This window comes from Myotis myotis, unplaced genomic scaffold (genome assembly GCF_014108235.1).
Source record: "Myotis myotis isolate mMyoMyo1 unplaced genomic scaffold, mMyoMyo1.p scaffold_m19_p_9, whole genome shotgun sequence".
Taxonomy (NCBI): Eukaryota; Metazoa; Chordata; class Mammalia; order Chiroptera; family Vespertilionidae; genus Myotis; species Myotis myotis.
This window is the reverse complement of record NW_023416401.1, coordinates 20,042,267-20,147,600: the sequence shown is the minus strand read 5'-3', so window position 1 is coordinate 20,147,600 and position 105,334 is coordinate 20,042,267. Positions and strand designations below refer to the sequence as shown.

General features: G+C 43.9%; 1 protein-coding gene and 3 long non-coding RNA genes across 6 annotated transcripts; 2 read left to right on the top strand and 2 right to left on the bottom strand.

Annotated features, from left to right (window-relative positions):
• Positions 1-44,246: 44,246 nt before the first annotated feature.
• INO80C (INO80 complex subunit C) lies at positions 44,247-58,440 on the bottom strand. Of its 3 annotated transcripts, XR_004970042.1 has the most exons (6): positions 58,128-58,437; positions 51,724-51,834; positions 50,172-50,283; positions 49,264-49,331; positions 47,560-47,711; positions 44,482-44,618 (listed from the first exon to the last, which is right to left on the bottom strand). XR_004970042.1 is itself a non-coding variant. In XM_036323087.1 (5 exons), exons 1-5 carry the CDS (start codon positions 58,284-58,286, stop codon positions 44,487-44,489), a joined length of 582 nt encoding a protein of 193 aa, XP_036178980.1. In that variant the 5' UTR covers positions 58,287-58,433; the 3' UTR covers positions 44,247-44,486. The 3 variants fall into 3 exon arrangements, 2 of the variants coding, with proteins under 2 accessions (XP_036178980.1, XP_036178981.1); XM_036323087.1 differs by lacking the exon at positions 47,560-47,711 and having other exon boundaries at positions 44,247-44,618; positions 58,128-58,433; XM_036323088.1 differs by lacking the exons at positions 47,560-47,711; positions 51,724-51,834 and having other exon boundaries at positions 44,247-44,618; positions 58,128-58,440.
• Positions 58,230-68,533, top strand: LOC118663447. Its single transcript, XR_004970044.1, has 3 exons — positions 58,230-58,362; positions 61,991-62,069; positions 68,198-68,533. It is a non-coding gene; the product is annotated as an uncharacterized LOC118663447 (long non-coding RNA).
• Positions 66,714-67,779, bottom strand: LOC118663446. The gene is made up of 2 exons (XR_004970043.1): positions 67,418-67,779; positions 66,714-67,121 (listed from the first exon to the last, which is right to left on the bottom strand). It is a non-coding gene; the product is annotated as an uncharacterized LOC118663446 (long non-coding RNA).
• Positions 68,534-80,989: 12,456 nt separating the features above from the next.
• LOC118663507 lies at positions 80,990-103,419 on the top strand. Its single transcript, XR_004970066.1, has 3 exons — positions 80,990-81,125; positions 81,237-81,392; positions 103,065-103,419. It is a non-coding gene; the product is annotated as an uncharacterized LOC118663507 (long non-coding RNA).
• The last annotated feature ends 1,915 nt before the right edge of the window (positions 103,420-105,334 follow it).

Below are 105,334 nucleotides of genomic sequence, written 5' to 3'. Positions count from 1 at the left end.
AGTGAAGCACGTGCATGGTTAGCCCATCTGCCTTTACTGTTACCACATCTACCTCATGGTAACAATAGCCGTAACCCAACACCTAGCCTTTGCCTAACCCCCTCCCTCCCCTCCCCAGCCCCCCACCCCAGTTCGCCCAAGAGCATCTGTTCCTCAAACACCCCACTCCCACCCTGACTCAAGACCATCTTCCTAAATTGACCAGGTGTACTTTCCCCCTCAGAGCTCAAGGCACTCTGGCATTCCTCAAGACTCAGCCCGACTCTGTCCCTATGTTTATCCCACCATCATCCTCTTCTAGAGCCCTGGCCCCCACATCCCTCAGCCGACTTACAAAATGTTAAGGTAGAAATTGCTGGCTAACAGGACCCACATGGGGCTTGGTCTGGACTTGCGGCTCCTTACCAAGATGGCACTGTTGGCTTTGGAGGGGCACTTAGAACATTCCGAGGTATAGCAATTTCAAAAAAGTGCATTAGTGACTCCCAGGAATAGACTTTGGCTATACCCATATTTTCCATAAGAATTATACCTCTGAGTTCTAACAAGGTGGTAAGGAAAGAACTAAATGTTCTTTGCCTTCTTCTCCACAAGAGGGCACAAGATGAATATGATTTTTAATTGATTGTTTCAGGACTGGCTTTTGGCAATTAACAGACTACTATCAGCTATTTCCGTTTTGGTAGAGTTGATAAACTGCTATTGTTAGCATCTAAATGACCATCTTTGCGGTCCAGGGCACCGTGCAAGATGAATAAGACATGATTCAGAGCACTCACAATCTAGTGGTGTCACACTGGGTTCAAGAATCATATATTTGAAGGACATTCCAAGGACCCAAGGAATCCACAGATAATGAGTTGGGGGTGTTCCTGCTGGGAGGGTGGAATGGTGGGGGAGGGTGCTGTGAGGGGATTTGGGGGACGCGGGGTGGCAGCACACCCAGCAGCACTGTCAGTAATGGTTTGGATGAGCAGTGGGGATGCGATAGGCTGCATGCACATGGGAGATGAAGGGTGGGAGCACAGCCCAGGGGGGTGTGGGGATGCAGGAAGTAGGACACCAGAAGACTCAGAGTGGTGATGAAGAGAAGGTTTCTTAGACGAGACTCTGCCTGCAGATACTGAGCAGACATGGAGGTCTCTCTTTAAGTTCCTGAGCATCCCTTTCAAATTCGCTTAGCACTTTGTTCTCCCTGCTTCACCCCTTGCAGCTTGCTCTGTTCCCTCAAGTCTCGTGATAGTCACCGGCCTCATCCCCATGGGCTTCTGCAGCTGTACTTCACCCTCTCATCCTGGAGCCATTGGCTTTTCCAGGGTCCTTTCCGCTAAGAGGCTGGTGTTCTCCTTCAGCCCTTTCCCCCTTATCTGAGGGTTCGTTCTCAAATATCAAGCCCAGGCTGCCTTCTTGCCCAGGACCTCTAAACTCTGACTTCTCTCCCTGGTCTCAGCTCGTTTTATCACTTGGCCTCCCTGGTCTCTAGGTTTCTTTTCTTCTCCAGGACCCATTGCTCCCAATGCGGGAACTGCCATTCTCCTTCCCCCAGGGTCTCGCATCTGTTGGCCCGTCAGCTTGCCTCTGTCTGAGCCTAGAGATGCCCTGGCGAACGCTGTTTTCCCATTTGTGGTCTGCTCTTCACCCTCTCTCCTTGGCATTTCAATCTAACACCACAAGTCTTTTCAAAGCAAAGGCTCTGCTCTTGGACTCTGAACTTGAAAAGGGGAAAAGATATGCACCATTCTTTCTGATCTTAAATCTCATTTTACTAGAGCATTTCTGACTGAGCTTATCTGCTGTGTGGTGGAGTGGAATGGAAATCACATTGGGCCAGGAGCATAATGCACAGGCCCTCCTCCTGGCACTGCCCGTCCTGGCCAGGCGCCTAGCGCAGGTGAGTTTACCGCGTGAGCCTGTTTTCTCTTCTGGAAAGTGAAGGTAATAACAGTAATTACCTTCATAGGTTTGTCCTGAGGAATAAGTGTGGTTGTGTTTCTGAAGTATCTAGGAAACCTTTAACATTAAAAGGAAACACTAATTGTTATCATTATTCCTATCACTATTATTTCTTTATCTATGAAACTCAAGTGGGATTGCCAAGTGAGCACTGAATGGTCTCTGGGTGGCTCCTTCAAGGTCTTTCCTCTGAGATTGTCAAATGTGATTGGCTATGCATACTGGTCATGTTTTATAACTCAGCCCTTAGAGCTTCCCTAACCTGTTTTTCTCAGCTGGCAACCCCTGCCCAACCCCAGCTTTTGCAACACCTTGGTACACAGATCCTCTCTGCTTGAAACAGCGAGTGGTTTCCTTTCTGCGTGCAGTGGCTTCACCATCTAGGGAGTCAGCCCCAGACACGTGAGCACACAGGCCAAGCCAGAGGAGTCGCTGCCACTCCTGCTCACACTCGGGTTTCTAGATATGAATATGGGTCAAAGGATGTCGTATTGGTTGCTATGACAAACCACCCGGTGTATAAAAATGTATTTATTTCTATTCTGGAGCTGGGATTCTGTAGAGACCGGGAAGCATGGGAAATGGAGGTGCCAAGCAAGCTTCTGAAGGCGGTGCATTCATTTGGGAAAGTAAGATCTGGAGTTGGGCCACTGACGTGTGAGGAGGGAGAAGATGGTTGTTGAGATGATGAAAAACTGAGAACCCAGAGTGTGGTGGCTCATCTTGATGCAGAGCAACAGGAGGAGGGTGTAGAGGACCAGGTCAGTTACATGCTAAAGTCGCTGTGGGATGAGGAGGTAAGTAGAAGTTGGCTACAAGCAGGGTCACGGGTGGTAAAGTCCTTGGGGCTTGAACTTTAAGGGAGCTTAACTTCAAGGGAGAAGAAATGGATTAGAAATGAATTTGGACGGTAGGAATGACTGGAATGCTGTAGTGTAATATCCAGTGATTAAGCACTGGATCTTTAACACAAAGAAGTGAGTTGCCTGAGGACACTAGAATGCAAATGTCAGAACTGGACAAGTCACACTTCCTGTTCCCTGTACAGGTTGTATCCCTGGCCCACGCCATAGCTTAGACTCTTGTGGTAAAATTTCTTGGAATTGCTAGAACAAATTTTCTCAGAGTATGATCTCCCCTCATCAGAATAATCTGGTGCTTTATTAATATTCATATATTAGTGTGGGAAGCTGCCTATTGTCTTCACTAGCAGAGAGGTGTGGACAAGGAACCCAGAAGGCTGGTGATCGTTGAAGCCCTTGCAAAGGTCAGGGCTGTGCACCCACTGTTAGTCCAGACAATGGTAGCTGAAGCAACTTCCCCATTTACTATTATGTAAATCCTTGCTGATGGGCTAGTCTGCCTGTTACTGGAAATTGCCTGCCTAAGGGCTATGGGTGTATCCCAGACCAATAAAAGGTTGGTGAGGCCTGAGCACCAGTGGAAGTCCTTCCCCTTGAGTTGGACTTACCCGCCTGGCCCCCCAATATTTCCAAATTATCTCTTATCTCTTCTTTTTCATTTGTGTGCGGCTCCTCTTCCAGATCCTGAACTCTGAGCCATGTGGGACGTGGGGGGAAACATTTACAACATATTAGGGCTACCCAAACCCTATTGAATCAGAACCACTAGAAGAGAACTTAAGAAATATTTTTTCTTTTATTTACCAAAGTTAAGTAACCATCACCCTAAAAACTCAAAGTTCTTACATGAGCACAAAGGGTACTCTCTGGAAAGGTGGGGTGAAGAACTCAATGGGAAAATGGTATTTTATAGTAACTCTTCCCCTGCCCCCAGCACACACACACACACACACACACACACACATGCCCAGCCTAAGGTGGCCACGGTTGGATCATTACATGGCCCCAGTCCAGAACAGCTTGGTCCCCACATTCCCGTGGGCTGGATGTGCTGCAGAGCAAGAGATAGGACGGCCTAAGTGCTCCCCTCTCTCCTTTCTCCTGCATTTGGAGCAGAGAATTACTTGCCTGGTATGGGGCTGGTAAGGAGCCACATCAGTGCTCTCAAGTGGCTCTTCTTACTGACCAGGTGGCTGAGGTTGGGGTGAGCAGCCAACCTTCTGCAGGAATCCTTGCCCTCCTAAAGGAACTGACAGGCAAACTTTGGTTCACAAATACCCAGTCTCGAAGAAGGTGGAGTGCTTTGCTGGATGCCTTGAGGATCAAGCCCTCTCTTCAGAACGCCTACAGACTGGCTGAAGAAAGGAGGTTTGTATGAGCCACCGCAGAAGGAAGTGGGAATAACCAGACGTTCCTGCACAAGGGGCAAGCACCAGGTAGTGGGAGACTTGCTGGGAAAGGCAGCTGCAAGCTCTGCCGGGGAGGAGGGCAAGTTGTGGCAGTAAGGGAGAAGAGTTCCAGGCTGAGACTGGCAATTGGACATAGTCGTGGTTATTAGGTCCTGGTGTTGGAACCAGCAGCCACAGAAGGGCAGTGGCCTTTGTCCCTCCTCTGTACATACACATACACATGTATAAAGCAAACTGGAACAAACACATCTGCATGGTTCTTTCCCCCAGAGGGGACGTCTCAACATATAAATTGCACTTCTCATGGCACTTCAAGACAGCAAAGCCTTACTCAGCGTTCCAGGTTGATATATTGCTCTGTGCTTGCATGCAATATCAGATAACTGTTGTACCCAGATTTCAAGATTCCCAAGAACCCACAGGGAGCCAGCGAGTCCGATGCAAAAGCAAAGAGTCCCTCATTTCGAACTAGTTCGGCTCCCCGACCACACTCACCAATGCAACGGTAGCCCAGTGGCCGAGAGAGAGCGAGGCCTGATGGGATTGTGGGTTTTATAGTAAGGGCAGGGGAGGGGACTGTGGGCCCCGCCGATTGGCCAGGCGCGAGTTGGGTCTTGTTACACAGGATGTGGTCATCTCTATGGCGCTCACGTCCCTTGATTGTAAAGAAATCCTGGGCGTGGTCAGCAGGGGCCTGGGCTTCTGGGAAGAAGGCACTCTCCTGAGCACATGGTGGCCGCCCCAAAAATGGAGGACCCAGGGCAAGATGGAGGGCGCAGTCCTAGCCCCCACCCCCAGGGCGAGCTGAGCCCGGGCTCCAGGGGCCAGTCCGGTTGCCGGGGGTCCAGCAGATCGACCAGTTCCAGCCCAGACAGGAAGTCCACGTCCTCCGTCTCGTTCCCGGGGGCGCCGGCGATCACCTCCTCCTCCATCTCCTCGGGTGAGGGCACGCGCCCCGCCCCGCCGCCGCTGCTGCCGCGTGGGTCCGGTCTGGGGGCGGCGGGCAGGTGGCCTGCGCCAGGCTCCCGCCGTGGGCTGGGGAGTCGGTGCCCGAGGCCGCCAGCAGTGTGGTCAGGCTGTGCCTCATGAGGCCCGGCGGCCGGCCCATGTAGGCCCCGCGATGACTCGCCCTTTCAATAACCACTGATCTGTGGGAACATTGGCCTTGTATACTTTACATTTCTCCTATTCTGGATCCGCAAGCAAAACTGACCCATCAGTATTTGGGCATCACATCTGGAAGCGGCAGGCTTGTTCTTAGTGTCCCCACTCTCCTCCAGCTAGCTGCCTTCATTTCCCCCAGCAATCTGCTTAGGGTCTGATCCAAGGCCTGGCCCACTCTCCCGACCTATGCAGTCCTCTTCATCCCCAGCTCTCCCCCACGAGGGGGATCAGCAAAGCCACAAGAGTCTGAAGAATGAGTGGGGACAAAGCCCTCAGGACCATCAACAAAACTGGGAGGGAACAAAAGGAGGGGGTGGGAAGAGTGGAGGGATGGCAGAGAAGTAGGGGAAGAGAAGGGGTGGGTCTGTGGTATGGGATGCTGTCCCTGCATGCTGGAGGAGACCAGAGGGGGCAAGTGCAGGAGCTGGTGAAAGACGTTTAGGGAGTCTGGCGTGGGGTACAGAAAGCAGATTGCAATCAGGCCAGGTGTGAAGAAATGGAAGGAGTACATGCTGACATTTCTTTCAAGAAGTCTGGCTGAGAAAGGGCAGGGAGAGATGAAGGAATAACTGCAGGGAAGGTGTTTTTATAACGGGTGAGGTTTGGGCATGACAAAAAGCCCACTTTTTGTTAAATGCTCCATGGTTATAGCTGTTAAAGCCAACGTGACAACAAATCAGGCCATGGGTGGGGACACGCACAGAGTTCTGCCTCAGATAAGACCATAATGGCACCTGATCACATATATATCACAGCACCAGTGGTTCTCAGACAAAGTTCCACCCAGGACAGTCTGGGTTAGGAGTGGACAGCATCTGGATTGTTTAAAAGCAATACAGGCTAATGGCAAAAAATAAAATCAAGAACAAGGAAAGAGGAGACAATAACTCAGAAAAATCTTAATGGAATTGAAAAATCTTTTTAAAAATTTAGCAACATCTAAAAGTTAACTGTGTTGGATTTAAAAACATGAAACACCCTAGAGCTCTAAGAAGCTTGCATAGGGCCAAGGGTTCTATGCACATCCTAACAGGTCGGTGGGTGTGATGATCCCAGTTTGAATAGAGAAGCTAGCTATAGGCAGTGTATCTGCTGGTTAGGGACACCACCAGCAGTTCATAAACATGTGCTGTTCACACCAGCTCCCAGGGCACAGAGGATCTGGAGTCTGGCACTTGCTGGTTACACACAAAGGAGGTTAATTTGGAAGAAATGAGCATATTTTATAGACTAGAGACTCCCAGGGAAGGATTTCAGGATGGTGAATGTCCTGGTTAAAATGCGATCAAATGACACCATGCTTCAAAAAACACTAAGTATTTGAAGAGTTCATAATTGAGAATGTTCAAAAATTGATTAAAGACATTAAGCCATAGATTTACAGCCAACTTCTAAGTAGAAACAATGGAATCTGGAAGATAATGGAATGATATCTTCAACATGCTAAAAGAAAATAACTATCAGCCAATGATGGCATAGACAACAAATGCTCTAGCCATTCATAAGTGGGAGGATAAGAGATATAATAGGATCACAGCAGATGGGTAAGGGTTGAGCAGAACAGTAAAGAGGCATTAGCAAGGGATGTTTCCCAGGCAGGTGGTAGGGAAATCTCAAGGTCTACTGGTGGAACAATGAGTCAATCTGCTTGGATAAAGCTGAGCAATAATTACTAAGGATGGAATGAAAATTGAGGCTAGAAATGGTCAGTAGGAGCTGCTGGGGTCCAACCCCAGCAGGTCCAGGGGTCCCCAAAGGTGTGGACGGAGTCGGCGAAGAAGGAATGACACAGAGACAGCGTTCAGTTGATCAGCAGCCTAGCCAGGATCTCTAGCCAAGTTCTGGTCAGGATCTCCAGCAAAGTTCTGGTTAGGATCTCCAGCCAGGTTCTGTATCCATGTTCTCTTGCTAGGTTCTCCAGCCAGGTTCTCCAGGTTCTCCAGCCAGATTCTGTAGCCATGTTCCCTCGCTAGGTTCTCCAGCCAGGTTCTGTCCAGGTTCTCCAGCCAGGTTCAGTCACCAGGTTCTAGTCAGGCTCTCTTGCAATGTTCTATCCAGGTTCTGTAGCCAGGTTCTGTCTCTAGGGTCTGTGGCCAGTTTCTGTCCAGGATCTTTTGCCATGTTCTCTTGCTAGGTTCTGTCTCTAGGTTCTGTGGCCAGTTTCTGTCCAGGATCTTTTGCCATGTTCTCTCCAGCGAAGTTCTTCTGTCTCTAGGTTCTGTGTAGGTTCTGTGTCTAGGTTCTGTGTCTAGGTTCTGTGTCTAGGTTCTGTGTCTAGGTTCTGTGTCCTGTTGTCTTGTTACATCTGTATTTATACCAGTTGATTCCAATCCTATCAATCTCTATTCCAAAGGTTAGGGCGTTTCTTATCTCCATTCCAGGGAGTAAAGATTATGTAGCTTAAGCATGATTGTTCGTAGTTAAAGTGATTAATTACCCGCCTGGCACTTAGTTAAGGGGTTTTATTCCCTCCCTAACTTCAGGGGAAAACAACCTGGTTGTTCCTACCTGGGGAAACAACCTTTCTCAGAGAGGTGACCTTGGTTAAAACACATAGTGCCAAGAAGGTGAGCAAACATATTAAGAACAGTATGCCATATATGCCAGGTCCCTTGAAACAGCAAGGATGGACCGGCTCCCGGCAAGGAGCAAGATAGTGAATGATCTCATCCTACAGGTGATGGGAAATACTGAATGTGTTTTGTAACATCTCTGACTTGTTCCTTAGTAGGATATTACTACTACAAGTCTTCCTCGTTCTCCTGACAGAGGTATAAATCATGCTGTCTCCTGCTACTTAACAATGAGTGAAATGAAATTTAGATAAGTGCCAGGCAGCTTCCGTAGGCACTGTACTTTCAATCCCTTGAGAAAAAATATTATTGAATTATCATTTTAAAAGAATCCAATTGCAACCAATCTTATTTCCTCTTTGTGATCTGTTTCTCTGGAGCCGGAGTGAGACAGTAAATTGGAAATGGAAGGGAAAATAAAGAAGTTCCCTTTCAAAGGTTTTTTCCCATGGATGGCTTTTTAAATTATTTTCTTCCTTTTTAAGAAACAACTTCTCAAAGTGTTGTCATTACATCCATGTACATTTATGCAAATCTTCCTGTATTTCATATTTAACAGTTTTATAGAAATAAAGTTGCCACACAAGATCCTGCACACATTTAGGGGAGAACCAAGATGGCGGCATAGGTTAACGCCGGAGTTTGCTGCCTTGAACAACTACTTCAAAAGTGAAACTAAAAAACGGAACGGACATCACCCAGAACCACAGGAACGCTGGCTGAGTGGAAGTCCTACAACTAGGAGGAAAGAGAAACGCATACAGACACTCAGTGCTGAAGTCAAATTCTGAGGTGCGGAGTGCGCGAGCGGGCTGGCGGCAGAGGGCGCGGTTGGCGTTTTCAATCGGGAGGGAGTCGCAGACTCTGAGCTCCAGATACGGGCGAGTCTTTAGGGACCCAGACTCAAACGGGAGAAGCGGGACTGTCTGGCTTCGGTCAGAGCGAGTGCAGCTTTCTCTCCGAGGTTTGCAGCGGGTGCTGGGACTCAGAGAGACAGAGCCCCTGGGGACAGGACTGAGAGCCGCCATAACTGCTCTCTCCAGCCCACCCTGTTGATCCTGTGCAACCCAGCTGATTCTCATAGCCACTTGGCCTGGAGGTCAAACCCTCCCTGGTATTAGCTACAACAATCAAGGTTTAACTATAAGACTGCGCACAAAGACCACTAGGGGGTGCACCAAGGAAGCATAACAAAATGCGGAGACCAAGAAACAGGACAAAATTGTCAATGGAAGATATAGAGTTCAGAACCACACTTTTAAGGTCTCTCAAGAACTGTTTAGAAGCCGCCGATAAACTTAATGAGATCTACAAGAAAACTAATGAGACCCTCGATGTTATATTGGGGAACCAACTAGAAATTAAGCATACACGGACTGAAATAACGAATATTATACAGACTCCTGACAGCAGGCCAGAGGAGCGCAAGAATCAAGTCAATGATTTGAAATGCGAGGAAGCAAAAAACACCCAACCGGAAAAGCAAAATGAAAAAAGAATCCAAAAATGCGAGGATAGTGTAAGGAGCCTCTGGGACAGCTTCAAGCGTACCAACATCAGAATTATAGGGGTGCCAGAAGATGAGAGAGAACAAGATATTGAAAACCTATTTGAAGAAATAATGACAGAAAACTTCCCCCACCTGGTGAAAGAAATGGGCTTACAGGTCCAAGAAGCGCGGAGAACCCCAAACAAAAAGAATCCAAAGAGGACCACACCAAGACACATCATAATTAAAATGCCAAGAGCAAAAGATAAAGAGAGAATCTTAAAAACAGCAAGAGAAAGAAACTCAGTTACCTACAAGGGAATACCCATACGACTGTCAGCTGATTTCTCAACAGAAACTTTGCAGGCCAGAAGGGAGTGGCAAGAAATATTCAAAGTGATGAATACCAAGAACCTACAACCAAGATTACTTTATCCAGCAAAGCTATCATTCAGAACTGAAGGTCAGATAAAGAGCTTCACAGATAAGGAAAAGCTAAAGGAGTTCATCACCACCAAACCAGGATTATATGAAATGCTGAAAGGTATCCTTTAAGAAGAGGAAGAGGAAGAAAAAGGTAAAGATACAAATTATGAACAACAAATATGCATCTATCAACAAGTGAATCTAAGAATCAAGTGAATAAATAATCTGATGAACAGAATGAACTGTTGATTATAATAGAATCAGGGACATAGAAAGGGAATGGACTGACTATTCTTGGGGGGGAAAGGGGTGTGGGAGATGCGGGAAGAGACTGGACAAAAATCGTGCACCTATGGATGAGGACAGTGGGTGGGGAGTGAGGGCGGAGGGTGGGGCGGGAACTGGGAGGAGGGGAGTTATGGGGGGGAAAAAGAGGAACAAATGTAATAATCTGAACAATAAAGATTTAATTAAAAAAAAAAAAAAAGATCCTGCACACATTTAAAGTGTAAAAATTGGTAAGCTTTGGCATATGGATGAAGCTGTAAACAATCATCAATAAATAGTGAAAAATTTGTCATCCCTTCAAATTTCTTTATGTCCTTTTGTAATACTTTTCTCCTACCCTCCCTACATACCGGGGTCCAGCCCCGGCGGTCCAGGGGTTCCCAAAGGTGTGGACGGAGTCGGCGAAGAATGTTTTACACAGAGACAGCGTTCAGAACTCTCTAGCTCTCTTTAGTCTCCGTGGATCTTCCTGTGCCTGGCTGAGGCCACAGAGAAAGATCCCGAGGCAAACTGAGCCTTTATTTTATAGTCAGATAGTGGTTACCAAAGTTACACTGTTCTTGAGAGTTTCACTTGTTTACACTGTTCTTGTGAGTTTCACTTGTTTTTGTTCTTGTTCTTGCTGCACTTTCCTCAGCCCATTAGCTTCCCAGGTAAGATCTAGGGAGCAGTTATAAGGTCAAGCCTAATTATGCTAAGAGGACTGTGCCCTCTAAGCTGGGACTTGTTTGTGACTTTGCCAACAGGTCAGTCCGAGGCTTAACCCTGTAGAGGCTCCCCACACCTACATCCTTTCTTCATGCAATAAATGATTGCTTTCTATCACTATAGATAGAGTTGTTTTCATTTTCTAAAATTTTTAATAAATGGAATCACACAATTGATACTTTTTTGGGGAAGGGTCTGGTTTCTTTCACTTACTATACTAATTCTGAGATTCATCCATCTTGTAGCATGAATCCACAGTTTTTTCCTTTTTATTGCTGAGTGATATTCCACCTTATGGATATACCATGATTTGTTTATCCATTCACCTGTTGGTGGACAATTGTTTCCAGTTTAGGATTATTACAATTGAAGCTGCCATAAACATTTGCGTAAAAGTCTTGGCACGTGCATTTTTTTATTTACCTTTGGGTAAATATGTAGTATTGAAATGGTTGGGTCATGTGGTAGGTTTATGTTTAATTTTTTAAGAAACTGCTGAACTGTTTTTCAAAGTGTTTGTACCATTCTATATTCCCACAAGAGTTCCAGTTTCTCTGCATTCTCACCAATAGTTAGTACGGTCAGTCTTTGTAATCATTAGCCATTCTAATAAGTGTAGAGGTATCTTGTGATTTTAATTGCATTTCTTTAATTAACTTGCTAATGGTGTTGGGCATCTTTTCATGTGCATATTTGCCAGTTTTCAAATATTCAATTTTCAAATATCTGGGGTTTTCCAGAGATCATTTTGCTATTGCATGCTAATTAATTATAGTTGAGACTTGCTTTTTTTTTTTTTATACAATCTGAACATTTACATGTAATGTGATTATTGGTTGGTTATAGTTAAGTCTCTCATTTTGATATTTGTTTTCTATTTGTCCCATTGTTTCTTTGGACTTTCACCTCTCTCTTTTTCTGCTTTCTTTAGGGTTGAGTATTTCTTTATTCCATCTTATCTCATTTGTTGCCTTAGTAGCTGTAACTCTTATATTATTTTAGTGCTTTATTTAGGGTTTACCATATACATCTTTAATGTATCAAGGGATATTATACTACTTCAAAGACATTATAAGGGCCTTACAACAGTATAGTTCTATCTCTCCCCTCCAGGTCTTTGTGTATTATTGTCATATGTTTTACTTCTAAACTTCACAATATATGTGTGTTTTTGTTGTTGTTGTTGCTTAGCTTCCTTCTGTTTTATATAATGGCCTTCAGGTAAGGCTTTGTGTGCAGAAAGTATTCAGTGTGAAAACAGTTTGAAAATCCCTGCTTAAGATCAGCTCTCAGGCCCTTGCAAGTTTGCAGTTCTGGATTTCCGAGAATGGAGGCCTGTCTCCCTAACACCCTAGTGCACGTCTGCATCCTGGTGTCATTACCTTGCATCCAAATGGGCAACAGACACAAACCTGCGGGTATGGAGATGACCGCTGAGCCAGCTCCAAATCAGATGAGGCAGAAGGTGCTAGAGCCCATGGTCAAGTGGAAGCGGCAGTAAGGGAGTGGGTTTCGCTCCGTGCCCAGCTGTACCAGGTGCTCACGGTCCAGATCCTCTACAATCCTATGAGGGGTGTTTCTTTGCTCCCTTCCCTACATCCCTCCTTCCCTTCCTTCCAGATTTATGAGCACCTGTCTGTGCCAGGGGCTGGGGTACAAAGGCAAAGCTAGCATCCCCAAGACCTCACTGCCCCGTGAGAGCATCATCCAGAAAACGGCTGTGACTGGGGTGGGTGCAGGATGCAGGGGGAGCCCCAAGTGACTCGGGGAAGGTTCTCCAGTGGAGTTAAAGCCGAGCTGAGATTTGAAGGATGAGGAAGGGCATTCAAGGTGGAGGGAACTGCATGTGCGAAGGCAGGGAGGCAGGACACAGCCTGCCTGGTCTAGGAACTGTGGGAGGGCGATGGAACCCAGGTCCAGGAAATCTGCTGGGTGAGGTTGAGATCCCAGAACCCACTCCCTGGACCCTCTGCCTCCTTGACCTCCTTTGCTCTCGGCTGCCTGGCCAGGAAGAGGCCCCCACCGACCTGCACAAAAAGAGGCTTTGAAGCTGGAGAGAGGGAGTGAGAAAGGAGGGGCCAGTTGGTGTGTATTTTTGGATTGCTTCTCAGAAGTCTCTTCCTCCTCCTCCTCCTCCTCCTCCTCCTCCTCCTCCTCCTCCTCCTCCTCCTCCTCCTCCTCCTTTTTGGACACCATGGCAGCTTGGGGAGCCACCTGTGAGCTGGGCTGAGTTAAGGGGGAGGTGGGCTGGGGGTAGAGACCTCTGGTCCCCTTCTCTGAGCCTCAGTTTTGGCATCTAGAATATGGGCACAACAACCCAGTTGCTGGCTCCTGTCAACCCAGGTGCTCCAGGAAGTGGAGGCCCAGGCTGGACTCATCTGGGGGAGGGCCTGGGAGGTAAGGGCGGGGCTGGGGAGTGCCCTGCATCATCCTGCAGCTGGGGGCTTGGCAAGGCGATGAGGAGTCCCTGAGCCATGTAGCCTGCACTTCCCACCAAGCAGCCTGCCCTGGTGTGCCCACTGCACGGCACTGCCGAGATGCTCCTGGGGGAGCAGGAGACAGGGCCGTGGCACAGACACAGGGATGGATCTCCCTGTGAGCCCCTGCAGTGACAGGTCTAGGCGCAGTGATGGCGAGCCTTTTGAGCTCGGCGTGTCAGCATTTTGAAAAACCCTAACTTAACTCTGGTGCCTTGTCACATATAGAAATTTTTTTATATTTGCAACCATAGTAAAACAAAGACTTATATTTTTGATATTTACTTTATATATTGAAATGCCATTTAACAAAGAAAAATCAACCAAAAAAATGAGTTCGCGTGTCACCTCTGACATGCGTGTCATAGGTTCGCCATCACTGGCTAGGGGTTCTCCCCTGCGAGACTACAGGGCTCAGCGGTTCCCAGAATCCAGTCAAAGCCCCAAAAGGAGGGGCAGGGAGGGGTCTATTTCCTGAGGCTGCTGCTGCAATAACTACAGACTGGCCTAAACAAACAGGAACATGTGCTCTCCCCGTTCTGGGGCCAGAATCTGAAATCAGGGTGTCTGGGCTGTGCTCCCTCGAAGGGCTCCAGGCCAGGGTCCTTCCTGCCTCTTCAGCTTCCGAGGGCTCCTGGCCACATCCCTTCAATCTTCATGTGGCCCCTCCTCCATCCTCACATGACTTCTCCTATCGTTATTATTTTTGCTTAAGGAGTCGATTATCTTGTAATGTGATTTAAAAGATTAAAACATTCTTTATATTTACTCATGCAATTACTGTTTTTATGTTCTTCATTTCTTCAAGTAAATCCAGTTTTCCATCTGTTGTTATCGTATTTCTTCCTAAAGGATTTCCTTAAACATTTCTTTAGTATGTGCAACTAAAGATGGATTCTTTCAGTTTTTGTTTGTCTGGAAAAGCTCTATTTTGCTTTTGAATGAAGAATTTTAGGTTGACAGATTTCCCCCCAATACTTTAAAGATGTTACTGTAATGTCTTCTAGCCTGCATTTTTCCAATGAGAGAAATCTGGCATCAATTTTTGTCTTATGTAATGTCTTTTTTTCTTCCAGCCATCTTTAAGATTTTGTCTTTATCATTGGTTTTGAGAAATTTGATTATGATGTGCCTTGGTGTAATTTGTTTTGTGTATGTGCATTGATTTTATTGAGTTTTTTAGACCTGTGGGTCTATACATTTTATCAAATTCAGAAAAATTTTGGCCATTATTTTTACAGATTTTTTTCTATCCCTTTTTTTCCAGGGACTCCAATTGTGGGTCTATTTGGTCACTTGAAATTATCCCACAGTTTTGATGCTTTGTTCACCTATCTCAGTCTTTTTCCTCTGTGTTTTATTTTGGACAGTTTCTATTGTTGTGTCTTCAAGTTCATGAATTTTTTTAAATTTAATATCTAGTAGTTGTTTTAGGATTTATATTATGCATCTTTAACTATCACAATCTACTTTCAAGTGATATTATATTACCTCACAATGATGAGGAAAATAAGACATTTTTTTTGGGGGGGTGGCTAGCAGCCTGACTCTGTACCTAGTTAATCAGTATCCCTAATGCACATTCCTGTTAGCCTATAGTCTAGTCATTACCCCTTCCTTAGTTATCTGGTCTTGCAAGACCTGTTTACCTAAATACTCCCATTTTACAGAGGCCATAAACCATGAACAATACACAACCCCTGGAGGGGGTTATCAGCGCTGGTGCCAGGCCAGGCCTTTAGATGTGGTCTCGTGGCCCCCATCCCAACACACAGGGCTTCTTGCAAAGCCCATGAAAGGTCCGGAAGTCTGGTCCTTATTTGGGGGACAAAGAAACCAAAGGGTATAAAGAGAGAGCTTCCTCCATATTGGTTTGCTCAGGATTTGGAAACAGGATCCCCTGAGTCACGGTACTAGTACATCTGGAAATAGTGGGTTTTCCTGTATTTCCAGGTGCTCCTGTGTATTTTTAGGTCGCCTGGTGAATTCTGTGACAACATATAGTATAAGAATCTCACAATACTTTACTTACATTTCTCCCTGCTAGCAGTTATGACATCCATTTTATACTTCTCTGTTTTATTTTGTTTTTTTGTTAATCCTCACCCGAGGATATTTTTCCATTGATCTTTTTTAAAGTGGAAGAGAGAGGGAAAGACAGAGAGAAACATCAATGTGAGAGAAACACATCAACTGGTTGCCTCCTGCTTTATTTTGTTTTCCCTGACCAGGGCCCAGGCTGGGGAGGAGCCTGCAACCGAGGTGCATGCCCTTGACCAGAATCAAATCAAGGACCCTTCAGTCCCCAGGCTGACGCTCTATCCACTGAGCCAAACAGGCTAGGGCCATTTTATACATTTTTTATAAATCCTATCATACAATGTTATTACTTTTGTTAAATCGTCATTTATTTTAAAAAGAGATGTAAATATGAATACATACATAGTAAAACCGTTTTGTTTCTTGCCAGTGTCAGCCTCTGGATAGTGATGTTATCAGTCAGCAATGCTTGCGGCACTCACCCTGGCACAGTGAACACCCCGCAGACATCTCCCCTTTGGAACCAATGTTATGGCTGGACCGGCCCTGTGGTTCTTATTATGACTGCAAGATGCACTCATCAATAATCATCAGGAAACTTTGAAAGACAGGTTTGTTACTCACAAATCCTGAAGGGTACCAGGGCACACCTGGGGTCACACAGCAATGCCGCAGGTAGAGAGAGAACGTGAGACTTGGGTTCTGTTTCATTGAAGCCAAAGGTAGAGGGCCTAGGGTTTCAAAGTGTTCACTCTTTATTGGTGAATTTAAAACATAAAAGTGGAAATTAAAGCGCAGGAAGTGAAAAACAAGCAGCCAAACAATCAGTTGTCTAAATCAACCAGATCTCTAAAACAAAGAAAATTTGGGGTGCTGTGGGCTGGCTCTTTATCTAGTCCTGTGGTTGGCAATGTGTTTATTCGAGATTATTATCTGCAAAGTGGATGTTTCAGCACTACAGAGTTTAATTCAGGCACTTGCATTGCAATAAGAAAAACAACCTGTCAGGCCCTTACACTGTACTCATATATTTTCCCATGCTTTTTACTCCTTTGCATAGATCCAGATTTACCTCTGACATTATTTTCCTTCCTCCTGAAGGATGTCCTTTAACATTTTTTATGGTGCAGGTCTGAAGATGCATCTTTAATTTCCCCTCATTTAAAAAAATATTTTCCTACTGATTTCAGAGAGGAAGGGAGAGGGAGAGAGACAGAAACATCAATGATGAGAGAGAATAATTGATTGGCTTCCTCTTACACGCCCCCTACTGGGGATCAAGCCCACAACCTGGGCAGGTGCCCTGACTGGGAATCGAACATGACCTCCTGGTTCATAGTTGATGCTCAACCACTGAGCCACACTGGCTGGGCTATTTCCCCCTCGTTTTTGAAAGATATTCTCATTGGGTACAGAATTTAAGGCTGAAAGATGCTCCTTGTCATCTCACGTCTATTGTGTTTAGTGAGAAGTCTGCCATTTTTACCTTTGTCTCTCTGTTCATACTATCCCTCCACCCCCCACCCCAGCTGCCTTTAAGATTTCCTCATGCCCTGGCTGGTGTGGCTCAGTTTGTTGGGCATTGGTTGTCTTGTGCACCAAAAGGCTGCCAGTTCCCATTCCTGGTCAGGGGGGCAGAAAGAGAGAGAGAGAGAGAAACACCGATGTGAGAGAGAGATATTGACTGGTTGCTCCCAAACACACCCTGACTGGAAGTGGAGAGTGAACCCGCAACCCAGTTATGTGCCCTTGACTGGGAATGGAACCTGCAACCCTTCCTTGTGTGGGCCAATGCCCTAACCACTGAGATCACTGGCCAGGGCTACCACTGCTTTTTTATCCACTCATCTACTAATTGGCGCTTGGGCTGCTTCCAAATCTTGGCTACTATAAATATCATTGCAATGAACATAGGGGTGCAAATATTCTTTTGAAAGAGTGTTTTGGGTTTTTAGGATAAATTCCCAGAAGTGGAATTGCTGGATCATAAGGCAGTTCCATTTTTTTTTTTTAATATCCTCACCGAAGGATATTTTTCCATTAATTTTTTTTTTAAGGGAGAGTGGAAGAGAAAGGGAAAGACAGAGAGAAACATCGATGTGAGAGAAACACATCGATTGGTTGCTTCCTGTGCAAGCCCTGACCAGGGCCTGGGCCGGGGAGGAGCCTGCAACTGAGGTACGGGCCCTTGATTCGAACCTGGGACCTTTGGTCCGCAGGCCAACAATCTATCCAATGAGCCAAACTGGCTAGGGCAGTGGTCGGCAAACTCATTAGTCAACAGAGCCAAATATCAACAGTACAACGACTGAAATTTCTTTTGAGAGCCAAATTTTTTAAACTTAAACTATATAGGTAGGTACATTGTTATTAACTTAATTAGGGTACTCCTAAGGCTTAGGAAGAGCCACACTCAAGGGGCCAAAGAGCTGCATGTGGCTCTCGAGCCGCAGTTTGCCAACCATGGGGCTAGGGTAAGGCAGTTCCATTTTTAACTTTTTGAGATAACTCCATACTGTTTTCCACAGTGGCTGCACCAGTCTGGATTCCCACCAGCAGTGCACAAGGGTTCCCTCTTCCCCACATCCACGCCAGCGCTTGTCATTTGTTGACTTATTAATGACTAGAGGCCTGATGCACAAAATTCGTGCAAGAGTAGGTCTTCCTTCCCCCCAGCTGCTGGCACTGGCTTCCCCCTCTGGTACCCAGGACTGGGGCTTCCCTCCAAGCCCCAGCTTTGTCCGGACCAACAGGTCTAATTAGCATATTATGCTTCTATTATTATAGATAGCCACTCTGACAGGTGTGAGGTGATATCTCATTGTGGTTTTAATTTGCCTTTCTCTGATGATTAGTGACTTTGAGCATCTTCCCATGTCTATTGGTCATCTGTATGTCCTCTTGGATTTTGTCTTTAAGAGTTCTCTTCCTTATGTTTTCTCTTTCAGGAGTTTTTGTTATTTGGATATTGGATCTCCAGGACTAATCCCCTAATTTTATTATTTTTTCTCCTGTTTCTGTCTGTCATCTGTCTATCTTTTATTCTTTCTTGGAAACGTCCTTAACTTTATCTTTTCAATATTCTGCTGAATTTTTAATTTCTGATATCATATTTTAAATTTTTAAGAACTCTTTCTTATCTTTTGAATGCTTCTTTTTTAAAGCCTTCTGGTCTTATTTAATAAATGTGATATCTCCTCTATCTAGGGTATTAATTATATTTTTATAATATTATTCTGTTCTCTGCATGGTCTTTGTTTCCAAATTTCATTTTTCAATTTATTTATTTGACTTTCAGATTTCATGTTAAAGGCTTTCTTCTATTGTCAGGTGATTCTTGGTTTCTCATTCATATTTAACAGGAGACACTTAAAAGGTAGTGAGTGGGAAACAGCTCAGATGAGGTTTAACTCCAGAGGTTTTACAGGTGTTGGTTGTGCTCTTTGACTTTATAAGGAGCCTGTCTTTGAATTTCCAGCACTTTTCGGGACTATACCTGAACCTGGGACTCTGGAGAGGTTGGAGACGCCCTCTGGGCAGATAGTGGGGGAACAAAAGAAAGCCCTGTGAGCCTGCACTCTCGTCCTTCAGCACAAAAGGCTTCCTTCTATTGTGTTTTGTAGGGGAAGGGTGGCAAAATCTAAAAGATCTGCCTCCTTGTTTCAAAAGGAAAATAGAAGGAGGAAGAGAGAGAGAAGGGCTCAGTCATTCTTTGTTTGGGGAAAACTTTAGGTCTGTAACAACAACAAATATCAATTGTGGCCGGTGGCCTCAGCCTTCCTGAAGGAAATCCAGGCCACATTAAAATCCAGGGAATTTGCAATGGTGGCATTTGTGGTGGCTTGCAGATTTCCATTGGCAATTTTTTTAAAGCCAAAGAATTATAATTAAAATAGAAATGGCTCCAATTATATCTGCCTCCTGTCTGAAAGGATGTAGCTGGTAATGAGAATCACATGTCTTAACTGCAGTTCCTTCCATTTCCAAGCAAGTTGTCCCATGAGAGAAATTCCTTCTTTTCAGCAAAGCTTAGTAAACCACATTTCTCCCTCCTCCTAAGCTACTGTGGTTTTGCACTGATTTTTAATAGTCCCAGGAATGGAGCTCAGTCATAGTAAATGCTCTCATTTCTCTCTCCTTCTCTTTATAAGACAGTTCAAGGGTGACAAAGCATATTTTTCTGTTTCAAAGAGACAGAGATGAAAAGTAGGAGTGCTCAATCTTAACCAGCCAAAATGTACCTATCAGGCTGCGCTAGGTAGTACAGGTAGAAGCAAGAACAGGTATAGAGTCAGCCCCCAGTGTTCAGTTATAAATATTCACAGACAAGTCTTTGTGTAGACATGTACTTTTGTGCCCTTATTAGTCACTTGAATATCTTCTTGGTAAAATAGCTATTAAAGTTTTTTGTCCATTTTTAATTGAGCTCTTTGACTTATTATTGAATTGTAAGAGTGCTTTACATAGTCTAGATACAAATCCCTTTTCAGACATAGATTTACAAATATTTTCTCATAGACTGTGGTGCATCTTTTATCTTTTGAAGAGCAAAAGTTTTTAATTTTGATGAAGTCCAATTTATAAATTACTTCTTTTGGTATCATACTGTGCTTTACGTCCCATACCTAAGAACTCTTTATCTAACCTAAGGTCACAAAGATTTTTCTGCAATGTTTTCTTCTAGAAGTTTTATAGTTTTTGCTCTTACTTGTAAGCCTATGGTTTATTTTGGGTTAATTTTTGTGTATGTTGTGAAGTAAGGGTCTGAGTTCATTTTTCTGTGTATGGATATCCAACTATTCCAGCAACATTTGTTGAAGACCATTCTTTTTCAACTGAACTAATACCTTTGTTAAAAATCAATTGACCATAAATATAAGGGTTTATTTCTGAAATCTCAGTTCTGCTCCATTAATCTGTATGTTTATCTTTGTGCCAAGGCCACCTTGTCTTCATTATCATGGCTTTGAGTAAGGAAGTTCAAATTTGTTCTTTTTAAAAAATGTTTCGGCTATTCTAGGTCTTTTGCATTTTCATATACATTTTAGAATTGTCTTGTCAATTACCACAAGAAATTCTGCTGGGATTTTGATAGGGATTCCATTTGTCAATTTGGAGAGGACTGCCATCTTAAAATATTGTTTCTTTTAATCCACAAAGATAAAATACACATACATTTATTTAAATCTTTAATTTCTCTTATAATGTTTTGTACTTTTTAGTGTACAAGGTTTGCACTTATTAAGTTAAATTTATTTCTAAGTATTTTATCCTTTTGGATAGTATTGGGATTTTTTTTAAAAAATGTGTTTTTTGGACAGTTCATTGCAATTACATAGGAAAAAATTGATATTTTGTATTGATCGTTTATTCTGAGATTTCTCTACATTCTGGATCATGCTTTCTGTGAACTAAAAGTTTTACATTTATTTATTTATTTCCCAGGCCAGTCCAGGTCCTGCCGGCTCCCTTGGTCTTTTATGATCTGGCCTGGCCTTACCTGTCTTACTTCCCAGTTGGAAAGTGTGATGGCCATGGAGTGAGGGATGGGGAGACCAATCATTCAGGCCTGCACGACCATAAATGACTGCAACCATTAATAAAAACATCCTAGCTTTAGGAGCATAAAAGTGCTTTTTACATTAAATCAGTAATAAATAGAAGCACTCAGAATAAAGCATCTTTTAAAAGATATTAGTGGGAGTGAGTCAGAGTTAGCAGATCCAGGTTGTGGGCAAGAGATCAGAAAGGCTTCTCTTGTTTAAGATCTGCGACTTGATTCCACAACTGCCCAGTCCTTTCCAACCACTATTTCTTTCCTATTACAGGATGAATTGTGTTCCCCCCAAAAGATATGTTGAAGTCCTACCCCAAATACTTCAGATTGTGACCTATTTGGATATAGGATTACTGCAGATATAATTAGTTAGGATGAGGTCATTGGGGGGGGGCGGTCCTAATCCAATATGACTGGTGTCCTTATAAGAAGAGGGATACAATGTGAAGACAGACATGGGGAAAGCACCATAGGAAGACACAGGGACACACAGAAGCAGAGGGAAGATGGCCATGTGGAGATGGAGGCAGAGACTGAAGTGAAGCCAGAAGCCAAGGTTTGCCTGGGGCTATCAGGATCTGGGAGAAGCAAGGAAGGATCCACCTCTAGAGACTTTGGAGAGAACATGTCACTGATGATACCTTGATTCCAGACTTCTGGACTCCAGTATTGTGAGAGAATACATTTTTGTTGTTTTAGGCCACTAGTTTGTGGTACTTTGCTATGGCAGCCCTAGGAAGCTAACAAATACGGTATGCATGTTTTGTCAAAGCTGGTTCACTCCATCATCACGATTCCCATGGCTTGGGACACCAACCTGGCTGCTATATCCTCTTCTGGTCTATAGTCATACCATGTGTGGGTCAGCAGCTTTGGGAAGCAGGCACATTTTATAGACCTGAACTAAAAAAGACAGTCTTTTTATATGTCCCACAATTTCTCATACTTACTAGCATCTGGTATGTTACAGAGGAAAATATGTGCAATCACTGCTATTTCTTGGGCACTATTGAAGAACTAGCCAAGCCTGACTCTCTGACTCTGAGTAAGAAAAATGACAGGAGTGTGAGGTGGATGTCTTAGACACCAAGTGTTGTCCTTGGAGGAGGCCAAGTGGGAAATGGGATACATGGTGTGATAGGGGCATTGCCTGTGTCTCTGTACCCTGTCCCATCTCCTCCCCAGTTCAGGGCCTTTGTACAGGCTGTTTCCTCTGCTCAACCTGACTCCTCCCACTGTATGTTTCAACCTAAGGGTCACCTTACCTAAGGGAGCATTATTGTTCCCCTCCCCTTATACACCATCCCCAGCCCATTCTTTGCTTGCTTCATAACCTTCACTATGATGTCACTATTTTATTTGTTTGCCCACTTGTTTTTTGTCATGGTGAGCTCTTTGAGTATAAGAACTATGCCAGTCTTATTCCCCATGTACTGCTGATTCTAGACACTGGTCCCCAATACCTGACCAAGTGCTTAAAACCTCTACAGAATGCACTGCTACATGAAAGCCTCAATGACATACATGCAAACACTCTGGACACCATCAAGGTCATTTTTATGAGTACGTTGCAGCTTAAGGTCACTATCATTGGGCAGCTCCTCAATCTTCATCTTTATGACCCTCATCCTCAACTGTGTTATATGCTTTCCATAGGTGGCCAGTGTAGGCTCAGTGTAGGCTTGAGTGACCCATGCCTCTTAGAGAAGCTCCTGCACACTCTACCAACGATCTAAGTGTACATACACCTAGTAAAGTCACAGACTCTGTTAAGCAGAAGTTGGCCCATGTTACTCTATTATTCTCAGATCATTCCCCTGACCACCAAAGTCAAAGCCCAGGTCCTTATGGTGCCCACCAGAGCCTTTGGGGTCTGGCCCCAGCTACCCCTCTGACTTACCTCCTATGCCCTCCTCTTCACTCACACTGTCCCTTGGTGCCCCTTGAACATGCCACATGCTCTTCTGCAATAGGACCTTTACCAGGGAACACTGTCTACCCAAATAAATGCACGTCTGTCTCTTCCACTTTTTCGAGTCTGAGTTCAAAATGTCACTTCAATGGGCCCAACTGGGCCACCCTATTTTTTCATTAAACTTTTAAATCATGACACAAATGTAGATTCACATGTAGTTGCAAGAAATAATACAGAAAGATCTCCTTGGCCTCTAGCCAGCTTCCCTAGTGGGAACATCTTGCAAACCTGTAATACAATAGCACAACCAGCATGCTGGCAGTGATACAGCCAAGAGACGGAACATTTCCATCCCCACGAGGATCCCTCAGCATGCCCTCTTATAGCCACACCCTCTTCCCTCTGGCCTCACTCCCTCCAGCACCTGGGCAACCTCTGTGGTCCTCTGTGGTCCATTTCTGTAATGTTGTCATTTCAATAATGTTAAATACATGGAGTCATATAGTATGTAATCTTTTGGGGACTGACTTTTTTCACTCAGAATAATTATCTGGAGATTCATCCAGATTGTTGGGTATATTACTAGTGCATTCTTTTTCATTGCTGAGTAGTATTCCACGTTGAGGAACTGCTAATTTGTTTGATCATTTACCCAATGAAAGATGGGTTGTTTCCAATTTGGAGCTATTACAAATAGAGCTGCTATGGAAATTCATGTGTACGTTTTTGTATGAACACAGTTTTCATTTCTCTAGGATAAACAGCCAAGAGTACAGCTGCTAGGTCACATGATAATTGCATGTTTAATTTTTAAAGAAAGTCTGGCCATTCTATTTTGAACGGTAAACTCTCCCCCACACACTCAAAACCATCCAACACCTTTTACCCTGCTCTACTTTGATCTTTTCCACAGCATTTTACCTTCTAATATACTGTACAATGGGCTTATTTATTTTTTTGGTTGTACTGTGTTTAATGTCCTCCCGATTTGGGCCAGACCCGGCATAAGGAGCACCAAAGCGGGCTCCAGACTTGAAGTCAGGCTCTGACCAACAGCCTCCACAGGGGAAAGCTTGCAGGGATCCTGAGATCACACAAAGGCCAACGTGCCCATGAACTGCACAGTGTGATTGTGATAGTGAGACACAGCCTGTGCACAAGTTCAACAGACGAAGCCATCTGCTAGGTTCACAAGCAAACACATTGAGTTCAAAAACCAAATGAGTGCTACCCCTAAATAAAACTTACAATGCTGGAGAGTTTTAACTCAGAAACTCTGTTGATTTATGACCTAAGGAAGCAGAGCCACAGTCCACAAAGACTGCCCCCCTCAGCCCCCACAACACACACACACAGTGCTTCCAGGCACCCACCAGTCCCAGGGGACGGAGCCTTTTTGCAAATGAATTGAAAGGATTCTAGTTAGAAACATTCAGAGAGCCCCAGAGGCAAGAGAATCAAGACAGGACTGTATTTCATGATGAAAAGTGAAAACCAAATAAACAAAGCTGCCAGTCATGGCATCTGGCCAGCTCAGCTGTGTAAGTGAACAGCACAAACATTCCTGAGCCCTGTGGAAGGCCCTGGAAGAAGGCCAGAACCTTGTGTACTTAGCCTGCCCCGGGGGCAGGGGGTGGGGGGAGGGAAGGAGGGTGTTGTTGTTATTATCATTACCATAAATACATTTATTTCTTAATACATTGGTTTCTTTTACTTTGAACATTTGCTTGACATTTGTTCTGATTAGGTGAATGCTGGAAGCAACGATGAAATAACATTGTAAAATGATGTTCTGGCCTGACTCAATGTGGAAATGTTTAGAGCGTTCCCGTTAACACCAGATGATGTCAGCCTGACTATTGTGCTGTTTTTTCAAAAAACACAAGGGGCTGAAAAACCTTCCCAAACAATCCAAAATGAGTCAAGGCTCTAAAGGCTTTTCTCCATGAACACCCTCCTCTGTGATTTGAGCCCAACACCAAAACCGGTGAGGATGTTGGGAGACCGAGGCACTGGATGTTGAGAACTCACATGTCCCACCATCTGAAGCATCATCCAGAGAGATGACTCCGTGCCACCTATGTCCCCTCCCAGCCTGGCTCTGTGGGACAGGAGTTCTGTGCTTTGTTTCCTGCAACTCCTATTCCTACTCATCTTCCTGACCCTTTTTTCTCCTCCACTTTATCCTTTTTTCCCACTTCACGCCCCCCCCCCCCCCCCCCCCCAGCTAAGCCAGCTAAACCAACTAGGCCCCAGCGTCCATAATGGAAATACAGCTTCAGCCTTGGTGCCATAGACCGCCATCCTCAGCCAGGAGCCGCGTCTCCCAGCCCAGAGGTTCTCAGCCTCAGCAACTAGAAGCTGGGAGAGGGCGTGACGTGTGCGTGGGCAGGCCTCAGTGCTCCTCTCCAAGCAGTGACCAGCGGGCCCCTGCTCAGACTTTGTTCTGGTTCCCTGGGCTTCCTCAGTGTCCCAGGGGACCACAGGACAGGATCACCACCGTCTCCTCACAGTGCTCTCAGGTGAGGAGAGGGGCCTGAGGAAGGAAGTGTCATTGCAGACTTCAACGCAGTCTCTGGGGAAGATTATCAACTTGGGGGGGGGGGGGGAGTAGAACCCATTTTCAGAGGGTCTTCAAAAAACCCAACTATAGATGCTCAGTCAGCACTGCAGGCCATGGAGAGGTGCCTACCCAGGCCTGCAGCCCTGGGTCAAGGAACCACAGAAGGGACCATTGTTCTCAGAATTGGAGGCCTCAGAGCCTGAATCCAAGCAGGGGCCAGGCTATATTGGCCAGTCTCATAGTGGCTCCTGAAACATAACAGAAGACTGTAAACTGGGGCCTTAAACAACAGTAATTTATTTTCTCACAGTTCTGGAGGCTGGAAGTCCAAGATCAAGGTTCAGCTGTCCTGGCCAGTGTGGCCTAGTTGGTTGGAGCGACATCCCATACACCAAAAGGTGGTGGGTTTGATTCCAGGTCAGGGCACATATTCAGGTTGCAGGTTCGATCCCTGGCTGGGGCATGTGCAGGAGGCAACTGATCAACGTTTTCTCTCACATCAATGTTTCTCTCTTTCTCAAAAAATTAAAAAATAAAAGAAAAAGTTCAGCAGGATCAGTTACTGGTGATGACTCTCGTCCTGGCTTGCAGACAGCTACCTTCTCACTATGTCCTCACATGGCCTTTCCTCATTGCCATACAGAGACAGAGAGAGGGGTGGAGGAGAGAGAGAGAGAGAAAGAGAAAGAGAGAGAGAGAGAGAGAGAGAGAGAGAGAGAGAGAGAGAGAGAGAGAACATGCATGTTTTCTGGTGTCTCTTCATATAAGGGCATTAATCCTATGGGATCAGGGCCCCATCCTTATGACTTCATGTAACTTTGATTATCTCCGTATGTACCCCATCTCCAAGCACAGTCACATGGCCTTAGGGCTTCAACACAGTTCAGTCCATAGCAGCTCCCCAGAAACTGGTGTGCCACTTTCCTAATTAGGAAAAGTCAGGGGATCCCCTAGCATCAATTTGGTTCTAGTCTGCTCATCAAGTATGTCTACTGCTCTGGGTGGGGCTGGGGCCATAAAGGGGGCAGAGCATTCTGAGTGCCCCTGCTCTGGCAGAAGCTCAGTTGAGAATGGGGAATGTTATGATACATACGTTCTTTCCAAATTGAGCTGATGTGCCAGTACAGGAGCTGTGTGTTGGCCCTCCATCTCAAGATCTGGGCGGGAAGGAAGGGTAGGCCATGGTGCAGCATAGACAGCCATTGGCCTGCATGTGAGAAGGCCAGGCATCCTCTGCCCACTTCCTTCACCTGGGCAGGGGAGATAATAGTGAACACTATGCGTGTGCAGGGCTGTGTGGCACTTGCATGAGCTCTCAGGAGAAGAGGCAAGAGATTACTGTCCTCACTTTTTCATGATACTACCATTGAATTCTTCTTCAAGATTAGGATGAAGAAGATACAAAAGGCCTTCATTAATATGGTAGCAGCAAGATAAGTCTAGATCAGCGGTTCTCAACCTGTGGGTCGCGACCCCTTTGGCGGTCGAATGACCCTTTCACAGGGGTCACCTAAGACCATCCTGCATATCAGATATTTACATTATGATTCATAACAGTAGCAACATTACAGTTATGAAGTAGCAACGAAAATAATTTTATGGTTGGGTCACAACATGAGGAACTGTATTTAAAGGGCCAGAAGGTTGAGAATCACTGGTCTAGATGAACTAAGAATCATGCTTTTCTATTTAGTGAATGAGTTGTGGATGCAAGGCAGCCCTGATTAACTGAATTTCAGGCAGGGATGAGCCCCTCATGGTTGAACCAACAGTCCCAGCTGAGGCAAGCACCTTGTCCGGAGCGGTAGGTAGAAGAGCAGGCCTGCTATAGAGGAAGACAAGGTTGGTGGGAGGCAGCCAAGCTTTAAATGACAGGTTATGATTAAACAAAGTAAAACAAATATAAACCCACAAACCCAAGAAGCTGAGCAAGTCACAAATAGAATTAATATAAAGAAAAATCACACTCAGGCACTGTATAGTCAAAATGCTGACAATGAAGTTAAAGAAAAATAATCTTAATAGGAGTCAGAAGAAAAACATGTCATGTTCATAAAAAATTAAACCTGACATCTCATCAGAAACAATGGACAGAATAAAACAATATGTTTTGAGTGCTGAAAAAAAAATACCCACCAAACACCTGAAATTTAGAATCTATAAACTAAAAAAATATCTTATAAAAATTAAGGCAAATAAAGACATTTTTGGATAAACAAAGCTGAAAGTCATCTCTAGCAAATTCACACTACAAGGAATGCTAAAGAAAGAAAAGGTTCTAAATAGAATAGGACATCATATTAAGTTAACAAGGGGGAAAACACAAATTTCAAACATCAGGAATAAAAGGGGATTATTAATACCCATCCTGAAAACAGAAAGGATTAATAAAGGTTAATAAGGGTTCTTGAACAATTTTATGCTAAAAATATTGAAAGTTAGATAAAATGGACAAATTCTTTGGGGGGAGGGGGGGACACAACTTACCAAAACTGACACAGGAAGAAATAGAAAATCTGAAGATTTAAAAATAGAAAATCCCCATGCTGATTTTAAAAGTTGAATGTGTAATTAAAAACCTTTTTCAGCCTAAGCTGGTTTGGCTCAACGGATAGAGTGTTGGCCCCTGGACTGAAGGGTCCTGGGTTTGATTCTGGTCAAAGGCACATACCTCAATTGCAGGCTCGATCCCCAGCCCTGTGCGGGAGGCAACCAATCAATATGTCTGTCTCACATTGATGTCTCTATCTGTCTCTCCCCCTCCCTTCCAGTCTCTCTAAAAATCCATGGAAAAAGATCCTCTGGTGAGGATTAATAACAACAACAACAAAAACCTTTTGCAAAGAAAACCTCAGTCACAGATGGTTTCACTGGCAAATTATATCAAACCTGCAAGAAAAAATTATATCCATTGTATACAAACTGTTTCAAAGAAGAGAGGAGGAAACCACTTCCCAGTTTTTAAAAAATGGCCAATCCAATCCTAATACCAAAACCAGACAGACATTATGAGAGGAGAAAACCACAGACCAGTATCCCTTATGAACAGACACAAACATCCTTAACAAAATATTAGCAAATTGAACCCAGCATTTTTTTTTAAGGAGAATACAACATGACCAAAACTTGGGAATTTTCCCGAGGAATGTAAGGTTGTTTTATATCAATCAATATAATTCATCACATTAACAGAATAAAAGAGAAAAATCATATCATATCACCAATAGATACAGGAAAAACATTTTACAAATTTCAACACTTCGTGATAAAAACTCTCAGCACACAAAGAATAAAAGGAGACTAACTCAACCTGATAGAGGGCATTTCAAAGAAAACACACCCTACAACTAACATCATACATAATGATCGAAGTATTGGAAGTTTCACCTTAAGATGAAGACCAAGGCAAGGCTACCCACTTTCACCACTTCTATTCAACATGCATTGAAGTTCACTATTTATTGGGACCATGGGGCAAAAAGAAAATAATAGGCATAAAGAATAGGAAGAAAAATTAAAGCAACTTAGAAATACTAAGTGAATTTAGCAGGTCTCAGACTACAACGTCAATATACAATTATAAATTGTATTTCTATACACTTGTGGCAAACAATTGAAAAATTAAAATTTAAAAATACTACTTGACAAAATGGGTCAGATTGGGGGAACACTTTGGGGTAGAGGAATCATGTTTATGTTGGTGCTAATGGACAATATGAAAATAAAATTAAGAAACCAATTCCTTTACAGTAGCATAAAAAGCAACATACCAAGGAATAAATTTAACCAAGGAGGCAAAAGACCTGTACACTGCCAGGAGTTGGGAGGAACGAAGGGCTAAGCAGCACACAGAGGATTTTCAGGGCATTGAAAATACCCTGAATGGTACCATAATGATGAATATTGGTCATTATACATTTATCCAAACCCTGGCATCATACTCAAAATAATTCAAGATGGACAATAAACTTAAGTAGAAAAGGGAAGCTATAATGCTTCTAGAATCTAGAAGAAACTGTAGCATATTTTCATGACCTTAACATAGGCAAAGATTTCTTAGAACACAAAAAATACTAACTGTGCAAGAAAAAGGGCATCAGAATTAAAACTCCGCTCATCAAAATACACCATTTAGAGAATGAAAGAATGAACAGCCCTGATGACTGCCACAGCCTGAGTAACAGCAGCGGTCCCCAGCATTTACTAGCTTCCCACTCCTGCTGTTTAAAACACCTGATCAACTCCTACCTATCTTTTCTCTCACTTAGAATGATAGACTGACACAGCAGTTCTCAACCTGTGGGTCGCGACCCCTTTGGTGGTCGAATGACCCTTTCACAGGGGTTGCCTAATACCATACTGCATAACAGATATTTACATTACAATTCATAACAGTAGCAACATTACAGTTATGAAGTAGCAACGAAAATAATTTTATGGTTGGGTCACAACATGAGGAACTGTATTTAAAGGGCCAGAAGGTTGAGAACCACTGGACTGACAGGTTGGGAAGGATGTTTCAGGCCCTGACCAATTCAAGAGCTTTCCTGTCTGTCAACAAAGCCTACACCTCTAATAACATTTCTCTAAATACCAATTAGCCATGGTTTTCTCAAACTTCTTTTTTTTTTTTAAATATATTTTATTGATTTTTTACAGAGAGGAAGGGAGAGAGATAGAGAGTTAGAAACATCGATGAGAGAGAAGAATCGATCAGCTGCCTCCTGCACATCTCCCACTGGGGATATGCCCGCAACCAAGGTACATGCCCTTGACCGGAATCGAACCCGGGACCCTTCAGTCCGCAGGCCGACGCTCTATCCACTGAGCCAAACCGGTTTCGGCTCAAACTTCTTTTTAATATTCAATTGGTAGCCAAGTTCCAGGTATAAAAGGCCTTAAGAATCACATTGTGAATGTGGCAATGAAACAGGCAGCTCTGAAACTGCCTGCATAATACCTCCGCTTGCTCAAGAAGCATCTTTTGTAATCTATTATAATAAAAGCGTAATATGCTAATTAGACCGGATGACCTTCCGGACAAAGCCGGGGCTGTGAGGGAAGCTGGTGCCGGCAGCCAGGGGAAGGAAGGCCTCTAGTATTTAGTAATCTGACTACCAAGGTACTTCATGTCTGTATCATCTCACAAAGCACATTTACATGAAATTTTCCATATGCTCCACTCCCCGCGGTTATTATGACCTTCATTTTCAGATGAGCCCATGAAAAGTTCTGAGTATTTTTGTAACCACCCTTTACCTGTCTAATAAGTAAATGTCTGGAGCTCCATCCCAAATCCTCAGACTCCAAATCCAGCATTCCCTACTTCCCTGTCAGGCCTGGCTGTGAGGCGATGGCTCTGGGAAACGAAGGTTTTGTTTCATGGGCCTGAGCAGCACGTGGGCCTCCAACTATGAGCTGACCAGCCAGGTTTCGCTCACACTGAGAATCCCTCAATCACTGATTACCAGTGGAGGGGAAGTGAGCAAACTGCCCCCAAAAGGAATCTCATCAGGCCATTGCTCTGGTGCGGGCCATGCTCGGAAATGAGCTTTCAGACGGTGAGGTCACCAGGTGCTCTGCAGCTTTTTGATTGGCTGATTATTTCATGAGCTTCTTGATCCTTTCATTTGGAGATGCCAAAGCCATTGCTAACTCAACGAGGAGCACATCTCCCTTATTTCTGTCCTGGTTCATGCATGGTGAGTGGTATGGGCTGGGCAGGAAAGAAAATGAAACTAGGAAGAAAGTGGCAAAGGGTGGGCAACAGAGTGCAGACTGTGGTGTGAAGAAGTATGAGAAAGTATGAAAACAAGAGAGCCAGAGAGATGGCAGGTAAAACAAAGTGAGATGTTAGGATTTCAGCAGTGACAGGGCTCATGGTGCATATTTCAGTTTTCCAAAGGCATTCCCTGGTCCACTTATTTTCCATTCAACAGGAAGTCTTTCATAACTTGATTACATGAAGGTATCATCATCCATGTGCCACCAATAGGCCAATCAAGGCACTGACATTGTATCTGAGATATTTCTACTGAGAACAAGAAGAGCTTTTCCCCAAACTTCCCCTTGACAGCATCTCTCTCCCCTTCTCAAATCTTCCCATCCCCCTAAACAACAGCACACAAAACACATGATGGATAAAATTAGAGTAAAACATATTTATAGCCTCACAAATTACTCTAAGAACTGGCCAGACTTTGCATATGCACAATAAGATATGCAATCTACTTGTTTGGGGGTTTGCTGCACCTAGCTATTACGGGAAATTGCTGCTTCATTATCACAATTTCTGCAAGGTAGAATGAGGTGGAGTCAGTGAGCATTCTGAGTCATTTCCAAAAATGCTTTTAAGGGAAATTCTGCAAATAATATTACTTCTTAAGGGAGAAACAATGTTAAAAACCATTTCTTCTTTTCAAGTCACACAAAGGAACATATTACTCTGAATTAGAAATGAGTCAAATCAGAATGTTTAAAGTACGTGTTAATAGCAATTCTTGTGGATCATACACTAGATATTGAAAGTAGCAGTAAAGAAGGCTAAAGCAGAGGTGTTTTTACTTAATAACTAGTTGATACTTAATTGTGCCTAAAATTTGAAAAGCAGCATTTAGGATCTGTAAGATTTTCTTCAATCATATGTGATTCAGCCGCTGCTGTTCCACTGGGGGTTGTAGAATGACTTCTTTTTTTTTTTTTTTAAAGCCTTTATATTTTAAATACACTTTAAAAATCTTAGAACAGTTTTAGGTTGTAGGGAGCTGCAGACTCCATTACGGAATAAAAAGAAGCAAAGAGGAGGCAGGGACCTGTGCCTCCACAAAACAGTCAAGATTGTTTCCCGGGGAACGAGATTGCTTCTGAGGGGAAGATGGTGCCTTGCGCCTGGTCCCACCGGAGCCTGGTGAGTGGATGCCCAGGAAGGGTTTGCCCGTGGTGCAAAGGAGTCCAGGGATCCTGAGGGGGTGTTGTTGGTTCAGGTGGCAGTCATTTATGAAAGCTGAGATCTGCCTAGTGACAGAGGCTACATTTAAAATGTGAGCCAGGCACAGCACCTTGGACCTCAGCTATGTGTCCTTCCCAGTCTCTGCTGTGCCTTGGTGATGGAGGTTAGCAATTCTCTCTCCTGGCGCACACTCGAGGATCTGCCTGGCATGCAGGCCAGAATTCTCCTGGGCTCTGGCTCTGGCTCTGGCTCGGGCCTCCATAAGCGCTCCTACATGGAAAATCCCCAGGCTGATCCAGGATGTCCCAGCAGCGCCCCATCCTGTCCTCCTTATCGCAGCTGCAGGCAGCCTGGCTACATTCCTTCTGCCTGAGTCACTGCTAGAGGCCATAGGCTGCCTTTCCTCCAGCTCCGCTGGCTGAGGGACCAGCCACTCACCATGCCATCTTGTTGCTGTCCCTTTACTTTTCAAAATTACTACAGATTTATTTGTATTGCCTACATGGAATGGCTAGTTATTATCCAAAGAAAATTTCCATACTTAAATTAGCCCCTTTCCTTTTCTGCACTCTGCTCAAGATCCAGCCCAGCTGGGCCCCACTCGTTTTTACCTAGTTTTCCTTAACTATTACAACACCATTTCGACACAAGTCAACTGTGCATTTAGGTTTCATCCCTGCACTACTGTCCACCAATCTACACTATCGACCTTCTTTTTCTTGCTTATTGATTATCTCCTTGACCACCTTACTAACCCTCCTATGATAGGAGCTTCCATTTCCACATGAATGGATGAATGAATGAAAAATGAACAGGGTAGTGGCAAATGTCTAAACGCAGCAATTTTGAATTTGTTGAACTGACCAGAAATTTTGAGGCCAATCAGGTGGATCTTATCTTCTATACTAGAGGCCCGGTGCACAAAATTTATGCACTGGGGGAGGGTGTGCCTCAGCCCAGCCTGCACCCTCTCCAATCTGGGATCCCTCTCACAATCCAAGGAGTGGCTCCCAACCACTCGCCTGCCTGCCTGCCTGATTGCCCCTAACCGCTTCTGCCTGCCAGCCTGATCACCCCCTAACCACTCCCCTGCCAGCCTGATCGATGCCTAACCGTTCCCCTGCTGGCCTGATTTACCCCAACTGCCCTCCCCTGGCGGCCTGGTCGTCCCCAACTGCCTTCCCCTGCAGGCCATCTTATGGCGGTCATCTTGTGGCCACATAGGGGCGGCTAGCTTGTGTGTTGGAGTGATGGTCAATTTGCATACTGGCCATGGCTAATTAGTATATCAGGGCTAATTAGCATATCCCTCTCTTATTATTGTGTTGGAGTGATGGTCAATTTGCATACTGGTCATGACTAATTAGCATATCCGGCCATGACTGTGAGGGCGTTGTGACCAATTTGTATATCACCCTTTTATTAGTATCTAATCTAATAAAAGACAAACATGCAAATTGACCGTAACTTCGCTATGCCTTAAGCCACGCCCACCAGCCAATCAGAGCGACTCTATGCAAATTAACCCAACCAAGATGGCGGCCAGCAGCCATGGAGCTGAAGCAAGCAGGAGGCTTGGTTGCTCCAGTGATGGAGGAAGCCAAGCTTACTGGCCGGCTCTGAACTCCACTGAAGGCAACAAGTTTCAATTATAGAAGATAAACCCCAGATACCTGCTTTCAGCCGGCCGTGGCCACGGAGCTGGAGCGAGCAGGAGCCGGCTCTGAGCTCCACTGAAGGCAACAAAGTTTCAATTATAGAAGGTAAATAAATCCCAGAATAAAAAAAAAAAAGAAAGAAAAAAAGGAGAGTTTGGGAGCTTCCGTCACCGGGGCCTTGGCCAGCCTGAAAATGGCCGTCAGCCCCTCACCCAGACTGGCCAGGCACCCCAGTGGGGACCCCAGACCTGAAGGGGGTGTGACCAGCTGCAAACAGCCATCAGCCCCTCACCCAGGCTGGCCAGGCACCCCACCGGGACCCCCACCCTGATCCGGGACACCCTTCAGGGCAAACCAGCCAGCCCCCACCCGTGCACCAGGCCTCTATCCTATATAATAAAAGGGTAATATGCAAACTGACTCTAACAGCAGAAAGACTGGGAAAGACTGGTCACTATGACACACACTGACTACCAAGGGGCAGACGCTCAATGCAGGAGCTGCCCCCTGGTGGTCAGTGTGCTCCCACAGGGGGAGCTCTGCTCAGCCACAAGCCAGGCTGACGGCTGTCAGCACAGCGGTGGTGGTGGGAGCCTCTCCCGCCTCCTCAGCAGTGCTAAGGATGTCCGACTGCAGTTTAGGCATGCTCCCCACTGGCAAGTGGACATCCCCTGGGGGCTCCCAGGCTGCCAGAGTGATGTCTGACTGCCAGCTTAGGCCCAATTCCCCAGGGAGGGGGCCTAAACCAGCAGGTGATCATCCCCCAAGGGGTCCCAGACTGCGAGAGGGCACAGGCCAGGCTGAGTGCACAAATTTTTGTGCACCAGGCCTCTAGTAGATATATAAAAGGCTAATATACAAAGTGTCCCCTCAGGAGTTCAACCAGGAGACTGGGAGTTCGATTGCTCACTATGGCGTACGCTGATCACCAGGGATGGTGTGGAACAAAGGAAGGCCCCAATTGGCCCTGATCACCAGCCAGGCCTAGGGATCCTACCTGTGCACGAATTTCGTGCACCAGGCCTCTAGTTCAGTGGTTGCCAACCGGTGGTCTGTGAGGTCTGAAAGGTTGGCGACCGCTGCTCTAGTTTATCTTAAGTGACTGGCAAACCCTTGGAATAATGTCATATGGAATTTTAAGTTGAAAATACCTACAATGCATAATTTGGGGCTAAAATTCATACTAATTATGAGAATCGAGATAAGCAACAAGAATGCCAACGGTGTTATAAAATTTATGGGAGAAAATTTTTAGATTGAAAACATTCTCTTCACGGCATTAACATTTTTACTCAGAAATGAGTGACACTGACACATATTCCTACTGCATAACTCAGGTAAGAAGGTATTTATTCTAAGTACAACGCTCTCACTTCTAAGTATTATTCTATAAACACTGAATATCCATTATGTATCAGGCAAGATGATTAGAAATTTCTAGTCATGTCCCCCTCTACAAAGGAATATTCCCTAGTTTACTAATTTCTACTATCTCCCTGGTTTAGTCAACACACGTTTACCAAGCTGTCCCACTGCTCGGGGTCAGACTCCCTGCTCTGAGCTCCCTCAGCCTGGTGACCATGCAAAGAGCACATGGAGCCTGCAGACTGCCAGGGCCCCATAGCAGTGCTTGGGGGAGTGCAGGGCAGGGAAGGGACAGAGAAGCTTTCTGGAGGAGGTGACTGCTAAGCTAAGTGCTGAGGGATAAGAGAACTCTCCAAGTGACACGGGACAGGGAATAAATGAGCTGACCGCATAGTGGGAAATGAAATGTTGTGTTAGTCACAAGTTATTTGAAAGGAGATATTAGGCCAGAAATTTAAATGGGAATTAAGAAGCAGTTTTTCCTATTCAGGATGTAGCTGTGAGGATGGTGAAGCCAGGATGCAAAGTCTCAATCCCTTCACGAGGATCTGCTCTTCAAGAAGTGATGAGACGCGGGGAATGGGGACTCCAGAGAAGCCCACGCACACCTTCCAGGTGCCTTTCTCCTTCCAACAGCCTCTGGACTGCTCAGCCCATGACCTCTGGGCAGACCGTCCAACATCCCTGAGCCTCAGTTTCCCTCATGGTTAAAATGGAAGCAGTGATGCTCCCTATTGGGAGCTGTTTCTTTGGGCTCTTCTCCCAATGCAAATACTGCTAGGCAAAGCACTCAGTACATTCATGCTGGTCTCAGATGGTAACAAGGGAGTATTTGTTCATGGTGAGGAGGTGGGTGGACAGAATGAGATTGGGCCCCTCCTTACAGAAGGGGCCTGCACAGCGAGAGGTGCAGGGTAACCTGGGGAGGGGGCAGAGGGAGTGAAAGGCAATGGTGCCTTCTTCTGGCTTTGCCAGTCCCCATTTACTCTGATTTAAAAGAGGAAACCAAACCTACGGTTTCTGGAGTGAGGGTAGGTAACAGAATCTTCAGAAATAGAAGGCACCTCACCATTCATTGCTCCTACCCTCCCTCTCCTGATTTAATCAAGACAATTTCTATTCCTTTCCATTAGATTCAATGACTCATAAGGGAACAAAATAATAGTTTAAATAAACACCATATCTGGCAAGGCCATCGAGCATTTTTAGTCTAGCAATTGGTTTTCACTCAAGTATTTATGAAGCATGTAAGATGTGCAAGCCTCACCGCTAGGTGTGGAAATGTCAGGAAAGGTAGTTTAAAATAAACGTGTTCACCCAATCATCTCCTTTAGAGAAAGTGTATTCGTCAGGGTTCTCCAGAGACATACAACCTCAGTGTTTTTCTAGTAAGGCCTTCAACTGATTGGATGAGGCACACTCAAGTCACGGTAATCTGCTTTATTCAAAGTTTACTGGATTAAATATTAATCTAATCTAAAAGAAAAAAAAAACCTCTCAGCAACATCTAGATTGGTTTTTGACTCAAAATCTGGGTACTGTGGCCGAGCCAAGTTGCACATGGAGTCAACCATTGCAGAAGGCTCCATGGGAATATACGCTTGCAGGCCAATTCCGGCGTTCTCGCGTTACTGCCAGGCAGGGTCCCTGCGCTCCTTCCCACCCTCCTCAGGTAGCTCAGTGCCAACCTGTCTTGCCAAAGGAAGCAAGGACTGAAAGGAACCCTGTGTGTGGCAGGAGGGGGCCTGGCTCACTGCCCTCCATGCCTCCTTGGAGCTGCGCGGTTCATTCCTTGAACTTCAGGTTCCTCGGGTGTGAAATGGACATGCTGCCATACCTACCTCACGGGCCTGTAGTGAGCATCACACGGAATAGACTGTGGAGGGTGGGGAGCAGTGCTTTCCATGCGTGATGTGCGGCCACTGCGCCATCAGGAGGCTGGCATGCCTGACCCGCTGGGGTAGGGAGGGCCCCATCCTGATGGATGGGCCAGGGCGTGGGTGTTCCTCGGGGACTGGGGCAGCCCAGGAAGGAGCTCGGGCCTCCAGGACAAGCCTGAGCTCCAGAGGAAAGATTCCCACCCCAGAGCTCTAGGTTGAGTTTTCTGCCCCTTTAAAACTTTTATGTGCTCTTTCCAAAAATTCCAGGTTTCAGAGTAAAAAGTTCAAGTTCCCTTATTCATCACTCCTACCCCAATTCCACTCCTTTCTTATTGATTTTTTTGTTACTATAAAAATGGGGTCCACCTATGGTTTTGTGATTTTTTTAATTCACTTAGCAATGGTTTTTAATGTGTAAGTCTGACTTTTTTGTATAGTGGGGGTTTTTCCTACTCACTTAAATTAGAGAAAAAAGATTAACGAGGAAAACAAAGAAACAAAAGGCTTTCTACAAATAAAAGCTGAACCTCACTGTAGGCCTAGGGAATCAGCTTTCTGAGAGTGTGTCCAGGTGGTTCAGCCCCCCTTTCCCCGGGCCCAGGCAGCGCCGCCATGAGGACCTGCCCCTGCTCTCCCAGGCCCAGCGTCCGCCTGGACGTCCCCACCTGCACAGTCCATTCCTAGAATGTTCTGTCTTGCCTTGCTCCTTGGCTCCTATAGCCATGGTTACCTCTGAGGCTGAGGCAAAAACTATTGGCCCTCTGCCACTCCATAAGCAAAGAAATGGCAGCATCGAATTTCAGAGAAAAAAGGTAACAAGTGTCCGCAGACACTTAGGACATTGTTTCTTTACAAAACCTTCCAGACAGGCAAGCAAGAAGTTTGGGGGAACTGCACTAATGTGTACTTTCGAGACACCTCATTTTCAAGCTCTGATATTGTCTCTAAAGGGACTTTTCCTTTGAAAAGACCAGAAACTCTCATCTTTATCTCTAGTTAGCAGTTTCCTCCCCAGTTGTTATGAGGGGAGATATCAGTCACTGAGGCCTCAGGTCCCTGAAAAAAGCTCTTGCATTCTTCCACATTGCCAAACCCCAGGCCATGCCCTTTACATCCACACTGGAAAGATCTGAGGACCCGAGGAGCCCAGGCTGGTGCAGGTGACTCATCTTCCTGACCCTGAGTAGAGGACGGTGGCGTGTTAGGTGCATTCTGTGCTCTTGTCAGCAGTCAGCATCCTGTTGGCCAGGAAAACACTGCCTCTTCCCGGGAAAGGCTTTGTCTGCAGCTGGGACAGAAACACCAGTGGATGGAGGCCACTGAGTCATGGAAGAAAACCAAGCTGAACCCAGAGGTTCTGTGTTTGCAGGGGGAAGAAAGGTGCCCCATTTTCACACCCAACCCTGCCACTAAAACAGACATCTTGCCCCTTTTCTGTTTTTAAGGGTTTTATGGCCCCGTATTACAGGAAAACAACAGTCGCAGACATGATGAACACCAAGGAAGGCATAAAGCAATAATGATTTTGAAGAGGCCCAGTGGGTGGCTTCTATTAGGTCCTCCTCTCTTATTCATTCATTCATTCATTCATTCATCTGAGCCCTCTACACTCCACCCCATGACTCCTTTCTTCCCTTGGCCTTAGTCACAGATCACTTATTTATTTAGCTAGTTATTTACTCCTTCCCCTGCTCCATAAACACACTGAGCCAGCTTATAAAAATACACAGGATAAAAGGTAGAACAAATGACCAAGATAGGCAGTGGCGACAAGGGGAAGCAGGTAGAGCCGGCCACGAGAGGAACACACAGAAATGGCGATCCTACGATGTTGCTTAGTTACTACAAGTGGGCTGCCAATTTGGAGCCAAGAGTCCTAGGAGCCACAGAAAAGAGAAGAACTGAGAGGCAGAAGGTGCGCATCTACTGGTGAGTCAGGAAAAGATCCACCTTTCTAATGCCGAGACCAGACGAAGATGAGTGATCATACTTCTTACTTGCTGGGCGAGTGGGCAAGGGACTGATTAAATGCTCTTCTGACATTTTCTCATTTGATCCTGGCAATCATGGGGGGTGGATACCATGATGATGTTCATTTACAGATAAGGAATCTGAGAATTTTAGAGCAAGTTAGTAATTTTCCCAAGACCACACGGAGTCAGTCAATTGTAGACAGGGGAGTCAAACCCAGGCTATCCGGCTCTGTGTGCCAACCAAGAGGCTCACCCTGCGGAGCAGTGGGGGGCCCAAGGGGTATTTCTGCAACAGATATTTTTATAGGGCTGAGTCTCCTCGCCTCTTTCAATGCAATTCCTTAATATAGGCATAAACGTATAAGCAGTTGAAATTTAATTTAAAAGCATAAACAGTTGAAAGCAATTCCTTGAACTAAAAGTTTGTCCATGTGCTAAGTTCTTCGGTGATCCAATTTCCTTCTTTGTGTAGATGTACAAACATTGCAAGTTCTACCAGGAAGTAGATCGACAGGTATTTTCTCAAACCACAGTGCGTCATTCTAATGCATCCCAAACCCATTCCAGTATCGTTTATTTATACCCCAGGAGAAATTCGAAGCTGATGTCTTTGGTCTCTCTACTCCCATGCCAGCCTCTACCCAGGAAATACAGCCAACAGAACACACAAAGAAGACCTCTGTGAAGAACATCCAGAGAACAGCTTCACCTGCCCGTGGTCCTTTCCTTCTATCCTAGTCTTTGTGAAATGCCTTAGGAACTGGGTGTCCCCTCTATTTAAGACCTCCTACCATTCAGGCAGCATTTCTCAAAGTTCAGCATCCACAAGCCGCTTCAAGCTAATGCAGACCACCAATTTCAGGTAAAAATTATCACAATTTTTAGTAATAAAAACGTCATGTGCTTTTAAAAAACTTTTTATTATGGAGAAATTCAAACACATGCAAGTAGAATAGTATAATGAACCTCTATGTACTCATCACTCAATTTCAACAATTACTGACTCATGGCCAATCTGTTTCAACACTACTCCTATCCACTTCCTCTCTCTCGTGTTATCCTGAAACAAACCCAGATATCATATCATTCCATCCATAAATATTTCAGGATGTGCTTCTAAAAGATATGAATCTTTTAACATTGCAAGACCATTGCCACAACTAAAAATATAAGAATTCCTAAGTATCATCAAAATATCAAACTGCCAATTGTCTCAAAAATGTTTTTTTCTTTTTCTTTTTTTTGTTTGTTTGTTGAATAAGAAGCCAAATAGGGCCCACACATTCCTGTCAGATCATTACTTTAAATAACAATAGTAATTTCATGCATTTGTAAGAGGACATTGTTTTCAATCTCTTCCCAAGGTATCTGTCCTATTTGTTCTGTCCTATTTGGTCAGGTTTCTTTACTCCACACGCCATTAGTTTCTCTCCTTGCCCTTTATTTCTACTACGCTAAGCGATTCTAGGTCACTGGAAACAGCATCAAGTGTCTGATGTCTCTTTCCAGTGGCTAGGGACTCAGAAATGAGAGATTTCTCAATGAAAACACATTTGGCACAATTACAAAATATACTCAAAATCTAGGTGGATGCATGCTTTAACTTGGGAGGTGGGGGCAAAATGGGTCCCCCTCATCCACATGGACTGCTTCCAGCTCTGGAAAGCACTTGTCCAACATTACAGGTAGCTCTAACTGTGCCCAATAACACACTGCTCTCCTCCTCCAGCGAAGACAAGTATCGGTTATTGGAAGAGCCCAGCTCCACTCAGAGCAGATGGGGCCCCAGTTTGGTCTTAAGGAAACAATCTGTGTCCATTGGTTATGCTTATATGCATGTGTGGGGAGGCCAGGAAGAGGTCAATGGGGGGAAAAGGAGACATATGTAATACTATATGTAGTACTTTAAACAGTAAAGAATTTTTTAAAAAAGAAAACAATCTGATTTTTCAGCTAATTGTTTTCTCTTTTAACACATTGTTTGCGGGTAGTTTTTATCATGAGCTAACAGGTGGCGCGGGCCATTTTTGCTAATTTTTTGCGCAAATGGCAACGTTCAGTAAAATTACGATAACTTTAATTTACGTATTTATACGTTACCCGCATTCTACCACTAGTCTATAAAAAATGTATTAATACGTGTCGCGCGCTCTACTACACTGGTAGAACGTATAAATACGTAAAACGTGTAAACACATTTCCCGCATACAATGTGTTAAGAGGCTGAGTTTAGCCTTTGTATCCTATAGGCCAATGCCAGAATTAACAAGGTCTCTGAGGCAAACCACCAGTGGACATGCCATGACGGGCAAAGACAAGTTCTCACCCAAAATTGTGTGAAGGCCCTCTGATGGCAGAGGAGAGGGTGGAGGAGTGGGGTCAGACCATCAGAAAGAGCAGTTAGGAGGCACTAGAACAGTGGTTCTCAACCTTGGCTGCACATTAGAATCACCTGGGAATCTTTTTAAAATCCTGATTTCTGGGCCTCATTCCTTTAAAAAGATTCCCAGGTGATTCTAATATGAGGCCCAGAAATCAGGATTTTAAAAAGATTCCCAGGTGATTCTAATGTGCAGCCAAGGTTGAGAACCAGTGCACTAGAATGTCCAGGCAGAAAGTGATGTGCTAAGTCAGGGAGGAAGGGGGCAGACAGAAGAGGAATGTAAGAAAAGAGCAAATCTGGGGACTGACCGAATGTGGTGGGTAAAGATGGAAGAGGGAGGAGTCCTTAGTGACATTCATGTTTCCAAGTCCAGTTCTGGGAGGCTGTGTGAAAACGCATTTTAAACACACACACACACACACACACACACACACACACACGGAAACCCTTTCCAAATTGTCCATCGCCCCAGGATGGAAACAGACAGCTGATCCGTGAAGAAAATGTACCCCGGATGAAATACTCTGTAGTTACCCTTAGCAAGGGTTCTCAACACTGGCTGCACGTGAGAATCATCTGGGGAGTTTAACAACGACTACGCCCAGGCCCCAGCTCAGGCGAGTTGAATCAGAATCCCTGGGTATTTTTCTATCTCCCTTCGCCTTCCCCCAAGCACAGGTGATGCTAATGTGCAGCCAGGGCTGAGAACCACGGACAGCAGGGCTATTGGCACAGAGCTGCCCACCTGCAGGAGGGGTCATTGTTGTAACTGTTCACAGGCTGAATTTTAGTTTGGCTCAGCTTTCCCCACGCCCCCCAATGCCCCCCAAACCGCTCCCCTCCCCCATTGCTTGGGTGAGAGAAACGACCTGACCTTTGAAACTCAGCTCTCTGGCAAAATGAGGCAAGGACAGCCTGGTGGGGAACAGGAAAGGAGGGAGCCAGGTGTCTAGCACACGTGCTTCCCCTCTGCCTGCGTGCGGAGGCCGGGGTTTTCACACTCCTGTGCGTCACAGTCAAGCTGGGATCATTGTTAAAGGCAGGTGTCTGGGCCCACTCCCGGCATTAGTCAGGTCCAGGGTGCATGGCCCAGGAATCTGCACGTTAGTGGTTCCCAGGTGACTCTGTTAGAGGGTCATGGCACAAACCCCGAAGCTGAGAGGCCTGCAGGGGGGGCCACAGTGGACGTGAGCAGGGCAGATTCCCCTCCCCTCCCCATCCTGGCTCCGGGCCCAGGAGACTGAATCGGCAGGTCTGAGGTAGCCGCCAGTGGTCAGTGTTAGAAGATTAGTGCGGCTCTATCCAATGGGGGGGGGGGGGGGGCTTCCAGGGGGGAAAAGGGCACCTGCCCCAAGTTTTCATTGTATAACAGAAGGTGGAACCGAAGCAGGAAGGGCCCTTGGCTTGCTTACTCCGTTTCACCAAAAGGGAAGCTGGGGGTTTTTCCTAGCCTGACTGGGGGCCGGAAATGAGGAGCTGGAGGAGCCGAAGCAGCAGCCTCTGGCCTTTCAGGACTTCAGTTTCTGGTGAGTTTCAGTGTGAGATCTAAGGACCAGCATCAGCATCACTTGTGAGAATGCAAATTCCTGGGCCCCACACCCTACTTACTGGACCAGTCTCTCTGGGAGTGGGGCCCTCAGTCTGTGTTAGAACAAGGCCTCGGGTGGTGCTGATGCTGTCCAGGGTTGAGGACCCTGCACGGGAGGCTCAGATGCTTCATGCTCGTGGGCTTAGGGAAGGTCCCCCACCTCTCATTCCCTTCCCGTGGGGACAGGGAGAAGTCGCACAGCACCCCTCCCCTCTTTCCACTAGTTACTGAGAAGGTGCTGAGTGACACACAGGCCACATGGGCCAGAGGAAAGGAAGCCAGGTTCCGGGCAGCTGCCACCTGCCCCGCTGGCTGCTCTCCCAGCTGACTCTCGGCTTTGTTTTTCTTTCCTCTCTAAGCCTGGAGAGGGGTGCAGGAGGAGCTTTGCTTGCCTAACCCCCCAAAGTTGAGGCAACGCTGGTCCAGACGCCCCAGGTCTGGTTCCTCTGTCCTCCTTAGAGATATGGGAGTAGGACTCAGGCTCAGGACACGTCTCCACACTGCCCTCCTCCCGGCCCAGTGCGTCCTTTTCTTTTAAGATGGGCGAGCAAACACTGCCGCTCTGGGGCGGGCTTCAGTCAAAGGGGCTGGTCCTCACCAGGACAAAAGACCTTCTTTGAAGGGGAGTCCCAGTTCGTACCCACACCTCAGGACGGGTTCTGGCCAGCCCGGCTGCTACAATGAAATGCCAGGCTGGGTGGCTACGTAACAGGCATGTGTCTCTCTCGGTTGTTGGCTGGAGAGAGGCTGAGTCAGAGGCTGAGGCCCAGGGCGAGGACGGGCCCAAGGGGGACAGGCGAGTTACCCAGCCCTCCTCCCTTCTCCAGGCCCAATGTTGGACCTCCTCCCAACATTCTGATCAAACAGCAGCACTAATGTGCTCTAAAGAGGGAGTCACTGGGATCCGGCCTAATCCAGCCCTGTTGTCGGGGTTCACTATAGTCTTTAAATGTGTTACAAGAGAGTTCACAACACTGAAGCAAAACTTTGGGGGCGTACTTGGGTTAAATTAAAAGCACAATTTCCTATTTTCTTGTCAAATGACTTTACTTGAGGCAACAAGTGAAATATAACTTAACTCAACAGGAAATATCACACTTGGAGGGAAAACATAGAAAAAACACACACCTTAAAGCCAAACATTCTTTCCAAGGCCCAGCGCTGACATTTCCAGACTGACAGCAGAATGAGCGTTTCCATGAAACAAAACTGTGCGTCCAAGTCTGGCTTGGAAAGTTTTCCACTTCATCGCCACTTCTCAAGGCTCAGGGCACGATGCTTGTGGCCTTCCGCAGGGCCAGGTAGCCAGTGACAACGTCGGAGGGCAGCCTCCGAATGTAGGAAAACTCCTCGATGGTGCTGAACCGTAGCTTGCTCTGCGGGTCAGTGTAGTTGGCCTGGGTGGGAAGCAGGCACAGAGAAGGGCAGAGAGCTGTTGGTGGTGACTATTTTAAGTTCAAGTTTAATTTTTTTTTTCTATTTTACTGAAAGTGAAATACATCTTCATCATGTCTTACTCTGTTGCCAAGAACACTAAATTGCGCACTTTGGCGAAGACGTGTTAATCTTCCCCGACTTAAGACTTCAGGGAATGAATGGGAGGAAGAGGAATAACCACATCAGATTCTAGGACTCTTCTGGTTGGTGCCTCAAGGGCTACAAAACTGAATTCATGATGATCATCCCTGCCTTCAATCTCCCACCTGCTTCAAACAAATGTTGCAGATCTGTTCCCAAGGCAGGGAGCAGCACCTCCATGCCCCTCCCTGCTGCCTTCCTCCTACTCCAGGGCATCCCTCTCCTACCCTTCCTCACCCTCCCTGTGCCACTTCCACGGCTCCCAGGGCTCCATGGCAGTGCTGGGCTAGCCACCAACACCCACTCTTCCACCAGGAGGGACAGCCATCCTACAACTTACAACTACAGCAAGGCTCATCTTTGCAACTTGCAATTCTGGTCGTGTCCTTTATGAAACCTCTCAGTGGCTCTTCTCTGTTTCCGGGACAAAGGCCCCAGTCCTCAGCATGGCTCCTATGTCCCTGCCAGCTCTTCCTCAGCTACATGTCCTCACTCGCTGTCCCAATTCCCAGGCTCCAAGTCTCTCCCTCCGGTTACGCTCCATTTTCCCTTTCCTTGGCTCACTATGCTCAGTAATCACCCGTTCATCCCATAGGACTCGGCCCCCAAAGTCTTGTCATCAGGGAAGCCTATCTGCCCCCGACAGGAGGTCAGGACCCCACCCTCTCACCTCACCATGTATCCCCTGTGGGATGCTTATCGCTGTTGCTTTTACGTATATTATCTGCAAGAGCCTCTGATTAACGCCCAAGCTCTGAGACTCCCTGAGGCAGGAACCCTGTGCTATGCTTATCACTGAATCCTGGCTCCTAGTGCAATGCAGAGCACAGTAGGCCTTCAGGCAGTGTTTGTGCAGCAAATGATAGATGAATGAATGAACCACTAAATGAACACTTAGGACCATCACAGAAAAGAGAACCTGTTTCCCACTGACATACCAACATTCTCTTTTGTTCTGTTTTCCCATGTGCAGAGTGGAGAATCTAGTTCACCCACCATACATCTCAAGGCACATGGCTTCTTAGATTTTGAAACAGAAGACATGGAGGTGAGTCATCTGGAGCTCCTTTCAGAAAACTATGAGATGCCGTTAAAGTCTAGACGCATAACATCCAGTTACTCAAGTGTGGATGGTGTGCTCATCTCTGTGGGCCTGGAAGCAGCAATGCTGCTTTAATCAGGGAGGGCGTGAAGGAGCAACAGCTGTGGGGAACTGAGTCATAGGTTTCTCATTCGCTAAGTCTCCAATTCTGCCACTGGGATCTCCTTAGGTACTTAACGGCTTCCCGTCAGGAAAACGAGAATATTTCTAAAAAACTAAGATTAATTAATTTCTTACAGAGAAACAAAGCTCTGATCCTTTGGCTTGATCTAGATACTGCCTTTCTGTAACACTAGAAAGTAATGTAATAGAAGACAGTAATATACAGGAAGGCTTAAACAGAAAGGCAGCAACAAGCCCCTTCTGAGGCTTCTAGCCATGAGCAGTGAGATGATCTGACTGGCAGGGGAGGCTGCCTGCAGTTCCCAGCAGGGGTGCAGGCGTGTGCATCTGGCTTTGATCATCCGGCCTCCATACTCGAACCAGCCTGGCCTGGCTCCATTCCTGTGGCCACCTCACTCCTACCACCAAACTGTGCTAAGCCGGCCCGCCCAAGTTCAGACCTCACTGCCAAGAAGGCTGCTGAATAACTAATGCAAAATGCACAGATACTGTGGCACCAACAAAAAGGTCACCAATGAGAACTTGCACAGACGGCACCTGACCTAGAGTTCTGAACAGAGGGGAGGGTGCCAAGTACACAGCACAGCTGAACCAGTAAAGAACTGCACTCCTAGTTAGAACCTCCTCCGGATTCCATCCAGGGCCCCAAATGAAACAAAGGCCATCTTCCCCGGACCCCCCCCACCCCGGCAAAGAGGGCAGGCAGCAAACAGATTTCAGGCCTCTCCCGCTGTGGGGTGACCGCAGTGCTCCCTGCCCCCCATCTCTCCTAGAGCCTAGTGCTTTCCATAGCTGTGTAACAACAGCTAGCTAAACACAGATGTGACCCTGCATGCCTCCCTGCCATGCCCACACACAGGGAAACAGTTGCTTGGCTGGCTGGGAAAAGGTGGGTCAGTATAAACATGAGCTGGGCTTATTTTTTAATTATGTAACTTTAATTTATACAAGTAACAGATGAACATATTTTCCTCTAAAAGAGAAAAGAAAAAAGACAACATTTCGAATAAGACTAAAGTCCCCTTCTACCATCCCAAGTCTTTTGCCTTCCCCTGAGGATACCACTGCTAGGTGGGTACTTTCCAGACTGTGTCCATATACCTCACACAAACATAAACACACCAGAGAAATTACTCACATTTTTTTTTGTAAGCATGTGCTGATTTTTACTTAGGTGGGACTATGCAGCCTACATTGCTTTGTACCTTTCAGTAAACAATATATCTTGGAAGTTAATCCTCGTTGTTACATACATATCAAGCTCACAGACTAGTATGAAAACACTCCCCTTTCTCCCACTGATTGGCCTTTATGTTGTTTCCAATATTCTGCTAATCCATTTCCTCCCAAACATTTCTGCACACAGCTCCTTGGGCACACTGTTTCTAAGGGAGCCGTCTGGAAGGCAATGCATGATCACAGGCTTTTGCTTCTCTGTCACAGTAGGTAGTGCCAAACTGACATCCAAAGACTCCGTACCAATGTAGGTTCCCACCTCAAACAGCAATGTATGAGGATATTCATTTCTTCCCTACCTGATGAGTCTTTTCCTCATTATCAGTGAGCATGAATATCCACTTATTGGTCATGTGTATCTCCTCCTTGTAATTGTCTTTTAGCCAATTCTTCTATGGTTTGTCTTTCAATGATATGGTAGAGTTCTTCGTATGTTCAAAATTTCTTGAATCTTACATGCATTGGGGCAAGAGGTGTTAGGTTTTATGTAACATGACAAGTCCTTTGCCGGTGGCATAAAGGGGTCTGGAACAATGGTTCTCACAATGACTTTCATGCCTCCTAATGTGTGAAAACCATTGTACAGCAGATGAGCTGCCTGATAATGCTGAGGACAAAGTTACATTTTCTAAGGGACCACCCTCCAAGTCTGGCCATGACCCATGGCTTCTACAAGCTCAGCACAAAATGGTACAGGGAGAAATTTGGGGCCATAACAGAATAACTGGTGCCAAGCTAGTTCTTCTGCCATAAACAACTATTAAAAAGGGTCAAGTATATGAGGCAACTATTTTCAGGCAGTAGACAAGAGACAGCATAAGGCTACAACATTTCTCTCAAGGTGAAGTCCCGTCAGGGGACCTTTAGGAGGAGATACATGCCATGAGTGGATACAAAAAGAACCCAGCATACACACATGCACACACATGCACACACACACCACATGTACACTCAAGCAGGTATGTTCCATTTTATGGAACTTCTATCGTTTTTTAAGAATCATTGTATTTAAGTTCCTATATTAAAAAGTTTGTAATTCACTGAGGAGTGTGTGCTCTCTGGAGGAAAGCTAAAACATATGACTAATTCTGAGTACAAATAATATTATTCTCAAAATTACAATAACAGCTTAAATCCTTACCAATGTAAACTGTGTACCATTTAGTCAGTTTGTTATAGAAGTTGGAGCCGTACATTTTCATAAAAATGTAAAGCATTTAAATGATGCGGATGAGTTTTTAAAAGTGCAGTGACCTATTAGTTCTACAGTCAGGAAGAAAAGCCCATTTTCTGAGTTGAACAGTGATGAAAAAGGATGAAGGTGAGCTGAAAGTTCCACCCTTCAACTACATTCTGAAAAGGAGACAAGGCTCCCTGAGGTTCCTGAGGGTCAGCAACTTGCCTAAGTCCCACTCATCCTACCACGGTTTTCAAAATGTGTTCCTAGAAGCACTTTAGGGGTCACTGTGGTGGGCAGTGGGGAGGACAGAGGACCAGACCCACACAGTGGGTAGGTGGGCTCCAGGGGATTCTGTAAAGGATTTCACTTGGAAAAGGGGTTCTGGTGCTTAAAAATATGTTTGAAAACCACTATCTTTACCATAGTGCCTCTTTAGAGAAGTTTAAATATTTTTTAAAGAGTACAATCTCTCAAAAATGCAGACTTTTTAAACTTGAGTACTATAAAAGTTTGTGGGTTGTTTTTTTTTTCATGTAGTTAACATGAGAATATATGAAGCATCTTTCATATAAGTACAGGGAAGTGAAACTTGGTCTCCTTTCTGGAGCAATCCTCTCTCCAGACTGCCCACATGATGCCCAAGTGACAGCCACTCTGAAACAAACAAGTGAACATTCCAGCACAAACCCATTACCCATTCAAATTATATGGGCTCCAGGCAGGACCAGTGGTGGTCAATATTGAACACTGTATAAGGAGACAATACTGTGAAACCTTCCCTTCAATTCCATGTTATGAGGCATAGAGATATAATTATACTCACAAGAAGACCTGAAACATCAGAATACTTCTTAGCTGGTTTGAAGGATGGAGGAGCATCAATACTGAAGTCTGCAAAAAAAGAAAAAGAAGATAACTAAACTGACTTTCAAACATTCAGCTCCCTTCTAGCCCAAGGGCTAGCTTTGCCCTGCCCCCAGGGACCATCCACTCTAGCAGAACTGCAGGGAAAGCTCGTCTGCCCACAACCATTTTCACCGTCTTGGGCTACATGAGCTGAGGGTAATGAGGTGCCAGATGACCCACTGCTTGGGTCTCAGCATCCAGATACTGGAATGTCCACACCCAGACAACTGACTAGCTCACTTGTCATCCATCTGAGTCACATCCCCCCACCCCCCACCCCCGCCCATGAAAGATGTGCAGTGGGACAGGAGCTGGAGGAAACTTTTACCTGTACTTTCCAATGAAGCTGAATAGAATATAAAAGAGCACTTTACATAGATTTGGAAATGCTGTAGCCCAAAGCATTTACTCTGAAAAACACTGGCTCAGACAGTAAAACAAAGCTTGCCTTTAAGCTGGTTGTTAGGAAACCTACCAAATCTGGGGCAACCTTGTTCTTGCAAATAAATTTGAAGAGTAGACTTCTGAATGAGAAGTTTGCCAAACTTCTTATTGGTTTGTCAAACCAATATTATTATATCAGGACTTGTTTCTCCAGATTGACATGCTAACAGTGACATTAAAAACCACACACCCATGACAACAGAGTTCAGATGCAGTTATGAGGAAATGTACACATAATCTCCCTATATTGACACCACTATAAAATTCCTAAGCTAAAAACTGTTTCCTCCACTTATGCAAACACAATAACCACGTAGGTCTGTTGTAAGAAAATTCCCAGTGGAAACATTATACACTCAAAGAAGGTGCTAAACAGCTCACAGTTAGGATCATTCAGTTGCCACGGCAATGCCCTTTCAGAAGCGAGGATTTGTTTCAGGTTCTTCCAGGTTCTATTCTTCTTGCCAGCTACTGCGCCACCATGGCCAGAGTGCTGGGATCAGAAGCATGGATAAGGGGAAACAAAAATCAGTGGAAAGTACCATTTCAGAATGTGACATTTATGCTTATTCATAACTGTAATATACCCCTCATTCTGTCAGCAATCATTTGTACCCCTAAGCCTTTTTTTTAAAAAGTATTACATTGTGCACTTTAATCTTCCTTATAAAAAACAATGCTTTTGGGTTGTCAAAATCCATGGGTTAGTTGATGATGAAGTAGAAATACTACTAATAGGTTATGTTTTTTACATGCACACAGAAAATCACATCCTTTGTTGGGTCTAACTTTATAGACTTCACTCAGGGATTTCCCATTATTTTAAAATAAATTTACTACAAAGTTAGATTCAAACTCATGACCACATCTCTAATCTCCCTTCTGAGGACAAGTCTCTGCCTTGCAAATTACTGGGGATGCTGGAAAATGCAATTATGCCTCAAGCACGGCATGGCACACCTTCTGGAAATGTTTCTTCTTTTTGTCCGATGAAGATGACAAAATAAAATGGAAAAGGAGAGCAAAATCTGTTGCAGGCACTGGCAATACTGTATTTTAAAAACAGTATTTAAAAAAAAAAAAAAGAACTTTTATGTATAAGCTGAATCAGTGTAAGTCCCCTGAGAACGACAGGAAAAGTAGCCAGTTTCTACTTTACAATACAATAGCTTAGATTTGCTTAAAGGATGGGCCCTTCTTCTCCTGCCCCCACCCTTCCCACAATGCCCAAGGCAGGGAAGGTGGCAACCTGGAGAGAAGGGGACACCAGTGCCACCTGGGCTGCAGGCCCAGCACGGTCAGAAGCCAAAGTATGGGTGCTTGGTTTTTTGTTTTTTTGTGTGTGACATATATTTTTATTTTATTTTATTGTTTAAAGTATTACAGATAGTAGTACATATGTCTCCTTTTTTTCTCCCATTGACCTTCCCCCAGCCTCCCCTACCCCTCTCCCCCCTCCCCCGCACATGCCTTCACCCCTCCCTCACCCCCCAGTTTCTTGTGTCCATTGGTTATGCTTATATGCATGCATACAAGTCCTTCGGTTGATCTCTTACACACACACCCCCCCCCCCAACACACACACACTCCCCAGCCTTCCCACTGTAATTTATCAAATACCTTAGATCAGTGGTTCTCAACCTTCCTAATGCCACGACCCTTTAATACAGTTCCTCATGTTGTAGTGACCCCCAACCATAAAATTATTTTCGTTGCTACTTCATAAATGTAATTTTGCTACTGTTATGAATCGTAATGTAAATATCTGATATGCAGGATGTATTTTCATTGTGACAAATTGAACATAATTAAAGCATAGTGATTAATCACAAAAACAATATGTAATTATATATGTGTTTTCCGATTGTCTTAGGCGACCCCTGTGAAAGGGGTCACGACCCACAGGTTGAGAACCGCTGCCTTAGATGCTTACCACAAAGTTGGGATCCTTAAATGGCAAAGGTTTGGAAGTTTTTTCCATAGGTCCTGTGCTAAAGTCAGAGGGCACCATTTTATTCTCACTCATGGCTTCCGTGCTGATACCCTTAAAACACAATAAGAACAGTAGGTCAGTATCTTTTAGCCGAGTTCCCTATCTCAGCTCTCAATGAGACATAAGATGGCATCACAGGACATGCGGGGAAGACGGTGTGTCCAGAGCCCCAGAAGGTGGCCTGCAGCAGCAGAAGGCATGCTAGACTGGCCGCTGCACCTGCTGTGCAGAAGCCACAGGAGACCAGGAAAAGCCAGGACCCCAGCTGCCATGCTTTCTGGCCCCCCATGTGCCAAGCACAGGGATGGGTGTCCTGCCCACGATGCCTCATTTAACTCTGACAACAACTCACTACAAGGTTGTGCTATTATTCCCAGTATACAGAAAAAATCAGGCTCTCCATGACACCACATGGCCCCTACTCCTGCTGATTATGTAAAACTATGTCTTGAAATATTAAGACAAAAAAGGTCCAGTCCCTTTAAGGGTCTCATCAGCCAGATCCCAAACTAGGGCTGGTATGCTTAAGGGCCACAGAAGGATGTGGGCATTCTAAGGAAGGAGAATAGAGGGAGAGGAGGCTAGTCGCTCAGCTGGCTGTGGCCAGAGTGCCCTGACAGGCAGGCCAATATGCTTTAAAACAAAAAGACTTTTAAGCTACGAATCACAAAGAAAAAAAACAAGACCAAGTAAAAAATAACTTCTGATTTGTAATGCAATTTCCAATCTTCTCAAATGGCAATGAATTGTTTTTTTGATATATAATTTACATAGAGCGAAATGCACAGATCTTAAGTGTAGTTTCCTGGGTTTTGCCAAATGCTTACACTTGTGTAAGCCATGTCCCCAAGGAGATAAGAGAGCATTTCCATCATCCCAGGAAGTTCCCTCATGCCTCTTCTTAGCCAGTACCTTCCACCCTCAGGGACAACCTCTGTTCTGATTTCCACATTACTTTTGCCTGTTCTAGAACTTCATGAGTGGAATCTGACGTATGTACTGTTGTGTTTGGCTTCCTTAGCTCTCAGCATAATGCTTCTGAGATTTATCCATGCTGCTGCATGGATTAGTTCATGTCACTGAATTTGTACACTACTCAGCAGAGTAGTGCTCTACTATATGGATGTACCACAATTGGTTTACCCATTTTCCTGTTGATGAAATAAAGCTGCTATGAAATATCTGTCCAAGCCTTCGTGAGGACGTGTGTTTTTACTTCTCCTGGTTAAATACCTAGGAGTGGAATGGTTGGGTTATAGGGTAAATATGTGTTTAACCTTGTAAGAAACTGCCAAATCATTTCCTTAAATGGTTGCACTCTTACATTCTAGCAGCAGTGTAAGAGTTCTGATGTATAAATACATATTCCATCTCACCAACCCCACGACCCCTAGCACTTCCTGCAATGGCATCCATACGGGAGGAAGTTGGCATGGGGGAGACAGGACCAGTCACTCTGCTGCAATAGTTCTCTGAACTGTCTCTTCTCAAACACCTGCCCAGACTCCTCTCCAGGGATCCTCCCATAGGCCAGTAAGCGCATGAAAAGATGCTCAACATTATTAGTGATTAGAAAATCAAAACCACAAGAGACATTATTTCCACCTGCTAGGATGAATGTCATCAAAAACATAATGACGTGTTGGCGAGAATGCAGAGAAACTAGAATCTTTATATACATTGCTTGTGAAAATGTAAAAAGGTGCAATCGCTTTGATAACAGTTTGGCTACCTGGTTTTAGAGGCCAACCTAACAGCGAATGAGCCAGGGACTTCATGGAACCTGAGGAGGAAGCTGTAGCTGGCATGCAGGTCAAAGAGAGTGACAGTCATCTGCTCTTTGAAGAGGTGGTGGTCCAAGGGAAAAGGAGGAAGCTTGGTCCACTGGCTGAAGACACATGCAGTAAGCAGGTCACCCGCCAGTGTCAGAAGGAGGCAAGGAGCCACTCTCCTGAGGACTGTAACAGTTCATTAAGGATGCACCAGGAGACTACCCAGGGAGCAAAGACCAATGGACGTGGGTTGTCAGGAGGCTGGGCCTACAGAGTGGCCTAAATTAAGTGAGAGAGAGAAAAATTACCATAAGAACTATGCAGTGAATAGAAAACCATGGCAGCTAGGGACCACTTAGGAAAACAGGCTAAATATAAAAGAGGTTTCCTGGGGCCAGATACACTTTAAGTTTCAACTTTATTGCGTTTTTCATAAAGAAAATGACTACTTATATAACGTTGTTTCCATCTGGGAGAAGATAAGCAAACAGAAGTGCTACAGAGGCAAAGAGGAGATCCTAAAGGGAAATGAAGAGACAAGCCCCAAGCCTCCAATGGTGATTACAGAACCTCCATAGAACAGGCCCAGCTCACAGTGCTGCCCTCCTCAAGCCGTGGCCTTAGCTTTATCTCCTTCTCCTGAACTGTTGAATGACTGCATTGTCCCTTTCTGTTCATGCCTCTTCCCGGATTCCTAGAGGTAAGGTCAAAGGCACGGCGAAGTCCTGGAAGGAATACAGGGATAGGCTGTTTCCAGGCCCAGAGGGTCCCGGGAGGACACTGACAGGCAGGAATGCCTCACTGAGACCCAGGCAGGTAGTGCTACCCCAGAGGCCACTAAGAACAGCAGGGACCTCAGCAAGTCCATGTGGGCTGCCAGGTCTGGGAGCTCTGCCAGGGGGGAGGATGCACCTGTGGACAGGTGCATCTGCTGAGAGGAAGGGAAGGTGGTGGGAAGAGAGGGCTAGAGGTTGGCATCACCATTCCGAGTGGCACACTTGAGAAGGGTCAAAAAGGGAATGAAGATGATGTCCTCATGCACTGATTTTCCAAACCAACCCCTCCTGCTCATTTGGCTACTCCTTTCCCTTCTGGTCCTGGCCAACAGGCCAGCCCTCCACCACGGAGTCGAGCGGAAGAAGGGGCAGAGAAAGGAAGCCATCCTGAGATGCACTGAGCTCATCATTCCAGACCTGCATCCTGCCTCCACTTCCCTCTCCGACCAGGCTCCAAAAGAATACCCCACTCTGGCTCAGAATTGGGTTTTCTCTTTCCTTTCCTCATTAACTCCGCCCTCCACGTTACTACGCCCTCATTCTTCCCTTCTCCTGGGCTGGGGCTTGGCTGAGGCGCCTGTGTCTATTAGTGACGGGATGAGAGTGAGACACCTTCAGTTAAAGGGAAGATCAAGTCTGTCAGGCAGGGATGCAATAAAATATAATTTAATATGATGTACAGTTTCCATAAAAATAAGCCACTATCCCAGTAAGAGACTTTACGAGATGAGCTGTCCCGCCCTGAGACATGAACCCTAAGAGGAAAGAAAGAGCACGCAGCACTGAAAGAGCTGATGTAAGTCCCAGGGAAGAGAAACCTGGCCTGCTATCAAAGAAGAGCCCATGCCGGCCCCCAACTGAGGCAAGTCAGTGAGGCCTCAGCTGTGCCCAACTGCAGAGCCCAAATGAATGGCTTCATCTCTCCAGACAGCATGACTGCATGACTGACTCAGACTTAAGGATAACTTGGACACTCTGTCTGTGGCTACAAAAAGAGAAACAAACGTTCTTTGTCTTATCACTTAAAAAAAAAAAATCAAATGTCTACTTACATCTAATAGTATTCTAGATTCAAAAGCTGACCCTAGTCTACAACTACAGGGTTACTTAAAAAAACTGAGATGAAACCTAAATATTCAGTAACATCAATTAAATGAGAGCATTTAATTCCTTGAGAAATCTATCAACATAAAGACGGGCTTATGAAATAATGCTAAGTGAAAAGCAGGATACACCAAATACAATGCTGAAAAACTACATTTATACATAGAAAACACAAATTATTATAGCTGCTAGGGAAGATGGGGTGACTTTTTATATCCACTTTAAAAATGGGGGGAGGGGGAGGAGGAAATTCTAAAACTTAACATTATCATGATTTTTCTTAAAAGCTGGGGTAGAATGATTTTTTAAAATGAATAAATCAAATCAGTCCAGCATTGTCTGGCTGCCTCCAATTACAGAAGAATCTATCACAGTGGTTCTCAACCTTGGCTGCACATTAGAATCACCTGGGAATCTTTTTAAAATCCTGATTTCTGGGCCTCATTCTCCAGAAATTCTGTTTCTTTGTTACTAATGTTGTGGCCTCACACCATAACAAAGAAACAGAATTTCTGGAGGATGAGGCCCAGAAATCAGGATTTTAAAAAGATTCCCAGGTGATTCTAATGTGCAGCCAAGGTTGAGAACCACTGGTCTATCGTCATCCAGTCTACATGAACCTTCTAAAGCACAGCTGCCTCCCATTTATGTGTTTTGTTGACTGCTTAACCATCACAAATCAGCCTATTATGTAACACTCAGTATGTAGGTCAATTAGGTCTCTGTAGATTTTATCAACTTGAATAGGCATTTGGAAAGTCTAAAATGTTGACCTCACAAACCCCCCCCCCCAAAGTATTTCTCTGCACATGGATTTGGTTATATCAGATATCTAGTTATATCTTCTAAGGTAGCGAATAAGAGTGATATCAAGAGAGGCAGCATGAAAAAAGAATGTGGACTTTGGACAGTCTTGGGTTACAATTCTGACTCTACCACTTGGTAGCCGTGTGACCTTGGGGAAGTTATTTAACCTCTCTATGCCCCAGTCTTTTTATCTGTACAATAACAATTCACAGGGGTTGTTTTGAGGATTAGATGAGTTAGTACTTAGAAAGTACTTGGAACATGCCTAGTATATATTAAATGCCCCACAAATATTAATTATCATTACTTATCATGATTTCTTTCACTTTAGCACAGTGTCCTCCATGGACATACTGGGAGCAAATACTTGCACTGCATATATCTGGCAAAGGACTCCAATCAAGAGTATATAAAGAATTCCTGAATATTAATAATTTTTAAAAACCCAATTAGAAACAATTGATATTGGAATGGTCGATAAGCATATGAAAGGGGAATTGATATAATTAGTAATCAGTAATCAGAGAAACAAAAAAAATGAGAAAGTACTACACAGCCATCAGAATGGCTAAAAGGAAAGGTGGAGGATGCAGAGCAACTGGAACAGTCATACTTTGCTGCTGAGAATGCACAATAGTGCAACCACTTAGGGAAATACTGTTTAACAATTTCTGAGTTAAATGTATGTCTACCTTATGACCCGGCGATTACACTTCTCTTTCCTTTCCTCATTACCCAAGAGAAATGAAAGCCTTTATCTACTTGTATAGAAATGTTCAAAGGAGCTTAAAAACGGTAAATAACTCAAATGTCCATCAGTTGTGATATGTTTACACAATGTACCAGGTATATGGATACAGGTAAAATAACATGAATAACTCAAAAACACTGTTTCACAGAGAAACCCAGACACAAAAGGGTATGTTCTGTATAATTCCATTTATATTCTGTTCAAAAACGCAAAGTCAATCTATGGTGAGAGAGGTCAGAATAGTGGTTACCTCTGGCAGGCAGGGAAGACAGTAGTAATGCCTTGAAAGGGTCACCAGGGAATTTTCTCGGGCTCTTAATAATATTCTCAATCTTCATCTGGGTAGTGGCCACATATGCAAAAAGTCATTCATCTGTACCTCTTAAGATTTGTGCACTTTACTGTATGAGTATTGTTTAAAGGGGAGCACTATTAACTATCAATGGAAGAAATGAGAGGCAGTTAACATCTCTAGAGCATCCTTCCGGGTGCAGGATGCCACACCACGTGCTGGAGAGGGCACAGTAGCACACTCCTTCGCTGCTCTCTTGTTGCTTTAAGTAAAATGCAGGAGCCAGGACACACACTCTTCCAGGCAAGCCACTCCTCCGCGAGTTCTCTGCTGGGATTCTGGAGCCTGGATCGTCGTGCTGCGGGGAAGTCTGTATCCGGCGCTGTGCTCTGGGCTTTCCGACCAGGAGGGTCTCACTAAATCCTCTGACAACCCCGTGCGGTAAAACTAAGCACACTTTGGGACGGGAAGCTGGGGACCAAAAAGCTCTTTTCCGCGGACGACGGAAACCCCCCGTATCAATACATCCCAGTATTCCTCCATGTAGCACTTACTAGTAGGGGCGCTCTGGCCCTCACAGACACTTGGTAAATGTCTGTCAATGGACGAAGGTTTACCCAATTCCCACATGTCCACACTAAGGGAAGAAAGTGTTTCATCTGCACCAGGGAACAACCCTGCCAAAGAACTGACGCCACCAGAACCGGCGCATGCGCCCTGACTCGCTCTGCCCGGCTAAAGCGCCCTCACTGCGTCGCACACGGCTCCGCGCAAGCGCTCTCCCTTCGCCCCGCCCCCGCTCCGCCACCGCGCATGCGCAGGCTAGTCGGAGTGTAACGTACCTGTGCAAAGCTGGAGGCGGACACTCTTTTCTTCTTACCCGGGCCATATCCCCCGCCGCTGCTGCTGCCGTTGTGGGAAGGACTGGCTGGCCTCTTCTTGCTGTTCCGGGATATCCCCGGAGCGGCCGCGGTGGCCACAATTGGAATTTGAGCCGCCATTCCTATCCTGAGTCTTCTCCCCCCCCCCCAACCCCCCTTGCTTTCTCTGCAAAGGTCCTGGGACTTCCGGCTCGAGGTTAGTTCCGTCTTAGTGCCGGAAAACCCGGCCTGGATTCGCAGAACATCCGCTGACTTCTCTCTACCGAATCCAAAAGGCGGAGCTCGGTGCAGCCAATCCCGTGGGGACCGGAAGGTGTCTGCGGGCGGCGTCCTGCTACTCCCCAAAAGGGCACGTGCTCGCAAATCCCTAGCGATCAAGGAATAGAACATCTCGCCATCTTTATTTTTAAAAAATAGGTTTTTAAAAATAACCCTGTTGACTTTTCTGACGTGAAGTCAGAAGATGGATCACTTTTGCCCCGGGGGCGTGGCTCAGTGGTTGAGCGTGGACCTATGAACCAGGCGGTCACAGTCGATTCCCCTCAGGGCACATGCCTGGGTTGCAGGCTCAATCCCCAGTGTGGGGTGTGCAATTATTCTCTCTCATCATTGATGTTTCTATCGCTCTCTCCCTCTCCCTAAAAATATATATTTTTAAAAAAATAGATGGGTCACTTTTGATGTATGTAACAGTGAAAGTAGTGTCATTCTGGGTGGATTAGATAGCTACTAGCCTTCCCATTGATCACTGCCTTCTCTCAGGGAAGAAGTTTGTGTGTCAGAGCCCAAATGGACTTGAAGGGTAAACTGGTTCTTAACCTTTTAGAGGTCACGGACCTCTTTGAGTATGTAAGCTAGGCTACCCTCCCTCTCCCACCCCCCACCAAATGTATACAGGTATAGACAAAATATTACATATGATTTCAGGGAGTTCACAGATTTGCTAAAACCTATTTATGAACTTAAGTGGAACATATCCTCCCCCTTGTTATTGATGACTTAAACTGCATGATTTTTATTTGGTTGGTTAATGTCCTTTGGCTTCTGGTAGAATGTAAGATCTGAAGTTATGTTTCATTCATTTATCTTTCCAAGCTCACAGTACCTTGCAAGTCATCAGTACATTATAATTATTTCTAATGAAATAGTTACTAAATCAGTGATGGCGAACCTTTTGAGCTCGGCGTGTCAGCATTTTGAAAAACCCTAACTTAACTCTGGTGCCGTGTCACATACAGAAATGTTTTGATATTTGCAACCATAGTAAAACAAAGACTTATATTTTTGATATTTATTTTATATATTTAAATGCCACTTAACAAAGAAAAATCAACCAAAAAAATGAGTTCGCATATCACCTCTGACACTTGTGTCATAGGTTCGCCATCACTGTACTAAATGAACGAACCCCCTGCAGTAATTAGTTGAAGCTACTGTGTTCTAATACAGGGAAGTGGCATATATGAATCTAGATCAGGGGTCCTCAAACTTTTTAAACAGGGGGCCAGTTCACTGTCCCTCAGATCGTTGAAGGGCCAGACTATAGTTTAAAAAAAACTATGAACAAATTTCTATGCACACAGCGGCGGCGGCAAAAACACCCAGCGGGCTGGATAAATGTTTTCGGCAGGCGGCATGTGGCCCGCGGGCCGTAGTTTGAGGACCCCTGATCTAGATATTTGATAGAAGTGGGCTGCAGAATGACTTAGATATGTGAGAGAGAGAATAGTTAGGGAAACTAACAATAAAGTTACTGACATATTTTCTCTCCATGCCCAGTCTCCACCCCTATTTTCACCCAGATCTAGGCTTCCTTATTCCTTATCTCAGTGGCTGCACCAACCAGCAGCCAGTCACCTAAGCCAGAATCTAGGTCAGTGATGGTGAACCTTTTGAGCTCAGCGTGTCAGCATTTTGAAAAACCCTAACTTAACTCTGGTGCCGTGTCACATATAGAAATGTTTTAATATTTGCAACCATAGTAAAACAAAGATTTATATTTTTGATATTTATTTTATATATTTAAATGCCATTTAACAAAGAAAAATCAACCAAAAAAATGAGTTCATAGGTTCGCCATCACTGATCTAGGTGCTGACCCTGGCTTCCTGGGCCCACCCTTATCCCATTCCAGACAGCCACCCTTTCAGCTCACTCCTCTCCCGCACAACACCTGCCCTAGTGAATCTATCTCCTCTCACCTGGATCCCTACAATAGCTTCCTGATGGAAGTTTGGATTTCCATCTTTTCCTAATCCTCCCCGGCCCTAGGCCATCCTTCACACTGTCTGCCAAAATGGGCTAAATCACAACTCTAATCATACCACTTACTGATATTCACCAGAGCCCTTCGCCTTGGCATATAAGGTCCTTAATAACTGGGCTCTGCCCACTTCTCTTCCTTTATTCCCAACACTTCATTTCCTCTGCTCCAGCCAGGGACTAACTATTTCTGAGAGTACACATTATTCTCTTAACTCATCATATTTTTGTTTCCATTATTTCCTCTCTTAGGATTGTTTAGCTCCTTTGCAACAATTTAGATGCTGCTTCCAATGAAAAGCTTTTTGCCATCTGATGTATCCTCCTTCCCTTCCTTCTTTCCTATTCCCACCCTGCGTATGGCTCTGAGGGCATTGAGTATACAGGGTGCTCTGTTGAACACCTTCCTATAATCCCTTAGTAAATGTTTATTGAGTTCAAACACCAGTTCCTTACTTTTCTTTTTTAATATATTTTATTGATTTTTTACAGAGAGGAAGGGAGAGGGATAGAGAGTTAGAAACATCAATCAGCTGCCTCCTGCACACCCCCTAACTGGGAATGTCCCCACAACCAAGGTACATGCCCTTGACCGGAATCGAACCTGGGACCCTTGAGTTCGCAGGCGGACACTCTATCCACTGAGCCAAACCGGTTAGGGCCCAGTTCCCTACTTTTAACACATTAAGCGCCCTGTTAGTCACCGGTGACTGACACTATACTTTCCGTCTGGAAGACAAAACAGGCTGGGCGCTTAACGTGTTAAGCCTGCCGTGGTCGGCAAACTGCAGCTCGAGAGCCACATGCGGCTCTTTCGCCTCTTCAGTGTGGCTCTTCCTAAGCCTTAGGAGTACCCTAATTAAGTTAATAACAATGTACCTACCTATATAGTTTAAGTGTAAAACATTTGGCTCTCAAAAGAAATTTCAGTCGTTGTACTGTTGATATTTAGCTCTGTTGACTAATGAGTTTGCTGACCACTGTTAAGGAATCAAATACCATCCGGATTCCCATTGCTAAATTCAGTCCTGGTCCTGTCTGATCCCTTTCTTCCTGAAATCCTTCCCTTGGGATCTGGAACACCACCATCCTTTTCTTTTCCTTTTTCCTAACCAGTTGTCCTCTCTATGATAGTCTTCTTCTTCTACCACAGGGTTTCTTATCATACTACAGGTTAAAATATAGGTTATGTAGTCACAGTCCTCCAGCACAGTGGTTCTCAACCTTGGCTGCACATTAGAATCACCTGGGAATCTTTTTAAAATCCTGATTTCTGGGCCTCATCCTCCGGAAATTCTGTTTCTTTGTTACTGATGTTGTGGCCCCACCCCATAACAAAGAAACAGAATTTCTGGAGGATGAGGCCCAGAAATCAGGATTTTAAAAAGATTCCCAGGTGATTCTAATGTGCAGCCAAGGTTGAGAATCACTGCCCTAGGAGATCATTGCATCCTCTCCAGAGTATGAGAGCAGCACTTGTCTTGGGGGTGTGGAGGGGCTAACCCCTCCTTGTTCTTTAGATACCATCTCTCAGGAACCTTCTCTGGTCTCTGTTTCCACAGACAGCCCAGTGAAATGTCCCTACAAGGAGGTGCTCACAGCAGCCTATTTCTTCCATCCCAGACCTTCCTATGCCACGTGGTAAGTACCTGTGGATAGTAGGCTCATTTGGGCAGAGACAGTTTCTTTGTCACAGCTTTGGGGGCATTTCAAGCACTCATTGACGATCTGCTGAGTGCCTCGTTATTTAAACAATCCTTGTCTGGAAGGGGCGAGTTTGGGCCAGTGGGGGCTGGCCCGGGCCCTAATACTCGTATTTGCAGAGCCCAGGCCAAAAATACTTATGTGCCTTAATATTTAAATGTACAAATCAAGCTATTAGACTGTAAAATAAAATAGGTTCTACCTTTCTATCTTGGCAAACGTACCCCCATAATGCAGAAGGCCAGAGTTGGATTAAGAATTCTCAGAATCCCTGGAGTTCTGCTCCAGATGTGGTAGCATGGGAGAGCCATTCCAGTGCCTGGCCACCTTCTCGTTCACGCCTTGCTCCACTGGACATCATGAAGTGACACGTTTGTACATGTGTGGGCACCCCAACCCAAATATCCAACTTCATCCATCTTCTCCCCAACCCTCACAAACAGCCTCCTCTTTACCACATCTTGGGCCTAGGGGTGTACACATCAAACCCAGAGACAAGGTCCACAGAGACTCTGGAAGCAGGCATAGAGCCATTTGGGCAGGAGATTCTGGAGTCCCTAGTACCCAGAGGATGTTCTAGAACAGTGATTCTCAACCTTCCTAAGGCTGCGACCCTTTAATACAGTTCCTCATGTTGTGGTGACCCCCAACCGTAAAATTATTTTCGTTGCTACTTCATAACTGTAATTTTGCCACTGTTAAGAATTGTAATGTAAATATCTGATACGCAGGATGTATTTCCATTGTTACAAATTGAACATAATTAAAGCATAGTGATTAATCACAAAAACAATATGTAATTATATATGTGTTTTCCGATGGTCTTAGGCGACCCCTGTGAAAGGGTTGTTCGACCCCCAAAGGGGTCGTGACCCACAGGTTGAGAACCGCTGTTCTAGAAGGAAGGGTTGGGGTACCAAATGGTCATGTGTCCTTGTCTCCACAGACCCCTTGCTTGGTGCAGAAGGGCATGACAGAAGAAGGCCCTTTTGTGCAGGCGAGGGACCCATCTGTTACTGGGATCGAGTCCTGAGAAGGCATCCTATGAAGAGCATGAGTGAGGGGCAGGGAGACCCTGCTTCCCTTGAAGCTGGGGGGGGGACAGGGAAAGGTGGGTCCAGGTGCAGGCCCATTTTTTGATGAGGTGCCAGGAGGTTTATGTGAGCCTGATTTTCTAAGTAAAGGTAGAGGGAGGATCACCTGCTAGGTGGAGGAAAGGGGGCAGAGGTTTGGGAAGGGTCATAAGTAAGCTTGGAAAAGCCAACGTTTAACAGTAGCGTGAGAGAGGGCTAAGAAGGCACCTGTGAGAAACATACTGGCAGTGCTGATGGCCTGCCATGGCTGCCTGTGTGCACTTGGGTGGGTTGGGCATAGCTCAATCCAGGAAGCAGTGTTGACATCAGCTACAGCATGATGGTAGCCCCTCGTGTTGGCATTGAGCCTCTTGCACACCCACACCTGGGGCCAGGCTCATGCAGTCTTCTCTCTGAATTTTGACCTCAACAGTTACTATTGCTTTGCAAAGTCTGAGCGAGAGAAACTAGTGTTAAGGACCCTCTTGCTTACTGGAATCACTTCTTAAACCCATGACTGTTATGTAAACACTAAATTAACATTATGAATATGGCCCCAAAATGCTGACAAAGGTCTTCCCAAATAATGGTGTCCTTACCTTTCATTCTGAGAGCCAAAATTTTGCTTCCAGGATGGTATTTTCCTCATCCTTGTTACCTACCTGGGGAACCCCCTCCTAGCACTCTTTCCCTCCTGTCTTACCAGAGGCCCCACCCATTACTTAAAATGAATGACCATTTTAATACTTACTCATTGTGCATACCATAAAGAAAGGAAACAAGAATAATTACTATAATTCTCCATTCTCTCAGATTCCCGCCCTATTTTGCTCTCCCCAAACCTCAAATTTGCTAATCCCCAGGCTGGGACAACACCTGCCTTCTTCAATGACCAGCCTGCTTCCATTTTTTCCTCCTGGGTCGTGGGTCCTAACTCGGCTGCTATGTTGTTGATTTGCCTTTGATTCTATTCACACGTGACATTTTGTTCCCATCAGCTGTGCTTGTCCTTTGAGATGGTACTGGAGAAAGTCAGTCCAAAAGCTTTGGGGTCAGTTTTGTTGTGGAATAAAACAGGGGTGATATGGAGGCTTTGCTTTCTAAGCTCACAAAGAAATCCTCAAAAGATTCTGAGCTGAGGCCTCCTCTAAAGCACCCTTCACTCCATGTCCTCACAAGACCTTGCTGGTCCTGCCCAGAGGCAGCTGAACAGACCAGTCCAGCTCCCAGAGTGTGCCCATCCCAGGGGACAGGGGTGGGGCAGAGGGAGGGTGACCCATTTTGAGCAAAAGGGATAGTTTCAGCCACCTTCTTTTCTGGTAGGACACCAGGGAGGTCCAGCGGCCCGTGGGACACAGAAGCCCCACCCTCTGCCTTGTCCAAGTAAGCCCAGCTTGGTGACGAGGCTTTGCCCGCCATTGTTTGGAAAGGCAAGAAATGGAATGTGTGATTTTGCTCACAAAAGTTTTAGAAAAGTATTCATTCTATGAAGTCCCAAACTCCTTATGATGCGCTGTGACTGATCTCTTTATCTGTCCTTTTTAACTCTCACTGTGTCACTTGAATATTGAGTGGGTTCTGACCAAGTCCAGCTGCCCGGTTTCCATCCCACTGCTCTCAGGGCTCCTGGGGGCGCTGTGCTTCAGCCTGGCCTGGCACCTGCCAGAGCTCCTCTGAGCCCAGTCCCTGGATCTGTGTGCAGAGTGGCTTCTGGCCTCTCACCTTTGCTTGTGTTCACTTTTGCAACTCTGACCTCATGGTGGAGCTCTATCTGAAGTGACCTATTTGGTTCTCCACCTGCCTACAGCAAGGAGCTGAACTTTCTGTAAGGACTGGGAATCCGAGCATTTGTACTCGACTCGAATACAAGGAGGTTCTCATGTGTTATGGCCGTGTCTATGGCATTTTTCCTGCACTACGTGGCCCTGGACCAATAGGTAGTTTGAGTTACTGCCTTCTGATTTTCATTTTTGTCATTAAAGAGTTGGCTTTAGGTATCTCTCCCTTATATGTACTGCACGGGTATCTGTTTTTAATATGCTGTAGACAAAAGTGACAGATCCCCAAAGATATTAGAAGTATAGCTAAAATTATCACAGGTGCCCAGGAGTGAGGCCCTGGGGGAACAGGGTTGGTGTCCAGGGGTTAGAGTATGTGTTTGGGCTTTGGGAGATTTCGTTGGGTGATCAAGGACTTTTTTTTTTTTTTTTTAACTCTTATTAGCCTTGGTTTTTTAATCTCTAAAATGAATTATCCAAACAGACTGAGGGAAAGGGTGTTGGGGGGGCTGGGTGAAAAAGGTGAAGGGATAAAGCAAAACAACAAAAACATAGACACAGACAACAGTGTGGTGATTACCAGAGGAGGAGGACAGTGGGGGAGATGGGAGAGGGTAAAGGGGGATAGAGAGTGACAGAAGAAGACTTGACTTTGAGTAGTGAACACAATACAATATACAGATGATGTATTATGGAATTGTACACTTAAAACCTATATTATCTTATTAACTAGTCACCCCAATAAATTCAATAAAAATTTAAAAACAAAACAAACAAACAAACAAAAACCTTCCGTGGCCTCCTCTCTGACTCAGAGTGGACATCAAAGCCCTTTCAGTGGCAACAAAGCCTCATCAGGGGCCAGTTTCTTTTCTGATCTTTGTCTTCGGTTCACAGACCTTGAATTTGATGCCATCTTCTGTGCATATGTGAATCTGTGCACTCTTCCGGGGAGAGCCCACGTGGCTGTCACCAGATTCTCAAAAGACTAAAAATCTCCCCAAAGCTTAAGAATCCCTGCTTGGAGGAAGCCTCACACTTGAAAATGCAATTTTAAGAAGGGACTTGTTCACATTATAAAATAATTTGTAGAGGATTCTTTATTTGACAAATGAAATCACTTAAAAGGTCCGACAATATGGTGAAGTGGATAAAATTAAGTACATGCACTGATTTTTATTGACTCTTTGTGACCCAAGTGTATCAGTTTTAAGGGGATTCAGAGTAAATCCCATCATAATAAAATCTGTGTGTAACAAAAAGAAAATAAAAGAGTTAACTATCTTGTTTACAGGAGTTTTCAGAGATTTTTTAAAAATAAATGTGTTAATGGAGTACTATGCTGTGGTAAAAAAAGAAGGAATTCTTACCATTTGCAACAGCATGGATGGAACTGGAGAGCAGTATGCTAAGTGAAATAAGCCAGTCAGAGAAAGATAAATATCACATGATCTCACTCATTTATGGAATATAATGAACAACATACACTGATGAACAAAAACAGATCCAGAGACAGAGAAGCATCAATCAGACCATCAAACCTCAGAGGGAAGGTAGGGGTGGATGGGGGTAAAGGGGAGAGTTCAACCAAAGGACTTGTATGCATGCATATAAGCCTAACCAATGGACGTAGACAACAGGGAGGTGAGGGCATGAGTGGGAGGGTTGAGGGGGTAATGGGGCAATAAGGATACATATGTAATAACAATAAAGAAATTTAAAAAATAAAATAAAAAATAAATGTGTTTTTTTAAAGCATAGTTCACATACAAAGAGTACACAAATCATAAGTGTACCATCAGATGAATTTTACAAAGTAAGCACATTGGTAACCCAGGTCAAGAAACAGAACATCATCAGCACCTTAAAAGCCCCTGTTTTAAGCCCATTGCCAATCCTTCTACTCCCCAAAGTTTACTACAGTCCTGGCTTCCAACATTAGAGATGCGTTCTGAAGTTTCTAAAATGCAATCATGCACACTGTGTTCCTTTTGTGTCTCTCTTCTTCGGTGAGACTCAGCTTTGTGTCATGTGATACTGCTTCATTTTTATTGCTGTATAGTTTTTCACTGGGACATGTACCATAACGTGTCCATTCTTCTGCTCAACATTCAGGTTGTCCCCGGGGTCTTTTGGCTCTGTTGAATTAAGCGGCATTGAAAATTTTACTATCTTTTGGTGCACATATGTACACACTTGTTGGGTAATACCAAGAATGGAATTGCTGGGTCATAGGCTATGGCTTACTAGATATTGCCAAAGTTTTGCTAAGTGATTGTATCAATTCATCTTCCTACCAGCAGCAAATGAACGTTCCAAATATTCTAAATGATCAGGGAAATTTTCATTGAACTGTCTAGTGAATAATGTGTTTGCCAAATGAATGCCCCGAGCAAGCGGTGAGGCAGTGGACTATGGCAGAAATCACACTCACGTGAAACCCCAAGTGAAGCGTGCCCTCGTTCTGGAATGAAGTCCTCATTATAGAAACAGTGCTGATCTCCAAGAACACTTCCATCTCGGTCTTGGCTCATTTTGTGATTTTCATGAGAAGTGCTCCATTCATCACATACTTTCTGGTGTCTCCCTGTGCCAGGCGCAGGACCAGCTGTGGGTGACGCAAAACACCAAGATGCACACACGTGTGCCATGGATGCACTGCTTTCACTGCTGAGATTGACGAGAGCAAGGACTCTGACCAGCTAAAGGCTTAGGAAGAGGGCGTGGGAAATGAGTGAGCAAGATGTGCAAGAAGAGTTCTTGGCCCCAGCGTGGTGTTATTTTGTTCCAGGCAGCAAGGCTGAGCTGGCAGAACAGTCCTGATCCAAAAGGAGCCAAGGGCAAGGCAGTGCTTGGGCCACTGTGGGCAAGCCACCTCGCTGCTTGGCAACATACACCTACCGCCTCTGCCAGCCTCCTGCCTGCAACACTCCACTACATCAAAGTCTGGGCTGGGCCGTGGGCCATAGAGCCTGTGACCCGTGCTCAGGCCCAAGCACAAAAGAGACTTGGAGAATGCCGATCTGGCATTTTCAGCTTCTTTAGAGAGAAGGGGACCCCAAAACCCAAGAAAGGGTTCAGATATGAGACCACTAGGGCTATGGTTGCTAATAAGATTTAAGGCAATTACCATTTGTTCATCTTTGCTGGATTTTTATTTAAAACCACAACTAAAGAGCATCAAAACATTGTTTTATTCTTCATTGTTTTCTAGAGTTAAAGCTCTCAAGATTCACATCTTAGATCCACCTCACCCTAAAGGGCACAACTGTCACAAGTTCGGAAATGACACACCTTCTTAAAATCATGCCAGGTATGCAGGAGGACTGGTCAAACGGAGGGGTGGACTCAACCAGCCACCGCAGCTCCCCATTATCTGAAGCAGCTAACAGGACCAGTGTTTGTTCCCAGACCTGGAATATAATGGCTCGTGATTCCTCAATTAAAGGTTTGTCTCCTTCAAAGACCTGACCGGGTACTTTTTCTCAGAACAATGGAAATCTCACTCCCACTTGCCCTGGTTTACAGCTGTGCACTAACCAATGAACGCATGCCTTAATGATGACCCAGTGCCATCATCCTTAGCCCTCAGCCCTCCTGGCCACTCCCCTGTGGCTGGCCAGACGGAGCTGGCTTTTTTACTGCTGAGTCCTCCTCACCTGGAAGACTGTGAAATCGCAACTCTGGCCTTCTTCTTCCCATTCTCACCTTTCCCCCTGGTGTGCTTCCTCTGGCAAAGTTGCCTCATTCTTTCATGAAATTTCTTACCCCAACCTCTGCTACAGGACATGTACGCAGTCAACTCGGTCTGAGAGGAGCCTTCAGCTTCATGTCCAGATGAAAGAGGAGGACAGACTTTTAAATGGGAGAGTTCATTGGAAGAGAAGAGTTTTCAGTGACCAGAGAGAGGGGTAACCTTTCCTTGCTGCTGGAGCAAACTGAGAGATGAAGGAGGAGGGAGAGCAAGGGGACCACCACACCCTCTCCTCCCTGAGATGCTGCCCTGAGCAGAGAGAAGGGAAGAGCTTGAGGATTAGAATGGGAGGAGGGTGATATTTTAAATTAAATGGCACTGGGTGTTTACAACTCTCAAAGTAAAAGTGAGGCTGAGATGTTGATGAGTCAGAAATGGCAATGCAACTTCAGTAAAATAAAGCCATTCCCTGTTTGCACCCCAGCAGGCCAGCCTGCTCAATAGACCTACTCAATTTTCTTCAGCCCCGGGAGACTCTGCCTACCCGGAGGGACGCTTCTTACTCCGTGTTTATTCCAGACTATCTATGTCTGACCTAAGAGCACAGACTTTGGGAGGATAGAGTCAGTCTGACTTAGAGGTTACGCTGCTCAACCGCCCGCTCATCCTTCCCAAGGGGAAATGAACCAGGGCCAACCCCAGCCCAGACAGGAGACTGAAAAAATGGAAAACGCAGGAAGGAAAAAATGTGTAGAGACTATTCTTGCAAAACCTTAGCCCAGATAAAGAAGTCAAAACCAAAAATAATCAGAGATCAGACTGGTAAAGAGGAGGGCTACTTGAGCCAGAAGGCAACATTAGCTTCCTCACATCCTCAGGCGAACAGGGGTCAGACAATTCCTTCAGCTCATATATGGCCTTAGACTAGCCAGGGCACATCTATCCAAGGCTTTGGTTTTCCTGACTGTCAGAATAGACACCAGTAGCTTGTTCCAGCAACCTCACACAAGTGGCATGGAGTCAAATGTGATTGCATGGCCTGAAATGAAACAGAAACTCTGAAAACTGCATAAAGCCACTCTACCCAGAATATTCCCAGTCGTCATCTGCTAATTACTGAGGCCCCTCTGGAGACTGGTTACCTCTGTAATTCTCCTAAGGATATATTTAGGCTATTCTTGTTTTGTGACTATTTTGGGGACTGCAAAAAAACCAGCATTCTACTAAATTTAAGCATGCACAGCTTACCAACAAGTTGTGTTTCAAAAGCAGATTTGCAGGTAGGCTAGAGATCCGTTTTACATAAAAACCATGTTAAAAGGAACCTGTTATACATATGCAAACCAGTAGAAAACAATAATGTTACAAAGCACAAAGCCAAACAGGAAAAATATATCTTAAGAGTGGCCAAGTAATAGTACATTCACTATTTAATACAGGTACTTTAAACTTCTCCATTAATGCTTGAATGCTGCTATTTCTTGCAGCTTGAAGACTTACGCTGGGCATAAAGCAAGTACAACAGGGGGAGCGAGGATATGGAAAATTATAATGGAATTCCTGGCAAGTCAGAGCAACCCACACATTTCTCCTCTAGGACTTCCTGGAGCCAGTTTCCTCCCTGCCTCTGTCCAGGGACCACCTTCTGGCTCCACGCCACCCACAACACATCCCCCCATGTGTCTCCCCCAACTCTAGCATGGAGGAGAGCCACACACAAGGTTCATGTTTAGGGGAAGGAGAGGCTGATCTTTCTATTTTAAAATTTACTAGCATAATCTAATTGCAAAAGAAGTCCTTAATTGCCCGGTTCTAAGCCAGCCTGATCAGGTGTGCTGTGCCGGCAATGGGTCCGGACCAAGGGGTCTCGTGGGTCCATTTTAACTCCGTCTGTTTCTTTAAGTCTAGCATGGGTTTCCCCAGCTAGGGCTGCAGACCACATGGCCGGGACAGGCTACATCCTATGTGAGGCTCAGTACAAAATGACAATGCAGACCCTCTTGTTCAGAACTACTATGACTTTAGTGACAGCAGAGTATTCAATCAAACATTAGCCACTTATGTATGGACCCTGTGTTTACTGCCCAGGTCGCAGACCACTGAAGCCAGCCCTGAATGTGGCACCAACCAGCCTGGACGACCTTGACCCTCCTGGGTCATGTCCCAATTCCTGTGCAGATTTTCCAAGTGACTTCCTTTAGCCTCTTTCCATTGTGTGGACTGGGCAAAGAGCCCTTAAGAAAGGCGCCTCTGGTTCCTGGCCTCAAAGACTCCCTCTGCTTCCAAGGCCCCATATCTAGCTGGCCGAGCAGAGAGTGCTTTAACCCAGCACTTAGGTTCCGCCTCTCATGTGGTCCTGCACAGAACTTCCCCTACTAAGAACTTTCAAAAATAGGAACACAGTGCTCCAGGCCAAAGGCAATAGACACAGGGCTGCAGTGGCCACGCTGGGTCCTTCCTGTTTCGACATCTGTTTTTCACTGGTCTACACCTTCCGTCGCTGGCTGCATCCGGGCCCTTCTTTAGGTCTTTAGCCTAAACCCCGTGCGATGATTAATTCTATGTGTCAGTTTGACTGGGCCATGGATGCCTAGATATTTGATCAAACATAATTCTGGGTGTGTCTGTGAGGGTGTTTCTGAGTAAGATTAACGTTTGAATCTGCAAACTGAGTAAAGCAGATGGCTCCTCCTCCCCCATGAGGGTGGGCATCATCCAATCAGTTGAAGGCCCGAATAGAACAAAAAGGCTGACCCACCAGTGACTAGGGGGAAAAAACCAACAACGCCTGGCACATTGGTCTTCACCTGCCTTTGGACTCAAACAGAAACATCGGCTCTTGGGTCTCCAAGCCTGCAGGCTTTCAGACTGCAGCTTCCACCATCATACTGGTGCCTACACCATCCGCTCTCCTGAGTCCCAGCTTGCTGACTGCAGATCTTGAGGCTTTTCAGCTCCATAACCTCAGGAGCCAATTCCTTATAATAAATCTGTCTATCACCTATCTAAAATAAATGTTTATTTTTTTTATCTGTCAATAGTGTCAACCAATGGACCAATTTAATGCCAACAGGAATGTCCAATTGTGGGTGCAGTAAAGAAGGAAACTTTATTTAGTACCAACAGCTCAATGGTAACACAGCATGGCTGTGAAAATAGCACTGCTTTGGAACAGCTTGAGCATCTATAATAATAAAAGCTTAATATGCTAATTAGACCAGATGTCCTTCCAGATGACCTTCTGGACGAAGCCAGGGCTTTGAGGGAAGCCCAGGTTCCAGGTACCTGCTGGTGGCCAGAGGAAAGCCTGGGTTCCTGGTCCCAGGGGGAAGCCGGTGCCGGCAGCCAGAAGGAAGGCCTACTCTTGTAGAATTTTGTGCATCAGGCCTCTAGTAAGCTTAATAAAATCTGTCTGGAAATTTCTCTGGGGTTCCTTTTTTAAAAAATATATTTTTATTGACTTCAGAGAGGAAGGGAGAGGGAGAGATAGAAACATCAATGATGAGAGAGAATCATTCATTGGCTGCCTCCTGCATGCCCCCTACCAGGGATTGAGCCTGCAACCTAGACATGTGCCCTTGACTGGAATTGAACCCCGGACCCTTCATTCCACAGGCCGACTTTCTATCCACTGAGCTAAACCAGCTAGGGCTGGGGTTCCCTTTTGATTTCTGTCTTGGGGAACCTGAGAACCCTAATGCCAATATTAAAGAGATGCACTCTATGGAGGTGAAATCTTGCACATTTGATCATTTCGTTACCCATGTATTGAATGTTTATTGAACACCTAACATATGCCTGGTGGTGTGCTGGGGACTAGGAGTCAAGCCCCGATCCTGGTGCTCAGAGGGCTCTGGTCTGGAGCAGTGACAAGCATCAGAACATATCTGACCATCTTTTGGCTTAAATTCACAAAGAAGAGAGATTAGTTGGAGAGCACCTTGGTGCTGAGACACATGTCCTAGAAATTATTTTCCTGAATAAATTCACTAAGTTACATTTTGACCTCTTCCACTTGCAGGAATTTATAATTTTCCAAGGCTATAAGTTCATGTTTTCTTAAACAGATTGATCTTTTGTTAAGAAAACAAGAATAAATAAATGGTATAATCATTTAACTCCATCAGAGGTAACAAAACTCTATGCAGCCAGATGCTAAGTACCATATATTTCACCATCTGAAAGACAAAAGGCAGTGACCCCTGGCCTCCTCTATAGGCTCAGTGACATCCTGCCTGATCGCCAAGGGCCTGATTGTGGCTCCCTGGATGGATTATGGCAATAACATACCCAGTCATGGGTTATTGGATATTGAGTGCTTATTATATTTTAACACTTTATCCTTTTTAAACCTCTCAGCAACTCTGTAAGATAGAACAACTACTACTCCTTTTTTACAGATGAGAAAACTGAAGCATCAAGAATTAAGTAACTTGCCAAGGTCCCACCTTGCTAGCAAGTAGCAGATCCGGGTCTTGAACACAAGTGATCTGGTTTTTGTCTTTCACCACTTTAGACCTGACCTGGCAATAGCATGCTTGAAAGACTGTTTTATCTCCTTTCCTTTCCTCCTACTCTGTGTCCCCCTCAGCCCAGCAGCGATTTCGGTGGTGACTGGCCTTATGTTCTTTTTGCTTTTAGAAGATTGGAAATACTTTTACCACATCTCTCTACCTCTTGTTTGGTTTATCTTTTCTAAAGCTGAAAACAAACAAGAGAGAGCCGGACCTACGCCCTCAGGCGGCTTCTGAATGAGAGCCTTCCAGAACTGGGGGCCAGCACTTAGCAGACACCAGCCCAGATCCAGGCTGTCAGTGACTCGGGGGAGAATCTGAGAGGCTGACGGGCACTCCTGTCCCAGGCCCTGGCAGCAGCCCTGACTGCCACAGCAGTCACTACTGGCTGAGTGAGTGAAGGACTGAATCCAAGACACAGAGAACAACCTCACCTGCCAGTTCAGTACCAGTCTTAGTGAGAGAATTAAAAAGAAAAAAAGATGATGAAGAAGAGAAAAACCTGGAGGGAGCTCTCGCTACCTAGATAGGGTCCTGAACTCCTCCTCTCCCTTCCTTTCCTCCTCCCTGTATGAGGACCCATCCCCCCCCCCCTCCTTCCCAGCCCTACACCTCCCTCCTCTCCCCCTTTCCCTTCACCCACTGATCTCCTTTTCCTCTGGTAAGGTCCAACCTGTATGACTGCCTCCTAATTCAGATCAGTTTTCCTGCGTTACCATGGCAACCCACTGCTACTAAGGTGGTTCAGAGTCACTTCTCCCCTGTATTTTTAATAGGAAAGCTGCATTCTACACCTTGTCCTTCATCACTTACCACTGTCAGTTTGAGCAAAACTCCCACTCCAGGTTCTCTTATATCAGCCGTGGGCAAACTACGGCCCGCGGGCCGGATCCAGCCCGTTTGAAATGAATAAAACTAAAAAAAAAAAAAAAAGACCGTACCCTTTTATGTAATGATGTTTACTTTGAATTTATATTAGTTCACACAAACACTCCATCCATGCTTTTATTCAGGCCCTCCGGTCCAGTTTAAGAACCCATTGTGGCCCTCGAGTCAAAAAGTTTGCCCACCCCTGTCTTATATCCTTAAATGTGTTTTTGTTTTGTTTTTGTTAATCCTCACTCAAGGATATTTTTTCCACTGATTTTTAGAGAGTGTAAGGGAGGGAGGAAGGGAGGGAGAAGAAAAGAAAGAGAGAGATAGAAACATTGATGTGCGAGAGACACATCAATTGGTGGCCTCCTGCATGCACCCTGAATAGGCTGGGGATCGAACCAGCAACCCAGATATGTGCCCTTGACTGGGAATCAAACCCATGACTCCTTTGGTGTATCAGCCAACACTCTAGTCACTGAGCAACACTGGCCAGAGCCTTAAATGTGTTAAAACAGCCATATCTCTTTTAAACTATTTTGATCTATTTTGAATAATTTTAGATATAATGTCATCACTTTAGTTAATTCCAAATATATTAGTACAGCTTTCTCCATGGAGTGTACCTGTCCTACTTAGTGAGGGGTTAGGCAAGTTGAATTTGTACTTATGCAGAGAGGCCCTGACAGCAGCTGAACTGTGACTACTGAGGAGGAAAATGTTTCAGGTGGGACCATTAGTTCCCCAGGAGCAAACCAGAACCCTGCCCCAGGGAACTGGCCACATGGGTCAGGCAGGAGCTTGTGAAAACTCCTTCCATACGACACCCAGAACGCAGCATCCCCTCCAGGCCCTGGCTGAGCAGAAGGTCACAAATCCTATGTGTCCTCTTGGGGTTGATTATCTTTATCTTTGTGAGTTGTTGATTTTCCTGCTTTTTCATTTGGGGCATTTTAAATATTGTTTTGAGACTCTGGGTCTTGTTTAATTCCTAGGGAGAGTATTGATTTTGTTTGTTTGTTTCAGCAGGCAATGGCTGCCTTCAGTGAGTTGTGCTTTTAATGTCAGCTCAGTTTTCAGTTTGGGGGGTTTAAAAAAAATTTTTTTTATCTTCACCCAAGGATATGTTTTTATTGACTTTAGAAAGAGAGGAAGGGGAAGAGAGAAACATTGATCAGTTGCCTCTCATATGTGCCCCAACCAGGGATTGAACTCACAACCTAGGTATGTGCCCTGACTAGGAATCAAAATGAAAACCTTTTGGTGTACGAGGCAATGCTCCTATCAACTGAGCCACCCAGTCAGGGTAGTTTTTCCAGTTTTTAAAGTGCTATTCAGATGTTTTATGAACCTACCTTCCAGTGGCCAGCCTGAGATCTGGGCTATAGTTTAATCCTCAAAGCTTTTGCTATGCTGTCTAGGGTCAGATCTATGAATCTGTAGCTCAGGAATGAACCAAGGTGTTCACATGCAACTTTATTGTATTGCTCTTTGAGTTTCCTTTATACCATGATCACTGTGACATTTTCTGGCCCTGGGGACCTGTTCTAGCCTGCTGGCTAGAAAGCTGAAGCTGCAGTTTCCTACTCTGTGGCATATTGCTGTGTCTATCTCCAAAGCCAGGCAGGTGGAGGACAGACAGAGATAAAAAAGGAATGCAAATTCTCCATACCTCTTGGACCATAGTCTCTTTGGTCAGAGAGAAGGGTTCCCTTCCCTCAGAGTTTTAGGTGCCTGTTCAGCTTCTGCTGACATTGCTGTCACTACCACTGCCATAGGGCTGCCTGGAAGGTTAGGTGAAGAGAATGGATATAACTAAAAACAAGAAGTTCCTCTATTCTTTCCGATGTTTGTGGTTCCCCTTTCCATTCTCAGACCTGAAAGAGAGTGTTTCTCTTGGAGTTCTTTCTCTCCACCCCCGGAGCACAGTTCTGGGGTTCAGTCTCATTTTGATTATAGACCTTGGGGGGACATTGTAGGAGGGTGAAAAAACATGGGAAATTCACCCATGAATCAATCTTATTTGGACTTTTGGCTTTCCTCTCCAATCTTCCTGCTACCATCCCTCCCCCCCCCCCCCGCCCCCCACCACTCTAAAGTCCTTAATAGCACCTTCAGATATTTTGGCTGTCATTTTTAGTCAAAAATGGGAATAACAGGGTAAAGGGTACTTATGCCATTTTAATCGAAACCAGAATGAGTAATGGCTTTTGATATATATGAATTTACTTACAAAGGTATTATGCTAAGTGAAAAGAGCCAATCTCAAAAGTTTGCATGGTGCACGAGTCCATTAATATGGCACCTGGAAAAGGCAACACTATAAGGAGGTATATTCGTTTTCTATTGCTTCATAATAAAGTTCCACAAACTTAGTAGCTTAAAGCAATACACATGGATAGGATCTCACAAGCTACAATCAATGTGTCAGCCAGGCTGCTCTCATCGGAAGGCTCAACCAGGGAAGAATCTCATCCAAGTTGTTGGCAGAATTCATTTGCAGCTCTATGATTGAGTGCCTGGCTTCTTACTGGCTATTGGCTGGAGGCCAGCCTCAGGTTCTAGAGGGCTGCCCAGTTTTCTGCCACATGGCCTTTTCCTAGGCAGTTTCACACAATTGTTTGTTTCTTCCAGGCCAGCAAGAGAGTATCTCTTGCTCTAGTCTGCTAGGTCTAGAGGCCTGGTGCATGAAATTCATACACGGGTAGGGTCCCTAGGCCTGGCTGGCGATCAGGGCCGATCGAGGCCTTCCTTCCCCTGGCTGCTGGCTGCCAGCCGGGCCTTCCTTTGTTCTGTGTCCCCCCTGGTGGTCAGCACATGTCATATCGAGTGGTCGGACTCCCGGTCAAACTCCTGAGGGGACAATTTGCATATTGGCCTTTCATTATATAGGATAGTATAATCAGGGGACTGACCTTTGCTATGTAACACAACCTACCTAAGAAAGTGACACTGTATACGTTGGCCATATTCTGTTGGCTAGAAGTCACAGGTCATGCCCACACCCAAGATGGAGAAGATGACTTAGGGTGTAACACCAGAGGACAAAGGTCATGAGGACCTTGTTAAATTTATACCTACCAGGAGAAGAGAGAAGTGGTTGCAAGAAGTTAGGGGTAAGGGAAGATTTGACTACAAAGGAGCAGCCGAGCACATTCTCTGGGATGATGGAACTATTTGTATTATGATTGTTTTGGTGGTTACATGAATCTGTACATGTGTTAAAACTCATAGAACTGTATACACTTGCACACAACAATTTTAATGGATATAAATCTAAGAAATAAAGATGGATGAATGTCTATTTTTCTCACAGTTCTGGAATCTGAAAGCCCAGGGTCAAGGTGTCAGCAGGATTGGTTCCTTCGAAGGGTCATAAAGAAGATCTGTCCCAGGCCACTCCTTGGTTGGTATGTATGGTTGTTTCCTTCCAGTGTCTTCACATCGTCTTCCCTCTGTTGGTGTTTATATCCAAATCTTCCTTTTCTTACAAGGACACCAGTAGTATTGGATTAGAGCCCACACTAATGACCTCTTTTAACTTAATTACCTCCATAAAGTAATTTTTACTCTAAATACAGCCATATTCTGAGGTACTGGGAGTTAGGACTTTAATATATGAATTTTGGGAGGATATGATTTAGTCGATGACACTGATCTGGTACAATGCCTGGAAAAAGAGGGCCCAATAACTGCTTGTTAAATGTATCAAAGACTGTTAGAAGACAGCAGCTGGACAGCAAGACTGCTGCCTGAACCCTCCACTCTCCTTAATGTCTTCTTGCTGTAGTTTTAGTCATGGAAGTCCTTTTTTTTGGGGGGGGGGGGGGGGGTGCGGGGGGGGCTGAGTTTGTGCCTGTGGAGAGATAGTTAGCAGAAAAACAATGCAAGACAGACCAGCCTAGAGTTGGGTTTTATGGCCACCACAGGTCTGGCAGACTTGTTATAAGCCCTGATTTATTGGAGCATAGTTAGAAGTAAGACAATCAGATAAGTATGAGTACATTGCCCCAGGCAGGGTCCACTGGGACCTGGCAGGCTGGGCATTCCTCAGATAGGGTGCGTCCTCCAGCCACAATTTTCACTTAACCTCAAAGTAATGAGTACTCAGAACTCAGGCCCTCAAAATTAAGGGGGAGACACGAGTTTTCATTAACAGATGGGAACTCCATTGAAATGTTTAAAAGCCAAGAAGGCCTCTTTAATTCAGCTTTACACATTAATAACCAAAATGAAACAAGAGCACATCTAATAAAAAATGCAAAATAAAATCCTTTTGGTCTCAAATATATTTAACTACTTAACTATAGATCCATTTATTCCTATGATTTTCTGCCTACGATGTAAAAGAATGAGAGAAAATTAACCAATTCAAAGTTGATGAATATATGACCTAGTTTTAATTTCTATCTAAAGCCTCAAAATGAGGCAATTACAGAAACAGTAAACATTTAGGATAAATGCTGTTTTGCCAGGCTATTCTTTCCTTCTAATTTCTGGCTTTCAAATTTTAAAAAGGCATTTTAATAATTTGAGATAATTTTTCCTAATTATAAAGGTAATACATATTCATCGAAGAAAGTTTTAAAGACACAGAAAAACATAAAGAAAACACATAATCCCACCCTCAGAAAGACCCATTATTAACCTTCCAGTGTATTTTTTTCCAGTCTTTCATTTACATGTTTAAGGTAATGTTGCGATTATTCTCTATATAGTATTTTGATTCTGACTTGGCATCATACCAATCTTTTCTGCATGGTATTAAAATTCCTTGTAAACATCATTTTTTCTTATTTACTTCTTTAAAAAATACTTCTTTTAGGGGGTATTTCTTATATTCAGTGAGTACACAAAACTTAAGGGTACAGATTGATGAGCTTTGGCATAGGTATACACCCACATAACCACCATCCAGATGTATAAATAAATATTTGCAAACTTCAGAAGGCTCCCTTTTGCTCCCTCCAATTTTGCCTATTCTTGAGCTTGATTTAAGAGGAGCCACATCGCAAGTGCTTTTTCATAGCTGACTTCCTTCACTAAATATTAGCTCTATGAGATTTATCCACGTTTTTGAGTGTTCCAGTATCTCATTGAATCAACACTTATTTTTATTATGGAGAGGCATATGTGTGTATGTTTTTTAATTTGGGGCTATTATGAGTAAAGCTACTACTAGCATTTTTGTACCTCTTTTCAGACATAAGCATGCATTTCTGTTGGGTATATATATATCCAGGAGTAGATTTGCTTTATTATGTGATACATCTATGCTTAACTTTGGTAGATATTGCCAAATCATTATGCAAAGTGGTAATCAATTTACCCTCCCACCAGCGTCATATGAGAGTTCCAGTTATTCCCGTTCTCAGCAATATTTGGTATTGTCAATCTTTTTATTTGAATAATTCTCCTGAGTATGTAGTGGTTTCCCATTGTGGTTTTAGTTTGCGTTTTCCTGGTGACTAAAGATGTTGAGCAACTTTTCAACTTGGATATCCTTTTTGTGAAGTGTCTGTTTGAATCTTTTGACTATTTTTCTATGGGTTGTCTACCTTCTTCTTATTTATTTGTAGTTCTTGATGTTATATCCTGGACACAGGTCTCCCATCTGTAGTTGCTGTTTCACTCTCTTAATGGTGTATTTTTTATGAATGAGCATTCTTAATTTTAATGAAATTCAATATATTCATCTTTTCTTTTCTGGTTTGAGCTTTTTGTGTCCTGTTTTTAAAAACCTTGGGTCATGAAGATTGGGTCCTAAAACATTTTTAATGAGTGCATACTATTTTAATAAATGTACCATTTTCTATTTTTAGATATTTAGGTTTTACCCTATTTTCTACTATTGTAAATAAAAGTACTGATACTTTTGTTATGTATTCATGTGGGTCAGTGTTTTCACATATGCTCTCATAAGAACTATCAAGCAGGGAACATTTTCATTCCTATTTCATAGAAGGATTAAGGGAGGCTGAGAGAAGTTACGTAACTTCCCAAAGTCATATGAATATTATTATACAGTGGGGCCTTGACTTACGAGTGTCCCGACTAACGAGTTTTTCGAGATACGAGCAGTCTCTCGGCCGATTTTTTGCTTTGAGTTTCGAGCTAAAATTCGGGTTACGAGCCAGCTTCAGATATCCCACCGCTAGTTGGGGCAGCGAACGTCACAGTGAACGCCACAACATCAGCCCAGCATCACGTGTCTCACTCGTTCATTTTTTGATTTGACATACGAGTAATTTGAGTTACGAGCTCGGTCACGGAACGAATTAAACTCGTAAGTCAAGGCCCCACTGTATAGTGACAGAGCTGGAATTTCAGTCTCAAACTCTGACTGCAGAGCCAAGTTCATAAACCACCTCATTATCTACTCTTAAAATTATTATCTCCTCAAGATAAATTCCTAGAAGTGAAATTTACTGGGTTGAAAGGTAAGACCATGTAAATACTCAATGATCGGCGACCTCATGCACGCCCCATGCTGGGGATGGAGCCCACAACTGGGCCATGTCCCATGACCAGGAACTCAACCTTGACCTCCTGATTCATAGGTCAACACCCAACCACTGAGCCATGCTGGCCGGGTGAGGTATACTCAGAGTAATGATTACTGTGATTTTTCTTAAGTTTCCAGTTTTTGGAGGTTAAGTCTGGACCAGTCACTTTACATACATGTTTTTTTCTCATTAAAAACCCACAACCATCCTGCTCTTAGCATTTATAAATGCACAAATAGGGTCAGAAAGAAAAAGGAGTTTGCCCAAAGGCATATGGTTAAAAAGAAGCAGACTCAAAACACCACCTAATTCCTGTGCTTTTCGGCTGTTCCCACCTGCCAGCTTGGTAGGTGTAACAGAAAGCTTCGGCTGGCTCTTTTCTCCAGCCTGTCCCTTCTGTCCCCCTGCTGTGTGCCCTCCCCTTTCTCTCCCTGCTCCCTTTCCTCCCCCCTCACCAGGCAACCCAAGCCAACCAGCTCCCTGGCTTTCAGAGCTCAGCCAGAGGGGAGGGACCAGCAAGAGATTAAAATGAGGAAGGAAGAGTGTGAATTCCAGGTATTTTTTTCTCCTCCCTATGTACCTCCTGACAGAAAGTCTCAGTTCCTGCCTGGAGCTCTCTCCTCACAGCCAGGTTCTGACAATTAAGCTCTCCTTTTGTCCCTTTAGTGGAGTGATGTGCCTGCTGTTTCTAGCCAGAATTCTAGATTCTTTGTAGTTTAATTGGGACCTTGGCTGAAAGAATCACCTGAATGATAGCAAGTTTCAACACTGTCCCATCAACTCACCAATACATCAACTACTTCAGCTGAATTCTTCTTCCAGGTGTGTACTCGGTCCACCCACCCCAGGTAAGGGAGTGGCCTTCTCCCTGCAGGTGCTTGTCTCTCCTATTTGGTTACTGTGCAACTTGGGCTCTCCAATTGGCTTCAGAAAAGCTTTGACTTTGAAGTTAGTTAGCCTCTTCTTGTTTTAAGAACAAGAGTGATGCTCCTTCCAGCCCTCTACATCCTGGATGGAACAAACGTTTTATTCTGACATAGCTTCAGTTTTTCAGAAACGTTGCAATTATATGATGCAGAAAACGCTTTTGTACTCTTAACATTTGGTGACATTTGTTTCGTTATTCTCTATCTAGCTATTTCTATTCTGAATCATTTGAGAGTAGGCCACATGCCCCTTTACCCGTTAATTTTTTGGTGTTGATTTCCTAAGAATAGGGTTATTTTCTTATATAATTACTGTAGCTATCGAGTTCAGGATATTTAATATTAGCACAATACCTTTATCTAATCTATAGTACATATCACAACTCTGTCTGCTATAGCAGCCCTTGTGAGAGAGGCAAGACATTTGGCCTAGATCTTCCCCCCTCAATCTCTCAGATGAAATAGAAGCCTTAATGTGTGAGTGTGTGTGTGTGTTTGTGTGTGTGTGTGTGTGTGTGTGTGTGTGTGTGTGTGTGTGTGTAGTGGGGGAAGGGGATGAAGACAACAAGCACTGCTTCCGTAGGGCATTGTGAAAACCCACTGCCGCTGGGAAAGAAATCCCTGCCTGGGGAGGGACAGGATTGTGCAGAGCCCACAATTGCAGCTGGAAAAGGCCAGGTGGAAAACTGGGAAAGCTCTTCACCTCACCCCTATACCAGAGACATGGTGCATGCCTAAATCTGAGGCTCAATGCCCCCCACTACCACATTAAAGGTTTTAAATAATAAGTAGCAGAATATTAGGAGAGGAATAGGAGAGAAATGAAATGGTCAACTGACCTAAAGCTCAGGATTGAACAGATATTGCTCTGATAAACCAACCCTCATCCTAAACACAAAGTGTCCTTACTGGAAATTGAAGCTTTGGTACACCGAAGGTAACTATAGTCACAGTTCACCTCAAACCCAGTCCAATGTCTATGTATGTTACTTCCAACTCCCGCACTAACGCTAGCTCACAGATCTAAGAAACTCAGAAAACACCAAGCTAGATACATACCAAAACAAACAGAGAGAGGGGGGCGGGGGGCATAGCATATTCAAATTATTAAAACAAAAGAAAGAGGAAATCTTAAAGTCAACATTACATACAGAAGAGCAAAAATAAGTTTTAAAGCAGATTTCTCATAAGATAATGGAGTGACAGCTTTAAAGTGCTGAAAGAGAAAGCTTTCAACCCAGAATCCTATACTCAGCAAGAATATCTTTATTAGAAGTGGGAGAAAAAGAAAAGAAAGAAATACTTTCTCAGATAACATGCACTGCAGAAATTCATTGCCAGCAGAACTACTCTACAAGAAACATTAAAGGTAGTTCTTCAAGCCAAGCAAATACAACAGACAGAAACTTGGATCTACACAAATAAAGCAAAATAGTAGTAATGTATTTATTATATGTTTAAAGTATATGTAAAACAAAACATGTGACAAAATAACATAAAGGGTGGGAGGAAAAACATGAAAATATATATATACTAGTAAACTAGAGGCCCGATGCACGAAATTCATGCAAGAGTAGGCTTCCTTCCCCCTACTGCCGGCACTGGCATCCCTCTGGAACCCAGAACCTGGGCTTCCCTTCCGCCACTGGCAGGCCCCAGGATCCAGGCTTCGCTGCGGCTCCGGCTTTGTCCGGAAGGACGTCCAGAATGATGTCTGGTCTAATTAGCATAGTACCCTTTTATTATATATATATATATATATATATATATATATATATATATATATTTTTTTTTTTTTCAACCACTACATTTTTTTAAGTCTTCATCTAAGGATATGTTTTTTATTGATCTTAGAAAGAGAGGAAGGGGGAAAGAGAGAAAGAACCATCAATCTGAAAGAGAAACATTGATTGGTTGCCTCCCATGCATACCTCCGGGGATCGAACCTGCAACCTAGGTATGTGCCCTGACTGGAAATCGAATCCACAACCTTTTGGTGTATCAGATGGTGCTCCAACCAACTGAGCCACCTAGAATTTTTATTAGAAGATCTTGGATTCTTATGTTAACCCTCTATTTTTCTCATATTATTTCTCCTACATTTCTGATTTCCATCTTTTTAATTTACCTTCTTGGAGATTTTTTCAATTTTATCTTCTGTGCAGTCTATTACATTTTTATATTATAGTTATACCATATTTTAAATTTATAAATGCCCTTTCTTGTTCCCTGATTATTCCTCTTTTTTATAGACTCCTGTTTTTATTTCAGAGTGAGATGTCCTCTTCTAACTTTTTGAGAATGTTATTTTTGTTTAAGCTTCTACAGTTTCCTTTATTGTCTCTGTTTTCTCTGGGTTCCTTTCCTCCCCTCCTATTTGTTTTGCAATCTGACTTTCATGAGACCTTCCTTGACTGGAAGGGACTATTTCTATTTAAGAGCTAACTAAAACTTCAGAGTCTTGGAAAGATGGGCTTTATTATAGAGTGCCGTTGGCCTTTCTGTGGGTTACTTTCAACGTTTTCTAGAAATTTCTAGACCCCTTTTCTTTGAACCATTCAGGTTGTCCAGAAGTGACACCATCAATAAGCATGAAGGAGGAGGAGTGGTGACAAACCCAACCCATACGAAAAAAATGGGGGTGGAAGGGGGGACATGCAATAACAGGATTATTGGAATCAAAGAACATGGTGGAGTGAATGGTAGAGGGTAGGAATTTCTTCAACCCAAATAAAGTGATAAAAGTTGGGAAAAGTTAGTATAAAAACTGGAGTATGGCCCGGCTGGCATGGCTCAGTGGTTGAGGGTCGACCTATGAACCAGGAGGTCACAGTTCCATTCCCAGTCAGGTCACATGCCTGGTTGCAGGCTCAATCTCCAGTAGGCAGCCGATCAATTGATGCTTCTCTCTCTCTCTCTCTCTCTCTCTCTCCTTTCCTTTTTGAAATCAATAAAAATGTATTAAAAACAAAACAAAACTGGGGCATGGAGAGGTATTAAATGTGAGGTTACTTGTGTTGTGGAGACAGGGCAGGGCAGAGGGGAAAGGGCCTACGGCTCAGCCTATGCTGGTCACTTACTTTCCCTATTGCCAGGCCTGCGCTTCACTTCCAGGCGCCACTGCACCCCAAATCGCTACACCTGAGCCTTCACAAGACCAGCTACATCATTTGTGGGACCCAGGGTGAAATCTGCAGAGGCCCTTGCTCAAAAATTAGTAAGAATTTCATGGAGAAAATGGGAAGATGTTGGTCAAAGACTACAAAGGTGCAGGTATAAGATGAATACATTTTTCAGCTGGGTTTGTCACCACAACCCTCCTTCATGTAGGGATCTGCTTAAAGCTTGTGAACTGTTCTCACTTTGCTTTTTATAGCTGCTGACTGCTTTGTTTACCAAGTTGACCTTGGCTGGGAGGCTGGAGAAGCAGCCACTATTTCTGTGTCTGAACTGTTTGGTGAGCCGCCTACTTTTCTCTCCTCCCTTCTGTCTGAGCTGCCAAATTCAGGCCTGCAGGTTTGGAGGACCCAGATCTGAACCCACCTTCCCAGGAGTCCCATTACTAACAAGGGCTGTCAGTGACTGGGAACCCACTGGGAGAAGGGGCACACAAGCTGCTCCAGGCCTTTTGGGCACTCATGACAGAAACCCAGACAATAGAAGGTTAAGCAAGAAAGTCTTGGCTAAGGTCAATAAGCCATGACAAGGCAAGTAGAGCAGACCTAAGAGACAGTAACAATGCATTCTCTCTATTCATGTTTTTCTTTCTTTCTTTCTCTTTCTTTCTTTCTTTCTTTCTTTCTCCTTCCTTCCTTCCTTCCTTCCTTCCTTCCTTCCTTCCTTCCTTCCTTTCTTTCTTAAATATATTTTTATTGACTTCAGAGAGGAAGGGAGAGGGAGGGAGAGAGAGAAACATCAATGATGAGAGCGAATCATTGATCGACTGCCTACTGCACGCCTCCTACAGGGGATGAGCCTGCAACTTGGGCATGTGCCCTTGACTGGAATTGAACCCAGGACCTTTCAGTCTGCAGGCTGGCACTCTATCCACTGAGCCAAACTGGCTAGGGCCATGTCTCAGTTTCTGCCTGCACAGGGCTCTCATTCTCTCACACGCATGCACACGCCAGAGGCTGTGGCCTACAGTGTCAGAACCCAAGCAGAGCAGCCATTGCACTGTCTTCTACACGAGTATGTCTTTGGCTTTGTGAAGGTATCTAAGCTATTGTTCACAAACCTAGAGGTATATACATACATGAGGATTAGTGGTTCATTTTATTTTATTTATATATATATATATATATATATATATATATATATATATATATATATAAAATTGATTTCAGAGAGGAGGGGGAGAGAGAGATAGAAACATCAATAATGAGAGAGAATCATTGATCAGCTGCCTCCTGCATGCCCTCCACTGGGGATCGAGCCCACAACCCCGGCATGTGCCCTTGACCGGAATTGAACCTGGGACCCTTCAGTCCACAGGCCAGCGCTCTACCCACGGGGCAAAACCAGCTAGGACTCAGTGGTTCATTTTAAAAGACAAAGACCAGCTCTGTAATGCTTCTGAGAGAGCGCTTATCTCCTTGGACCTTGAGTGACAATAAGCGAAGTGTGAATGACGTGGGAAGGAAACACAGAGTACAGCAGAATGCCGTCTGCATGGACCTTTGATCCTAATCCACCTGGGCCAGCTTTGAAATGAGCTAACTCACAAACATTGGACATACTCTGGAGCTGAGGCTTTTTTTTTTTTTTTTTTTACTGCACCTGAATAAACAAAGAGTCACGAGATCGCTTCCTCATTTCCCCTCCATCAGAGGTTGATTCCTTTCTTAATAGGCATACTCATGTTTCCAAATTCATATTTTCCCTGCCCACTATTAAAGAATGATTTAATAGTATTCTGATGCCACTTGACAGATGAGGTAAAATTCCTAGACCCATTGGAAGAAATAATATACACTCCAGAAAGAAAAGAAAGTAGGAAATGAAAAATTCTGAGGAGGTGAATAGAAATAAACCTTGAATCAAAATGTTGTTGAATAGAACAAAAAGTAGCAGAGAAGAAAAAGTGAAGAACCAGTGTAGTATTGGAGAAATTCAACTGAATGAGAATCTATACAACCTTCTGGAATAGAAACATGGATGGATGGATGGATGGATGGATGGATGGATGGATGGATGGATGGATGGATGAGATAGGTAGGTAGGTAGGTAGGTAGGTAGGTAGGTAGGTAGGCAGGTAGATAGATAGACAGACAGACAGACTGAATTAGTGGATCCAGGCATGATCAATGGCCTGTGCTGCCTTCTTATATGGCAGAGTTGAGTGAACATTATCTCAAACCCACTCACAGATGTCCCCAGGTGCTGACTTACAGGAAGACAAGTGGCCCTGCTTAAAAGAGAACAGAAACATTTTTTACTGTTTATAAATTATTAGGCAGGAGACAGAAGCCCTAAGGAGTATACATGGCATTGTTGCTGCTTCTTGCAAGCTGTCTATGGGACTCTGCGAAAGAAATAAAGTTGGGGACTGGTTTTAAAACAGATGGCGGGGAGGCATTGATCATTCTGGATCTTAACATAAAGGGCCAGAATGAGAACTTCCTAACTAGAGAGGAAGTGGATCCCACAAAGATAGGGCAGAACAGAGATTAGTTGAGCTGCTCAGGAGAATTTTTTAAAATAAAGTGTATTTTTGGTTTGAGTGGAGGAAGATGGCGGCTCCGGGCAGCTCCGGGTCCGGCCCGCTGTGAGGAACCCCGAGTGCGGCAAGCACGGCCTGAGCGGAGCGCTTCTGCTCTGGCCCGGCCGGGCTCCCTCACCGCTGTCCTCAGCGGAGCTAACCCGAGAGCGAGAGCGTGGCGCGGGCTGGGCCAGGTGAGGTCTCTCCCCTCCCGGGGCCGCGGCAGGGAGCTGGCGCCTCCTGCCCTTCATGCCCGGGCCCGCAGCGGGCAGTGGGCACCCCGGGTCCCGCGCAGGCCCTGCTCCCCGCGCGGTGGTCGGTGCCGGTGCCGGAGGGACGGGAGACCTTGCAGTCGTCATCCTCGGCCTCTCTGGGTTAGGCGAGGAGGAGGAGAGCCCTACCTCCAGCCATGGGGATGGGAGTGAACCCGGCCCCTGTCCTCCAGGGCGGGCCTCCCCCTCCCCGGGGCCACGACAGGGTGCGTGACCCCGGCCAGGGTGGCTGTACAGACAGACGGCAGGATTCTGATGGCGCTGGATGAAGATTCAGACCCATTACCGGTTCTCGCTCGCTGGCAGGGACCTTGTTCTATGCTCGTTCCTTTTTGAGAACAACTTTTTGTTGTCCAAATGCTCATTTAAAAAGCTGGTGTCGTTTTTCTCAGGAGGGAAGTCGGCTTGACGTCTTGTGGTCTTTTTCTTGAGGGATGATGGCCTCCGTTGGAATTGTGCTGTGGGGGATGGTGGAGGGGATGGCTTTGGGTTGGACACTCCAAACACCTTTTGTAACTTAAATGTGTTTTGCTGTGCTTAAAATGATGACGTCATGTGGACAGGCTACTTTAAGGGGAAGTGCCATCATTTGGATTTGAACATTCAGCATTCGCTCTGTAGCTTTTACAGTGAATAATGATGCTCTGTGCCAAGTTCCTAACTTTGAGCCCATTCATCTGTGTAATCTGATTGGGTATCCTTTCATTTGTATGTAGTTATTTTATACCCTGTGACTGCCTTCGACATGCCTGGGATAAATATATTACTCAATCTACATTGAAAAATAAAATAAAGTGTATTTTTTGTTGTGTGTTTTTTAAAATAAAGAGATTTACAAAGATGAAAACTAAAGTGATTCAAAAGTCTACTGTGTAGAATAAATCTTAATGTTAAACAATAAATAAAGTAACCTAGACACTTGTGAGAAAAGTTTAAACAGTACCTTAGAGATTTTTAGACAAAATATGGATGAGGATGGAGAGAAAAAAGCAAATACGGCATAGAAAGAAAAATAAGAGGGCGGGAGGTTCCCAATGATTCTCATGAGGAAAGTAGTTGAGAAACAAAATTATTACAGCCTCAGTTTCCCTAACAGTCAGGGAAAAACCAATAAGGGAAATGTACAGTTTTAATAAAATAAGACAGATATGATAAAATATATTTTACATTTTTATTTATTTGATTTTTAGAAAGAGAAAGAGAGAGAGAATCATCAATTTGTTGTTCCACTTATTTATACACTCGTTGGTTGATTCTTGTATGTGGCCTGACTGGGGATTGAACCCTTGAACCTTGGTGTATCGGATGACACTCCAACCAACTGAGCTACCCAGCCAGGGTGGTATGATAAAATTTAAAAACAGAATATGATGGAAGAGCTTACTTTATTCAAAAGAAACATATATCAGGTAACATATCAAGAAAATGTGCAGTGACCGTCATGAAGTGAGTATATTTATCAAGCACATAAAATGTGTTAGAAACTGGTCTAGATGTTGGAATCCAACACATGGTCTCAAGGAGCTTAGAGTCTACAATCTCAAATGGCTTTTCGATTTCAACCACCTCAAATTGTTCCAGTGACTAAATAAGGGCATACCTAGGAGAAAGCTGTTATTCTCTGAAAGCACAGTCTTTTTGAGAACACACACAGAATAGGGAAAGAAGGGAGCAGAACCAGGGGTGACTTTGCACAGTTAGACAGATGTGTAAGAACACATCAGGAAGAATAGAGCCCAAAAGGGGCTTGATTTTTTTCTTGGTAAACACTCTTTAACTACAGCATCCATACTCCAGAGCACAACAATCACAATTCTATTGCTCAACTCATTTTCACAAAAGGAACACACCTATATAATAAGCACCCAGATCAAAAAAACAGGACACAGCCAGCATCTCCAGAAACGTCATGGCTCCTTTTAATCATTGCATACCCCGAACCCCACCCCTGGCCAAGGCTACTATCTTGATTTCTAACACTATATCTTAGTTTTGCCAAAAACAGTTCACTTTCTTAAAACTACTTTGCTTAGGTGTAACCTACACATATTTAATGTGTAAAATTAAGCACCACCAAGTCCAGGTACTGACCATTTATTTCTATCATCCTTAAAAATGTCCTGTGTCCTTTTATAATCCAGCTCTCCTTCTTCCCCTGTCCCCAGGTGACCTCTGATCTGTTTCTGTCAGTATATGTTAGTTTACATTTTGCAGAATTGTAAATGGCATCATGGGGCAACATGGGATTGTATACTCTTTTTTTTTGGGGGGGGGAGGTGAGGGGTTTGGCTTCTTTTACTCAATGTAATATTTTAAAATTAATCTATGTTGTTTTGTAAATCAATGGTTTGTTGCTTTGTATTGATGAGGAGTATCCTATGGTATGGATATACCACAATTTGTTTATCCATTCACATGTTGAGGGATATTTGGTTAGTTTACAGGCTTATGGGTATTGCAAATAAATTTGCTATGAGTATTCATGACCAAGTCTTTGTAGAAATATAAGCTTTCATTTTTCTTGGGCAAATTCCTAAGAGGGTAATGGCTGGGTCATATTGTATGTGTTTAACTTTTAAAGATACTGTCAAACTGTCTTCCAAAGTAGTGTACCATTTATATTCTCAACAGCAGTGTATGGGAGGTGGCAGTTGCACCACATTCTCACCCATACTTGCTATTATCAGTCTTTTAGAGTTCAATTATTCTAGTGGATGTATAGGAATGTCATTGAGGGATTCATTTTTCTGATTACTAGTGATGTTAAGCACTTATTCATGTGCTTCAGAGCCATTTTCATATATTCTTTTCTGAGTGACTTTAAAAAAAATATCCAAGATCAGCAAAAGAGACAAATAAATGTTCAGAGGCAAGAGAAGGAAGAGTGGATAATAGATACAGTGTTGACTGATAATAAGGACAGTGCAGATTCTGTAACACCTACTTTGCTTTAGTCCTCTATTTCAAGGAGAAAACTCTTCAGGCACAAAGGAGGAAAGGTGGTCTCACATATAGGAAGAAATAGCAGATCCATAAGACAAAATGGAAAGTGAGGAAATGACCTAGTGGTCTACCAATAACCATTTCCCTCTTTTTTTCTTTAGAACTTCCAAATCTTAGCTAGATATAGGGTAACCAACCTCCCTGTTTGCCCAGGATGCAGGACTTTCAGTACTGCTACTGGAAAAGACGTGGGTAAACCAGGATGAGTTGGTCACTCTAGGTCCTTGGTTACCCAAAATGAAGATGGTTATTTCCCAGCCTCCCTTTCAGCTAGATGTGGCAATGTGATGAAGTCATGACCAATGAAATAAAAGCCAAAGTGATGTCTGAACTTTCTGGGTTGTTCACATTAAACAAAAGAACATGCTTTGGCCAGTGTGGCTCAGTTGGTTGGGCACCATCATGTGTACCCAAAGATTGTTGGTTCGATTCCTGGTAAGGGCACATGCCCGGGTTGTGGGCTTGATCCCTGGTAGGGGGCGTGCAGGAGGCAGCAGATTGATGTTTCACATCAATGGTTTCTCTCTCTCTCTCCCTCTCTTTTCTCCCTTCTCTCAAAATCAATAATAAAAAAATCTTTAAAAAAAAGAACATGCTCTCCCCTTTCTGTCTTTCCACTAGCTCAAGTGAAGAAGTGAGAGAAGCCATCTTAAATGTCAGATAGAAGCAGCCCATTAAGAATGCCAGAGCAACAGGAGAGAAGGACACGGAGTTCCTGGTTATTATAAAGCTGTCGTAACAACCAGATGTGGTTACCCAGTTTTTATTTGAGAGAGAAATAGACCTAGTTTGCTTAAGACGCTGTATTTTAGGCCTCCTTTTACAGCTGCCTACCTAATGTAGTATTTAAGAGCTCACCCAGGTAGGCTACATGATTTCAATAGATTTAAATATTTTTTATCTTCAAAAGAGGAAAGAAGGAATGGTCCGTAAGCCCCAAACTGGTGAGTTTCATGGCACTCTTGGGTCATTTTCTAGGATTAATAAAAGGATGTTGGTGAGTCACTTGAAAAAGGCTGCAGAGATTGCTAGGCTTTAAAATGGTTGTACTGAGAACAAGTCTTGTTGAACTGGTCTTGGATTCACTCTTTTGAGAAGGTTGCTATACTGGTGGGTCAACAAAACATGCACTTGTAACAAGGCTACCGACAAGAACATACATGACATCCATGCAGATTTGTTCTTGGTACAAGTACAACAAGGTTCATTAATAACTGGTTGAACAATCATACCCATAGGGTATTGGGTAATGCATCAACATCAGCGTGGAAGCACATTTCAAGAGGTAAGCCTGATCTAGCTAAATATTTTATCTGTGATTTGGATGAATAGATAGTGAAGTACTCATCAAGTTGTCAGACGACAAGAAAAACCAGTAAATTCTAATGTGGACAGAATCAGGACTAAAAGTTCTTGTGGGCTAGAATGGCCAGATGAAACTAACAAAGTAAAGTGATAAATATGTGTTCATGCACTCAGACTTAAAAACCCCCCACACCCATCCAGTAAGATAAGAAACGGGGGAGATATGAATTAGTATTAGGTATGGAGGAGAATGGTGACGTTTAAGATGATGACTCAAAATGAGTCAACAGGGCAAAGCTGAAGCAGCTCTGACTGACTACATTAAGGGAGGACAGTGTCTGCCATGGGAGGAATGGCTCTGCAGGCAACATTCAAAGTGGCGGTTCTCATGCCGCAATGTGAAAGATACAGAGGCACAGCTTGAAGAAGTGGGGACATGAAACTGACCTCAAGCACTGGACGGCCATCCTGTGGCACTCTACGCAGCCACAGTCCCAGATGCTCACCTTTCACTCCTCTGTCTTATCTGGCTAGCCTCCTGCTTCTGACTTTTCGCATGCCACTCTGTTCCTGTTACTTACTCTTACGTGTTGGTTCTTCCTGCTGCTCCCTGCTTTGGGAACTCTGTCTTGCTGACCTGAGACCTTGATGTCAGGGAGACTCGGTGGACAAAAAAGTGGAAGAACTAAGGGTGAGAACTACAAGCACTTCCTCTTAAAGAGATATCTGTTCAGACTGTGAGATGCGTCAAGAAAGTAGTCGAAAGTAGCAACTCTTTAATATGTTCTTTTCTCTGAATTGTAGAAGTTGCTGTGCTTCTGAGAACGAATGGGTAAAATGAGCAGTATGATTTACTACATACCTTAAATAACTCTCCTAAAGAAACAAACTAACCTGCTGAATACAAATTTAAAATACATGTAGTATTTATAAATGCATTACAGAACTTGCCGTAAAAAAGCCTCACAAGCCCTGGCTCAGTAGTTCAATTGGTTAGAGTGTCCTCTTCACACACCAAGGTTGCAGGTTCGATCCCTGGTCAGGGCACAGATTAGAGTCAACCAATGAATGCATGAACGTGTGGAACAGCAAATTGATGTTTCTTTCTCAAATCAGTTTTTAAAAATGATTTTTTTAAAAGCCTCACAAGCCAAAAGTAAAATGAAAGTTGAAATCCAAGAGGGAAAGATAGCCCTGGGGTTGGCTTTCCTCTTGAGGCCACCTGCCTAGCCCTGGTGACCTTGAGCTTTCATTGGGTGCCACTTCAGGACACAATGAACAGAAAGCTAAAATTCAAGACCTATCTTCATACTACCCAAAGCAACCTACAGATTCAAAAGCTTTCTGGAGTCTCTAACCTCACATTGGAGGTTAGAATTTCAACATATGAATTTAGGCGTGGGGGGCAACACAAACATTTAGTCTATAAGAGACACTAAGACAGTTCAGTGGAAGAAAGAAGAATCTTTTCAGAAATTTGTTCTGGGCCAACTGTATATTACATGTAAAAGAATGAATTTGGACTTTTATTTCATACCATATACACAAATTAACTCAGAATGGATCTAAGACCTAAATGTAAGAGTTAAAACTACAAAACTCTTATAAGAAAACATAGGAGCAAGTTTTTGTGACCCTGGGTTAGGCAATAGTTTCTTAGATATGACGTGAAAAGCATAAGCAACAACTGAAAAAAGGAGATAAATTGGACTTCACCAAAACTAAGAAATTTATTCTTCAACAGACACCCTTAAGAAAGTGAAAAGAGCCGAAACCGGTTTGGCTCAGTGGATAGTGCGTCGGCCTGCGGACTGAAAGGTCCCAGGTTCGATTCCGGTCAAGGGCATGTACCTGGGTTGCGGGCATATCTCCAGTAGGAGATGTGCAGGAGGCAGCTGATCGATGTTTCTCTCTCATCGGTGTTTCTAACTCTCTATCTCTCTCCCTTCCTCTCTGTAAAAAATCAATAAAATATATTAAAAAAAAAAAAAAAGAAAGTGAAAAGAGAACACACAGAATGGGAAATATATTTGTAAATTGTATATCTGATAAGGGACTTATATTTGGAAAATATAAAAATCTCTTACAACTCAACAATAAAGACAAATAACCCATTTTTTTAAAAAAGCACAAAGCATTTGACTAGACATTTTTCCAAAAGAAGACACGTACCAATTAGCACATATAAAGATTCTCAATCTCATTAGTCATTAGGAAATTTTTAATCAAAACCATAAGGAGATACTACCACTCCACACCCATTAGGATGGCCATAATAAAAAAGATGGAAATAAAAGGTGCTGGCAAGGATGTAGGAAAATTGGAACTCTCATGCATTGCTGGTGGGAATATAAAATTATCCAGCCACTTTGGAAAACAGTCCAGTAGTTCCTTAGATTATTAAACAAGACTTACCACATAACCCAGTAACTCTATTCCTAGGTATATAACCAAGAGAATTGAAAACATATGTCCACACAAAAACTTGTACATGAATTTTCCTAGCAGGATTATTCATAATAGCCAAAAAGTGGAAACTGCTCAAATGTCTATCAACTGGTGAATGGTTAACAAAAGGTGGTGTGGAATATGGTACGTACAATGGAATATTATTTCACAATAAAATGGAATGAAGTACTGATACAACATGAATGAACCTTGAAAAAAATTATGCTAAGTGAAAAAAAGTCAGACACAAAAGGCCACATGTTGAAGGATTCCATTCATATGAAATGCCCATAACAGGCAAATCCATAGAGACAGAAAATAGATTAGTGGTTCCCAGGAATTGGGAGGAAAGGGGAAAGTAGAGTGGCTGCTGATGGGTATGGAGTTTCTTTCTGAGGTGATGACAATGTTCTGGACATTGATAATGCTGGTAGATGCACAACTCTGTAACTATACTAAGAAACACTAAATTCGTGCACTTCATAAATCCTAAAAGTTTTCATCACAGGGAGAAAATATATCTTTTATTTTTTATTTTCCTCTTTCTTTTATTCTTACTGTACCTATATAAGAAGATGGATGTTAGTTGAACCTATTGTGGTAATCATTTGCAATATATGCAAGTCAAACCATCAAGCTGTATGCCTTAAACTTATACACTATTGTATGTCAATTATTTTTCAAAAATACTGGAAGAGACAAAAATATATAAATTTGTGCACTTTAAAGGTGAACTTTTTGACTTATGAATTATATTATAATAAAATTGCTTATAAGAATTATAATTGATATTAAAAACTCAATAGTTGTGGGTAAAACTACTGGAGGGAATAACTGAACTGGAATAGCAATCTGAAGATATGACCCAGAATACAACAAAAAGATACAAGGGATGGAAAATGTACAAGAAAAGTTGAGTCATGGAGGATAGAGTGAGAACATCAAATGCGATGTCCCATTAGACTTCTAGAAGGAGAGAAAAGAGAGAATGAAGAAGGGCCATGTCAGAAGAGATAATGGCTAAGTATTTCCCCAAACTGATTAATGGTATCAATTCTCAGATTCGGGGATCAGAACAAATTCCAAGATAATTAGGGGAAAAAGAAAAGAAATTAGCACCTAGGCACATCATAGTTAATCTGCAGAATACCACAGACAAATCAAAGCTCTTAAAAGCAGCCAGGTAGAAGGCTTCCCCACAATATAGATGAACTACTGATACACCCAACAACTTGGATGGATTTCAAAATGTTATGCTGTGTGGGGGAAAAAATCTCCAAATGTCACATAAGAACATTAGTCCTGTAGGGCTCCCATAAGAAAATGTCATAGACTGGATGGCTTCAACAACAGAAATGTATTGCCTCACAGTTTGGGAGGCTAGAAGTCTTAGATTAAAATTTAGCAGGGTTGGTTTCTAATGAGGCCTCTTGGCTTGCTGCTGGCTGCCTTCTCATTGAGTACTCAAATGTGGGTGGGCTGGTGGAGGGGAGAGAACACAAGCAAGAGACAAATCCCTGGTGTCTCTCTGTGTAAGGACATTCATTTTTTTAGAGTAGGGCCCCATCTTCATGACCTCATTTAACCTCAACTACCTCCTAAAGACCCCTTCTCCAAACACAGTCACATCGGGATTAAGGCTTCCACATACAAGGGGCTACAATTTTGTCCATAGCGCATAATATGATTCTATTTGCATAACACTTAAAAAACTAAAATAAAAAATAGAGATGGAGAAAAGATTAATGGTTGCCAGAGGTTAAGGATGTAGGGGGCTTGGGTGTGCCTATAAGGGGAAGCACAAGGAAGATTTTTATCATGATGGAACAATTCTGTATCTTGAAACATGTGGTCCTTACAAGACTCTACACATATAATAAAATGACACAGAACTATGCATACACATTGAACCAATATCAATTTCCTCCTTTTGATATTGTACTATAGTTATGTAAGCTGTAACCATTGGGGAAAACTGGGGGAAGTTATAAAGGGCCTTTCTGTACTATTTTTGCATCTTCCTGTGAATTTGTAATTCTTTCACAATTAAAAGTGCTTTAAAAAGCAGCCAGGAACAAAAGGCAGGTTACTTATTAATAAATAGAAATTTGACTTAAAAGTAATTTCTCAATCGTGGCAATGGAAGCCAGGAAATAGTGGAATGCTATCTTTAATGTGGTGAAACAACTATTAATCTAGGATTGTATTTGCATTGAAACTATCAAGAATCAAGATGAAATAAAGATGTGATCTGACAAACAGAAACAGTTTGTTACCATCAGATCTTTTTGTTTGTTTGTTTGTTTAATCCTCACCTGAGGATATTTTTCCATTGATTTTTAGAGAGAGTGGAAGGGAGGGGGAGAGACAGAGAGAGAGACACACATCGATTGGTTGCCTCCCACATGCGCCCTGACGGAGACCGGGGATTGAGCCTGCAACCGAGGTACATGCCCTTGACAGGAATTGAACCCAGTGCTCCAACCACTGAACAAACTGGCTAAGGCCAACAGATCCTTTTTAATGTTAATACTAAAAGTTGTATTTCAGGCAGTAGCAAAAGATCTCAAAGAGAAGAGCTTAGATATAAGAAGAAAGTGTTAGAAAAAAATTAATAAAACTGTCAGTAAACCTAAATGTTAAATTTTCTAGAAGAAAAAGAAATAGTGTATATAATCTATAAATACTAGAGAGTAAAAATAAAGTGAAGGAGAAGCAGGATAAATTTTTAAAAGACAAGAAAGGAAAAAGAAACAAAAACAGTAAGATCAGACAAATAGAATGCATAAAATAAGTAGTAGAAATAAATTCAAATATAATTCTAAATAGAATAAACTCAGTTTCAAAGACAAATTTTGCTGCACAGATGTTTAAACATCTCATTAAATGACATTTTCAAGACATACCTAAAACATAAGGCACAGAGGGTTGAAAATGAAAGGATGAGGAAAATGCCAAAACAAAAAAATTGGTGATGTAACTGTATTAATATCAGACAAAATAAATGTTTAAGATTTCCTGTAGATATAAGGAAGAAATTTATCAGGAAGCTATAACAAAAGTGGAATGAGTGACTCCTAGAGCCACTGAATTCCCCATCTCTTGAGAAACTCAAATCTGAGATAATGACCGATGGGTCCGTATGCCAGGGAGGACATGAAAACACCACAGGAAGGATAGGACTTAATGAACATAGTTTCTCTCATGGCTAGATTTCCTGGCTAGTCATGTACCAGAAGGAAAGCTGTGACATTCCCACCTCATTAAGACTTCTTATGTCTAAAGTAAAAAGTCTGGTGCCCATATGTGTATATATATGTAAGAGTGTATGCATGGTTTAGCAGGGGTGGGCAAACTTTTTGACTCGAGGGCCACAATGGGTTCTTAAACTGGACCCGAGGGCCGGAACAAAAGCATGGATGGAGTGTTTGTGTGAACTAATATAAATTCAAAGTAAACATCATTACATAAAAGGGTACGGTCTTTTTTTTTTTTTTTTAGTTTTATTCATTTCAAATGGGCCGGATCTGGCCTGCGGGCTGTAGTTTGCCCACGGCTGGTTTAGAGTGTATACTTACACAATAACATCCATTGTTAGGACGTCAATTTCCTCTGGTGTAAGATTTGTTTTCCAACCATTTGTTGGAGAAGGGTATGTTGAGAAAACTCCCAAAAGGAAATTGTACTGTGCTATCTCATCCAACTTAGTCAATAACAGTTAGCTGTCTGAGTTACTAATAGATATGCAAAGAAAGATAAATAGTGCAAGGCCTTCAGAATATGGCAATACCTTCTGAGGGTGGGGTGGGTGGCAACTATTTGGCAGTAGAATTCAGCTGTTGTTTCGCAATACAGATACTCAGGTTTTTAACTGATGGATGATTCCATCCAAAAATCACAAAAATTTTTCTGGAAGCTCTCGGTACTTGCGGTGGGGAGAGCCAGTTCTACCTGTTCCGAGATACTTCCAGGGTGAGGCTCAGAGAGTCGTATTTTTAACAAGCATCTCCAAGGAATTCTGAATCATACTAAGGACTGAGGAACACGAATTTAAGGTATCTCAAGGCTTTAGTAGAAAAGAAGAGGGCTCTTTTTCTGTGCTTTAAAATATTAATTTCTCTAGAATATCCCTTGTGGTATACTTTAAATCTACTTTTTTTATTTTCCCCCTTTTTTATTGAATGTATTGGGGTGACACTGGTTGACAAAATTATACAGGTTTCAGGTGCACAATTCTACAACACATCATCTGTACACTATGTTGTGTGTTCACCACCCCAAGTCTAGTCTCCGCCCATTACATTTATTGCCCCTATACGCTCTTCCTACTCCCTCCTTCCCCCTTCCCCAGGCAATGACCACACTGTTGTCTATGTCCATGAGTTTTCTCTCTTTTTTAAAATTTTTTGCTCAATCCCCCCAACCCCTACAGCTGTCAGCTTGTTTTATTTTATTGTAGTCATAGAGATTATAAGGACATTATTCTCACTTTATTATTTTTTTAGACCATCTTGACTCTATTCCCAATCATCTCTCATTTATTCTCATACACTTTGAAAGGAGATCATGTCATTACTCACTGTGACAGCAGGAATCTGGCCCCAGTAGTCCAGGTGATCTATGAGTGTACGTACAAGAAAAAGACAAAATGATCATGGTTTTATTCTCCTTGCTGGTGTAGATACCTAGGTTAGGGGATGTGCGTTCTATGATCCTAAAGGAAAGTATAGCAATGGTCTCAAAAGGATAAACCAAGCCCGCAAGTGGCTCATTGTAGATGTGATCAAGTACAGGACAGGCCAAAAAGAAGAAATGAAAATAATTCATTTCAACTTCTATGTCATTTACTAAATAAATGGCCTCTTATACTACAATTTGAAATATTTATTTAAAAATTGTTTTTAAATGACAGGAGAAGGGCTCGTAGAAAAGGTAACTTTAAAGAGGCAACAGAGCAATGAAATGGCTCACTTTGTTCCCTCCTCACAGTCACAGAACTTAATATTTTCACCACTAATAATGAACAACATAAACTGATGAACAAAAATAGATCCAGAGACATAGAAGCATCGAACAGACTGTCCAACCTCAGAGGGAAGGCAGGTGTGTGTGTGGGGGGGGGGGCGGAGGGGGTAGTAAGAGAGCAACCTAAGGACTTGTATGCAAGCATATACTAGTAAGCATAACCCATGAACACAGACAGTAGGGGGGTGAGACCATGTGCTGGGTGTTGGGAATGGCTGGGGAGAGGTCAATGAGGGGGAAAGGAGACATATGTAATACTTTAAACAATAAAGAATTTTAAAAAGCAACATTAATAAAATATATACATATATATATATTTTTTACCACTAGGTGCAAAAATAAATAACATCTCTTTATAATCCCATCATACACAAAACAAATGGCTGAGTTCAATCTGGTTTATTAAGAAACATTATGTAAGAGCCATTTAAGAATTCATTCTTCAGCCCTAGCTGGTTTGGCTCAGTGGATAGAGCATTGGCCTTTGGACTGAAGGGTCCCAGGTTCAATTCCAGTCAAGGGCACATGCCTGGGCTGGGGGCTCTATCCCCAGTAGGGGCTGTGCAGGAGGCAGCCAATCAATGATTCTCTCTCATTGTTGATGTTTCTATCTCTCCCTTTCCCTTCTTCTCTGTAGTTTTTTTAAAAAAAGAAGTCATTCTTTAAGCTAGAGTGCAAATGTCCTATAGCTTGAAGCTCTCAGAAATAATTGTGTTCCTTGAAACTCCATGAAAACTAAAAAGCTCTATAGCAAAGTCATGGCCTATATAAAACAAATTACATGTAGCATGGTTCAGAATAGCACATGGAGGGTAATGAATGATTTCATATTCAAACTTTGTTTTCAAAATATTTGTTTTTGAGCTACATATATTTAGAAAAAGGATTTGATTTCCTTCTTTACAAGTCCAACTATATTTCTTGATTCTGCAGAAAAGAATAGTGTTTTAATAGTACATAATTATAGTATTTTAAGTGTCCTTTATTGGATTTAGTTTTTTGACTCAACTTATATACAGAGCATAGACGACTTAATTATAGTTCCAAAACAGAAATGAAATGTTATAAACCTTCACAATGTATGAGTTATGAGATAGAAAGGGAAGAGAGGGTATGAAAGTATAAGAGTATACATCTTTTTTTTTATTATAAAGGTTTGAGAGATACTGTTTAAAGTTGAATGATCAAGAAAGTACTTTCTCTATAATTTAAGGTTATAAAATAAGCAGAACTACTTATAAGATGATATAAGCCTCTAACAAAACTTTGAGAAGAGAGAGATAGAGGTAGTGTTAATAGGCTCAATTCCTTATCTATATATATAAAAGCCAAGCAACTGGAATGACCAGTTGCTATGTTGCACACTGCGGTCAGCCCACCAGCCCGATTAGGGGCGGGGCCGGTGGGCCAACCTCCTGCAGCCCCTACCCCTGGCCGGCTGGACCCCACCAGTGCATGAATTCATGCACTGGGCCTCTAGTTTTTGATAAGGGAGAATCAATAGAAACATATGTGATAGATTGCATCATTGTTCCCAACTCTTTGCTCTCTCTCTGTAATTGTAATAGATTATACATTCACACTCATTGTCATATGATTTCTGCTATGCCTCCTGGTGGGGCCTATATCTGTAGTGTCATTCCTGCCCCCATTGATTCTGGACTTGGCTGTGTGAATTATTTTGAACAATGGAATGTGGGTGGAAGTGACAGAGGCTAGTTCTGAACAGAGGCTTCCAGAAGTATCATGTGTTTCTGTGGCTTCTCTTCAGCTATGGCCCTTTGCCATGGGGAGAACACACCCCAAATAATGATCACTTCTTTAGCCCAAGTCCAAAATGAGAAGACACATGGAGCCACACCTAGCCAAGTCAGCATCGAGGCAGCCAATGACTTGTGAGCTTGCAATATGTGTTTATTGTTATAAACACATATTGGGTGTTTTTTTATGGCAGCAAAATTGACAAACACATTCTCTAAAGTTGATAAATTAAAAACTGGAACTATAAGTATATTATTTAGAGTTAGGGAGATATCCACCAGGAGAGGTAAAGGTGACAACCACGAAACAGAGTTAGTTAAAGGTAGTTTTGGTGATATTCTTGGGGGAGAGAACTAAAGTTTTTGTTTCACACCTTCCTGTCCCATTTGACTCTTTTAATCATACGTATGTATTACTTTTATATTTAAATATACAAGTACAGTGCATTACCATCCAGGAGGTAATATAAGTCTTAAATACATAAAGCATTATAACAACAATATGATAAGGCAGCTAATTTGTGTTGGAAAATAAAATGCTACGGGTGATTAAATTATAGGAATTTAGAGGAAAAGATCAACCTGACTGAAGAGGTTGCGGTAGGTAGAGAAAATTACACTAGAACAGAAGCCTTAGGGCTTAAAATAGGTGGAGAAAAGTGGGCAAAGAAGAAACAAATAGCATAACAAGTAGGAGAGTGAAGTGGTGGTGTGGCTGGAGCAGAGAATTCTTACAGGTGAGCTGTGGACAAGAGGTCTGGGACTGGTGGAATGGGACTAGGTGTTTTAGGAAGACCAATATAACAGGGCTGTGTAGGACGGATTGCACTGGACAAAAACAGTCCTCAGAGCTAAAGCAGAAACTATCTCAAGGGTCATTTAGGCATGTGTTCTGGCATCTGCCAAGGTATTGCTATTAGTCAGGTGACTTCTCTTACCACATTCCTTGGGCCTAAGTTTATAAAAAGCAGCGTTTCGCTCCCTTACTAGAAATATGTAGAATCATTATTTCGGTAGACTGGTGCCCTGTAGGACTAGAAAGATATGACTTGAGGAAAGAAAAGGCTAAAAAAACATATTTCATAAATCTCTAAAAGCCACTGTTAGCTGGAAAAGACCTGCAGTCTTCTCCCTGCCCTGTGCTACTTAGAACGGTTTTATTGAGTCTCCCTAAAAGCCATCTAACGATAGCATTAATTTGTGTTCGCTCAGAGTTAAACTTTTGGTCAGATTACTCTATAGCATCTCTTTTGAACCAAGAACCTATCATCTCTCCAGTTCTCTTTATTTCAGGTCCATGCCATTTGATTTCCTTTTGAGTAATGACGGCCCAAATCTAACGCCCACCAAGACTTGCTTCCATTGTCCTGGAGTTTTGTACCTTAGATTTTCCTTCTGACTCCTGCTTTCCTTAAAATTACCAAAAAAAAAAAAAAAAAAATTGGTAGTGAAGACTTGTCTTTTATTTTCAGTTTCTTAGGTTCATTTCTGCCAACTACCTTCTTTGAAAACATATATATATATATATATAATATATATATATATATATATCATACAAAAAATATATATATATTATTGATTTCAGAGGGGAAGGGAATCATTGATTGGCAGCCTCCTGCACACCCCATCCTGGGGATGAGCTTGCAACCTGACCGGGAATCAAACCATGACCTCCTGGTTGAGCCACAACGACCAGGCTGCACACTACCTTTTCCATTCATTGGCCATGGTCTGAACTGTGTACGCTGAGCCTCATCAGCTCAAGGCCTGTTCACCTGCATTGCCTCAGGCCTGTTCTCCATTCTTGCTGCTTCAGACTCCAGTGTGTCTCTGATCTAGCAGTTCCCAGCATTCCCCCCATTTTTTCTATATGATAAACATCATAGCCCACATAAATGTTCAGAGTACATGTGTGAAATTTCCAAGGACCTGCGGTAGGTCTTCCTTTTCCTTTCTGTCTCAAGAAAACCTACTGGAATGCAAGAAACAGGGAGCGACATTTTTAAGGCATAATCTGCAATCTGATCTAATTTGTTTTTAAACTGTATTCGCAGCTTTCTGGTTCCAGACCAAGATGGAATCATGGATGGAGTACCCTTCAATTTTAAGAACGGCTAAAAGTTCTGGACATGGCGCATAAAGCAAATATAAGAAGACTCTGAAATGTGGAGAGAAGAAGGCAAGTGACTAAGGATCTTAGGATTGAGGAATGACAAGGCAACACGTTCCCTGAGCTTTCTTTTTGCCTCCTGGACTGAGTGTTGGAGAAGCTGGAAACTGGAAGCACCACGGGGACAGGTGTTTTTAAAAAAATCTCCAGGGTGGTGAGCACACAATACAGTGTATGATGGTGTATTAAGCACCTGGAACCTGTATAACTTGTTAACCAGTGTCACCCCAATAACTCAATAAAAAGAAAAGAATAAAATAAAAAGGAAAAAAAGTCCCCAAGAAAGGCTTGCTTTCTAGAGCCAAAGGGTTGGGAAAGAGGTTCCTAGAAAACTTTTATTTAAAAAATTTTTTTTAAAAAATATATTTTCAGAGACAGGAAGGGAGAGGGAGAAATAGTCAGAAACATCAATGATGAGAGAGAATCACCAATCAGCTGCCTTCTGCACATCTCATGCTGGGCATCGGGCCCACAACCCAGGCATGTGCCTTGACTGGGAATCAACCCTGACCTCCTGGTTCCTAGGTAGGTGCTCAACCACTGAGCCACACCGGCCATGGGGCTTTTAGATATAACTGTCCTGTATAGCACTACAGCTATTAGTGACCATTACCTGCCCACCCCTCACAAATGCCTACAATGTACTGCTCTTATCACTAGATCCCAAGCAAAGTACCTTCCTGTTTTTGATCCACCTTCAGCCCCCAGCCCAAGGATATACCCTCCCTATGTTGATATACCCTCCATGCCTGACCTTACCCATGATCACCACCCAATGGATGAGTGGACCAAGTGCCTGCCTCCCTTCAATTTGCCTCTCTTGCTGCTGGGTGTTAGAGCAGTGCCGTGGTCACGACAATGATGTTGTGTTGTGGGCAGGAGAGCTGGGAGAGGCGGAAGGGCACCCAGGTTTCTGAGGCTTCTGTCACAAGGCAGGGCTGTCAGGTCTTAGGTTGGCAAAAGCAAAAACAAGGAGTAAAAAAATCACATAATAATAGCGTCTATGCGTTCTGCATGATGACCACCTGCTTCATGGCATCTGACTCCTATGTGGGTTTGTGTTTGCCTGTCCCTCTTTCAATGTCACCTTCTTCTGTTCTTCCTCATCTGGTTGGCATGTTTGACCCACAGTTCTGCGTAACAGATCCCTTCTCTCCTCCTCCTGCCTACCAGGTGGGTTAATTATTCTTGGGCAGTTTACCCTGCTCTGGGCAATCTCCCACATCCCCCATTATAACCAACCAAGCCAAGGCACTATTCTCTTGCTTTCTAGCTAAGTGGGGACAAACAACCAGTTCTTATTCACAGGGTAGAAGAATATTAGTATTACTCAGATAACCAGCATTTTATTTTATTTTATTTTATTTTATTTTATTTTATTTTATTTTTTTATTGCTTAAAGTATTACAAAGGGTATTACATATGTGTCCATTTTATCCCCCCGCCCTAGACAGTCCCCTAGCCTCCCCTATCCCCCAATGTCTTATGTCCACTGGTTATGCTTATATGCATGCATACAAGTCCTTTAGTTGATCTCTTACCCCCCTACCTCCTGCCCCGCAACCCTCCCCGGCCTTCCCGCTGTAGTTTGACAATCTGTTTGAGGCAGCTCTGCCTCTGTATCTATTATTGTTCAAAAGTTTATAATGGTCTCTATTATCCATGAATGAGTGAGATCATGTGGTATTTTTCCTTCATTGACTGGCTTATTTCACTTAGCATAATGCTCTCCAGTTCCATCCATGACGTTGCAAATGGTAAGAGTTCCTTCCTTTTTAGAGCAGCATAGTATTCCATCGTGTAGATGTACCACAGTTTTCTAATCCATTCATCTACTGATGGGCACTTGGGCTGTTTCCAGATCTTAGCTATGGTGAATTGTGTTGCTATGAACATAGGGGTGCATATATCCTTTCTGATTGGTGTTTCTGGTTTCTTGGGATATATTCCTAGAAGTGGGATCACAGGGTCAAATGGGAGTTCCATTTTCAGTTTTTTAAGGAAACTCCATACTGTCTTCCATAGTGGCTGCACCAGTCTGCATTCCCACCAGCAGTGCACAAGTGTTCCTTTTTCTCCACATCCTCTCCAGCACTTGTCATTTGTTGATTTGTTGATGATAGCCAGTCTGACAGGTGTGAGATGGTACCTCAT

Bases quoted from the DNA above. Each gene is read 5' to 3' on its own strand.
- INO80C (XM_036323087.1), bottom strand. From the start codon at position 58,286: ATGGCGGCTCAAATTCCAATTGTGGCCACCGCGGCCGCTCCGGGGATA. The intron at 49,332-50,171 runs GTGAGCTGTTTA...CTTTTTTTGCAG, and splicing joins GCAACTGAATGATCCTAACT to ACTTCAGTATTGATGCTCCT. The intron at 44,619-49,263 runs GTGAGTATAATT...CTTCCCACCCAG, and splicing joins CTGATGTTTCAGGTCTTCTT to GCCAACTACACTGACCCGCA.